The sequence below is a fragment of the Cynocephalus volans genome, chromosome 1 (genome assembly GCF_027409185.1).
Source record: "Cynocephalus volans isolate mCynVol1 chromosome 1, mCynVol1.pri, whole genome shotgun sequence".
In the NCBI taxonomy this organism is placed as follows: domain Eukaryota; kingdom Metazoa; phylum Chordata; class Mammalia; order Dermoptera; family Cynocephalidae; genus Cynocephalus; species Cynocephalus volans.
The window spans coordinates 94,777,213-94,921,391 of NC_084460.1; the positions used below are offsets into that span (position 1 = coordinate 94,777,213).

General features: G+C 39.7%; 5 protein-coding genes and 1 non-coding gene across 7 annotated transcripts; 3 read left to right on the forward strand and 3 right to left on the reverse strand.

Moving 5' to 3' along the window:
- Positions 1-16,766: 16,766 nt before the first annotated feature.
- ACTRT3 (actin related protein T3) lies at positions 16,767-18,584 on the reverse strand. The gene is made up of 2 exons (XM_063078072.1): positions 18,385-18,584; positions 16,767-17,806 (listed from the first exon to the last, which is right to left on the reverse strand). The coding sequence occupies exons 1-2, from the start codon at positions 18,582-18,584 to the stop codon at positions 16,888-16,890; spliced, it is 1,119 nt and encodes a 372-aa protein (XP_062934142.1). The 3' UTR covers positions 16,767-16,887.
- A 1,587-nt stretch (positions 18,585-20,171) lies between these two features.
- Positions 20,172-20,244, forward strand: TRNAV-AAC (transfer RNA valine (anticodon AAC)). Its single transcript has one exon. It is a non-coding gene; the product is annotated as a tRNA-Val (tRNA).
- A 1,260-nt stretch (positions 20,245-21,504) lies between these two features.
- MYNN (myoneurin) lies at positions 21,505-35,377 on the forward strand. 2 transcript variants are annotated; one of them, XM_063098654.1, is made up of 8 exons: positions 21,505-21,858; positions 22,811-23,107; positions 27,463-28,253; positions 29,047-29,206; positions 31,057-31,235; positions 32,112-32,195; positions 33,262-33,348; positions 35,017-35,377. In XM_063098654.1, the coding sequence occupies exons 2-8, from the start codon at positions 22,842-22,844 to the stop codon at positions 35,277-35,279; spliced, it is 1,830 nt and encodes a 609-aa protein (XP_062954724.1). In that variant the 5' UTR covers positions 21,505-21,858; positions 22,811-22,841; the 3' UTR covers positions 35,280-35,377. The 2 variants fall into 2 exon arrangements, with proteins under 2 accessions (XP_062954724.1, XP_062954734.1); XM_063098664.1 differs by lacking the exon at positions 32,112-32,195.
- Positions 35,378-43,484: 8,107 nt separating this feature from the next.
- On the reverse strand, positions 43,485-58,603 carry LRRC34 (leucine rich repeat containing 34). Its single transcript, XM_063076498.1, has 10 exons — positions 58,488-58,603; positions 57,813-57,934; positions 57,649-57,713; positions 57,067-57,150; positions 54,052-54,180; positions 51,708-51,803; positions 46,365-46,519; positions 45,798-45,953; positions 45,060-45,186; positions 43,485-43,688 (listed from the first exon to the last, which is right to left on the reverse strand). The coding sequence occupies exons 1-10, from the start codon at positions 58,559-58,561 to the stop codon at positions 43,485-43,487; spliced, it is 1,212 nt and encodes a 403-aa protein (XP_062932568.1). The 5' UTR covers positions 58,562-58,603.
- Positions 58,604-69,922: 11,319 nt separating this feature from the next.
- On the forward strand, positions 69,923-85,796 carry LRRIQ4 (leucine rich repeats and IQ motif containing 4). Its single transcript, XM_063087805.1, has 5 exons — positions 69,923-70,945; positions 76,828-77,001; positions 78,269-78,407; positions 80,605-80,801; positions 85,647-85,796. The coding sequence occupies exons 1-5, from the start codon at positions 69,923-69,925 to the stop codon at positions 85,794-85,796; spliced, it is 1,683 nt and encodes a 560-aa protein (XP_062943875.1).
- A 3,016-nt stretch (positions 85,797-88,812) lies between these two features.
- LRRC31 (leucine rich repeat containing 31) lies at positions 88,813-124,593 on the reverse strand. The gene is made up of 9 exons (XM_063103822.1): positions 124,404-124,593; positions 116,873-117,016; positions 114,381-114,548; positions 111,565-111,729; positions 111,185-111,352; positions 110,208-110,375; positions 100,491-100,658; positions 96,926-97,093; positions 88,813-89,192 (listed from the first exon to the last, which is right to left on the reverse strand). The coding sequence occupies exons 1-9, from the start codon at positions 124,591-124,593 to the stop codon at positions 88,813-88,815; spliced, it is 1,719 nt and encodes a 572-aa protein (XP_062959892.1).
- Between the last annotated feature and the right edge of the window lie 19,586 nt (positions 124,594-144,179).

Consider the following 144,179-nt stretch of genomic DNA (forward strand, 5'->3'; position numbering starts at 1 on the left):
GTTTGTCTGGAAAATACACTTCTTTTCCCTCACTTCTGAAGAATAGCCTCACTGGGTATAGTATTCTTGGCTGGAAGGTTTTTTGTTTTTTTTTTCTTTTATTATTTTGAATATATCATCTCATTTTCTTCTGGCCTGTAGAGTTTCCATTGAGAAGTCTCCTGTTACTCTAATAAGGGCTCCCTTACGGGAGACTTGACACTTTTCTCTTGCTTAAGATTCTCTCTTTGTCTTTGAGCTTTGCCACTTTGACTATAATGTGTCTTGGAAAAGATCTTTTTGGGTTAAATTTATTTGAGGATCTTTGAGCATCCTGGATCTGAAGGTCCATGTCTCTTTGTACCTGGAAAGTCTTTCGTTATTATTTAGTTGAATAGGTTTTCCATGTATTTTCTTTTCTCCTCGCATTCTGGAACACCCATGACTTCAATGTTTGTGTGCTTAAGGTTGTCTGTTAGCTCTCTTAGATTTTCTTCATTTTCTAAAATTCTTTTTTCCTTTTTTTGTCCATCAGGGTTATTTTGAAAAGACTATCTTTGAGATCAGAAATTCTTTTGTCTGCTTGTTGTAGCCTGCTGCTTATGCTGTCAGTTGTGCTTTTTACTTCATCAAGTGAATCTTTCAGTTCCATGAATTCTGCTATATTCTTTTTTAAGGTATTAACCTCTTTGTAAATTTCCTCCTTCATATCCTGGATTTTTTTTTTTTTTTCTCATTTCATTATGTTGTCTGAGTCTTCGTGTATCTCAGTGAGTTTCCTTAAGATTGTTGCTTGGAATTCCTTTTCAGTCATTTCAAGGGTTTCCTGCTCTAAAGGGCCTGGTATTACTGTCTTCTTTTGGTGGTGTCAGATTTTCTTGGGTTTTCATACTAGTATCTCTATATTGATGTCTGGTCATCTTGTAGAATACTTGATTCTTCTGTTACTCTGGAGTTGGCTTTGAGGAGTTCTTTTTCCAGTCTCTGCTGGTGACTCCCCTTGTGTCAATGCAGTCAAGTGTCCAGTGGGCTGCCTGCATGGTGGCTGTAGCTGCTGCTGTGGTGTTGAGCTGCTTAACTGGCAGCCATGGCTGTGGCAGTAGCTTGGTGGGCCACCCACATAGAAGTGTGTTCTCAGCGTGCTCTCTTGCCTTCTTCCAGACAAAGGGGGCTGCAGCCCTGGGCTCCTTGCCTAGGACCCCAGCATGTTCTCTTGCCTACTTCTGGGCAGAGGGGGGTGCAGTCCTCACTTCATATTATTAAATCCCATCTATATCTATCTCATTTGCTCAAGCCAGAAACCTGGATCATTCCCAATTCACCCCTTCCCTTTATTCTCTCATAGCCATTCCATAAAATCTCTATCATAGATCTATCAAATATATCCACTTTTCTCCCCCTCCATCTAACCTAGGTCTTCCTTCACCACCCAGTATATTGTGGTATAACACCCTGTTTATTTCATTAACATTCTATAATTATATATTTACTAGTTCACTTGTCACTGTCTGTCTTCTCTAGTTGACCACCAAATCTCAAGGACCCTGAAGTTTGATCACCCCAGTGCCTGACATTCCCAGCACTTAGCATAATGCTGACAATAGCCAGTGCCCAATAATATTTATTGGATGAATGAATACATGAATAAACAGATGAAAAAAATAAACCAACACCCTGCAATACAACTTTGGAAAACAGCTGTATAAACAATGTGTGAAATCAAGAATACTATAGGTAGGTCTTTGTGCTCTATTAAAAAATCAGCATATTGAAAGAAAGTGAGCCAAAACGCTGAGTACTGGTCAGGCTTTATTAAAGAAAGAAATCTGCTGGGCTGTACTCAAAATGGAGGCCAGCAGCAACAATAGGAGTGAGAGAGCTTATGTAAGCTGTCAGGTGCAAAACGTGCGGTGGGGGGGAGGAACCATTGGGTTGATGTAACTAGGTAGAGAACTGCACTGATGTGGAAGCCGGAAACTTTCTATTTCACAGAAATCATGTGGCTTCTTGTAAAGAGTAAGGGGTGGGGGTCAGAGACTGGCAGCCATTTTGTGCTTGGCTCAGTCTAAAATGGCGCTTGGTCATGTTCAAGTTCTATCACATATGAATCTCAGAGGCAAAGACCAAATAATGTCAGAGTTAGTACCAGAGAAGAGGTAAGAATGAGTACAGGAGTGGTGGAAAGAAAAGAGAACTTGTGAATTCAAACCATTCCCTTTATTCTTCTCCGTTGATACCTGCTCTCTATATAACCCTGTTTTAATTCCATATCTTGCACCAGCAGAGAAAATTACATTAATCAACAGGTAAACACAGTCTTTCTGGTTAAGAAACACCATTTTGTCTGATAGAAAGGAGGAAACTCATTAATATAGAAGTCAAACATTCAAAAGGATTATTGTCAGCAGTGCTATTTTTTGCTATAGTCAGGTTGTTGCAATAAATACAAAAGAAAGATTTATTCCTTAACAGAAATGACACATTGCACAGACATCAAATAACATTTATTTAATTAGCTTTTTGAGCAGTCATTTTTTAAAAATTAACTTTAAGACAAAAATTAGACTAGACAGATATCCTCACATCAGTTATAACATCGTTCACATGAATATCTCTTAGTAAACAACCGACCAAATAAGGTGGGAGCTAGTACCAGGAAAAGAAAAAAATGGGAGTGGAAGATGGAGAAGGGCAGGAGAAACTGAGTTTTTGTTATTATAGATCTCATTATTGAAAAGCTACACCTTGTACAAGAACACAAAAAAATAAATACTTTTTTCATCTCCAAGGAGAAACATTCCAAGCACACTCCAAGGTCCCAACTTCGTAGTTTTGGGGCTTACATACCTGATTAGTATATGGCTGTTATCAAGATTGGTTCATTGGTTCTGCCCCAGAATTACAGCCTTTGTGCCTTTGCTATTTAATATTATAACCACAAACCATGTCCATGGTATTTGGTAGATACAAATCATCTCAAATAGGAGGAAATTTACTTGTAAATAAAGCACCTGAAAGTTGCATGTCCTGTCTTTAGAAATGGCAATGCCACCTATCACTGTATCCAGGAAAGAGGAGTACAAGTGGGAGGAGAGCAGGTCCCAGAAGTCTCTGAGGCAGGCCTCCTGTGCTGTAGAGAACATTTCCTTCTAGGACAGCAGCCACCACCCTAACCCCTCTTCTAGGACAGTGCCACAATACAATTACTTGGTAAGATAGCAATCATACTGAAGGCATGCCAATCTTCCTGCATCAGTTAGGGTGCTTTTGAGTGGAAGCCACAAAACCCCGGTACCAACTGGCTTCAACAATCAAGGTGATTTATCAGCTCAAGTATTTGAAAAGTACAGAGATAGGGCAAGCTTTTAAGTACTGTCCATTCAGAGCTCCACCTCTCCTCTGTTTTCTCTGGGCTCTTTCTTTGATTGTGTGTTGACTATCCTCACACTGGCTTCCCTCTTCATTGCAAGGGGCTAATAACAGCAAATCTGGCTCCTTACTTCTTCGATCCCATTCAAGGGGAGAGACCCTTAATTTGCTCAACCATTACACTGAAGTTCAGCACTTTGTTCTGATTGGACCATTCCAGAATTACTATGGCAAGGGAGAAGGGATTAGAATCATTTCTGGATATTGGCAAGGGTCAATCCATACCAACTACAATGATGGCTGCAACTGAACGCAGGAGGAGGGTATAATATAGGAGTTAGAACCACAAACAAAACAGTCTCAGAAACAGACTATTTTCAGCCATTCTCTCTCTCTTTCTGCCTCTCTCTCCCCCCACCCCCCCCACCCCACTGCCATCTTTACCTCCTGCTTTGCCAAACTGTTGGCAGTGAAAGCAAGGCAGAAAGAGGATAAGACAGAGAAGATATAATGTGTCCTTTATTTTAGTAGCAGAAGGACTCTGGGAAAGATTGAATGATTCAATCTGCACAGCTACTCGAGGTCTGCAGCTGTAGCCAGATCTAGTGCTCTGGGCAAGCAGATGCATGCAATAATCAAGAAAAATTCTATTTTGGGAAATTCTAGAAGAGAAAGTAAAATATGTAGATTACCCAGAAGTACTACCATACAAGTCTGGACAATCCTCCTTCATACCATATACTACTTTGTGTTATTCATGCATTCTCAGTAATTAAGTAAAGGAGGAATCTGAAAACACAGAAAATTTTGTGCATAATAACTATTTACAATAGCAGGAAAAAAATTAAAAATGAGTTAAATATCCACCAGTAGATGAAGTGTTACATAGATTATGGTTACATCCATTCAATGGAACATGAGGCAACAATACTAAATAATAGTTCTGAAGGCTCTGCAATAACAGAATAATACTTCTGATTCACTAGCAAGTGAAAAAAGCAGAATTTGAAATGTAATTGTACAAAATGTACATGTTAAATATAAGTATACAAAATATAAATGTAAAAAGAAACTGGAACAAAATATACCAAATGATAACATAAGTTTTATTGAAAGGTGATTTTTTTCTACTTCTCATCCATTTTTTGTAATACTGTTACATTAATTTTATAACTGAAAAAAATTAGAAAGCCATGTTAAATGCAGATACCTACTTAGCAGTTTGCCTCTGTGCTGGTAAAATAGCACTTACAATTAGGTGGTCTTTTCTCTGCCCCAACAGCACTCATTCATTCATTCATTCAGCAAATAATTATTGAGCACCTGTTAGTACTAGGCACCAGGGATCTATTAATGAGCTAAATTACTTGGTCCCTACCCCTGTGTTTATAGCCCAATGAAGAACACAGATAATAAGCACATAATTTATTACAAAACAGAAAAATACATTATGAAGGTAACCAACATCATGTCATAAGAGGAGGGGGAACCTACTTAAAATAGGGTTCAGAGAAGCTTCTGAGGAGATGGTATATAAGTTGAGACAAGGATGACAAGGTGCCAGAAACTGCCAGTGCAATTTAAGCCAAGAACCTGAGGTGACAAAGTGCTTGATAAGTCCAGGGAACTAAAAGAAGGCTGGTGTGGGTGGAGCACAGTGTAAGAAGAGGGGTTAAAATGAGGCTAGAGAGGTAAGCAAGGACCAGATCATGCAAAACTTTGATAAGAATTTCGGATTTTATTCCAAATGCAACGTTGAAACCATTGAAGGGTTATGTAGAGAAGAAACACAGCCCAGTTTGGCTTTTAAAAAGATCACACTGGCTGCACTGTAAAGAATGAATTGGTGGTGGGTAAGAGGAAATATAAGAAGTATGGAGACTAGTCAGGTCTTTACAGGAGAAGATGGCAAACTGGATTAGGGTAGCGGCAGTGAGGATGAATTAGACCAGAAGGCTTCCAGGTATGATTTCAAGATAACCAAAGGATATGGTGGGGTGAGGGGAGAGTGAGACATCAGGGACGGCACCCAGATTGCTGGTTTGAGCAACTGGATGTATGGCAGTGGCATTTACAAAGATGAGGAAAGTGTGGGATAAAATGAAGAATTTAGTTAAGCTTAAATAACATGGAACTGCACGACATAATCCACTTATATAATCTATCTCTCCTGGAAGACCTTTATGGATGGGGAATATTTTTCACCTTTAAGTCTCAACACCCTGAACAATACAGCATGTTACGGAGTAGGCTTTTAGTGTTTGTTAAATGAGTATCACAGCTTTGCAAATATGTCATTCATTCCAGTGTAATAAGATTCTAGTTATTGTGAAAAGCCTTTTAGTTTTCCTTACCAAGGCAGACAAGGAAAAATTGATTTACCATTAATTTAACTTAAAAAGAGAATGAAAAAGTATGAGATTCTTATTTTATAATTATTTTTATTTGTTTATTTTTCTGTAATTAAACTAAAATGGGAGTCAAAAGCTTTAATATGTGTGTTTAAACACTTCATCCTGCTACTGATCTTCCTCAAGTGAGTTTACCTCCCAGTATTTCTCCATTTGCAAAAGGGAGATAATGGTTGTTGCCTTATCTCACAAGGGTGTCACAAAAATAAGTCAGATAAACTGCTTTGCCTTCCTTGGAGAGGGGCTCTAGAAAGTAAGCATTATTAGATATGATGATGAATACCCACAACTTCAAAGATATTTTTTAATTGCCCCCCAAGTCTTTGAACATGTTAAGCCTATGAATAGCACTGAGTTAGGTGTTTAGCATTTCTGGGAAGCTTTCACCTCTTGTTAATGCAGTAAATAGTCTTTGAACAAATGTATTTCTCATTCTTTGATAACTATGCTTCCTTGTTTGTACACTTGAAAGATGATTATCATTTGGCATATGAGGTCAAGTTGAACTCCTTGGTGCCATTACAGTTCAGCCATAGATTTAATTGAGTTTTTCTTCCCAGGTTGAAAGTAAGTCACTTGGTTCACTTTAACAAGCTACTTGCATTTTTAAAAAAGATTGTGAGGTGTATAGAACTATGAGTATTTTCTGAAAATGATATGCATAAATAATATTTTTCATTCTAGCTATAATATCCTCCTTTGAAAATTGATTATATGAAAAATTCACTGTGTCCTCATTGCTACATTTTTTTTCTGAAAGGTTTTCCTTAAATTGCTTTTAATAACTATAATTATGCCTTTAAACATTTCTAATATAAACAGCTGTGGTACACACATAAGTATCACCAAAGTAAAAACCTACAGCCCTCAAGACAAAATACAGGATAGTCAAACATCATCTAGAGCAACATTCTTATTACAAGTGTGCACTGAGTTCATAATTAGTCTTATATAAAAAATTCACAAACCATTAGCACTTCTGTCCTTCTCTACATATCCCTCACCTCTATACGCAACCAACACAGATCAAAACCACTTCCTGCTGGAGCAGCCACAACACAGCCATCAGAGTGCTATAAAATCATTACTTGCAATGTACAAGAATAACGCAGACCTCTCCTCTCTTTAATAATATCAGTTCTTATATACATTATTCATGCATTCCCTCCCAACCTTCCTTCGAGATAAGTCTTCGTACTGTATATCCATTTGACACATGTGGAATCTAAAGTTGAGTGACTTTTGCTAGATTCTCTTGGCTTGGTTAGAACAGAACAAGAGTGCTGGGCCAGTTTGATACCTTTATTCCCATGTCTTCCTGTTTCCTTTTATCTCAAGAAGAAAGGACAATTTGAGGCAACACAAATGAAAACACTATACATGTTGACACCTTCCTAGGAGGAGAGATAGAAATGAGGTTAAAGGATGGGAATGGGGAAAATGGCCCCATTTCCACCAAGTGATGGTGGAAGCCTCTTCACAGCCTACCAGGATCAGACAGAATGGACACTGAAGAACAGGCCCATCCCTCAGGCAGAACCACTGGAACAAATACATGCTCTAGGCCCTATATGTGGGGAAGGAGTAGCACTACCATTTTCCGAACATTATTAAATTTTGAAACTTCTGTCTTCAGCAATATCCCAGGGCCTATAAAGATACCAACAGTATAACCTCCTCTCAAATACATTTATCATGGATAGGCCGTAAATTGGTAGGATGGCCCAAACCCCACACTTCTAGAGAAGGCATTCCTGACTTCTGTTATCATTGAATTTGCCTAGACCAAAGGTCACAAATTAGTAGCCAGATTTTATCTCAAAAGGTTTTTCCAGTGACACATTGCAATGACTTCAGATACTAACAACCTGAGCTAGGCCAAACTTCACAGGTTAACGGCAAAGTCCTCCACAAGACTGGCCTTACTACAGACACCAGCCACAAGTAAGGGATCCCCATACCACCCTTACTTAGGACCAGCTGGCTACAAATTAAGGGTTTCCCCTTACCCCTTCTGGTTTGATAATTAACTAGAATGAATTACAGAACTCAAGAAAGTGCTATACTTATGATTACAGTTTTATTATACCAAAAGGATTCAAATTAGAATCAGCTAAAGGGAAAGACGCATAAGGTGAGATCTGGGAGGGTCCCAAAGATGAGACTTCCATTTTTCCTCTCACATCCTCAAGGACACTTTATCCTCCTAGCACATTGATATATGACAATCACAGAGTATTGCAACCAGAGAAGTTCATCCAAGCTCTGCTGTGTTTTACTGGGGCTACATTATGGGTATGATTGGTTGAATCACTGGTGATGTGGCTCAGTCTCTAGCTCCTCTCCTCTTCCAGGAGGCTGGGATGATATCATGGGACACAAAGCCCCAACCCTCTAATCACATGGTTGGTCTTTCTAGCATGACCAGCCCCCATCCTGAGTCATCCTATTAGCATAAACTGTTAGGTGTAGTCCAAGGGACCATGAATAAGAAAGACACTCCTACCACTCTGGAAATTCTAAGGGTTTAGAGGCTACTTCCCTGTATTCAGGAACAAAGACTAGCCAAATTATTTTGCACTCATAAAATACTTAAATTTTATTTCAGATTAGCTACCAACATTTAAAATCAGTGGTGTTCACATTAAAATCAAAATTTTTGTCTTCCCTTGCATACTGGCAATTTTAGGCCTCCATTCCCACAAGGCTGCTGCCCCATTTAAAAGGGACACTCATTCCCCCCACTATCTCCATAGTCTGTTTTCTTATTCCTGGTGTGACTCACTCCTTTGTTTCCTTCTGTCAAAATGGAGGCATTAAAATTTGCAACCTTGGCCTAAGCTTTGGGTACTTTTGCTGTTTTACTTCCGTCACACATTACCACCTTAAAGGGATGAACAGGGAAGGAATGACAATTACCTTTTGTCATTTCACTCTCATCTCAGTTTAAAACCACTCCTCCTCTACACTTTTCATGAGTGTGGGTGCATGCATGTGTACACACTTGTGCCTTTGCCATCTATTTGTCTCTTAAGTCTTGAGCTACAATAATACGGAATTTTTGACTGCAGAACCAGAACAAGCTGAATTGAAACTCAATGTCATCTTCAGTCAAAACCCATAGCAACTCAGGACCTTAGGAAAGAAGACTCTTTTTCTGAGGAAAGACAAAACACAATCCTCATTTCTCAATATTTTTAAAGCTATAGATAGCTTCCTTTATGAGCACAGAATTCGTTATTTGAAATGCAACCTAAGTATCTGAAAATAAAGGGGACAAATGTTGTTATTTGCAAATTTCATGTACCTTTTTTCCCACTATAACGTTGGACCGAATTAGGCTCTTGGGTCCCAAAGTCATAGAAATGAACAATGTACCCAGCAGTAAAGCAAACAACACTTTATGAAACGAGGATAGCTACAGTAAAGCTAGTGCCACCCCCTCTCCCCAGGGTAGCTGTACGGGGTCTTTCATAGGAAAAGGAGTTATGGGGTACAGGCTAGTGTCACTGAAGGTGATCCATTCTGTTCTTCCTGGTTGCATCATGGGCACAAGCTCAGTTAAGGGTTTAGACCTTCCACCTGCCCAGTAGGTCCAAGATGGTGGAAGGGTCATTGTAGCAGTCACCTTGAAGCTTTGTGTGTATGCGACAATTCTTAAAGAGGTTTTAAGGTTAATCTGTAACTTAATTTTTACAATTACAGTAAACAACCCTTGCGGAGGGTTTTTGCAACTCAGTGATTATTTGTTCCCCTCTTATCTCAGTCTATTTTGTCAGGGCTGGGGGGGGGGGGGCGGTGTTAATCACTTGCCCTGGGGGGTTTCATGGGTGAGAAGTGGAAAGTAACAAAGTATCCTCTGCAGGGAAAATGGAGTCAGTTTGGTTTACAGGACTAGCCTTACTCTGTTTCAATATCCCTTTGAGAATCACTGGCTTAAATAACATAAAAGGCAAGCCCCAAGTATTTCAGGGACCGTGCAGACACCTATAGTCTCTCTTAGGTATAGTTGTCACAAACCTTGAAGTGCAGTCAATCCTCAATATTTGTAGATTCCGTATTTGTGAATTCACCTACTAAAATTTTCTGTAACCCCCAAATCAATACCTGCAGCACTTTCATGGTCACTCATGAACACATGCAGAACAGTAAAAAATTTGATTCGCCCAACGGACACGTTCCCAGCTGAGGTCAAACAAGGTCTGCCTTTTTTTCCCAAAAAGAACACTGTAAACAAATGTCCTTTTTGTGGTCTATTTGGTGGCATGTTTTTCGCTTTTTTTCCTGCTTTTTGTTGGTGATTTTGCTATTTAAAATGACCTTCAGGGCCGGCCCGTGGCTCACTTGGGAGAGTGTGGTGCTGATAACACCAAAGCCTCAGGTTCAGATCCATATATAGGGATGGCCGGTTAGCTCACTTGGGAGAGCATGGTGCTGACAACATCAAGTCAAGGGTTAAGATCCCCTTACTGGTCATCTTTTAAGTAAATAAATAAATAAATAAATAAATAATAAAATGACCCTCAAGCAAGTGTTATAGCTCTTTTTTGGAAAATCCCCCTCAAAATAAAATAACCCCCAACCATAGTGCTATCTAGTGTTCCTAAGCACAAGGTGGCTGTGATGTGTCTTACAGAAAATACTTCTGTTAGTTAAGCTTCATTCAGACTATAGTGTTGTTGAACATGAGCTCAATACTAATGAATCAACAATATATATTAAATAATGTGTCTTTAAACAGAAACTCACATAAAACAAGATTATGTATTGATCCATTGACAAAAACACTGGGACCAGAGGCTCCCAGGAACCTAATCCTATATTTCCTCTAGGTGCAATGGTGCACTATTCACTAACTCAGTTCACAGAGACTGTAGAACATAACTTCTGTGAATAAATAAGAATTAACTGTACGTGTAAAATAATGAAACACAAATGGACTCTCCAGCACAAAATTACATCAAAGAATGTTGGGGAGGGAGGCAGATGTGGGGTGGATACCAAGGTCATAGGTAAGTAACCATTAAGGATGTTATTTTATTTTAAACCAGAAAATTATGGTGGAGTTAATTCTAGCCATCTTTCCTAGGCTAACCAACACAGCCTAAGGTGCAGCATAGTGAGTACAACACTGAACTGAAGTTGGGAGGCCTAGTTTCTGGACCCAACTCTGCCAAACATTAACTTAAGCAAGTCATTTAAACCCCCCTAAGCATCAGTTTCTTCATCTGTTAGAGCCATTTAAATCTTGGCAATAAGAAGTCACATTTGTCATAATTTATTACCTACAAAAGGTTTTCACATAAATTATCTTATTGGATGACCTCGACGGCCCCTTCACACTCCAAAATTATATAACTTAAAGAAGGGAATCATTTTGCCAAAAAGAAAAACTATATCAAATGTTTATAATACTAAGAAGAATTTCCTTTAGATTGTTTATATTAGACATTAGTGAGAGGCAGGACTTCAAGAGCTAAACAACTGTGGACTTATTTTTAATTTGACTTTATTAAATCACTATTTTCTTTTTAAAAAATGAGTGTCTAAGGCCATTTTAAGGCCCATCTAAAGCCAGTCTAAGGCCTTCCTTGCCTCAAGGCCCCATACCACGAAAAAAATTTTGTAAACGTGGGGAAGCAAAAGTGCCACTAGATGGAGTAGGAACGAAAGACATCTATTTATCTGTAGTGCAAATAATCCTGACAGTTCAAAACTGGTCGGGTAAGGGGCATAAAGAATAATTACAATTTGTGATAATGAATATGCTAATAAAACAAGGTGACATTAAAAAAATAAAGTGTATATATCCATACAATTAAACTTTTTAAATGGGGGGATGTTGAGAGAGCACCTTCTGAGTAAACAGAGACAGTGAAGCTGAATTAGTCCTCAAAAAACTAGAGAAGTCTGGCAAAATCACAACTAGAACTTCACTCCTTACTCACCTTGTGTTCTTTCCACAAAACATGCTGACTGCGGGAAAATCTTTTTCATTCTCACTTAGAGAATATTACCAGCAACCGTGGATTCCAGTTTTTTCACATTTCTTAACATTATTAATGCTAAAAAATGTACTTGTTAGACAACTCCGAGGGACCTACTTTAGGTAACAGGCTGAGATACTAGACATACATGTTCACAAATTTACTGACATGACCTACCTGTCTGACCCTTCCAATCAGCAGGATTACAGATCTCTGAGTATCACCCTGATACTCACCGGTTTTTTTTATGCAGGCCCCTGGGTGCTACCCTCCTGGAAACTGCATGCAGAATAGCAGTCCTAAGGAAGCAAAGGCGCCAACTTGGGATGAATTCACACATTAACGTATTGTTTCCGGGATGAGTGGGCAGAATGTGTCTTTTAACCTAGTGGGCCATCGGTTTATCTGTTTTTAAAGGAAACCATACCCAATTCTTTGGGGGGGGGCGGGGGGTGAGTGTTCTTTTCGCCTTTCACCACTTAACTTTCATCGAAAATCGGAGGCAAAGATGAAAAACAACCTAATTAAGGAACGCAATTTTCGTTTGGAAAACTACTAGATTTTCTGGTTAAATACGTAAGAAATGTTTAATGACCTCATACACACAAAAAAATCACTGCTCTTCCACATCCGACTGAGGTGCTGGTTGAAATCTTTTGAAAAGGCAAAACCCTGAACAAAATCTACACAGTATGTAATACGATGATAAAGGGGAACAAAAAACGGAGGGGTTGGGATGGGGAAAGAACAGAAAACCTACGCAGAAACGTCTAGCTGGCAACCCCGGCTCACTCACTGTCCATTCCTCTGGGCCAACTTTCGAGGTGCTCTCACGCCTTTTGCCAATTTTGCACGCTAGCGCAATCTTCAGGTTTTGGAGTGCACAAGTCCACCACTGGTGGCGAGGGGGCACGGACAGGCACAACTGGCGTCCCCCCTTCCCGTGAGAAAGCAGACTGCTGAACATGTACGAGCCGAGTCCCGGATGCACTTCCCACAGCTCAGGGAAGCGCAGCGCGCGCGGGACCCGCTCCGTTCCTCTCCCTGCGGCCAGATGGCCTGAGCCTCGCCCTTGGCCCCCGAGGGACCCGCGGCTGACAGAGCCCAACTCTTCACGGCGGCATTGGGTGCCTCCGGAGAAGCCCCGGGCCGACCGCGGCCACCAGGCGGGGTGCGGGGGCTGGGCGGGCGGGCCAACGCAGGTCCCCGAGAGGGGCGAACGGGCCAGCGGCTGACATTTTTTGTTTGCACCAGACTGGATGGTGGACGGCGGTAGGCCGAGGCTTTTCCGCCCGCTGAAAGTCAGCGAGAAAAACAGCGTGCGGGGAGCAAAAGCACGGCGCCTACGCCCTTCTCAGTTAGGGTTAGACAAAAAATGACCACCACCCCTCCCGGGCCCACCCTCCGCAACCCACCACGCGGTTTGCGGAGTCTCCTTATAAAGGGGCGGCCACCCCCACCCCCACCCCCCCGCGCGGATTGGCTGAGGCCCGCCCGCCACGGCTATCGCGAGAGTAGGTCTCGTAAATTTTTTTTTTTTTTTTTTTAAGTTCCATTTCCGGCCATGAGGCCAATGGCCGCCCCGCCCCCACACACTTTAGGTCTTTACTTCCGACGTACTTTGAGGGCGAAGCTGAGTTGAGGTGCTTCAGTCTGGGCCTTTTTCAATCTCCTACAGACTAGATGCGGTGCTCCTCGACCATCTTAAAAGATGGGGAGTTCACAGAAAAATGTTAGGCCCAAGGACACAGAACAGTGCTTCCCAATTCTGATCATCACATTTGTTGGAGAACTTTGCGAAAACAGATTACCAGGCGTCACTGACTAAACCAAAATCTTGTCTCGGCTCAGTACGCTGCGTCCGAGTTCCCGCCCTGCCCCTTGTCTTTAGAATGCCTTCTCTTCTTCAGCCTCTCCTTGAGTAGGAGATGGGTTTTATTAAGTATAATTATTCATTCTTAATCTTAACATTAAGGACTGAATCTCCGTGGATTTTCTCGATCTGAAAGAAGAAAAGTAAAATGTTAAAGGACTGGGAAAATAGAGCGGAATTTTCACATTTTTCTTTCTTAGGTTATCTGAAAGGATCATCTATAACCCGGTGGAAGAGGGTAGCATCTCTGCAGAATATTCTAAACTGGTTGCTAGGTTCTGCCTTAGAAACCACTGTTAAGGATTGCGTGCCTGACTAACCGAATAAGCTACTTCAGGATCACTTTAATCTCTTGACCTCTTTAAATCTCTATTTCTTAATTTGTAGATGGGAATAATACCTGTCTTGCCTACCTCTCTGGGATGTTGAAGTTTCAATTAGATAATGTATGGTTAGCCCTATTTTCTTTACTTAAAAAAAAGTGCTTTCTTTACTTTACTAAAGTGAGGGACTGGGATCATCCTCTCTATAATGGTTGTGAATATAGTGAATGCAAGCATCAACTGTCCAAGCTGCCCTCAGATAATCATTTTCTATACCTTACCCAACCTAGTCTTCTTTACAATCACTAAAATGGGAGAGAAGATTCCGGGAATGAAATGCATCTCTTCACAAATGCTTGACTAAAGCCACACGGAGTTACTTCCTGCTCCTTGTACATGCCCGTCATCTTTACCCCCTGGAGCCTTTGCCCTGTGGTTCCCTCTGCCAGGAATGTGCTTCTGGTCAGTTTTATATATCTATTTACCTACTAGGAGTGCATCATAGAAGGCTTCAGGGAAGCAGGCAGACAGGAAAAGTCCACCATCCCTGTCTTCTAAGAACATATCTAGCGAGGGAGAAAGACAAGCAAACCAAAAGATAAGGCTGCATAAATTAAGTGGTCAGTAGAAGTACAAGTACTAGAATGTGCTGGAGGACACAAAGGAATGATAGTTTTGCTGTCATGGAGGAATTCTATAAGCAAAAAATAACTTCTTTTTTATTGTATTTTGAAAGTGCCTTTAAGTAAATTATTTCATTGCACTTCACAATAACCCTATGAGACAAATAGGGATCAGCAACCTCATTTTCTAGATGAGAACACTTATCTTCAAAATGTTTAAACAACTTGCTTAAGTCATGCAGCTGTATGTGGCAGAATCTGGACCTAACCCCACATATGTTACTCTCAAATTTAGAGGGCAAGACACTCCATTAGGTTTAAATTCTAGCTGTCTTTCAAGCCCAGCTCCAAAGCCAAATAGACCAGAAATTCTTCCTTGAACCCTCAACTGGTGTGGTACCCTCTTTGGACTCCCAGAACATTTTATACTTCTCATAGGACACTAAATCACTTTCTACCTTGTATTATTGAAATTTAGGTATGAATTCCACCTATTCTACTGAACTGCCAGCTTCTTAAGGACAGGCTCTGACTCTTGATGTAGCACTCATTGCACTTAGCACAGTGTCTTCCATAAAAGCAGATACTAAATACTTTGAACTATATGTCAATACCACCACCATTTTCTCAGCTACCCAGATCATTTCAGACCCTACTTTACCCTTCATATCTATCTAAATAGGCACCAAGTCTTGTGAGCTTTTTGTAATTTCTTCTTTTTATTTTCTGTTGCTTATAATCTTGAGTACAAGACTTGGCTACTTTACATCTGGAGTAATAACATTTTAAATGATCACTGAATCTCCAGGGCCATCCCAGTCCAATTTATTCTCCAACCTACCACCATATTCATCTTAATATAATTTCCTTATGTCTCCTGATTTTAAATCTTTAATTTTCCCCCTTTGCCTATAGAACATTTAACACTTAAAGTCTTTCAGTCCCTCCTATGATCTAAATATTTGTTGCCTCCAAAGATCACGAGGAAGCTCGATCCTCAATGTGGCTGCATTGAGAGGTGGGGCCTTTGAGAGGTGATTGTATAATAAAGGCTATGCCCTCATGAATGGACTAATCCTTTCATGGATTCATGGATTAATGGGTTAATAGATGAGTGGGTTATAATGGAAGTGGCACTGGTGACTTTATAAGGAGAGCAAGTGAGCACTTTAACACATGGGATCTCCCCCATCACCGTATGATATGCTGCATCATCTCAGGACTCTTCCTCAAGTCCCCACCAAAAAGAAGGCCCTCACCACATGGACCTCCTGGACCTTAGATTCCCCAGCCTTTTGTTTCTTCATAAATTACCCAGTTTCAGGCAGGTATCTGTTATATGTAACAGCAAATGGACTAATACAGTCCCTGGTCTTAATTTACCTTCCTAGCCATAATTCTTCCTTTGCTCCATATAAAATCATTTTAACACGATCAGTCTATCAAACATGCCATGAATATGCTTTGTGCATTCTCATCTTTAGCCCCTTGCTCATCCTGTTATGCTTGCCTGGGTATTTGCCCTCTACTCCCCCCAATATGGATTGAATTGTGTCCCCCAAGGTTTATGTATTAGAAGCTTGATCCCCACTGTGACTGCTAAGAGGGTGGGAAATCCTATTATGGTAATTGAAAGGTGGGGCCTTGAAGAGGTGATTAGATTCTGAGGACCATGGCCTAATGAATGAACTAATAATGGTGGTCATAGGTCTGGTTCTGAGAGCTTTAAAAGGAGAGCACATGAGAGTCTCTCTCTCTCTCAGCTCTGCCATTTTCTACTATGCAAGACCCCTGGGTCGCTGTCACCACCACCAAGACCTTCACTGGATGTGTTCCCTGGACTTCGGACTTCCCAGCCTCTGAAACTATAAGCAATAAATTTTGTTTATAACTCACCCAGTTTCAGGTATTTATGTTATAGACAACAGAAGCAGCTAATCCACCCCCATCCTAATGCCACCCCATACCTCTGTTATGAAGTGTTTCCTCACCACAGAAACCCTCTTTCCCCAAACTTCAACAAGCTTAAATCTTATCATGCATTTGGCACATAACATATTGTACTACAAATTGTTCTCCCTCCAAGAGAAATGTAAGCTTTTCAAGGTCAAGAATAGTGTTTCCTGTAGCATTTAACTTGGTTCCACTCAATAAACATCTGTTGTTTGACTGATTCACTATTATTATTTTCCACCATTAGAAATACAACAGAGACATGGACATCCCAATAATTGGAATATGTTCTGTTCTCCCAAGAAATAATACCCAAAGTTTTCTGTCACATATACTCAAAACATTTTCTTCTAACCATTTGCTTCTGTTTCAGAAGCATCTTTGGTGTACTATGTTGGGTCCAACTTCTTTAAATTCTGCAGCAGTGATCCACATGTCCTGAAAGGCAGAGAGGGATGCAAGAATAGAACCTCCCATCCACGCAGACATTTTCCTTTCTGGGGGAGCTGTAACCTGCACAGGAGTGTTGGCAGGAGCCACCCTTGCCAAATCCTTAACTAGCCGTTTGTCTAAACCAGGGAAAGAGGTTGATCCCCCAGCAAGGGTAATATTGGAGAAGAAGGAATTCCTCAGATCTGTATCACATTTCATTATGCTGCTGAAGCACAGCTTGTCAATGCCAGGGTCTTCAAGGTTCAAGAGACATGGAGAGAAGAGGGCCTCTGGACAACGAAAGAGCTCCTCATGGAGCTTGATGATCTTCCCGTCAGGTAGTTTGTAAACTTTCTCTAGACACTCAGGGTTCTTGGCCATTTCCTCTTCATAGTTCATTGCCACATAACAAGAGGTCTCCTTAATATCTGCAACAGTCTTTCTGTCTGCAGCACTAAGCAGCACCACACCATGGTCCTTTAACAGCATCATGAGGTAGTTGGTGAGGTCAAGGCCTGCCAGATTCAGTTGCTGGACACCATGAGGCAGACAGTAACCTTCAAAGATGGGCACACACTGGGTGACCCCAGCACCTGAATTCAGTACAAGGCCAGTAGTGAAGCCAGCAGCAAAGAGAGCCAGCACAGCCTGAATGGACATATAGAAGGCAGGAACACCCAGATGCTCAAAAAACACTTCAGTGATCTGTTGCCTGTTGGCCAGTGGGCTCAGCGCTGGCTCAGTAATCAAGATTGGGCCATCACAGGGCTTTAGCTTCAGGTTGTATTCGTAGATATGCTTCCACATGATCTCCATGTCTCCCCAGGAAGTAATGAGACCACGCTCCACTGGGTAGCTGTAGGGAGAGCAATATGATAAATGGTAGCTTTTTATTTTCCAGGTTTCTACTCTCTTCAAGCCTCCGTTAATCCCTATATTTATTACCAATATCCTTTTAGGGGCAGTAACTGCCACAGCCTCTCAGAGAAGATAACTGTCAACAAAAATTAGCACAGCTACCTTCCTCTGCCATTTTTGCTATTTTTTATTTCTCTCCCCCTTGGAAGACTGACTTAAAAGAAAATTGGAAAATCCCCACATTGTAGTGTAGTTTTAATATCAATTAATTGAAGAGAATAACCCACATGACAAAAAGTACCATGAATTAAGTAGCATTCTTAAATGAACTTGTATATTATGAACAATAACTTTCTATGTTTGAATACATTTGTGTAGATCCAGAGAGCAAGTAATGTCCAGTCTTCGAGGACTCGGTACCCTCGGAGATTTGTGGCCTGCGCATTCGCCATAAGGCCTGCTGGCTGAACCTTTCCTGTACCTCGCTCCCTTAACCTTTCTGTCACCGTTGCACCCTACACCGAGGCTCTCCCTTCGTCCCCTCCCACGCCGGCCCTACCTGCGAGGAGGAGGTACCTGATGGACAGCGAGCTCCTCCTGTCCTGAGCTTGGTCGCCCACGCACACTTCCATCTCTCTCTCGGATGCCCAGCTACGGCCCTTGGCGCGGCCCATGATGTTCGGGTAGACAAACTGGGGCTCCCGGCTCCCAGCCAGGCCCGCCTTGATCACTCCCGAGCCGTTGTCGATCACCACCGGTAGCTGGTAGTAGTTCATGCCGCCGCCGCCGCCGCCGCCTCCGGTCGCCGCGCCCCTCCGGCTGCCGGCTCTACCCGGGCCGACCGCCTGGAACGCCGCGTCACAGAGGCCCGAGCACGGCCGGGGGAGCCTGAGCCCGGCTGGCGAGGGCCGGGGACCGGGAGAGCCCCGGGCCGATGGACTCCCTGGACACCCGGTGCTCCAAAGTACCGCCCGCGATTGCTTGTCGCAGGGGTGGGCCACCCCCTCGCCCCCGCTGGAACCCGGGAATTCCAATATCAGGAAAACCCGACTTCTCCCCCTAAGATACACATCTAACCCTTCACAAGTGCACTTCTCCGACACCCCGAAGAGCCATAAAAACAGTTTCACTTCCCAAAGCCATTGAATTCTGGCTCACAGTTGTCCATTCCGGGGAGCTCTGGAATGCGCCCTTGAGACTATGAAAGGATGAGATTTGACGGGACAGTTGTCGCCGGAGGGCAGTCACTGTCCTTGAAACGCTCGTCAACTTCTAAAAAGAAAGGAAAAGAATGCTAGGACTAAACAAGAGTTTTAAACACTTTTATTATTGTTTCTGTATACTGGGCAGTGGTGTGATGTGCTTCTTTCCGGCGGTTTCTACACATGTGCGCCATAAAAACAAAATGGTAGAACCTCACTTTTTTCATTCTCATTTTCTTTTCTAACAATCTCGTCGGATTATATCTATCTATCCCTCGGTGTAATCTGGAAGCTCATTCTCATTCTACGGTCTTGATTTTTAGGTATATGGACGTGTCTGCCTAAGTGAGGTTCCTTAGGTCATATTAAGATCAGGTTCAGAAAAATGTAACTAATTTGCGTGTCAAAAAACGCACTTTGGAGGGTCGGCCCGTGGCTCAGTCTGAAGAGTGCGGTGCTGATAACACCAACGCCACGGGTTCGGATCCTATATAGGGATAGCCGGTTGGCTCCCTGGCTGAGCGTGACAACACCAAGTCAAGGGTTAGGATCCCTTTACCGGTCATCTTTAAAACCAACAAACAAACAAAAAAGAAAAACGCACTTTGGTGTCTGATGTTTGCACACCCTGTAAAGGATTTTAAAACAAGTACGCAAATTAGAGCCTCCGTTTGGTAGTCAGAAGCACCGGGAGGAGATTCACAGGTAATTTACGTCTTTCTACCACAGGCTGAAAGGATTGCTTTTAGCCAGCACAGTAAGCGCGTAGGGGCTCGGTGCTGCGCGCCGCCGCCTTCCCGCCGACCGAAGCCCCACAGCTTGCCCCGGACTCTGAGCAGCGCGACGCGGGGAACGGGTGTGTGATAAAACTCTCTTTTCCCGGAGAAGAGAGTGTACCAAAGGAAGAGCAACTAGCGGGTGGCTGGTGTCTACAGCAGTGTCCAGGGGCTTTGAAAGTACGCACAATTCAAACTTTTGAAATCGTTTCAGTACTGGTCAATTGGGCATATGGTTATTTTTGCTTTCCTGTTTTATGGTTTTGTTTTGTTTTCCCTGTTAAAAGCTATATTAATTCTGTTTAACGTGATGTTAACTAAGGTTTGCAAATCGCATGGTATCAAATACATATCAAGGTCTTTCTGAAGTATAAACCCCAGCTGAGTTTCCGTAGTGTAGTGGTTATCACGTTCGCCTAACACGCGAAAGGTCCCCGGTTCGAAACCGGGCGGAAACAGCTTTTCCTACAATCGATCATAATCTCTACTCAGGTCTTGTCGGAAGACAGTCTTGGTAGTTAGTAACTTACAGCACTACGAGAATTTGAATTTTCAGTTTTAATGTTACTTTATGCGTTTACCAAATGTTTTACTTAAAAGGCGTGCCACGTGGAAGAATGCCCCAGATTAAAAACATTCGACTCACAACCTAATACTGAAAAAATAATGTACAGCCTAAAAGGGGAGAGGAAACAGTGTAAAAAGATTAGTCCCGTCGCTTCCAGAGCATTCTTCGTGTTGTCACTTGGTTTTCCGTCGTTTCTCTTCAAGATTGCATTTTTCCCTAAACTCCAGACCATGTTTTATTATTATTCTATATACTTAGTGCCATGCTTGATACCTAGGTTCAGAAATATTTCTGAACTAATTACGGAAAAGGGTTCCGAAAAAAACAAAAACTGGAATCAGAAAGAAAATTATACTCAGAAAGATGAAACCAAGAACCAGCTTCAAAATTTTACTTATAAACATAACGACTGTGGTTTTATTTACGCGTAAGGTTCTTACGGAGAAAGAGGAATTTATAAAAAGGGCAAGAAGACTCTGGTAGGGAAAAAAATTCTCAAAAGTGAAGAGACGAATAAATGCAAGCAGAGTCTGTTCTTTAAAGCCGCGGGTAGACTGCTTACGGTCCTCACACATAACTTTTAATAAGAAAAAAAGGTTGAAGTTTTGGTTTTTTGAGATTTATGATGTCTACAGATACTAGGGAAGAATCCACCCTATCAACAAGACCTATTCTTTCTGGTACTTTTGCATATTACAGCGATCTTTTTCTTTTACTGTACAAAACTGAATTCGATGTAAATAATTGTATTAGAATTTTTCTAATTCAGACGCAGGAAAACCTTTTCCGGTGCAAAACCCGCCTTCCTGTAATGTTGCGCATGCCCAGTGTACCCAACTGCTTTGCTTCGTGTTCGTGCGCCTCAGATTTCTATTATCTCCAGGTTAGGGTATCCTGGAAACTGAGCTACAGTCGGCTGGTGCAAACAGAACCCAGAGTGTCCCCAGAGCTTTCGGGTACGTAAACGGGAAAAGGGTAATCAGTCTCAACTCAAAAATCCCCCACGGCCGAGAGCCCGAGCCCACAAAGCAGCAGTTTCTACCGGAGGGACCCCAAGGAGAGGGTGATGGGAGAAGACGCGAACTACAAGCCCCAGCGTTCAGCGCGCAAGCCGGCTCCAGGAAGGAGGCCCGCCGCGCAGCGCCACCCGGCCTCGGCCCAGAACCCGGGCCTGGGGCCAATGCTGTCGGCCTTCCAGAACGCTCAGAATGAGGAGGACAGGCGTAGCGCTGTGAGTGAGCCCCAAGGTCTCGTATCCATGGCGCCCGCAATTGCGGGGACCCTGGCGTGCTGAGGAGTGGGCTCTCTGCGGGCCAGCCCCTCGGGCCCTGGCCGATGTCAGACCTCCAAGGTCCGGGAGTCTCCTGTGTTGCCAAGGCCGACAGAGCCGGACGTGACGCCGCTGTGGAGGGAGAAGGGAGAGGCGGGGCGGGGCGCGGTGACGTCCTTCCAAGATGGCGGAGAGAGAGTGAAGAATCTGTGTTTCCCCCTTGGGTTGCTATCGGTGAGTTCCGATTTCGCCCCCAGCCCGCCATCCCCGCTCTCTCCAGACCCACGGCCATCGGAAGGCAGGCTTCTTGGAGTTCGAGTGCGGGGCGAGCGAAGGCGGAAAGCTTGGACGAGGCAGCCCCGGTGGTGGCCTTGACCACAACCCCTGCCGTGGGAATTCGCGGGAGTGGGAACTAGGCGGAGGGCAGGGCGGCAGAAGCCGAGGAGGGACCGGCTCTGGTTGTCACCGTCCAGTGCCGTCTTGCGTGAAGAGAGGGAGGGAGGGAAGGGGGTGTGGCCTCGGGGCGAGTGACCGAACCCTTGACAACCCTTGGCCCGCCACATTCTCCGCCCCCTGAGAACCCGCCTCGAGTTTTTGGAGAAACTGCACAGCTGAAGCTAACAGGTGTCAGTGATTTGAGAGCAACTTTTAAAAACTCATACCCTGTTCTTCCCCCAAATGACCCAAAGGATCATTTCTTAGTAGTTTGTTAATTTTTTGCTTAACATACATATGCCTACTGAATTTGCACCTCTGAGGGTTCAACTGATGTAAAAGGGTGACATTTTGTGGCGCTTTTTTCAACTGATGGAAGTGTTTTTGTTCATCGTCATTTACTGATGTGTTTGTCTGCCGAGATGAAACAAAGATAGAAAGGCACTTTCTCTTCAACGTTATTTATTTATTTATTTACTTACTTATTTTTATTTTAGCTTCTCAATATATATTGTAGTCCATTTTCATGACCCTTTACCCGTTCCTTTTCCCCCCTCCCTCTCTCCCCTCCCCTCTTCAGGGTTTTTAACTATATATGTTTGATAAGGATTTTCAGGGGAGATGAAATGAAAGCTAACTTTATTCTTGTTCATGTTATGTCCTCTGTCCCTACTCCCCTCCACCAATTGCTTGGGTGAACATTTGAAGAAAGCTTATGGTCACTGATATACTATTTCTTTTTGTCTTTTAGATCAAGGGTAAAATTCCATTCTGAAATCAAAATGCAGTATTCGCACCACTGTGAGCACCTTTTAGAGAGACTGAACAAACAACGAGAAGCAGGTTTTCTTTGTGACTGCACCATAGTGATTGGGGAATTCCAGTTTAAAGCTCACAGGAACGTGCTCGCCTCCTTTAGTGAGTATTTTGGTGCGATCTACAGAAGCACATCTGAGAACAATGTCTTTCTTGATCAGAGTCAGGTGAAGGCTGATGGATTTCAGAAACTGTTGGAGTTTATATACACAGGAACTTTAAATCTCGACAGGTAAAGTACACATTTTCTTTTCAGTTATAAAAGCTAGTCAATAGTCTTTAGAGTTAAAGTAGATTTGTATTTTGTTCAGTATCTGAACTCAGAGTCTTCAAATACTTATGCATACAGTGTATTAATAAAGAAGTTGGTATTACCTATTTGGGATGAACAGATAACACTTCATAAGCACAAAAAGGATGGATGTTAAACAGTAAGATTTATAACGCATTTATCTACTGAAACCAAGCCTGTGATTCCAGTTATGTAAACTTGAAATTTATTCTATTTATTTCTGTTCTTTATATTCCTCTGATCTTCTCTCTTTTATTCTCTATAACCCTACTATTTAAGGTGTTTGGAGTGGAATGTAAATGGGGAAAGAAGGAAGGACGTCTGTATGTAATAGTGCTCCTATTGCCAACCATAAATAGCAGTGTGCAGCACCTCTTCCTGATCTTGATTCTGGGGGGAAAAACTTTGTTGCAGCATAAATGGCAATGACTCCTGTTCTCTCTCTTAACCTGCCATTACTAATGCTTAAGCAGGTCAGAGGTGCTAGAATACTTCTCTAAGATCCTTACTACTGTCACTGCATCAACAAGAAGTAGGTTCTGAGGAATCTGGTAATGCAGGTACTGTGTTTCTCCCCTACATAGTTAACTATATAATTAGATTAATAGCAATACATTTAGTAGTTGTGGGGGAGAAGGCAGAGGGGGTAAAAGCAAAGAGAAACCAATCAAATTACCCCCGTCTTTCCTCCATCTCTTATGAAAGTGTGAACATGAGTAGACCGTTCATAATCTTCTAATAAGGGCCAGCCCGTGGCTCACTCGGGAGAGTGCGGTGCTGATAACACCAAGGCCGTGGGTTCGGATCCCATATAGGGATGGCCGGTTAGCTCATTGGGTGAGCGTGGTGCTGACAACACCAAATCAAGGCTTAAGATCCCCTTACCGGTCATCTTTAAAAATAATAATAATAATAATAATCTTCTAATAAGAGATTATGGGCTTTTGAATTAGATCTTGTCTGTCAGTCACTATGTCTCCTTGAGCAAGATGCAACCTTTCTGGGCCACAGTTTCTTCATCTGTAAAAATGAGATGGTAATAACTACCTTGATCTTACCATGAAAATTAAATAAGGATTTATTTGAAGGCTCAATGAACATTAGTTTCATTTCTTTATTTTCTCTACCCTTTCTTCCCCCCTTTAATTCCTCATTTCTTGGAGAAAAACTAGAAAAAACAAAGAAAAGGAAACAACTGAAATTCTGCCACCTATTGATAACCCCTATGAACATCTTGATATATATTCATTCATTCTTTTCCAAGTGATCTCTATAGATAGATGCATGTACACATTAAGCAAAATCCTTCTTTCTCTTTTATATTGAAGCTTATCATGGAAATATACTTATTTAAAAGGCTAGAATCAGAATGCTCCTTAATTCTTTTGAAAAGGAAACATTCGTGCTGTTTGGGAATTATTTTTAAATATTGTTATGATGAAATCTTTAAATGAGTCAGTTCTGTGTACGTTGATTAATGGAACAGCAGTGTCAGATTAATCTCGTGATAAATTATTTAAATTTGCTAAATAGTTGATTATGCTGGTGCCTCTGATCTAAGAATTTAGAATACTTAATAGAAAATAACTACAAAAACCAGTGAATTTTAGTTGACATTCAATTTAATGATTTCCCTTTCTCAGTTTACTATGCCAGAAAAAAGTTGATTTGAACACATGACAGAACACCTTTTCTTGAGCCTTCATGCAAAGAAACAGTGTTAAGAAGAACCAGTTGTTTTGTTCAGTCTTTTTTGGTGCATATCTTTCCTGGGGAGCTAATTGTTTGAGCCCAGCCAGAAATGTAGGAGAAGACTTATACCAAAACAGAAAGTCTGTACAACGTAGTGATTAAGAAAACAGGCAGAATAATAGAGAATTAAGTGGACTCGGAGGCCAGATCACCTTGGTCAAATCTTGGTGCTAACACTCTGTGATTTTGGACAAGTTACTTAATTTTTTTGGATCTCTGATTTTTCATTTTATGTAAGATGAGGATTATAGTGAATTTCATAGGCATGTCATGAGGATTAAATGAACTAATCCTGTAAAGCATTTAGCCATGTACCTGGCATTATGTAATTAAATGACCTTCAATGACTGTTGAAAAGATGAAAGCAAGTTTGGAAGCAGTGTAACATACTACTTAAACAAAAGCAGAAAATTAATTATTGAGGTAAACAAATGCTGATTAGTTCTCTTAACTCTCTGTGAAATAGTTTGTATGAATTACTGGTTCAGTATTGAACAACTAGTGTGTGATTTAATGCTAGCTTGTGTTGGTCTTAAAGTCTACTTAACCTTGTTACCTGTTTTAGTGGTTCATTTTATGGAACACTGAGCACAATTATAATTTGAGACCAAAAGATCTGTTTTAGTTAAGTATAAAAAACAGTAGAGTACATTTGATTTTCTTTCTAGTAATGTCTCATTTATTGTATTTTTTAATAATAGATTATGTAACAAAATCAATAAAAATGCTTAAGAAGAAATGTAATGTCTTTGGAGAGTGATGATGCTGTATACACAGAAAAAACATTTTGTATAAAAGGTGAATAAGATTGTTTTTATGTTTGGGACATTTATGCTATTTCTTTGCAAATAGAGAAATAACTTGATTACAAAGGTCATTCATTATATATTTTAAAAATTATAGCCACAGGCCATAAGGAAATATCTTAACATTTTCTTCTCTAGGGGAAAGACTTAAGCGTACTATATACCAAAAGGTTAATTGTAATATGTTTAGGAACTTGGGATGGATTTTCCCAGAGATTAAAATATTCTGTAAGCTGGTGGTTAGGTTTCCGAATTAGCCTATAACTCTACTTAATCTATAATGAGCTGAAAAATTATTATAAGAAAAGTCAATTTTTAAAAAGCCATTATAATGCTAAATTAAATAAGAGGGAACATACAGGGGCACTTGAGGCAAAGTATGTTTAGATGATGAGAACATGGGTAGAGATTTGTAGATATTGTAGGATACTTTTAGGGATCTTAGAGATTCATGACAGTAGTTATTTTTAATTTCATTTCAAATTTTAGTCCTTTTTTAAAAAAATACTGGCACTATATTTACATTATCAGCTATGATTAAAACCCTTTTCTGGCTTATACTTATAATGAAGAAGGAAAAGGGAAAAGAGATCATCTCAGAACTAAACAATATTTGGGGAAAATGGCAAGTAGAAAGGTTACTTGAGGGTATAGTATGTATGTGTATATCCATTCTCAAATAATTAAAAGGATCATATTTTTAGTGTTAATACCAGCTCAACTCTTATTTTGCAGCTAAGAAAATTGAAGCCCCCCCCCCCAAAATAATCAGTCAAAGAAACTGAAGCCCCCAAGGATGCTGACTTACCCTAATTTATTCAGCTAGAAATCCTAGAGCCAGTGCTAGAGTAATCAAACAACCTTTCACTACACTGTAAACTTCTGAAAGGCAGGGAAGTTTTATTTCTTATTATCCCTTAGAACCACACTTTGTAGATGCTCTGTAAATATTGACTGGAATGTTGAACAAGGTGAGTTAAGTCTTTCTATATAACTCTGATATGACAAACTCCAGCTAACTCTCGGGTTGACTGTCACCAAAAAAAAAAAAAAAATCCAAGAAGGTTACTAGAGAGAGCTTAACACGTTCTAAAACCTTGTTCCTTCAAGTGTGATCCATGGACCAGCAGCATCGGCATCACCAGGAAGTATATTAGAAATAATCACCAGAAAGTATATTAGAAATACAGAATCTCAATGCCCCATTACAGACCTACTGAATATGAATCTATATTTAACAGGATCCCTGGGTCATTCACATGCACAGTAAAGTTTGAGAAGCACAGTTAAAGTCCCTCACAGGGGAGTGGGGGAAGGTAATAGGAAACAATTTTTATTAGACTTTTCCTATTGCTTATCCAGAAAAGATAGTTGCTATCTGAAGAGGCCTGAGGGTGAACAGAAGGAGGCAATGAGTTACCAACATCTATTTTTAGTTTTGTTTTTTTTTTTTAAACAGCCAGAAAATTTAACATTTCACTTTTCTGTGGTGGTTCGTCATCAGCTATGAATAGCCATTATTTTTCATCTTTTCAAATTCTGTAAAATTGGAGATTTTTGCCTAAACATTACTTTGAATGAAATAATTTTGTAAAGTTTGTTGTTCTCTTAGTTATACCTTTTTCAGCATTCTGCTTCATTAGGTCTTTAAAAGACATTGAAGAGTATGTGCAGCTCTGTTTCAAAAACAATTTTTCTTTGATCAGAATATTGTCATTTAGCCTTGTTTCCTTGCAGTTGGAATGTTAAAGAAATTCATCAGGCTGCTGACTATCTCAAAGTGGAAGAGGTGGTCACTAAATGTAAAATAAAGATGGAAGATTTTGCTTTTATTGCTAATCCCTCTTCTACAGAGATATCTAGTATTACTGGAAACATTGAATTGAATCAACAGACTTGTCTTCTTACTCTACGCGATTATAATAATCGGGAGAAATCAGAAATATCTACAGATTTAGCTCAGGCAAATCCTAAACAAGGGCCTTTAGCAAAGAAATCATCTCAAACTAAAAAGAAGAAGGCTTTCAACTCTCAGAAAACAGGACAGAATAAAACAGTGCAATATCCCAGTGACATTTTAGAGAATGCATCAGTTGAATTATTCCTAGATGCAAATAAGTTATCCACACCCGTAGTAGAACAAGTTCCACAAAGAAATGATAATTCAGAACTCGAGTTGACGTCAGTTGTGGAAAATACTTTTCCAACACAAGATATTGTGCAAACTGTTGCAGTGAAACGGAAACGTGGAAAATCACAGACAAATTGTGCTCTCAAAGAACACTCTATGTCTAATATAGCCAGTGTCAAGAATCCTTATGAGCTGGACACCTCTAGGGAAGAACTGGATCAGAGGTATTCCAAGGCCAAGCCAATGTGTAACACGTGTGGGAAAGTGTTTTCAGAAGCCAGCAGCTTGAGAAGGCACATGAGAATACATAAAGGAGTCAAACCTTATGTCTGCCACTTGTGTGGAAAGGCATTTACCCAGTGTAACCAGCTGAAAACGCATGTAAGAACTCACACAGGTAAGACTGGTTTGTGGAAAGATTATAATTACTTATATACTATGACTAAAATAATTATTTTTTATAGAGAGCATATTAACACATAGTGTTGACTACTTGTGGCCAAAATTTGGTATATTCTTCTATTTATAAAAGTATTTAGCAATGTTAGACTGTTGAAAATTTATTTGTAAATTGTAACCAAGTATTTAATGGCTATTTGTTTTATTGTAGCTGTTATCTTAAGTCCTAATGCATCAGCTCCATATGCCATTTTCCCTCAAAATAAACATAAACTTGGTTCTACCTTGCTAAATATTTAACAGAAGCAAAGTTATTAAAACTGATCAAGAGAAAAAGGTAATTACAACTTAGGCCAATTTTCAGAAATTGCCAGCACTTCTTATTACATGCTTCCTAGACTTTGTTGACTTCTGAACATGTGTGTTAAAATGACACATATATTCTTAACTCAATTTCTACATTTACCTTTATTTTACATGTCCTTTTTCTGATGGTAAAGTGAGAGCACTGATTCGTACACTTAGATTTGTACTTTTTAGGATATAATACGTATTTCTCTCATTGATCACCTTTCACTATTAAAAATTGAGAAACACTAATTTCTTTTAGTTCTACCAGTGTTTTCAATACTCTGGAAAGAGATCCTATTTGCTTTTACTTCTAGCAATTAACATTTTCTGAATACTAGAACTAGTACTGTTATTGAACTGTTTTGAGAGCTTATATTATGTATGCAGCTAAAACAGAATATTTCCTTCTAAATATAAATTTTATTTACTTGTTCCTTTAGGTGAGAAGCCATACAAATGTGAACTGTGTGATAAAGGATTTGCTCAAAAATGCCAGCTAGTCTTCCATAGTCGCATGCACCATGGTGAGGAAAAACCTTATAAATGTGATGTATGCAATTTACAATTTGCAACTTCTAGCAATCTCAAGATTCATGCAAGGTAAAAGCACAAGAAACAAAAAAATGAGTTGTTTGAGCTTTTAGTTTATCAATTACCATAGTCTTATGAATAGACTAATGTATTAGAGTTCAGAACAGTAGCATTCTAATTGTGTTTCCACCATACAGTATTCTTATCACATTCAAGGAACAACAGGAAGCCATGGTGTTTGGAAGGGAATAAACAAGGGGGAAAACAACTAGGAAATAAGATCAGAATGGTGATAGGGTGTTCTGATGGTATGAAGTTTTGTAGGCCACTGAAAGCTTTTTCTCTTGAAATTGGGAAGTAAGTGATGATGTGATCTTGCTTACATTTTAAGAGGATCACTGTGGCTGCTACCTTAGGAAAAGACTGTAGGATTACAAGAATGGAAACAGGGTGAACAGGTAGGAATCTATAGATAAAACCCAAGTGAGAGTGATGATGGTTCGGGCCAGGGTAGTAGCAGCAAAGGAGCTAAGTGGTAGTTGGATTCTGGATATATTTTAAAGGTAGAACTAACAGATTTTGCTGACAGATTGAATGTGGGATCTGAAAGAAAGATAGTTAAAGATGATTCCAAGGTTTTGGTCCTGAGCACCTGAAAAGATTAAGTTGCCATTAACTGAGATGGCCAAGGTTTGTGGGTAGAGCAGTTTAAGTGGGAATGCAGGAATTTAGGAATACATGTTAGATTTGAGATGACTATTATACATCTGAATAGAGATGTGCAGTAGAGTATTGGTTATCTAAGTCTGGAGTTCAGGGGACTGATTTGGGCTGAAGATATAAATTTGGCAGTCATCAATACATTTAAAGCTGTAAGACCAGATGAGGTCACCAAGAGAGTGAGTGTGAATGGAAAAGAGATCAAAAGACTGAGTCCTGAGGCATTCTAACTTTAAGAGTTCTGGAAGATGGGCAAGAACCAGAGAGGAGACTAGGAAGGAGCAGCCTGTAGAGGAGGAAAACTGGGAAAGAGGGCTGCCCTGGAATCCAAATGAAGGAAATTATTCCAGAAGGAAGTGATCAGCTGTGTAAAATTCTGTGAAAAGGAGACAAAGACTGAAAATTGATTTGGATTTAGCAGAGTGGGAGGTCAGCAACATTCTTGACAAAAGTATCATTAGCAGAAGCTAGCAGAGAAGAGGTTGGTAGAGAAGAAGTGGAAGTAGAACAATTCAAGACTCAAGATTTTGGTAAAGAGGAGCAGAGAAATGAAAGAGCAAGTGGAGTCAGTTTTTTTCAAGATGAGAGACATATATCATATTTGTATGCCGTGATCCAGTGTAGTACAAAAAATGGATGATGTAGAATGGAGGGAATTGCAGGAGTGATATCATTGAGTAGGATCGCAAGTATACAGATGTTGGATTCAGATGAACTGTCACCCTCATATTATAGTTAACCATAGGGAAAGCAAACTGCAGATGACTGTAGAGAGTTTTGGTGGTGGAAATTTTCTCTGATTACTTAAATTTTTCTCAGTATAATAGGAAAGTAAGGATCTCAGCTGGGAATGAGGATAGGTGAGGAGGTGCTGGTGGTTTGAGGAAAAAGTTTTGACGAGTGAGAGGGTGAATGGGCTAGTGAAAATAATTGCCTGCATTGTTAGGGGCCTGCTGACAACCATGGAAGGATGAGGGCAAAACTTTTTGAACTGATCTCAGAACTAATGTTTTGATAACTAAAATGTTTTTTGGCAGTGTTTATATTCCAGTAACTGTTGATTTTAAATATATAGTCTTGGCCTATCAAGATTAAGTAAAATGCTGCATGAAAAATTACATGAAAAATCCTGGCTGTATTGACTGACCTCCAAATTGTTTTACTTACCAGAATATAACTTCATATTTATTTACTAACAGGAAGCATAGTGGAGAGAAGCCATATGTCTGTGATAGGTGTGGACAGAGATTTGCCCAAGCCAGCACACTGACCTATCATGTCCGCAGGCATACTGGAGAAAAGCCTTATGTGTGTGACACCTGTGGGAAGGCATTTGCTGTCTCTAGTTCTCTTATCACTCATTCTCGAAAACATACAGGTGAGAGTTTGACATGGAGAGACTGCTTAAAATAAGGAAAGTTGTAAATGAAAGAAAAAGTGGGGATTGGGCCTTTACAGAAAGTAGATTATAGACTTTGCAGTTAGAGATCTGTGTGCGTACTTCTCGAAGCTATGTTTTTGATACATATTAGATATAAAGCTGACTTATTTTCTAGGATAATAGAAGGTGGGTGAAATTTTTTATTATGTAACTTACACACATTAAAATCAGTGAGATAATTTTGATAAAATGTAAACTTGAATTGAGACATGTGTTAAGACTTTAGAAAACCTTTTAAGGTTCATTTCCTTTGGGTCAAATTGTGAAGTGAAGTTAAGGGGTGGAGGGGTTGGTTTGGGTAGAACATTGACTTTATAACTTAGGCCCTTTCCTACACAGACATTCTGAGGTTTGCAAATTAAACAGATAATTCAAATGCAAAGTATCAGTTTTGAAGCAAACTGGATTGGTCAAAGATTGTCATTTTTTTGTAGGGTACATTTTTTAATAGACTCTTCCCTGTATGCTCTTATTCTTGTTAAATAATATAGTAGATAGCAAGAATTGAAATATGGATTGATGAAGTTACAGTTCTTAATCACATAAAAATCTAACTCCTTGCCCAACTCATCTCTACTAAAAGGGATATTTGCAGGAATAAAGTTTTAATATATGAAAAGTATTAGGTTACATGAACATTATAAAATAATTACTAATATTTATTTAAGTTGGATCACTGAAAATACCTCTAAAATATAATATAGAGAGATCTTAATTTAAATATTTTAGAATAGCTTACTTTAGATTATTTGTAATTGATAAATATTATATTGGTATAGTACACCACTTCGCTATCTTTTATTTTCCATCTAGGTGAAAAACCATACATATGTGGTATTTGTGGGAAAAGTTTTATTTCCTCAGGAGAGCTCAACAAACACTTTCGGTCCCATACAGGTCTGTGTTTAGGGAGAACGTATTATTTTTTGTTCTCTCTTAATTTCTTTTCATGTAAACCTTGACTTTTAAACCATTATGGACTATATGGTATCTAGTCATATTCTACCTATAGTAATACTTTAATGTATAAATATCAACTTTTTATTTGCTTATTTTATTTTTTGGTTTTTTTAAAATTTATTTGGAGTGTGAATTAAATTTTGTCAAGAATTGTGTATATTTTCCAAGAAATATGCCAGATAATCAATAGTTTTTAAGTGATTTGGATTAAATTGCTCAAGTACACCAAGAAATGAAAAGGAACAGATAATACCAAGATAACATCAAATTTTCTATTAAACAGTGTTTAGTTTGCAAGTTTTAGAAATAAATTTTAATATTGACATGTTTATTGTAAAAAGTAGTGTGTAAGTAGTAAGAAGAAAATGTTGAATGTAAAAAATTTTAAAAGGAAAATGCCTTTTTGAAAGAGTACTGTTCTTTTTCTTTTTAAAAGTTCATCCTCTTAATTCCTCCCTAGAATAGTGTGAGTACCTGGTAGAGATTTAATAAATTTATTGGCAATGTCTATAATTTTCATGCTTCTTAGTTTACAGTATAAAGCATTGAATAGTTCTTATTTCAAAAGGATTATAATATTGTAGCATATTGTCAGTATTTTTTAAGGATTTTCTAACTTGTAAGATACCCGAGAAAAGAAACCATAATTGCGTGTTTTTTCCCCCTAACTCTCTCTCTCAGCCAGGGTCTGGCATATAACTGACACTCACTAAATGTCTGATAGAGAGAAAAGAGAAAGTTACTTTTTTAGTTTGCAAACAAATTTCTGTTAATGAAAATGTTCAATTTTCCCAGAAATAGGGATACTTCATATAAAGTGAAGGAGTACCTATGTGTGTAGAGTTTATTTCACTGTGTTGTAACCAAGTGATTAATGATAATTTGAAAACAAGTATAAACAGTATAGTAATTTTTGCCTTGTGTTCATAAACATTGATAACTTTTGTCTTAGCTAAGAGCTTTTAAAATATTGAGTTTTTAAACTCTTTAACTTGTTTTTCAGGAGAAAGACCATTTATCTGTGAATTATGTGGAAATTCTTATACAGATATTAAAAATTTAAAGAAGCACAAAACGAAAGTTCATTCTGGTAAATCCTTGTGTGTTTTTTTAAATTTGGTGCTCTCATATTGACATTATTACTTAAATGTTGAGATTTTAACTGTTTAAATTAGATGTCTGTTTCAAAAAACTACATATATACATATGAGGAAAGTACCTTTACAATTTGCATAAAAGTTCACTCTGATTTCTTTTCATTTTGAGCTTCTAATAAAAAATACTTGAAATATTTCCTCCTTTAAAAACCTGGCTTAGGAACAATTTCAGTAATGAAGGAATATGTAAGCAAGCTATGTATTACTTTTGCCCATTCTACACTGTGGGTAACCCAGGTTTTACTATAGTTATTATGAAGAAAAGGGTTATCATGAACACTAGAGCCCAGAAATGTATAAGAGGAAAATGGGAAAAAAGTAGTCCCAAACTGTTACATATGAAAATGGAAAGCCAGACTACAAAATTCTGAGTCTGCTGCTTAAAATGAACCCGTGAAAAAGTTAAACTATTCTGTCATGATTAGAAACAACACTAGTCTTCTTCAGTGTGTAAAGATGATGGTAAGTCTCTTATAGGGTGATAGTAAGTCTCTTATAGTAAATACAAATATCATTAGGATTAAGTTAGAAATATCTGAAAACTGTAATGAGTCATTCATTCAACAACCATTTATTAAATACCTATAAAGTACATATAACTGTGGAGGGAATATGAAGTTGAACAAGGCATAGTCCTGGTCATCAAGGAGCTTAGAACCTGTTATAGGAGACCAGGAATCTAAATAAATATAATTACAAGAGAAAATGTAAGACATTATTGACACAGAAGTGTTAAAGAAGATGTTAAGTTTTTCTGAGGTATTAGAAAAGGCTTAATTTTAGGGAACTTGAGGGATAGAGAAGAGTTCAAAGGGTGGAAATGGGGAAGGGAAGGTTCATTCAAGGCAGAGAACATTGTGAAGAGTTACCAGGACAGGAAAGCACAGGCTGTGTTCTTGGCTGGTTGAACTGAAGAGTAGTCTGGGAAGAATAGAGAATGATAATTTTACAAAAGCAATATACAATTTTGTCTGTTTAGTGATGATAGTGAAACTGAAATCATGGCAACACTTTGGAGTCACAGGAGCTAGTGGAAAATTTGAAGGCAAAGTGCATCATTAGTCAGTGGGATAATTACTCTCTTGAGTAGAACAGAATTTCTCACCTCTGAAAATCTATGAAAGTGCCATACTTCTGAAATTGAACTGGCAGAGTACTATGAACTACTATCTCATATAACTACTAAGTACTTTGAAAGAGTTAGAGAAGTGTAACTTGACATTTACTCTCAAGGAATTTATAGACCAGTTGAGAATTCAGGGCATACCTGAGGAGACTATTAAATAGCAATAGAAGAGATATATGCCACAAGGCAGAATATGAAAATTGACAGGTGTATGATTAAGTAGATAAGAAATAGCTCACCTTGGTCTAGAAGGATTAAGTCCATTTTTATAATGGAGTTGAGACTTGAACGTAGCAGAGGCTCAGATTGAATTTGTGTAGATGATGCAGAGGGGCATATCAGCAAAAGACACAGCTTGAGTTAAAGGTGTGGAGGTTGGGATGCAAGTTCTTAGTACAGTAAGTAAATTAGTCTACCTCAGGGGTTTCATTTTTTTTTTTAAATCTGGTATAATTTTTTTTCTCTTCTCTTTCAGGTACAGATAAAACTTTAGATTCCAATGTAGAAGATCATACTTTGAGTGAGCAAGATTCCATACAAAAAAGTCCTTTATCAGAAACTATGGATGTGAAGCCTTCTGATATGACTTTACCACTAGCTCTTCCACTTGGGACTGAGGACCATCACATGCTTCTGCCTGTCACAGATAATCAGTCTCCCACGTCAGATACATTGTTGAGGTCAACTGTGAATGGGTATTCAGAACCACAGTTGATTTTTTTACAACAATTATACTGACTTTTTGAGGAAGACGGAATTGTTAAGACATCTCTGGTAGTAAACATAAACATCTCTGGTAAAGTGCATATATTCATATTAAATTCCCATTCATTTGAGTTGTGACCATTATTTTTCATTCATTGAAGTAAAAGCACCTAATGCTACATCATAACTACAATGCTTGTTTTGATTTTTGGCTTTTATGTCTGGACTATACACACAGCTTTTTAAGGAAAGAATTATACAGTAGCACTATTTTGGGTGGATAAGTTTTATATTTTTTTAAAGCTGCCTTAATTCCATTTTTTCTTTTCTTTTCTTTTTTTTTTTTTTGCATTTTAGAATTGCCCTTCATTTCCTGGAGTAAAATCTGTCAGTCTATGTGATTCAGTGGGATTTTTTAAATTTTCCTCCCTTCAAAATTTAAGCAAAATCCATGATAGTATCAGCCCTTAAGCATTCCTGTTGTAAGCCCCATAGACCAATACATGAACTACGGAGAAAAAATAAAATTTCATATTTCTGCCTATGAAAATTTAGGTACTGAATAAGAAATGTGCTATTTCTATTAATATACTCCATTAGAGGTAACTTTTCTAATGAAACAATACTGTTTCTCTTAAAAGCTAGTAAACTGTATATAAATTTTTGTTCATTTAGAACACAGTATTCTGGAGAAAACCAATGATCAGTACTTTTGGTTTGAGTTATTTGAGACTATTTTCAACATAAATTTTAAATAGATATTTGGTGTTCTTGTCAAAAAACAGTTTCAAAATTTGATTCAGTTTATGTTTTACTAGGTTTCTAGTTACTGGAGATGAGGAAAATATACAGAGTTTTGAAAAATTTTGATAAGCCTCTCTTATGCCTGTTATGCACTTTTTAAAATAAAGATTAAATTCTAAAAAGAATTTTCTTGATATAAACTTAATGCTTACTATAAATCACTTGGCTTCTAAATTTGATACATTACATTGCATAAAGAGTTAAGAAATCAACTTCAATTATAAATAAACATTTTGGGTTTATCAGAAAGCCAGTTTATTAAACATTTTATATTTGAGTTTTCTTTAGGCTTTGTGCTTGTAAATTTTATAAATTAAACCACAACTTTTCTCAGTGATTGTAGTTGCACAATAGTCCTTTTCCTTCCAAAAGAATGTAGCAAATTCAATATTATACTGATATTTGCTACAGCTTTTCCCCATCCCACTTTACCCACGTATTTATTTCACTGCCTGGACTTTGGACATTAAATTATCAGTTCCACAAAGTCAGTTCCTATAAGTGCTGATCAAACACCATTGTGATATTATTTCTTATTTCTGCCATGCATTAGTTTTGGCTTGTTTTCTGGTTTTAAACTACACCTGTAATAAAGTCAATATGTTTTTTATTGGTATTTCTTTAATTGTAGTTTTCTCTATTTGGGGTCCAAATCAGGAAACAATTAGAGGATATAATAAAACCACTTGATTCTAGTGGACTATAGAGATCTTCACCATTTCAAAGCATACACAGCATTTTCATAATAAATTGCCACCAGTGGGATTTATTTTTATTGAGTTTGAAATACCACCTTTGTGTAATACAAACTTAATATTTGATTATTAATTTAAGAAATCTATGTGTGTTAAGTTAATATACTGGGTTTAAATCTATAAAGTTATAAAATGTTCAGCTAATCTATTCTGGCTTAAATTTGATAGAAATTTATTAGAATGTGAAGAAATTAAAGAAAATTAAGAGATTTGGCCTGTAAGAAGTCTGCTGAAATGGAGAGGATATGTTTAATTTATATCTTTATCAATTCAGGTATCTAATGAACAAAATTTCTTTTTAAAAACTGCTACAGTGATATAATCATATGAGGGCAATAATTGTCAGATTTCCTCTGATATAATTGGCATTTTGCCTTTTGTATAGATTAGCCTTCAAATTTATTATTTTTAGTATTATTTGATAGGACTGGAGTGGCTAAGATTGATTGTGCTTTTCTTCATCACATTATCTACTTCTTAGCTAAAATAATTTTATTTTAAATTGACATGGCTTGAGTCATCATCATCTACTCTTCCAGAATGACATGTAAAGAAAGCTTGAAGACTATTTCTTGTCATTCTTCTCATAATGCTATGCTATTACCTATCATAATATGTATATATTTTAGTTGTATCTAGTATCATTCTAACACTTATAATTATCATTTTACTTAAGTCCTTTAAATATATTTATTACAATACAGTGTTTTGGGAAAGGTCTATTAAGTATTACAGGGTTTTTTGAAGTCTCTCTTTAGAATGCTAAAACTTACTGAGAAGTTATTTTCTAAATGAATTTAATTTGTATTTGTACTAGATTAATATTCTGACTGTATTTTTAGATTAATTAGACTTTTTGAAAGAAAGCCATAGCTCATATATAAATGATTTTTGGCTGTTTTTAAATGGTACTTGTTTTATGTTTAATTTCATGGATGATTTTGATAGAGATATTTTTGAAAACTTTTTTCAAAGTTAAAGGTTGTATCTGTACTGCTGCACAACAGTTTATAAGTTCTTTCCTGTTTTTCAGTGCTACAGAAATTGTGTAAATAAGAGTAGTTGAAATAGACAATAAATGTACATATGCTAGTTTTTAAAAATATCCTAGACTAATAGTTCTAACATTTGATGCATCAGAAACATGTTTAAGAAATAACAATATGCAGGCCTACCCCTCCTTAGACCTACTAAATCAGACAATTTCCAGGTGGAAAAGCCTCACAGGTGACTTTAATGTATACCAAACATTGAGAACTATTTTTTTAAAAAAATTTTATTGAATCATAATTGATCACACATATTTTGAGGGTTCATCATTGAGATATGTTGATCAAATCAATATTACTAGATATATAGTTACAAATCATACTTATTCTTTATGCCTCTTGTGCATTCTCTCCCCATCCCCCTCTACTTCCCCCCTCCCCCTCTACTTCCCCCTTCCCACCACTGATAACCCTAGATTTCTTCTTTCCTTCTGAAAGAGTAATGGTTACTCTGTTGATTTGTTGCCTAGATGATCTGTCCAGTGCTGAGAGGTGTGTTCAGGTCCCCCAATATTATCATAGAGTAGATGCTGCTTTCACTCTGGAATAGGCTTTGTGGAGAGAGACATCCTCCTCTTTGTCGTGGCTGATGACTCTCATGTCAAAACACTCCAGTGGCTGGCAGACCATGTGTGTGGTGGTTGTGGCGTCTAGCCACTTTCATGGCAGTGGTGTTTATTGTGGCGGCTGTGGTGGGCCACTCACATGGAGGTGATGTTTTTGGCATGCTCCTTGGTGCTAGTGGTGTGTCTGGTTGTGTGTGGCGGGGGAGTCCAGTCCCCGACTCCATGCCCGAGGTCCCTGGGCGGCCCTGAGGCACTGGTGGTATGCCTGGGCCGGAACTAATTTTTTGTCCTTTGCTTACTTCTAAAATGGGGGAACGTCCTGTGCAGACCAGTGCTTGAGCTGTGTGGTTGAGCTAAATTGCTGCTTTGCTGCTGCTTCCTTAGGGAAGGCTTTTTGTGCAGCTCAGGGTTTAATGGTTGACTTTATAGGTACTTCTGGCTCTCCAGAGACCCCATGCACCTGGGTTGTGTGGAAACTCTGAGCTGGGCCTGAGTCTTTTCATCAAACTGCACCCCATGCAATTTTATATTTCTTACCAATCTCCTCTGAGTGGTCCTACACTGATTGGGGGGAGGATTGGCTATCTTTGCTGTGCCCCAGTGTTCCCCCAGTGGGCCCGTCTCCCCCACCCCCACTGCTGCAAACACTTCCCGTGGTACAGGCCATGCATCAGTCCCTTGTGATGACTCACTGGCCTCTGAGTGGCTCCTTTTTTTCAGTTATGCCTCCTCGCTCCTATGTGGGTCCACGAGAACCCTACTAGTGGTCTTGCTGGCCTGGGGGCCACCAAGGCCCTCTTCTCCCCTGCTACCTCCAAGCAACTCCATCCTAAGGGCACAGCTGTGGCTTTTGCCGGCTCCTGCTCCATGCACTCAGCAGCTCCAGCCTTACAGTGGCCAAGGCACGAAATGGTCGGAACAGTTTTCTTTCTCTCATCGTGGCTTCTCCCACCTTCATGTACTGCCTAGGTCTCTCCTCCTCTTGCTCTGAGCTCTAGTGACCCCAGCTTGGCTGTTGTTGCTTTTTTATAGTTGTAAATAGTACATTTGTGGGAGAATGATGCCGGGGACTGTCTATTCTGCCATCTTGACCAGAAGCTCTAGAACTATCATTCTAAACATTTCTTGGTGTTCTCCCTTTTGGAAGCAGTTAAAAATGAAGCTCTTGAATCTAACTTTCCATCTTTTACCTACAGATTTTAAGTCTCTAGAACTTGGCTAGAAATACCATCAAGTAAAAAGAAATTGTATTTTAATGCAATTTCTTTAAATTCTATGTTCTCATTTATGAACAATATTGAGCTTTAGTTATTGGAACATTAGTTTCTTGACACAGTGATATAGTCTGCTCTTCTGTCCTCTGCCAGCCCTTCCCCCATTCATCCAAAAGAGGTTTGCTGTACTTGTTTAAGGAACTAGATAATTGTCATGTAAACATACTAACCTAGAAATAAGGTATTTAATTTCAAGAAGAATATACTAGAATAAACACCATGGATGTGGGCATCCACATATTTGGATAAAAATATCTGGCCAATATTGCAATTGCTGGAAAAATATTGAAATCAGAATATATAAAGCTACAAATATAAGATAAACTTTACCCTTAAATTTGTAGTCAAATGGGAAAGCCAAGTCTGACTAGCAGTAAGACAAGCCAGAATATTGAATGTTATACTGCAGGAAGGCAAGAAAGGAAATGCTGAGCAGTCAATAGGAGTTGAATGGACAGAGAAAGGGCTGTTGCTCACCCCAATAAGTAAACGAGGAGATGACTGATGGGAGAAATTTGCATATAGCTGATCCAGGAGTGAGCCAGGCAGAATGGAGAGAAAGTATTAAATGGGGAGGAGATAGGAGTCAGAGACTTGTCCAGCACTACACCTACATTGTCTGCCTTGAAACAGTCCTCTACTCATAATCTGTGCTGAAAGAGTTGAGATTAGATAGCCAGGTTTTTAACCCATGATCACACACAATTCAACCACAACTGACTGCTGAAAGGCAGGGATTAGATAGCTACATTTGTAACACGATTCCATACTTATGACCACAGCTGACTGGATACCTTACCAGGGAGAAACAGTTCTTAGGCCAACCTGAGCTGGTCAGATTCTCTCAAGAGTTTGAGCTATGAAATTTAGAAAATATCAAGTAATGATATACTTGTAAATGAAAAGATCATTTAGAACTGGACCTGAAATCAATGAAACAAGCTAAAGTCTAATGGGAATTACAAATAAACAGTGACAGCTGACCTGTAGAGCAGAGCCAAGAGACTGTCCTAGAGAGATGGGAGGAGTGGCCTTAGTTTCTGGCTTTGCAATCCCGCTCTTCAGGCAGCAAAGCTGTGCTTCATTTCCTGTCTCTGGATGCAAGCTGATTTTGGCTGTTGTATCCTTACATTAAATCACCTTTTTCTTAAATAGGCTTGAGTCAGTTTCTGTTCCTTGCAGTCAGCCTCTAGTTGGACACCTAGGTTTTGATCCTTGGTGATAGAGAAGGTGGTGATGTCATTTACTGTGAAAGGAAAGAAGTCAAGGAGCAGGTTTAGAGAAGGGAATACAATTTTGGGTGCACTGAATTTGATGGGTGGTGAAATATGCATGTGCAAATGTCTGGCAGTAGTTGGAAATGGGGCCTGAAACCCAGGAGATGTTAAAGCTAGAGATACAGATCTTGCAGCCATTTGCATAAGGCTAATAATAATTTATAGAAATGATTAAGGTGGCTCTAGAAGATAGTACAGGAGAATGAAAGAAGAGGACAGAATCTTGGGGGAAATGCATTTAAAGGATGAGTGAAGACAGAAAAGAAAATGGAAAGTAATAACAGAAAAATAAAAAAGGAGATGGAAAGTAATAACAATAATATTTTTAAAAAAAACAGGAAGAAAACCAGGGTGGCACAACTTTCTGAAAGACAAGTGGCTTTGTAGTGGTCACGTTATAGAGAAACTAAATAGGATGCAAAGACAACATTGGGCTGGGCAATTGGAGCATGATGATTCTTTTTTTTAAAGACGACCGGTAAGGGGATTCTAACCCCTGGCTTGGTGTTGTCAGCACCACGCTCAACCAGTGAGCTAACCAGCCATCCCTATATAGGATCCGAACCCGTGGCCTTGGTGTTATCAGCACCGCACTCTCCGGAGTGAGCCGTGGCCGGCCCAAGCATGATGATTCTTTGGGAAAGTTGCAGTATAATAGTGGGAGTAGAAGCCAGATGGATATGATTTGACTAGTAGATATTAATCCATAGCAAATGAATAATACTATAGAAAAGTTTGAAAAGGACAGTGTGTAGGGCAAACAAGATTTTTTTAAATCAAATATCTAAAAAGTATATACTATATTTCCTACTTTTTGCTTGCAAATTTGAAACATTGTAAAATGAGCATAATATGATCTGCAACAATGTAATAGGCTATATTTGAGCTGGGTCTTAAAGGACAATTTCTAAAGAGTAAAGTGGAAGGAAGCTTAGAACACATGATATGGTTGCAGATTTACTTATTTTAATTCAGATATGCAGAGAAAATGGAGTTTTCCTTCAGAACCTACAGGTCCTTCTTGAGTCCCCTACCCAGTGGTAAGTTTGGAAAAAAATAACTTATAGTCTTAGCCAGTTTAAAATCTAGTCTAATATAAAGGGGATATAATTTATATATCTTAAGGTAATGTTTAATCTTTTGGGAGAATGCTGTCTTATTTCTGTCCTTTGTCTTCTGTCTAAAATGGTGCCCAGATACATGGAGGAGGTGTTTTACATGATATAATGGCATCAGGGTAAACAGGGTCGTTAGGTCTTCCATTCTCTGGGCATCCTACCAGCCTCTGTTGCAGTAGGCAGTGGCTTGTAAGATATATGATCAGGTCTTCCTTGGACTGGTCAGAGCTCAGTAGTTCTTGACTGAACTGGCCTCACCTTAGTTCTCTTGGGTGTGGAAAACTCTGAGGCTCTATCACCTGCAGCTCTGTCTCAAACAGTCCAATGTAGGTCAGGTTGCAGGGTTTTGTGTTTTTTTGGCAGGGGGTGAGGAGAGCAGCTGGCCAGTATAGGGATTGAACCGTGGACCTTGCTGTTACCATCACCATGCTCTAGCCAACTGAGCTAACCAGCCAGAGCCTCCCGACGTCAGGCTTGAGGTAAGCCTCTATCTTCTGAATTTCCCCTTGGAAGAATATGGGATCTTGTGGGTCCCTTCCATGGCACACAGATACAGACAGTAGCCCGGGAAAGTAAACCACATCGCTCAGGTTTAATGTGGCTGGCTTAGCCTGAAAGGCGGTCTCTTCCAGAATCCTATAGACTCCTCTACTACTCAGCATACAGTGGAATACTTCAAAGCAATGAAAAATGAGCAGGCTACTGCTACATTAAACAAAATGAGTGAATCACACTAATATAATGTTAAAAGAACCCAAACACCCAAAGTACATTCCGTATGATTCCATTTATATAAAGTTCAAAAATAGACAAAACTACTTCTGTGATGTTAGAAGTCAGGATAGTATGAAAAGATGGAGGAGCTAGCATCACTGACTTGCTTAAAAAGGGGTATGTGTATGTTTCTATATGCCTGTATTTGTGAAATTGTTATTAACACCTATCTGTGATAAATGAGATATGTAGAAATACTTTTTCAGCTTCTAAAGTTTGAAACCCCTTGAAATTAATTCACTGGGAATTTGCCACCTAAAACCTTTTTACCACTTTACAACAACTTTCCATTAAGATAACTATACTAGCCATTACTTGTATGTTATTTCACTACTTGGTTATATTTCCATTATAAAAAGAAATTAGTCTACTTCCTTGGTTTCTTTCTCCAGGGTTAAAATTTTAGTCTCTATTTGTAAAATTTCTCTTAAAAAATTACACTAACTCAGTTTTTCACAATGGACAGTTATACAAAGTTTAATACAGTCATATCTTTTACACATTTGACAAAAGTAACATGTTCTAATTTATGAAAGAAAAATTTAATTAATAGACTATAAAATATTAATCTCTGTGAAAGTAATAAGACAAATATATGAAAATTATTTTACAGCTTGTTTTTCATAGATGTTGACCTACTGGAACAAGAGCAAAACCTGCATTAGATGAGTGGCTGTAAGCTTCTCCGTAAATTGGTGTCCAATAATAATGCCTTTTAAGGCCATTGGAGACTTCTGCAAGATACACATGTCCATCCACCACAAATGGCTCCACATCTGTATTGTCTGGTTTTAGATGACCCATTTGAATCAAGTCCAAATATGCCTAGGATTTTTAAGAAAAAAAAAACTATATCATTAAAATTATTCAATTTACACTGCTTAAATAAATATTCAGATTAACTATACTGATTTGTAGTTTAAATAAAATATCCTGAGTAACACTGCTGAATTTTAATATTTTCCAGGTAGTATAGATATTTATTCATATTTAATTATGCACAATGAAATTATAAAATTGCAGACTTATTTCTAAGTTTTAATGTATTAGGCATGTTTTGTCATTTTGTGACTCCTAGAGTTAATTCTCTGTACTACCAATTTTGTGGACCAAAGGTCCCATGGTCAAAATATTCAAGTACCACAGCTGTCTCTAAATTGGGGGAGAGGGGGAGAATCAGAGGGGGAGGCATTGTATATGCTCTCAAGAATCTGAAGATATCTAGCGACCCATTCCTCAGAAAAATTAACAGAAGCCCAGATGTGGACATATAATTGCATGGAGTTCATGATCCCCCTGACGCTAATCTACAGATTTAGGCTGAGAGACAATTCCACAGTATTGGATACTGGCCTATTAATTATTTCTTCATTGTAGAATTTTCTTTGTGTATCTCTTATGGATCCTTGGTATCTATGTAAGGATGTCATAAAAATATGATGAATTGGTTTGTCTGTAAGGTTGCCATTATAAACAGGCAGAAATTTAGACTTTAATTAAAAGATTTGAAAGTCTAGTTTGTTTTTTGCTTTAGCATGTCATTCATCATTAGTTCTAAACTCAACTTATTCAACTTCTAGTGTATAGAACTACTAAAAGGATATGGATGGTTTTTCTAAGATTAAAGGTGTTTTTTAGACAGTAGGTATATTTTATTACTCTTTTTAGTGGTAAAATTTCGGTCCTTTTGAGAATTTTAACATCTACTTTTTTCCCTCATTCTTTCCAAATGAAAACTATGCTTTCTGTTTGTTTTGAAAGTAGTCTCAAGGGCTCTCTGTATTTATATGAGCAATATCCCAAATATTTTCACAGCTTGTACTATATCTCTCTAATTCCATATGTTAGTATAATTATTAGGGAGCAGATTGGAAATTTTGCTTCATCAAATCAACATTGTGATTTTTTTTAACTTTTTTTTTTAACTTTGGAGGAACTAGAATTGTGTAATTCAGTGATCTGGACTAATATACAGTATTTGATATATTTTTAAGTTCAACCAGGAACTTTCTTGTAACTAATTTTTAAGACTTAACAGTAAAAATGATCAAAACTCCCTGTACTGGCCAGCCACTTAAAAAAAAAAATCAAAACTGGAGTCTCATGACACTTGTAAACATTTCTAAGGCACCTGTAAATAATGTCTAATGTTACAGACAGGATCCCAGAAAGTCTTCAGTGAAGAAAAAAACTTACCACACAAGTAGCCTCATCAAATTTGTTTCCCCAAATGTAGATATTAGAGAATGTGGGGTTTGTTTTCACTGACTGTGAAAGTGCAACAAGTCCTTCTCCCTTTATGTTGTTGCTGACTACTGACAACCTGTGGACACACAAAAGATTAATAAGCCTGAAAACCAACAGTCTCACAAAGAAAGAATGCATAAGTTACAAACATTTTCTTCTGTAAAGTCTTAGCATTATTCTTCAATATGTTTTAATGTAGTGGTCAAAATATTAACCATATAATTCATAAAATCCAGGAAACTTAGTTTTCTCATTGAATGCTTCATGGACCTAGTGGAGTTAACTACATTTTGAAAATAGTCTTGTTTTATATTATTTGGTAAATATTTGGGTGGAATACAGGTATGTTTTTCTGGATACAGTCATCCAAGTAGTATTTTCTTCTTTAATTCATTCTTATTTTCAAGTCTCGATTATGTTGAATGCTTATGATTTTTCTGTTAGAATTTAGGACAAATAATATATGCAATAAGAATTTTCTCATTAATTTTAAGAAGCAATCATAACTAGAATCAAATTTTTAAAAGACATTACTTCTGAAAAATGGAAATTGAAATATTTACTGTAACTTAATACTGTATCAGTTTAGAAGTGAGTTTTCATATTTCATAATAAGGATTCTGGAAGTTAATATTCTAAAAATTTAAGTTTTTCTGTTATTTTGATTAAATATGAAACCATACTAACGCTTTAAGACTCCTGTTGTGTGAAGTAAGAGTTTCACTGAGATAGTTTGCTCCTGCATTTTCTATTCTGTTAAAAGAAAGATCTAGTACTTCCAGTGTAGTGTTGCTTTTCAGTACATCAGCCAAGTACACCATTCCATCACGAGTTATTTTATTGCTGGGAAAGGAAAAATATTTAGTTATACTTGAAAATATGAAGTATTATTCTTTTATTCATAGTGATAAGATGCTTCAAAACTGTTACAACAGTACTTTCTATTTTAGTAAATGTTTATTTTAATCACTCAATTTCCAAGAAAGTTAATAAAAATTCACCACAAAACACTGCTTCCATTTTGTTTGATGTAACTAAGTTGCTCATTTGAGTTATTAATAGATATAATATCATTATAAACTAAATTAATAAATAGTAAGTCTTAAGAAAAAAGGTTGACAACAATGGTTGCATTTTCTAATAATTAAAAATAGTATCTAACAAAGAACCCCATATCCCATGTACTATGAATATTTATATAGATTATTCTGATGACCTAACTTTTGAATTATTAACGTCTAAATTATCACTTACCAGCTAACATCAAGGTAGCGCAGGCTACTGTTCAGATACAGAGCATCACATAATTTTTGCATGCCACAGTTTTTTATATCATGCTTACACATGTGTAGTTCAACAAGAGAGTGATTTTCCTTTAACATGTGGCCTAGATGGACTGTGGACTCTTCCTAAAAACAGATAAGATCTTGTTTCCAAAATATAATTTTGAAACAGTACATGTTTATTCCAAGCATATGCTATTATTTAAATTAGCTTTTTAAAAAGATTATATTGGTTAAGACTATTAGTCTGCAGTTTGCATTTGTTTGGCTTATTTTTTTAAAAAATCATCTTTGCCACAAATGATATCTTTTACCTTCTCAGAAATAGGTGGTAGGCACTTGGAAAATGCAGTGACTAAGTGATGTAAAAGAGGCCGGTTAATTTGGTTTAAAAACAGTAATCATCAGTCATTTCAGAAGGAAAATTATTAAAACAATTGGTTCCATCATTGAGCATATAAGTTCACCACGGCTGTCCTTTCAAGAGTCTTTAAACCTTTCTTCACCCTCCATATGTTCCTGATCTTTGCCCCAATCTCTATTCTTGATGGTTTTTAGACAAAATATAGACATTTCCCAATCTTGATTTTATTTTAAAAATACACTCATTAACCGTGTAATATATCTGATTCCTCCCTCTTATAATCATTCCAAATTCCTAAATATGTTCTACTCTTGTTCCCTGGTTACTGGAAGGCTTTTGTCCTGAAGTTCCACAATCTAGCTGCCTCTAGGCAAAAGGTATACAGCCTCAATGAGGATCTGAATCCTAAACATTTTATGTTTTTAACAAAATCAAAGCACATCTTAAAATGAATGGGCCAAATTATGTTGTGGTAAGGACAGTCCTCTTGCATGATTTCTATATAATGTGTAATAAGTTGTATAGTCACCGGATATGCTGATGAACATGGAAAATTATATATGCACTTGTTATATAAAAGTACTTTGAGAAAAACTTTAAAAGTTAAATGACACCACATACAACAGTAGAGAGTACATGAGCTTTATAATAATCAAAACTGTCCAGATGCTGGCTTTACCTTTACTAACTATATAACTTTGAGTAAATTATTTCATCTAGCAGAGTCTCAGTTTTCTGTTCTGTGCATAGGTGAAATTATGCTTCCCTCACAGAATTAAATAAGTTAAATAAAAACTATCTGGCACAAAATAATGTTCTATGGCAAACTGTAAAGCATTTATTATTGTTCAATATTCCAGAATTCTGTATCTGATTTGTTGAAATTACTGTTTTGACACTAAAAAGATATACCCAAAGGAATGCTGTATAGTCTGGGATCTTAAATGAAAACTGAACCCTTAGTGGGGTCCACTATTGTTCTGCCTAGTGCCTAGCACAGAAGACATAACTATACATTTTTGTGTTTGTTCCTTGAATGCATTTTTAGGCTACGAAGCTTGAAAGAACGACCATCCTTATTAAGGGAGGTAACTACTTTCAGAAATAGTTGAGGCTTTTAGCACCATTCACTGAATTTGTGATATAATTTGTCTAGAATGGCACTTGGAACCAGTATTTTTCCAAGCTCCCCAGATAATGCCAATGAGCAATCAAATGTGAAATCCAACATCTTACAGCTTTTTATTCTGTTATCCCCTGTTCCTCCATCCTAACGAAGAGTAAAACCGTTAAATGGAATAGGTTTGCAAGTTTATATTTGGAAACAGCAGATAGGGGGAAGCACAAGAGGATTCGATTCCACGACCATTTAAGAACAGAATAGTTTTAAATATAGGAGGGCGGTGGTTGCCTTGGAGAACAGGAAGCAAGCTACAGCCTAAGTGGCTGCCAGAACAGGCTGAAAGCAGGGGTCTGGACTAGAGAAAGGAGCCCTCCGCTTTTAATAACTATTTGCAGATGGTTTTGGAGATAGCGACATCACTCAGCATATTTAAGGGGGATTGTGCTTCTAATGTGACTTCATATATTTAAACATACTTACTTCCTCAGGATATAATCCAGAAATTTTAAATGTAGCCTTCAAATCTCCTGTCATGTACTCAATCTAAAAATTTCCCTGCCACCTCACCTCCCTCTGCTTTGATTTTGACATCCTTATTCTCCCATAGCACCTGAGCATGTCATTCTCCAAACTTGTCGAGCTCCCTCCACACAGACAAAGCTCCTTGAATATGAGGGCCATGTGCCTTACTTGACTTTATTATATCTCTAGCACCTAGCATTATGTTTGGTTTAGGGTTGCATTCAAATCTTTATTGAGTGAATGAATCATGAACGAAGCAATTCACTGAGTCAGTGCATACTTTGAGTTGGGTATTTTGCTGATCTTTTAAGCAATTTTTTTTTTAAAAGATGACCAGTAAGGGGATCTTAACCCTTGACTTGGTGTTGTCAGCACCACGCTCTCCGAACTGAGCTAACCAGCCATCCCTATAAAGGGATCCAAACCCACGGCCTTGGTGTTATCAGCACCACACTCTCCAAAGTGAGCCACCAGCCGGACCCTCTTATAAGTATTTTTTACATAGGTTTCTATTATTTGAGGATTCTGGGTGTCTCACTGAACAGATTAGATTTATGTACATAAAACAACATGATGTAAAACTCCAAAAATTTTGTACAGAAAAGTGTATGGATAATTCAAAGGGGGAGATCTATGTAGGCAAAGAATGCAAAATACAGTTCTGAATATGAAAAATACTACTTTAAAAATACGGTAGGAGGGTTCTGGTCAAGAAGGCAAAGTAGACAGTTCCCAGCATCAGTCTCTCCTACAAATAAACCAATTTACTACTATTGAAATGTAACATCAGCCAAGCTGGGGCTACTAGAGCTCAGGGTAAGAGGAGGAGAGACCTACGCAGTTCATGAAGGCAGGAGAAACCATGATGAGAAAGAAAAAACTGCTGAGTGTTTCAGGCCGCGGCCACTTTAATGCTGGAGCTGATGAGTGCATGGAGCAGGAGCCAGCAGAAGTCGCAGCTGTGCCCTTCAGATGAAGTTACTTGGAGGCAGCAAGAGAGAAGAGGGCCTTGGCGGCCCCCAAGACAGCAAAACCACTAATAGGGTTCACGTGAACCCATGCAGAAGCGAGGAGCCAAAACAACTGAAAAAAGGGAGCCATTCAGGGGCCGGTGAGTCATCATAAGGGACCGACGCAGGGCCCATCCCATGGGAAGTGTTTGGAGCATGGGCAGTGGGGGAGACGGGCCCACCTGGGGAACACTGGGACACAGCAAGGACAGCTGATCTGCCCCCCAATCAGCACAGGACCACTCAGAGGAGACTGGTTGGGAATGCAGAATTGCATGGGGTGAAATTTGATGAAAAATCTCAGGTCCAGCTCAGAGTTTCTACACAACTCAGGTGCACCAGGTCTCTGGAGAGCCGGAAGTACCTATAAGGTTAACCATTAAACCCTGAGCTGCACAGAAAGCCTTTCCTAGGGAAACAGCAGCAAAGCAGCAATTTAGCTCAACCACACAGCTCAAGTACTGTTCCCACAGGAAGTTCCCCCATTTTAGAAGTAAGCAACAGACAAAAAATTAGTTCTGGCCCAGGCACACCACCAGTGCCTTGGAGACAGGGACTGGACCCTCCTCCCACAACCAGGCACACCAGACCAGCACCTCAAGGCCCACATAGAGACCCAAGGCATTGAGAAAGTGACTGGACCCACTCCCACATCCAGGCACACCACACCAGTGCCACGGGGCCCTGCCTGGGGGCCTGGGACATGGAGCTGGATATCAGACCCCCCTCCTGCAACCAGGCAAACCACACCAGTGCCTCGGGGCCTGCCTGGTGACCTGAGGCATGGAGAAGGGGAGTGGACCCCCCTCCCACAGCCAAGCACACCACGCCAGTGCCTTGGGTTCCTCCCAGGGACCCAAGGCATGGAGCCAGGGACCAGACACACCCCACAACCAGGCACATTGCCAGCACCAAGGAACATGCCAAAAACATCACCTCCATATGGGTGGCCCACCACAGCCACCACAATAACCATGGCTGCCGCAAAAGCAGCTAGACACCTCAACCACCACACAGATGGTCCACCAACCACTGGAATGCACTGACACAAAGAGAGTCACCAGCAGAGATAAAGAAGAGGATGTCTCTGTCCACAAAGCCCATTTCAGAGTGACAGAAGAAGCATCTGCTCTATGATAATACTAAGGAACCTGATCACACCTCTCAGCATTGGACAGATCATCTAGGAAACAAGTCAACAGAGTAACCATTATTCTTTGAGAAGGAGAGAAGAAATCTAGGGTAACTAGAGGGGGGATGGGGAGGGAGAGGGCGATGGGGACAGATTGGACAAGGGGCATAAAGAATAATTATGATTTGTAACTATATGCTAGTAATATTGATTTGATCAACATATCTCAATGTTGAACCCCAAAAATATGTATAATCAATTTTGATTCAATAAAAAAACATATATATATATGGTTAATTCTCAATTACTCATACTAAGGGAGAACAATGAGGTAGATAATCTTAAATTATCTATTTAAAGTACTTTGAGCTTTAAATTTATTTTAACTTTTAAAAACATTCAAAGTTCATTTGAACACTGAACTTTAAACATTGAACTTTAAATGAATATTTGAACATTGAACCTTAAAGTTCATTTTTTGGACTATATAAAGTGCTTTGAACATTTACTTTTCCTTTTAGTAGATATATCTCTGTTTTTGTTTAGACCAATAATAAAATGAATTCTTACTTCCTAGCTTTTTACAACTGATAGGAGAAGAAAGCCACCCGAGAGGATGCTAAGGAACAGGGAGAAGCTCGGAAAATAGGCACTATGTTTTTACTCAACTTTCTGTCTCCATCAAGCAGCTTACCTACAAATAGGATCAAGTGCAGACTTGCCAGACTGCTATTCACAACCATTTTGCCAATATTACTCATGATATCAAAGATGTAATGTGAAGTCACATCAATAAAACAATACTGGACTCTGGACTCTTACAACTTGACCTTTAAAACTTTAATCATTTATGCTTTCATCTTAACTACCTTGACCCTCACACGTTTACTCACTCGAAACTGGAGTTTCAGGAGAAACAATGACATGTTTGCTGCCTAAATAAGCAACATCTAAACACATATTTAATAATAAAAGTCGTCTTAAGAATTGTTATGACAATTTTCCTTTAAGTTGAAGTTTTTATTTCTAAGTAGTAGTTTATGAAATATAGCAAGTATAATTTTAAAAATGCAATGTATTCATGTACCTTGACATAAACTGTAATAGTATCTTAGTTCTATTCACATGTCATTATATTAACTACCAGCCCTTTGAATACATACCTGCTCACCATACAGCATAGGTCGGTTTAGGTTTATTCCCTTAATTGCTCTGTTTTGAGTTAGTACTGTAGCAAATGCTATCACACTTTGCATCCCCTAAAAACAGGTAAATTCATTAAGGAAACTGACAAAGTATATAAATTAATCTCCCTATATAAATATTTCAAGACCAATTATCTGAAATCTGATCAATCAAAATTATGTTTTTAAAAAGTTTAAGCACTTCCTACTCATTGAATTGTAGGTTGATCAAATTCAGAAATGAATTATTTCTGTGTTCTTTTCTCCCTAAAATCTACCTACAATGTGCATGAGAAGTTTCTTAACATTTCAGTATCCATTTTCTGGGTTTTTGCCTCTAGCTTTTCTCCTATGCCCTCAAGGTTCTGTATGACGCCCAATTATGCAGACTTCAGATATACAGACACATGTGGATCCTGGCTAGGGCTCATACTATTTATGTAACACATATCCTTGTGCAAGCATTCTTCTATATTCGTGCTAGTACTTTAAGTGTGTGTGGTGGGGAAGGATTATTAATCACATCTTCACAGCTCCAACTGGCCTTCAATTCTCCCCCACCTCTGTAATGGACACTACCACACACACCCAGCTGTTATGCCAGAAAACATGGGCTTCCTCTCCCTCTGCCACTCCTCTTACCCTCCCATCCAGTTGATCAGTAAGTCGTAACAGATTCTGCCTCCAAAAGAGGTCCTTCTCCATGGCCACCACCTCAGCCCAAGTTCTCATTATCTCTCACCTGTACTACTGCAGTAACTAAGTGGTCAGTCAGCTTCCCCTTGCCACCTTCTAATTCCCCACAGAGAAAGCAGAGTGATCTTTAGAAAGTATCAATCAGATCATCTCACCCCTCAAAGCCTTTCCATGATTTTCATGATTTGCTTTTTCCATGATTTGCATTTATAACACAATCCCCTCTTCCCCTGACCTATGACCCACACCCTACAGAAAGTTGCCTGATCTGCCCTCTGTGAACCTCTCCACCTGTACTTTGAGTCACCCTTTTTAACCACCTCTGCTCAGCCACTCTGACTTTTCAATTCTTAAAACCTGTCAGACTTGATATTTCATTATTCATGTACCTTCCTCATGATTTTTGCCATATCTGAACGTGCAAAACATTTACTTAATACTATTTTACTATTTACTTAATACTTTTCCATTAAATCAACTCACTTTTCCACTTCTACTTATTTTAAAATAAAACTTTGTGTCACTGACATAAATGGAAAACCATAATTCCTTAAAATAAATAGTATGCATTTGTAAAAATAAATACATGAGTATTAAAATTACCTCATTCTGCACCAGTAATGCTACCCATACCACACTTAGGGAAGCACTACCTTAGTATCTATGCATGCTGGATCCTCTGCCTGGAATGTTCTGCAACAGACCCTCTCCGTGATGGTTTTTTCTCATCCTTCATGACTACTATATATTAGCTCCTCAGGTTGAGGCTATCGTCTTATCAAGAAGAATTACTTCCTCCCCATTATCAAAATTCTCAGTCACCTTTGGTAGCACTTTTCTCTATTTCTTTATTGATATTTTCCCAACTAAAATACAAGCTTCTTTAAGGGCAGAGGCCAAATCTGATTAACTGTTGTAACCTGAATATCTAACACAGTGACTGGTATGTGTAGGCAACAAATACTGAATTAATGCTTTCCCAGAACCATACTAGCTGCATCTAACCACCTTAAAAAGATAGTCCTTCTGAACCTACTACTCCAAAGAGCCTCCTGGCCCACCAGGAGTGATTTTGCATTAATCTCAGGCTATACAACAGGTTCCCAAAAGCAGGTAAGCTTCATGACTTGCAAGCATGTTTTAGAAAGTGAGGCCTGGAATTTGAAGATAACGCAAAAAACACATTTCTCATTATCAGGCCAGATGAAAGCTCAGAACAGCTTTTAGCATCATCATTTCATATTTTTATGCTACAATATAAATAACTCACTGCAAAATATTTTCAAAAGCAAAAAAATGAAGTAGTATTTGTTTAATTAAAATGAACATAATATCTTTCTTTCAAAATCTCATAGAGGTTAAGATGAGCTATGGATAGAAGTCTAGAAATATTTTTATTATACTGGGTATTTTTCTATGGTATTATTTACTACAATCTGATTTTATTAATAGTCTGTACTATTATGTCTAGGGGAAAAAACACATTTTCTCTGATATTAGACAGGGGCAAGGTTAATCATTCTAAGACTGTCATTTAGCTGGTATCTTGAACAATTCTCTATGCTGGTTTCCTCAGAGAATGATCAACTCACTATCTGGATGATTTTCTCATAACCAATTTACTCACCAGATCACAGTCACCCAGATCTAATTTCTCTAATGATGAATTAATTTGCAGCATGGCAGCAAAAAACATTCCACCTTTATTTTCAATCTTGTTTCCAGTCATTCTTAGGTATTTCAGAGTTGTATTCTTCTGAAAAGGAAAAGAATCATAACTATTTAAGTTTGTAATCCACAAAATTCTGTAAATTATGTGAGTTAGAAGGCTATATTACTATTTGTAAACTCATCAATTTTTCATGGAGATAGAATAGGATATGTTCTTTAAAAGTAACATTCAATTTCCCATAATAAATAAAAATCTAGTTTAATACTTTAGTAGAAAGAATGCCCAAGAAACAGATGCCCAAGCAATAAGCAGTATATAAAGCAGACTTTAATAAACTTTCTTTTCATTGGAAATCTGTAAATTTATCTTCTAAGAAAACTATACCACTTCACTTCTTTTTGTTGAGGTGAAATTCACATAACATAAAATTAACAATTTTACAGTGCACAATTCAGTGGCATTTAGTACATTCACAAGGTGGGCAGCCACCATCACCTGCAGCAAGTGCTAAAACCTTCTCATCACCCACAGAGTAGCCCCTCCCACCTACTAAGCAGTCACTCCCCATTTCTCCTATATCACTTTTAAAGTAATATAATTTCTCAGACATTTTCAAGGTTTCATTCTATCTCCTGTTCTACTCTTTTGATAAATCTTTCACAAATAAAATTATAGATGTTTCATTGTTCTAATGAATATTAGGACATGTAATTGAACAAGTAATTATCTTTAAAATGAATTCAAATCCCCCTAAGATCAGGAAGAAGTCAAGGTGTCTTTGCTCACCACTTCTGTCTAACACTGTATTAGAGGTTCCAGCCACAGCAATTGAGCAAGAAAAATAAAAACAAAAAAATCCAAAGTGGAAAAGAAATAAAACTCTGTTTACATATGACATGATCTTATATATGGAAAATGATAGGACATCCACCAAAAAAAGCTGTTAGAACTAATAGAATGAGTTCAGCAAGACAGCAAGATACAAAATCAATATACAAAAATCAATTGTACTTCTACAAACTAGCAATGAATAACCCAAAAATGAAATTAAAAAAAGAATTCCATTTATAATAGTATAAGAAAGAACAAAATACCAGGGATAAATTTAACAAAAGAAGGGCAAGATTTGCACATTGAAAACTACAAAGCATTATCAAAAGAAATTAAACGAGATATAAATAAATGAAACATATCTCACTTTCATGGTTTGGAAGATTTAATATTGTTAAGATAGCAATATTCCCCAAATTGATCTACAGCTTTAACATAACTCCTATCAAACTCCCATCTGCTTTTCTTGTGGAAATTAATAAACTGATCGTAAAATTCATATGGAAAAGCAGTGGAACCAGAAGAGCCAACACAATCTTGAAAAAAGTATAAAGTTAGAGGATTCATATGTCTCGATTTCCAAACTTACCACAAAGCTACAGTAATCAAGACAGTGTGGTACTGGCATAAGGATAGACATACAGATTAACAGAACTGACAGTAGAGAAATAAACCCTCACGCATGGTCAACTGATTTTTTTGACAAAGGTGTCAAGACAATTCAATGGAGGAAAGAATAGTTTTTTAACAAATGGTGTTGGGACAACTGGATATCCACATGCAAAAGAATGAAGTTAGACTTCTACCTCACGCCATATAAAAAAACTAATTCAAAATTAATCAAAGAACTAAATGAAAGACCTAAAACTATAAAACCCTTAAGAGAAAAGGTAAATGTAAAACCTTTTTAGATATAACACCAAAAACATAAACAATAAAAGAAGAAATAAATTGGACTTTACCAAAATTTAAAAGGTTTTATGCTTGAAAGAACACCATCAAGGAAGTGAAAAGGCCACCTACAGAATGGGAGTAACTAACTATCTGCAAATCATATATCTGATAAGGGACTTATACCTACAATATATAAAGAACTCTTACAACTCAAAAAGACAGCCCAATTTAAAAATAAGAAAAGGATTTCAGACATTTCCCCCCAAAAAGATATACAAATGGACAGTAAGTACATGAAAAGATGCTCAACATCATTACTCAGTAGGAAAAGGCAAATCAAAAACCACAAAACTTCTTCATACCCACTTAGTATGGCTAAAATCAAAAAGGTAATAACAAGTGCTAGTGAGGATGTGGAGAAACTGGAACACTCATACATTGTTGGCAGAACTGTAAAAAGGTGTAGCCACTTTGGAAAACAACTTGGCCATTCCTCAAAATGTTAAACAGAATTACCACAGATCCAGCATTTCCACTCCTAGGTATATATCCCTCACAACTAAAAACATATGTCCACACAAAAACATGTGTGAATTTCTACAGTAGCATTATTCAGAATAGCCAAAGCGGAAACTCAAATGTCCACCAACCATGGGTGAACAAAATGTGATATATCCATACAACAGAATATTATTCAGCAATAAAAAGAAATGAAATATGTTACAATATGAATGAACCCTGAAAACATTAAGCCAGTCACAAAAGGCCACAAATTGTATGATTCCATTTATATTAAATGTCCAGAATAGGCAAATCTATATAGAGAAAGTAGGTTAGTGACTGCCAGCACCTAAGGAGTAGGAAGAGGGAAAAATGGAGAGGGATCGCTAATGGGTAAGTATGGGGCTTCTTTTTGGGGTGATGTAAATGTTCTTAAAAGGTGATAGTGGTGATGGTTGAAGCTCTGTGACTATACTGAAAAAAGAAACCACTGAATGGAAGACTTTGGGGGTAAGTTTTATGTTTGTGAATTATATCTCAATAAAACTCTTTACTTTCTTAAAAAGGAGTTCAAAAGTGCTCATGTAATGTCCACATTTTAATAAATTGAAATGCAATAAAAGTACACATTCCTACAATATTAAAATAATATAAGTCAACATTAACATTTGATTCTATTGGTTCCAAGCTATCTGAAGTTAAATTCCCAAATAAAATGTTAGTTTGAGGTATATGAATGCTTACATGTAGTGCTTTAGCAATCAATTCTCCACCTTCAGGCCCAATATCATTAAACATAAGATTTAAGTAAATGAGATTACGTTGTTTCTATAATAAGGAGAAAAAAGAAGCTATTACACATGTATTATTGGAAATCGATCAACTGCATATATAGATACACTTGAAGTAATGTGTACACCTCCAAAGAAAGGCTTTATAACCCAGAAAAACTGAATTCTAGTAAAAGCAGCTGCCATTAAAAAAAAACAAAAACAAAAAACAAACCACCATTCTCACTTAAAATATAACTGAAAATAAATGAAAGAAAAATACTATATCTAGTTTTGACCAATGACTGAAAGTATGGATGTGCGTTATGTATTTAACCACAGTGCACAAGTTTCCAAAAGATGACTCAGGAGCTCCAGGTACCAGCTCTACTGAGGCAAATACACAATGGGTTTTCAGTGTATTTCAAGTGGTATAAGTTTACCATAGAGTCAGGACCCCTTGGTATTTTGCAAAACTAGTGTTCTGTGTACGTGCCATTAGACTAAGTGATTTTACTGTAAACAGAACTAAGACCGTTTTGTAGTAAAATAATACCTGGAGCAGTCTTGCAGCACAGTATGCACCAATATCACTTAAGAGGTTATATCTAACATCCAAACCTGAAGAACAGAGATGAATAGAAGCTGATGTTCCTTATAAACAATATTTAAAATCAAGAAAATGAAAAGCAGGAAGAATTGATTCTTAAGGAGACATACCATTAATATATGGGTGATTCCTTAAAATTCTAAAAAGAATCCGAAAATCTTCACCTGTTATTCTTTCTGCTAGTATTAGGCGATTGTTACCAGCCATGGTTAATGTGATTCCTTTCTCCAATCTATTAAGATACAAAGAAAAAAAAAAAAAAAGATTTTGAAAAACAACGAAAAAAAACCCAATAAAGAAATAAAAGTATTTTTTCTTCATGTGTAAATAGTAGCATCACATATAACATTTACTGGAACCAAGTATGTAGGAGACTTTCAAGTATACACAGTCACACCAGGTAACTTAAAACTACTGAACATTCTCCAGACTTTGCAAAACACTTTAATATATACTGTATAATTTCTCACACAAAGTATCCCCACTTTATAGATAATGACATTGAAAAATTCAAATATTTGCCTAAATTCACCCAACTCACAGGAGATAAAGACAAATCTGGAGCCCAGGGTTGGGAACTCGGTCCAGTGCTCTTCCCAGTGTACCACACCACCACTGAGAACGACTAACAGTGTGGCTCATCCACTTGAATATCTGAATCAAAATGTATGTCCATTTTACCAAGCACTTTCAAAAAGCTATAAAATAGCTCAGTGTCCCAGGATTTTCACACAGATGAGTATCAGTGCATACTGCCAATGAAACCAAGTACTTGTCTTCCTTACCCCTTTTTCATTTCTTCATCTACTTCTTGGAGTATATGCAATATAAAAGGATTAATTCTCTGGGATTTTTCCATACACAGATGATTATAATGTTCCTGAAGACCAGCAACGGATTCTGGAGCTTCTGAAAAATAAATACGTCCTTCACCACATATAAATTATTCCAGCTTATTTTCCTTAAAAAAAAAAAAAAAAAAAAAAAAAAAACTTCTTTCAAAGATAAGATTGTATGTGTATAGTGGGGGTGGGGAAGAAAAGGAGACAGAATGAAGGATGGAAGAAAAGGAGAGAAATAAAATGAAAAGGAGAGAAAATGAAAATGTTGTTTGGACAATTAGGGCCATAGAAGCACCCACTGAGGGTGGGCAGACACCGGCTGGAGTCAGCACCCTAGCTTGGAAGTGACATAAAGGGAGAACTCACCTCTATTATGCGCCAGCTCTAGTAGCTGAGGAAAATGATGTCCAGAGAAATTAAATATTTTTACCAAAATCACACGGCTCATAAAGGAGAGTGCAGAATCAAACTGACTCAAAGATTTTCCATTGTGCCACAGAGGGTTATGGTGACCCAAGGTTTCTTAAAATAGGTTCAAATAAAGACAATTTTATCCAAGAATCTAACTCAAAAGGGATCTGGAAAATCACCAAGGTTCATAGGTTTCTTGTACATCCTCTACACCATCCCAAGTCTATATAACTTTGAATATAACTCTGTCAGTTTTTCTTCATACCAAAATTGAGGCCAGCTCATAGAAGCTCTTCACTTTCCCCAGCCTTCCATTTTCTATTTCTAAAGGTGGTTTTTCCCCATTCAGTTCTTAACGAAGAAAATAAAAACACAGCAGGAATTGAGATCTCCTTTCTCTGTTATATGAGCGGCTTTCCTTATTGGTCTCACTGCTTTCAATATTATTTAAAAAGTAACTCTTGCAAGACCCAGGTCTTCTAGGGCACAAGTTATTCTGTTGCTTTTCACAGAAGCACAGACCACTGTCTGTCTCTGTTTTCTGTCCTGTCCTATCTTTTGTGTAAATCTCTTTAAAAATCTGTGCTCAGACATGTCACTGCTCAAAAAGCCTGGTTTTTTTCTTTTCTTTTCTTTTTTTTTAGGAGCTGGCTTCTCCTTTAAGTCTCCTCATCTCAAAAATGTTGAGTGGATTTCTGCACTATATGAATTAAAGAGCTTGCCAAACAGATCTGCAGACAAGATTTAAGATAAGGAACATTATATTTATTTATTTATTTATTTATTTTTAGCTTGTTGATTTTTTTAGACAGAGAGAGAAAGCAAAGGATAATAAAGTAATAAAAAGCTGCCATTACAAAACACCAAGCAAGCTGATTACTTTCTCTTCAGGAATTACATTCTCTCTCACACAGAGTGATGCTGACTTTTTTACAAAGTATTTCTGCTTTAACCTACCAACCCCCCCCCTTTTTTTTAATTGAATCATAATTGATTATACATATTTTTGGGATTCAATGTTGACATACGTTCATCAAATCAATATTACTAGTATACATATAGTTACAAATTGTACTTATTCTTTATGCCCCTTGTCCAATCTCTCCCTATCCCCCTCTCCCACCCACCTCCAACCACTGATAACCCTAGTTTTCTTCTCTCCCTCTGAAAGAGTAATGGTTACTCTGTTGATTTGTTTTCTAGATGATCTGTTCAATGCTGAGAGGTGTGTTCAGGTCCCCCAATATTATCATAGACCAGACGCCTCTTCTGTCACCCTGGAATGGGTTTTGTGGTGAGAGACATCCTCCTCTTTTCTTTGGTCTCTGCTGGTGACTCTCCTTATGTCAATGCACTCCAGCGGCTGGCAGACCATCCGCACCGTGGTTGTGGTGTCTAGCTGCTTTCACGGCAGCCATGGTTATTGTGGTGGCTGTGGTGGGTCACCCGCATGGAGGAGATGTTTTTGGCATGTTCCATGGTGCTGGCGGTGTGCCTGGTTGTTGGGGGGTCCCTGGCTCCAAGCCTTCGGTTCCCAGACAGGCTCTAAGGCACTGGTGGTATGCCTGAGCCAGAACTAATTTTTTGTCCTTTGTTTACTTCTCAAATGGGGGAACTTACTTTGAGAACCAGTACTTGAGCTGTGTGGTGGAGCTAAATTGCTGATTTGCTGCTGTTTCCCTGGGGAAGGCTTTTTGTGCAGCTCAGGGTTTAATGGTTGACCTTATAGGCACTTCCGGCTTTCCAGAGACCTGGTGGATCTGGGTTGTGTAGAAATTCTGATCTGGGCCTGAGTCTTTTCATCAAACTGCACCCCATGCAATTCTGTGTTCCTGATCAGTCTCCTCTGAGTGGGCCTGTGCTGATAGGGGGGCGAATTGGCTAACCTTGCTGTGTCCCAGTGTTCCCCCCCCCGCCCCCCCCCCGTGGGCCCATCTCCACCACCGACCATGCTCCAAACACTTCCCATGGGACAGGCCCTGTGCAGGTCCCTTGCGATGACTCACCGGCCTCTGAATGGCTCCTTTTTTCAGTTGTTCTGGCTCCTCGCTCCTGTGTGGGTCTTTGGGAACCCTATTAGTGGTTTTGCTGTCCCAGGGGCCACCAACACCCTCTTCTTCCCTGCTGTCTCTAAGCAACTTCATCTGATGGCCACCGCTGCGGCTTCTGTCAGCTCCTGCTCCATGTGCTCAGCAGCTCGAGCCTTAAAGTGGCCGTAGCCTGAAACACTCTGAGCAGTTTTTTCTTCCTCTCATCGTGGTTTCTCCTGCCTTCATGAACTCTGTAGGTCTCTCCTCCTCTTCCCCTGAGCTCTAATGGCCCCAGCTTGGCTGTTGTTACATTTTTATAGTTGTAAATTGATTGATTTGTGTAAGAAAGTGACGCTGGGGACCATCTAGTCCACCATCTTGACTGGAACTCGGGAACATTATATTTAAAATGAAAGCAAATAAACTTTTCTTATAGTTTTTTTAAATAACCATTTAAAAATGTATTTAACACAATTATTCCAATTTGGAAATTTCAGTATCCAAAAAGAAAACAGATACTCATCAGCAATCCCATTGCCAAAGAACAACCACAATTGAGGTCTGGAGGTACTTCCTTCCTACTTTCTTTTACATGTATATATAAGTATTTTTTAAACAAAATTGGAATATTTGAGTATAGTTTTATATCTTTTTTCCAGTTTTATATCTTTTTTTATTGTAAGCAGTTTTCTCATGTCATACTCTCTGAAAATTTTTAATGTTAGCATAATTTGTCATGCGGATGTATGTATATAATGAAACCCTTCACCTATTGTAGTAAATTTTCATGTACCTAAATAATATTGTAGTGCAATTATTTCCCAAACTGTGTTTTGTGGAATACTAATACTCTACAAGACAATCAAAGATGTGCCAAACAGAATGGCTTTTATTGTCAAATAAGTTTGAGAAGTGCTCAATTAAACAAAGCTAAACAAAACCTAACCTACAAAAAACATTTAAAACAATCAGGTGTACACAGATTCTTCAAATTGTTGAGCTTGAAAGGAAAGGATAAGAATGCTGCATTTCCCAGATTTATGTGACCATGGCTCACTTGGAATGCAATCTAGAAAATGGTGCTTTAATGTCCTCACCAGGAAACAAAGCAAGTAGATTCCAAACAGAGGTTGGAATTGGGCTCATACTGGGCTTTTCTCCCTTCTGTCTACTACCTTCCTTGGTATTAAAAAGAGGAAAAGGATTACTCTGAGAATCAGTGCTGGCCACACCATACCCAGAACACAGAAATGTGTCAGACTTAAACTCGTTTTTGTGAAGACATAAAGGAATCTTAGGTCACAAGCTAAATATAACTAGAGAAAGCTACAAGAATATTCTTAATTAGCTAGACATAAATTTAAAGTATTTAAAAGTTTCTGCCATATTTTTCTACTACCCTATGATTTAAAATTTACCTTTGTATTGTACATCAGGATTTATGGCACCGGTAAGTTATTTCCTATACTGTAATCATATTAAGAAAAAATAATAAATCAGTCTTCATATTGTAAAGCAAAAACTAGGGCATTAACCAGCTACCCAGGAAAATGCCAACAATCTAACCCAAATTTCGTTTTTATCCACGCCTCTGGCAGCACGTTTTAAAATTCTAGAGAAAGGGCCTATTTCGGAGGCGGTTCCCTCCAAAATATGCTCTTCTATACTGTAACAGCCACATACAGGGAAATCCAAGGGTTGAGAGTGAGTCAGACTCGGGTGCTTACCCAGAATCTGCAGGTACGTGTAACTTTGAGCAAGTTACTTAAATTCTCTGAGCTTAAATTTCCTTATGCTAAAGGCACAGACAGCATAACAATGCCCACCTCCCGGGAGGAGTGAGCATTAAGTGAGAATCCTAGCACGGTTCCATATTCACACACACACTTTAAAACAAGCATCCAAAAGTGAAACGGGGTGAGGGTGTGATGCTGTTCAGACTATGCTTAATTTGCAAGAGATACTTCATGGGCGCAGAAATACATAAAACGAAGGGGCCACAGGTGCAAAGTCAGAACGGTCTCATGACCTTCTTGCCCACCTGAGGGCTGCTCCCTGGGACTTCCACAAAAAGGGATCGAGCAGAAGAGCCCCCAGACATACCGTCCCCGGGACCGTAAGAGCGAAGCCACAGACACACCTCCACCCGGCAACCTGTCACACGAAGGGGGACCTGCGCGGCGGCCTAGGGCTCACTGCCCGCCCGCGTTTGGGGGCGCCTCAACGCTGTGGCCACAGCTGGGGTTCCCAGGGGCACCTCCCGCCGCGCCGCCTCGGCCGGCAGCCTGCTCGGAGGACGCGCCCCTCGACTGTTTCGTCCGGGACAGGCCGGCGCCGAAGGGCACCCTACTTCTTACCGCCCTTGCCCTCCCAGGACGAGGCCGGAGTAGTGGCCGGCATGGGGGCGTGAGGCGGCGGCCAGGCCGGGGTGGTGGCCGTCTCCTCCGAGCTCCTCCACATGCTCCTCTCGCCCCGCGGGCCGCAGCGGCGGCGCTGCCATGGCGACCGCGCGCACACCCGGAACCTGGGCGGGGGCGTGCGGGGGCGAGGAGAGGGCGGAGCCACGGCGCAGACTCCGAGCGCCGGTCCTGCCCGCAGCGCGATCCCCCGCCAGCTCGATCCCGGGGGCCCGAGGCCGGACTGCGCAGGCGGTGGCCGCGCGTTTCTGAGGAGGCTTCTCGGTCAGTCCGCCCTGGATTAAAGGCGCACTGAAGGAGGACACCCCGGCTCCTCTGCAGGGAGGAGTCCCGAGGTTTGGGGGCTCGGCAGCTGGGCTAGCTGTTTGTCTCCACAGAGAGGATTATGACACAGTTCTCTCCCCGAGAGTGTGCACAGGCTTTCGGAAGCTAAGCGCAGAAGCAGATGGGAGCACCAGCACGTGTTAAGGGCGTGGGGCTATGGCAGCATAAAGGGTTTGTGGAGGGGCGGGGCCATCACGGAGGGCTTCTTGGAGGAGGTGACATCAGGACTGCTCCGGAGTGAGCCTGCCAGAGGGCAGAACCGCTCGCCGTGTGCTGGAGACGCGCGGGTACTTTGGTGTACCTAGATCACTACAGAGAGTGAGAAGGCAGGCAGGGCCAGATCCACATGGAGCCCTGTGCGCCTCCTGAGGAGCACAGCTGCTATGGGGCAGGGCGCTGGGAGCCCTCAACCGGGTCTGAAGCAGCTGCAGCCCGGGAGACACAGTAAGACGTCGCCTAAAGCTGGAGTCGGGGGAATGGAAAGGAGGGGACAGAACCGAGCGATATTACAGGGTAAGTAATATGGTCAGGATTTGGTACGTGGAAGTGGAAGGTTTGGAGGTTGCCATAGACCAAAGAGAAAGCGATGGAGGACTCTGGAGCCAGCCAGAGATTCCTTGCAGGTGAGAAGGTAGTGCAAGACCCTCAAGTTGAAACCAGGCCGCTTATGAACAATGTTAAAAGGTGAAAAACAAAAAACGACGTTGTCGTCGTCGTCGTCGTCCTCCTCCTCCTCCTCCTCTCCCCCCGCCCCATACTACTCAATTACTCCCTCGTACTAGGCAATTCTAGACCAGCGCTCCACTGCCATGAAATTGTGAACATGGGCCGGCCCATGGCTCACTCGGGAGAGTGCGGCGCTGGTAGCACCGAGGCCGCGGGTTCGGATCCTATATAGGGATGGCCTGTGCGCTCACTGGCTGAGCGTGGTGCGGACGACACCGTGCGGAGGGTTGCGATCCCCTTACCGCTCAGAAAAAAAAAAAAAATTGTGAACATGTCATTTCTCCAGGCTAAACTTGATGATAAAAAGAAAACAATGTCTTCATTTATCCTGTGTGCTCCCAACAAAGTTGAGAGGCGACTTGGAATACTAAAGCAAGCATGAGTCCAGGTTCTATTCCACATCTGCCCTTCCCTATCCCTTCCTGAAAGTATTTTGAATGAGGAGATAGATTAAAGTAAAGAGGCTGAGGATTCTCCTCCATGGGAAGGGAGGGATACTCTTCTAAGAGAACTGCAGAATCAGACTTAGTTCTGAAGAGTGCCTAATAAACAGGGTCAGAATAGAATAAACAGAAAGAGCTGCTTTAACCAGACAAAGAGCACCTACAGCACTGCTCTCCCTGTCTGACTTAGCAAAACAAAAAGTATTTACACAGACCTACAGCTTGCAATACCAAAATGCATATCAAACTGGATGATCAAAAAGACACTGACCACATGTACAACTAATTTCCACCAGGATATTTCTCATTCACTCCCACCCCCACCGCACCACACCTGGTCCCCAGATTGTGGGGAGGGAGATGTTGCTTAGCTGGCTTCTAGGAAACTTGGGTAGGTTCACTGAATGCTTATATGCTGCGATCCCAGAGTGGAGGTCTAACTTGAATCTGAGCTTTCTAGAAGTCAGAGCAAAAGAGAATAAATGAGGGTATGTAGTCCCTATGCTCCAAAAGAAGGCAGCATTTGCATTTCTCTGGTATCTTATGCTAGGAGGGTTTAGTACGTCTTTCTTTATGTAAGTAACTCAATAGACAATGTCTTTGACTGTAGTATTGTAGAAGTATTGGATCAATCAAAAGATTGCTTCATTTGTTTTAACTCTGTTTAATAAGCCAAAAGCATTGTGTTTATAATTTAAGGAAGTCATTTCTCCAGGAAACACAGGTAATATGGTCTAGGTATGTTTTCTGATCATTTGGAGATAGAACTAAGAGTATCTGGGGGAATTGATATCTAATATATCTACTCACTATTTTTCCCAACTATCAGATGGCTCAACGTAGTTGTTAGAAGGTCCTGGAACAGGGTAAATTCTTGGTTGAATTTTCTGACAAGTATCTGAAGTGCTGGCTTCTGTTATTCAGGCATGCATGTTGCTTAGGTGTTGAATATGCAGGTGACAAAATTGGTGTTTGGTAATTTTAAAATGTTTTGGCCCACGGGTAAAAGAAGAGTGAGTAGTATGAAAAGTTTACATTCTTATTTTCTGATGAGATCAGAAGGTATGGTAGTGGAATAGTGCCTAAAACCTTCTTGCTCATTATGCAAGATAACAGTTTGAAAGAACAAATTCTTTAAAAATAAATAAGGTATTGCCTATAATTCATTCAAACTACAATTCTGTAGTTTGGTGGTGTGGGTGGGGGAAAGAAGATTGGAAAGATTTTTGGAAATGGATACAATGCCACTTTTGAGTGTATTTAAAGAAAACAAGTCCTGAGAAGCTATTTCGGATCAATAATTTAGAGACAGTGGTGATGGCGAGACACTGCTCAGCACAGGGCTAACAATTATGGCAAAGGGTGTTCTGCTAAGGCCTTTTTCACCTTAAGGTGGTTGATCAGAGGTTTTCAAAAGAACAGGGTTACTGGATCCCAACTTAGTAGAACTCTAGGAACCTTTCAGAGCTCATTATAAGATTATAGATTTATTTTTTCTCCTATCATTTCTCTTAAGGAAAAAACAGATCAGGGATATCAGTATCCCAGGATCTGCCTTTATTATTGGCTGAGCCTTTGAGAGTCCCTCCATCCCCTGCTGAAGATCTAAGTTGCTTGCTTATAAAAACATTTCCACTCAAGTTTGAAGTTCATATGGAACTTCATCTCAGTATTACTTGAGAGGAGACAAATTTTTCAAGGGATGTTATAGTTTCCCAGAAGTTTTTTTCAAAGCAAAGTGTATCTGTTACTGTAGGGAGGCAAAACTTTACCTCTCCCCTCTTAGGGTCCTTGGCTGGGCCTGAGAATTAAATTAACATAAAATAGATTAGCAGGAGAAAAGCATAAAATTTAATGTTTTACATGACATGTTTGCCCTCATAGAGAAATGAAGACCCAAAGAAGTGGCAAAACCTAAATAAACGCTGTTATATTAGGTTGAACAAAGAGAAGCAATTGTGGATAAGTAAATTATGCAGGGGGGCTAAAGGAAGATAGGAATTATTTTTAACAAGATCTGTTTGTACAGAATTTTCTCAGCTATGACTCCCTGTTGGAGAATGTTTCCTTTCTCCTGGTACAAGGAGGGCATTTCACACGGGAGTTTTTATCTCCTATTTTCAGGGGAAAAGGGAAGATTAGAGTGCCCTTCTTGCATCTGCTGCTTTTCAAGTGCCTTTAGCTCAAAGTAATCTGACACCAAAGTGGCATATTTTGGAGTGCCATATCTGGCCACTCTTCATTACCATTACATGATTCTCTATTCCTAGGTCAATTAAGGCTACTTTTAGCTTGTCTGTGTGACCTATTGGTGGTTAGAGGGAAAAGATCACCTGAATGAAGTTTTAAGCAAAATCTTGAAATTATTTTAACTAGCAATGATTATTTATGCTATCAGAGAAAATCAGACACCATATTAACCTCAGGACCCTAGACTTACCCATCCAATTTGTGCATAATCAGACTTAGGAACAAAAGTCTCAATACTCACTGTAAATTTGAGAGAGTCGATAACTTCCTAAATGGTTTCCTCAGGCATTAGATTTATACAAAGAAGGGCTAATTATTAAACTATCCAAATAATGGCTCCTCGAAACAAAGATGCAACAGTCAATCCATTTAGAAACCACCCCACAGTAATATTGGACTGTAATAAGTTAATTTGACAAGCAGGTCTTATTATGGAGCAAGATGAAGGTTAGGAAAAATAAGTTATTTCATGTGTCTAGATGACCAGACTCATTCATGTTAACTCTAATCAGAGTAGCTAGCTGGTCCACACAAATTTCCCCCAGGTGACTCTTGGAAGGCTGCAATAGAAAATCAAGCCTGAAATCTCACACCCAAAGAGAATAATTCTAATAAAAGCCTTCTTGTGAACAAACGATGTTAAAAATCTAAGTGAAGTTAGGTCAAATTCTCAGCTCTACTCCCACTTCCTACAGTATTCTGAGAAAAGCCCTTTTAGTTATTTAGTTTCTTTATCTGTAAAACAGGGATAATAGTGGTGCCTCCTTCATAGAGTTGTTGTGAGAATTAAAGAGGTTAATTTAAGTAAAGCCAAGAGCACATGAAAAGTGTTCTCTATTTTTATTTATATCATCTCCTCAGTCAAGATGCTTTGGATAGTGTAGGAGCCTTCAGCATTTCCAGACCTTTGTATTTAGGAAACTGAAGATTTTATCCTATAGAACTGAACAATATTAGATTAGTTTAATCTTCCCAATGACTAAATTACAAAAATGTTGGAGAAAGCTAGCTGTAGACATAATTTAAACAATGCTAAATATTTTCCTTTCTTTAAATAATGGAAGGCAATACTGTCCTAGAGCTCTTTTTGAGGCTAGTTTTATATTAACGAGGATCTGAACCACATCCTGTTGTGCTGAAAGAAGCAGTAAGAGTAAATGGGGCTGGAAATGTACCCCTTTCATCTCGAGAATGGGTCTCTGTGATGGATGAGAGATCCAAGAACTCCATCAGGCAAGCCTCCATCCTAGAAAGGAGGTCAGAGACGCTACAATCAACCTAGCCACCATCGTGGTCTTCTCTGCCTCCCCCCTTAGACTTTGTGTGTGTGTGTGTGTGTGTGTGTATTAAAGACTTAGTCTTCAGTAAACCATATCAACGTCTTGGATTTATAAGATAAATCTACTAGTATAAGAGCTGATTTTGTTCTTATTATTCAAGATTATCTTTAGGTCCTTTGCATAGTCATATAAATTTTAGGATCAGTTTGTCAAATTCTACCAAAAAAAGAAAAAAAAAAGTTTGCTGAGATTTTCACTACTGATATCTTAACATCACTGAGTATTTTAATCCATGGGCATAACTTATCTCCCCACTTATTTAGGACTTTAATTTGTTTCTGGGTTGCAGCTTTAGTTCATTTCAATTTACTGTAATTTCAAATGTCTTGCTTAAGGATTTAAGCCCCTTTCCCCAGCCAGATTTAGGTATCTAAGACCATGAGAGTACAGGTTACCTCTCTGCTTTTTGGTCCAGCCTGAAACTTCTCTAAGGCCACATAGCCAAAGTCAAATAGGGATAATTGGCCAGAGGGGATAACTGACTCTGCACTTGAGGCTACTCCAAATTCTAATCCACCATGCCTACGTACATACGGTTGTTAAAAGATTTGGCTGGGCTGGCCAGTTAGCTCACTTGGTTAGAACACAGTATTATAACACCAAGGTCAAGGGTTCAGATCCTTACACCAGCCAGCTGCCAATCAATCAATAAAAGTTTGGCTGGTTTCTCCTTGTCCCAGAAGTTCTTTTGGCTATGCCTATGGAAGACTTGCTTCTCTGCCTGCCAGTCCCCAAACTTGAAAATGCCATCAGGCATGAAAGGGCCCTCTCACCGGTCTCAACTTATCTAGGAAAGCCTGGTCCATCTCTAGAATTTAGGTTTTTTAGCCTTCTTTGCATCTGCAACTCTGGTAGCTTTTAGGAAAAATATCATATTTTAAAATATGATATTTTCCCCTACTGTTTTCTCCATGTTGTGGTAAAAGCAATGATTTCTTTTTCTTTCTTTCTTTTTTTGACTGGTAAGGGGATCACAACCCTCGGCACAGTGTGGTCTGCACCACGCTCAGCCAGTGAGTGCACCCAGCCATCCCTATACAGGATCTGAACCTGCAGCCTCGGCGCTACCAGCACCGCACTCTCCTGAGTGAGTCACGGGGCCGGCCCAAAAGCAATGATCTTTTGCCACCTCCTATGTCCAACCTGGAAACAAAATCAAAATAGGCATTTTTAAAAACTGAAATTAGACAATCTTTTTTTCATGTGAATCAATCTGTTAGGAGAAAGAGGAGCCTACACTTTAATTTCTTTCCTAACATGAAACACAAAAACCTAAATTTTGTGTTGCATCATAATTTCAAATACTAAATTTAATCAAGTAGATTTTAATTTTATCATTCTTAAGGATAGCAAGTTTGGTGGCAGGTAAATTCTGGTTTTTTTCCTTTCTTTTCACAATATTTCAGATTTTGAATATTTGAACTTTCCTTCATAATAATGTCAAAGGACATAATAAAAGCAGAAGAACATTCACCTAAAATTCATCAGAGGAATGCTCCACAACAGATCACTGATAGAATATTTTTCATTGATGCTTCTAATCAGAGCTTGACTGCCATTCCATTGGAGATCTTAGCATTAAAAGAGTTAGAAGAAGTGCATTTAGAAAATAACCAAATTGAAGAAATTCCCCCAGGTATTCAGCATTTAAAGAACATCAGGATCCTCTATCTGAACAAAAACCACCTGAATAGCCTGTGCCCAGAGCTGGGAACGCTGAGCAGCCTGGAGGGTCTGGACCTGAGCTACAACCCCATCGTCTCCTCCTCGCTGTCTGTCGTCAGCTGCCTCCGCACCCTGCGCCAGCTGCGGCTCTACCACCTTGACCTGAACGAGATTCCCATCGTGATCTGTAAAAGCCTTCACCATCTCGAGCTGCTCGGACTGGCTGAAAACCACCTGAAATTTCTGCCCAAGGAAATAGTGAACCAGACCAAACTGAGGGAGATCTACCTGAAGCAAAACCAATTTGAAGTTTTCCCTCAGGAGCTCTGTGTTCTCTACAACCTGGAAATAATTGACCTGGATGAGAACAAACTCAATGCCATTCCAGAAGAGATCGGGAATCTGACGATGCTGCAGAAGTTCTATGTGGCTTCTAACAATCTGCCCTTTCTGCCGGAGTCGCTGTGCCAGTGTAGCAAAATGTCTGTGATGGATTTATCCCACAACCTCCTCCGCTCCATCCCGAAGAGGCTGGCCGAGCTCACAGAGATGACGGAAATCGGGCTGAGCGGAAACCGCCTGGAGAAGGTGCCGCGCTTCATCTGCAGGTGGCCCTCGCTGCACCTGCTCTACCTGGGCAACACCGGCCTGCGGGGGCTGCGGCGCTCCTTCCGGCGGCTGGGCAACTTGCGCTTCCTGGACCTCAGCCAGAACCACCTGGACCGCTTTCCGTCGCAGCTCTGTGCGCTGAGGAACCTGGAAGTCCTGGCGCTGGATGACAATAAGATAAGGCAGGTACTGATTCCCTTCCTGGCTGTCACTATGCTCTTATCAAGGGCCCTTTCTGCCCTAAATTGGTGTGGTTCTGTGTCTAAACAGAAAACCTGAACCGACTTCGTGGGAGAAAATCTAGGGTTACCAAAAATATCCAACAAGGTGGTACTTTATGTTACTTTATTTCCCCCTAAGTAGCAATAGTAGTCATAAATCGTAGCTAATGTTTATTTAGAACATGTATGTGCCAGTCATTGCGCTAAGTGTTTTACCTGGATTATCTCACTTAATCCTCACAATGACTTTTTGTCCTCTACGACATATGAGAAAAATGAGAGACAGGGAGCTTAATCAACTTGTCCAAGGCTATGCAGCCTGTAAGTGATAGAGCCAGGATTCCAGCCCAGAACTGCTGGGCTCCAGGGTCTGTATTCTTAACAAACACCACCTCTTGTCAGGGTTTCCTTAATTTAAATAGCAGATTTTTCTGACACATGCATCCTTAGTGTTCCAGTCATATGAAACTGCAAGAACAGATTTGTCCCTAGAGAAACTGTTTCACGTGTGTGCAGGGTGGCATGTTCAAAAATGGTCATTTTAGCATTGTTGATAACCATGAAGTATGGGAGACAATCTAAATGTCAGTCAGTAGGAAGTGGGCAATAAACTGTGGTATATTCATAAAAAGGAATACCGTACAATAATTTAAGTGAACGGGAACTATATGTACCGATGTGGGTAGATTTCAAAGTTGTGATGTTCATTAAAAAGACAGATAACAAGTTGCAGAAATTTATATCATTTATAAATTTTTAAATCACACAAAACTATATATATATTACATATATACACACACACATGAAACACATACTTCATGGATATTTATATATGTAATAAAAGTATAAAAATATGGATTGGAAGAAAACTCACTAAATTCCTGATGGTGGCTGCCTCTGGGAAGAGGGAAGAAGGAGGTCAATGAAATGGGGCAAGGGCCATAGGAGAACTCAACTTTAATTATAGTATTTCATCTTGTTTATTAACAGATTTGGGCAGTGGGCATGGATGTGTTTATGTTTCTTTATTATTTTTTAATATTTGAAAATTTAAAAAAAAATAGAGTTGCTGTTAAAAACAAAGAACCAGCTGTAGAGGGAGAAAAAAGGGACATTTGGAAATCAACAACTGTAAGCAAATAATAGGTCTGCTTTTTCTGGCCACAGACACCAATCATGTGTTCACCATACATTATGAAAGTTTGGGGCCTTAAAGGTTTTTTTAATCTTTAATTTGATTTTCAATTTCTAGAACTTTCTTTTTTTTCTCTCATGTTGCTATGGGGTTTTAAAACTGCCTTTTGGGAAGTAAACTTTTGATGGTAATTTGAAGATTTAGGAAGAGAACCTAGGACTTAATCTACTGAGGTAGCAACCCACCTTAAAGGATTTTCAGGGTCCCATGAGAGCCCATCCCCTCAACTATTCCAGCGCTGATGTAAGAAATTCCTTTTAGTAGAAAAACTGTTTTCATTCCACAGTTGGAGTGAAAGACTCAAAATATAGAGTACACTTGGGAAGGATAACACACTGACTAATTCCTGAATCCTGAATGATACCTAATCCTTTCCTGAGAGCAATTCTAAGAGATGAGAGGAGCAGTACACACAGATTGCTTGTTAACAAAGATAAACCTCATCTACTATCAAGTTTTACCACAAGTCAACCTGCACTGAAATGTAGACATGTTAAATATTATATTGATCGTGAAAATCTCTATTTACCATTGCTATTCTTCAGTTATTCTGATAGTATTTTTGTGTGCTTTTGCCCTCCCTTCTCAATTTTCTCTGAAACTTCCCAATGTATCTTTCTCCTTAATGACACATGGAATTTAATGTGTTTCTTACCTTTTCCATTCCAAAACCTCAAGTGATAGGTTTCTGGCTCTTGAAGCCTAGACAGTAGCTGCTTCTTGCCTAGGTGGATGCAAAAATGGCTTACTTTCAATGTGTACCTAGATGGATTTTACATTTCTTTTAAAAAAATTTTTATTGTTATTTTCTGGTTTTAATTTTTTTTCACTGTACATGTTTATGGAGTACAGTTTATTCTTCCACTGCATATCATATAATGATCTAATCAGAATAATTAGCATATCTATCACCTAAACATTTATAATTTCTTTGTGGGTATAACATTCAAGATCCTCTTTTCTGGCTATCTTGAAATACACAATATAATATTATTAGCTATTGTCATCCTTGAACACCAGAACTTATTCTTCCTATTTAACTGTAATTTTGTAACTTCATACCAGTCTACCAACCTTTCCCTGGGCACCCCTGCCCCCCAACATACTTCCCTTCCTCTGGTAACCACTATTCTATTCTCTATTTCTCTTTTTCCCTCTTTTAAGTTGACCCATGGTAATTATATATATTTATGGAGTATAATATGATATTTAGGTACATTCATATTATGTGCAATGATCATATCAGGGTGCTTAGCATATCCATCACCTCAAACATTTGTCACTTCTCTGTGTTAGGAACGTTCAACATCATCCTGACTAGCTATGCAAAGATACACGGCACTTTGTTGTTAACTGTAGTCTCCCTATATTACTGTAGAACTCTAGATCCCATTCTTCCTATCTCTCGAATATTTTGTATCCACTGACCACCCTCTCCCCATCCTCCCGTTCCCCTTCCCCGTCTAGTCTCTAGTAACCACTCTTCTCCTCTCTACTTCTATAAGATCAACTTTTTTAGCTCCCACATATGAGTGAGAACATGTGGTATTTCTCTCTCTGTGCCTGGCTTATTTTACTTAACATAATTTTCTCCAAGCTCATCTATGGTGCAGCAAATGGCAGAATTTCATTCTTTTTTATGGCTGAGTAGTATTCCACTGTGTATGTATACCACATTTTCCTTATCCAATCATCTGTGGAAGTACATTTAGGTTGGTTCCAACTCATGGCGATTGTGACTAGAGCTGTGTAAACATGGAGTGCAGGTGTCCCTTCAACTTGTTGATTTCCATTCCTTTGGATATATACCCAGTAGTGGGATTGCTGGATCATATGGTAGTTCTACCTGTAGTTGTTTCAGGAATGTCCATACTGTTTTAATTTACATTCCCACCAACAATGTATAAGAGTTCCCCTTTCTCCACATCCTCACCAGCGTTTGTTATTTTCTGTCTCTTTGGGAATAGCCATTCTTAATGGTGTGGGATGATACCTCATTGTGGTTTTGATTTGCATTTCTCTGATGATTAGCAACATTGAGCATTTTTTCATGTGCCTGTTGGCCACTTGTATGTCATCTTTTGAAAAATATCTATTCAGTTCCTTGGTCCATTTTTAATTGGATTATTCACTTTTTTTACTATTCAGTTGTTTGAGTTCTTTGTATATTCTGGATATTAATCCCTTGTTGGATGCATAGTTTGCAAATATTTTCTCCCACTCTGCAGGTTGTCTTTTCATTCTGTTGATTGTTTCCTTTGCTGTGCAGAAGCTTTTTAATTTGATACAATCCCATTTGTTAATTTTTGCCTTTGTTTCCTGTGCTTCGGAAGCATTATTCATAAAGTCTTTGTCTAGACTTACGTCCTGAAGTGTTTCCCCTATGTTTTCTTCTAGAAGTTTCATAGTTTTGGGTCTTATATTTAAGTCTTTAATCCCTTTTGAGTTGATTTTGGTATTTGGTGGGTGATAGGGGTCTAGTTTCATTCTTCTGCATGTGGATCTTCAATTTTCCCAGCACCATTTACTGAAGAGACTGTCCTTTCCCCAATGTATGTTTTTGGCTCCTTTGTCAAAAAATCTGTTGACTGTCCTGTGAAAGGATCTGTGGGCCTCTGTGGTGAGGATAGGGATTGGTGTGGGTCCTCGGCCTTCTTTTCTGTTGCAAGGGAAAATTCTTCCTGAGCTGATGCCAGTGTTAAAGACATGGCAGCTGAGGCTGCGTGCCTCTGTCTCCTCTCTATGCATCCATCCAGGGCTTTTGTGCTCCACAGGGACCACAACAGTCTCTTGTTGTACTCCTACGGTCTCCCACAGATGCTCCTGTCAATGTTTAGCTGTCTGTTCATTGTTCTGGTCCTTTTCTGTGGGAGGAATGCACCCTGGGTATCTCTAGTCCACCATCTTGCCCCACCTCTGCATAGTACATTTTTATTAAAGGAAAAAACCAAGACAATATACCTAACCTCAAAATGACTGTAGCAAAACTATAGTGTCAGCAATAATTGTCCTCATTTGATGCTCTGCATATTTTCTATACTTTCAGATTTATTCCCATTATGCTTTAATATGACTATGATAAAACTAACTATTGGATCCTGAATATACCGAGAAAAATCTCTGAACATGCAATGCACTTTGAAAATGAAAAGCTAAACCTATGACTTAAGTAAACAGCAATAAGAGTTAAATTACTGGGTTTTAATGAAATGACTAGATTGAAAAACCTTTTCCCGTTGTGTTGGATAGAACTGAGTGCAGGTGCGTTGTATTGAAGGGATCTATGTATCTTATGAGGAATTTTGAAATAGCCAAGAAGGAAAGCATCAGTTTCTCTGGAAATTGACTTGATCTGATTAAAAATATATAAGTAAATAAATAAATAAAACTGGAAGTATTTTGTAGCATTTTTAGGAAAATGAGGTCTCATCCTACACACAAGAAAACAAAAATGTCTTATTTTAGGAGTGTAAAACTTTTATTACAGATAGGTTATCCTATAGAGGGCTTTGTTTTTTTCTCAAACTGTGAGCCACCTATTTACTGATTATCTGTTTATTCCACCCATCTATATAGAGATGGGGGGGGCAGTGAGCTGAGGTCTATCCAGAATGGAAAGCAGGGTGTTAGATTAAGGAATGGGTAGGAGGGCTAAAGCAGGGAACTGGTGGAAGTATTTCCTGGTGAGCAATAAAGCCAGATAAAGGGACACATGAGTTAAGAAGCTGTTGAGATACACAAGTAGCTGGGCTTTTTCTTTCTACAAGAAAATATAGCATCTCTGGAACACAATCAATAGGGTGATTGTGTCACATATTTAAAGAATGAGATTTTTTCCATGTGGTTCCAGAAGCCCAGAAAGAGATCAATAGGTGGACATAATAGTGATGTAGGTTTTAGCTTGACAAGAAGGAAATCTGATTATTAGAGGTATCCATTGAAGGTAATGAACTTTTCAGGAGATGGTGTTTAAATAAAAGCTGGATGGCTAGCCATGAAACATGTTCAACCACTGTATTAGAGAGTTGTAATAGAGACCCTTTTAAGGCCTTCCAACCCTGAAAGTCTGGCAGTCTGTGAAATGCCTATCCAGTATCCGCATAGGGCATTAGCTTGTATTCACTGGAAGGCAGAACATGACAAGATAGGAATATAATAGTCTTCACTGAACACTCTGATTAGAAACGGTATGAACGTATATTTTTTTCCAACTGAGATTTAAGCTGAAGTTTCGAAATTGCTGAGTTAAAGCCTCTTAGAAAGAAGTATCTTGTCACTAAATTTATCAGTTTCAATAACTGAATTTATTATAAATATCATCTTGCAATATTACGCATAACTTTAATACTTTTTCCTTCAATAGTGTCAAGCATTTGCCATACTACAGTTTGTAAATTTGCAATAAAGTAAGTTAAAAATTGCTCCCATTTAAAGCAGTGCATATAAGTACAGAGCAGAAAGGTGGTGAGTAGACTCTAGATCTACAAATATAAATACTATATATGCAAACATACATGCAAACTTTTCATCAGTAGATGCTAAGTTGCTCTACTTTTTCTTTAGTAATCTGCCTCAAAACCAAAAGCCCAATTTCTTTTAGGACTGTTAAAAATAATCTTGACCTGAAATTTGTCCTTTTGGAATATTTCTAGTTACCTTCAAAGTTGGGCTCACTTTCAAAACTGAAGACACTTGGGCTAACAGGAAATGAGTTCCTTTGCTTTCCAGAAGAAGTCTTTTCCTTAGAGTCTTTAGAGAAATTGTACCTTGGGCAAGACCAAGGATCCAAGCTTACCTACGTGCCAGAACACATTGGGAAACTGCAGGTAAGCCTCCCCAAATGAGCAGACAAAGAAGCACATGCCACTGACCCCTTAAGTTGACTGATTCTGAGAAAACATGAGGTGTCCCCACAGGCTTGATGTGGAATCATTCATACTAGATTTCCAGCTCCAAACAAGCAGTGATTTTTACATTGTGGGGCTTCCACTGTCACTGAACAACCTCCACAACATTTTATTGTGATTGCTGATGGATATGTCATGCCATACTTCTTTCCACTGCCTGGTTTGGCATGTTTCATTTGCAGAAATTGAGTTATACCTCTTTCCATTTAATTTCTACTTTTTATAAGTAGCCCCCTGGAAACGGAACTGTTTCGAAGTTAAAGTATCATTCAAGTGACATGGCCAGGAGCCTGCATTCTTGCACCTAGGACTCACTGTAAGGGGCAGTGTGACCTCCCTCCCTGCATGGAAGCAGGCAGATCATATTGCACCACGTCATGCTGAGGATGGGTCTCTGCAGTACTGTGCTGAATCCTAGCAAAGCAACAGGACAACTTCATTCAAAGTAGCCATACTAGTATGTCTTTATATATGCATCCTTTAAAGAACTGTTATTTTTTCTATGTTCCTGTTTCTGTACTCTGAATAATGACAAAGTAGGTGTGGGCCTCTGCATAACGCCCAGTCATGGAACTGAGCAATGGCAGCGTGCAACACAGGTAATTCTCGCTATGACACAAGGGTCCTATTCCTAATCCCCCATTCCTTTGCCCAGTGTTCACACAACACCTTTCATCATCTTGCTCCTTGTACATGTCATGCCACAACCTTAGGGAGAAATGCAAACATTAAATTTTTGCCCAGTGACATTGAAAATGGCTAAATTGAAAACACTCAAACCCTTTATCAGTGCATTTTGTTTACTTCCACTTATGCGATGCTGGTTTGATACTTGAGGCAATTGTAATTCTCTAGCAACTGCCACAGATAATTAGCTATTGAAAGGAAGCACATGATAAAGGTAGTTGAATGATCCAAATATAATTTTCCATGAAGTTCTAGTGAAACAAATAAGTACTATATTCCCATGTTCTCTTTTGCCTGCAGAAATGGAAACCAAGTCCAATGGCTCTACTCAAAAAATAATTTTATTTCCTGGTTTTATTTCCCTTTAAATATGTCTTCCCCTTTATCCCAATGTATGGGTTTCTTATCGAAAGTGCATGGGCACTCACAGCTGATTCGGGTTATTATATTTTATTTATTAAGGTAAGGAACTTTATGGTATACTCTCCTGTTGTTTCAGAGTCTTAAAGAGCTGTATATAGAGAACAATCATCTGGAGTACCTGCCCTTATCATTGGGGTCAATGCCTAACCTGGAAGTTCTTGATTGCCGGCACAATTTGCTTAAGCAACTTCCAGATGCCATTTGCCAAGCACGAGGTGAGGAAACTTAGTAGATCCCCAGCCTGGTAGAGTTTGAGGCCAGCGTTTCCTATGATGAATGGCTTCCTTGCTTCATTAAAGACCCTATCCCATCACCTCCTTGCAGGTCTTACTGGTGACATGGGGAGGGCATGCGCCCTGGTTAGCACAGCTATGGGTCTTGCAAAGGCAGTTGGATTGTTTATTGGGGATTGAAAAGAGAAGTAAATAGCAACCACTAAAAAAGTTAGCATTCATTCATATGTTCATTCCACCACCAGCAATCATTTACTGAATATGTACTATATGCCAAAATTTGGAGTTAGGGTCCTGAAGTAAATTTGCATCTAGGTCATTAAGTCACTTAAATAAAAGGTAAAGTATTGACCCAGAGTGGTAGAATTAACAAGGGGGACTTTTGGAGCTACATGATTGACATGAAAAATCGTATATGATTCCTATTTAAACACCCAAACATTTCCCATCAGGCTAAACCATTGTTTATCTGTACATCTGTCTATCCATCCATCCACTTAACAAGCTTTTGCTGAGCACCTACTGAGGTCAGATTAAAAAAATGTTTTTTACCATAGTGTGCTAAATCCCCAGGTTTTACAGACATGTTTTAAAACTATGGCTATCCTTTAATGAAAGGAGGATGAAGGAATAGCTGTCACCTGCCCACAAGGCATTCAAAAATTGGGGCCGGGGTGAGGCTCAGTACTCTTTAATAATGCTCCTGATGATAAATTCTTATCTTGTCCTTGGTACCTGCAGAAGTGAAACATCCTCAAAATTTTTCAGTGTTTACTATTTCCTGTCTCTAATATTTATTTACTCTGGCTCTGACATCTTTGAGTTGTTTAAAGAAATTATAAAGAAGAGAACTTGGTTTACCTCATTAAATGGAATGCTTTTTGTTACATGGCACAGCAAAAACAGACATTTAAAGTAACTGGACTAAAGAATGCACATTTTAATTTTGTTTGTTCTTTTTCTTAACACATATAATTTGTTTATGTTCCCCAAACATTCAGTCTCATAACAAAATTTTCTACACTTATCTTCTCTTTTGGTGAGAGAAAAGCAACTAAGTTTCTAAGCCATTTATCACTGAGTATAAAAATGTAATTTCTCTCTCCTTCCTTCTTATACTGGGTATTACCAAACCTTTCATCTCTGCCTATTTTATTGATGAAACATTGTGTTTCAGTGTTTAATTTACATTTCTTCTGTTGAGTGATGTTGAGTATCTTTTTCATACTTACCAGCCATTTTTATTTCTTTCAATGAACTATCTAAGATAGTTCCTTATGCCAAAAAAACCCTACAGATTCAGACCATTCTCTAGAATATGAAACCATTTTGATTTATAAAGTTTTATATACATGTACCTACAGACTTGCATGTGCCTGGATATTTTCTGCAAGGACTCACAGGAATCTAATAATAGTGGTTCATTGTGACAATTAAGATATAGAGGGCTGGCTGGTGGTTCACTTGGGAGAGCGTGGTGCTGATAACACCAAGGTCAAGGGTTTGGATCCCCATACCAGCCATCCACCAAAAACAAAAGAAAAGATGTGAGTGGACTGGTGGGAAAGGAAAGAAGAGGGAGAATTATTTTTATTCTTTCTTTGCTGTTTTTGTATTATACATTTCTATTTACACTGTTGTATATATTACTTTCATACCAGAGAGTAATTTTTCAAAAAATCAATTTGTTTCTTAACTTGAGAGTAGTAGGTCAATGACCATGAGTCAGATGCCACATATTCCATTGTCTTTAGGGATCAGGCAGGTAACCAAAGCCTGATGTAACAACAGGGAGTAGCGAGGCCTGTGGGAAACTTTAGTGTCCCATCCAAAGGCGTGCAGAGTCATGCCTAAAAAAAAAGTATGAGGGTGGTTTTTGCCAGTGGGCTGTCATTTGGCAACTGCTACTCTAAACAAACAAAAAAAGACATCTACTCTTAGAAGGGTAAGTATATCTGAAGACTGAATTCCTGTTCTCTTTGTTATAAGAAGGAACAAACATAGATACAGACCTTCTATTAGATGGTATAAAAAGCTTTGTCAGTTCTTGTACCTCCTTTCTCTCATTCCTCTTACAAATGCAGGGTTGGATCCCTCACATACCTGGGCAGGTTGAGATGCCAAGTTAATGGTCTTTGTTCTTAAAATAAATCCACCATTAAAAAAAAAATCTTTTCAGCTTTGAAAGAATTACTGCTGGAGGATAACTTGCTCACCCATCTTTCGGAGAATTTGGATTCTCTAGTGAATCTTAAAGTTCTGACTCTGATGGACAATCCCATGGAAGAACCCCCAACAGGAGTGTGTGCGAAAGGCATTGAGGCCATATGGAACCACCTTAAGGAAAACAGAATAAAGAAAAGAATGGCAATAAAGGTAAAACCAGCACAGGTTCTTGATAGCACATTCCCAGTTGCTTTGGAGGGGGGCTAGTGTCAAACACATTACAGATTACCTTAGGGAGCGGCTCCTTACACATCCACACCTTGTCTTTCTTGGGAGATGAGACTCTAACTTTTATGTCCCCAGTGCTTAGTGAGAGAATTTTTTTTTTTTTTTTTTTTTTTTTGTCTTTTTGTGACCGGCCGCACCGCGCTCAGCCAGTGAGCGCACCGGCCATCCTTATATAGGATCCAAACCCGCGGCGGGAGCACTACCGCGCTCCCAGTGCCGCACTCTCCTGAGTGCGCCACAGGGTCGGCCCAGTGAGAGAAATTTTTAATGTCGGCCCTAGCATTTTTTGTCTTTTCTGTCCCTTATCTCATTGTCAGATAAGAAGTCAACAAATAGGCAAAAGAAACCAAACCTTCAAATCTCAGAATAACCTAAGATTATTGGACTATTTCACTGGAGTGGAAAAATCTTGTATTAAGAAAATCAATAGGATAAGATTGAAAAATTAGAAATGAAGAATTTATGGATCAGAGGCCTGGGGACCAGAGCTCTGCTCTGCTACTTTCAGCATGAAAGGGCTGAGAGCCATGTAATTCTGCTCTTGCCATCAAGCCCATAGAAACACGGTGCCCTAGGCAGGCCAGGAATGTGTCTGCTTCAGTCAGTATTGTTTATTCTTCACTTGGCCCAAGTCCCCATCACCTCACACCTGGATGACTGCATTAGTTCCCTAACTAGTTTCCCTGCACCCCCACGTGGCTCCCCGTACAACATATCTTCCACTCAGTAGTTTCACCAATGCTGAACACATAGGTTGGATCTGGCCACTCTCTGCTGAAATCGACAATTCCCTATTTCACCTGGAGTAAGAGTCAAAGTCTTTGGTCTGCAAGACCCTCTATCAATGGCCCTCAACCCTATCAGACCCTCGTTTTCATAATCAATATTTTGTGATACCTCTTTTATGCTTCCAAAATTAAATTTGGACATCATAAAACCTACCAAAACACATAATTTTAATAAGTCAAAAGAGTGCCTGAGCTGCAACATAAAAGAGAAAGAAAAGGAAAGGAATTAATATTAAAATATTTATTTCAGGCCAGCCCCGTGGCTCACTCGGGAGAGTGTGGCGCTGGTAGGACCGAGGCCATGGGTTCGGATCCTATATAGGGATGGCCGGTGCACTCACCGGCTGAGCATGGTGCAGACCACACCGTGCCGAGGGTTGCGATCCTCTTACCGGTCAGAAAAAAAAAAAATTATTTCAGTGTGTATATTCTCAGGAGTGAATACACTGAAAGAAAGTCGTATTTTTTGAAAAACCATGCACCTCCTGCACATTTTTAAATTGGTATTTAAATTTTTTTGCCACAAAGTTTAAATCATTGCAAAGAATGTACTTTCCAGTGAATTTTAAATGTTGATATTTTAAAGTAGAGCTGATAGGTCAATATTTTAAATGTTTCCAGTGGAATCTAAATACATTATGACTTGTCAACCTCAATTTACAAAATACTTGAACAAGCTCTTATTTTATAGGCAGAAATTTTATATAATATCCTTTTTCTTCTTCAACATGTATTTCAATTCCACTTTCCCCTCAGCATGGATCCTTAGGTATTATGTATACGTATATATTTTATTTTAAGTATTTTATAGATTGCCCTTTCATACTTCTAGGCAACAAAAATATTTACATAAATTAAATTTTAAAATTGAAAACAATTTTTTCTGTGACCATAAGTCTTTTCAGTATTCTATATTGTGTTATATTACAGTTATTAGTAGTATAAGATCATCCAAAATGACAAAATGTATTACAAATTTTGATAATTATTAGACACATAGGATTTTTTAGAAAGACATATCTAAATGAGAGAGATTTTTTTCACTTAGTTTATATATCCAAGCATAAATATTATTTGATTACTAGAATGAGACAGGGTTTATCAGAGAGTCTACTCCTATTTTTCATTTTACAGGTGAAAGCCCTGAGAAACCTGTTCACACAGATGAGTTAATGAGAATGGAAGCTTTATTTTGCCTGTATTATTTTATCTTTAATAAGACAAAATTATGTGTGCTTCACACATCTCCAAACTTCTTCCAGATTCATATCCCCGGAAATCAGATAGCAGGTCTTAGCTAACATATCAACTAGTATTCCTTCAATTTTCTTGAAGGTAGATTTGGAAATCACCTGTCTTGCAAAAGGGTTAGTTACCGTACAGTCTTTAAATTCACTTTCTCAACATCAATGTTAGTATTTTGAATTGTCCCCTTTTTTGGTGTCCCAGAGAATTTTAGTCCAGGGCCATGCACCGTAGTAAGATTTGGGTGGGTGCAAGGTATGTGTTTCCTCTGCAAAGTGCCAGAGGGGCAACCAGGAAAGCGGTAGGTGGGATGGAAAACCAGCAGTTGTGCTCTCGGGCTGATTTCAGGAAGGGCTGCTTGTAGAAGCTGAAGCTCGGGAAATGGATTGCCTTCAACCTGCCCATGCCTGCACACCCTTGGAAAGGCTTTGTGGACCAGGCGACATGTCACACAATTAAAGACTGCTTAAACTTAAGACAGCAAAAAGCCCCATAAATTTCCAAAATGCCTCTAGAAGGCAATACTGTTCCCTGGAGAATCACCGCCCTAACTGATCTGCTGTTTTCACTCCCCGTCTCATCTCTCCTATTCTCACTTGGCTTCAGGCACAAATGGGATCCTTGGTGTTCTTCCAAGGACCAAGCACGCTCTTGCCTCAGGGACTTAACAATGGCTCTTCTGCCCACAAATGCTTCCCCTACACATGGGCAGGATTCTGGCCCTCACTTCATTCAGTCTCTGCTCAAATGTCCTCTTATCAGAAAGCGCTTCCTTGATCCACCTTATATAATATAGCATACATACCCCCCACCCATCTCATTTATTTATTTCATTCAAAAAATATTTATTGAGCTTCTGCTATGTGCCAGACACTGTTCTAGGCAATGGAGATATACATCAATGAACAACAAAAAATATTTCTGTCCTCATATTACTTCAAGTCTAGTGGGAGGGTAATAAAAATAAATTTGAAACATAAAACAATTATATACTATGTTAGGAAGTGATAAGTGCTACTGGGAAAAAAAGTTCAAGCTAAGGGGAGCTGAAATTGCCAGAAGTAGTGTGTGTGTGGAAAGGGTTAATTTAAATAAGATTGTCAGGGTAGGCCTCATTGAAAAGATGACTGTCTTCTTCAGCTTCAACTGCCGTAACAAAACATCACTGAATGGATGGCTTAAACAACAGAAATTTATTATCTCCCAGTTCCAGAGGCAGAAGTCTGAGATCAAGGTGCCAGCACAGTCAGGTTCTGCTGAGGGCCCTTTTCTGGGCTGCAGACTGCTGACTCCTTGCTGTGACCTCATATGGCAGAGAGAGACAGAGCAGCGAGCTCTCTGGTGTCTCTCCTCATAAGGACATTAATCCCATCATGAGGACTACAGCGTCATGACATTGTCTAAATCTAATTATCTCCTCAAAGCCCCATCTCCAAATACCATCACATTGGAGATTGGGGCTTCAACATAGGAATTTGGGGGACCACAGTTCAGTCCATAGCAATCCAATTGAGCAAACACTTGAAGAAATGAGAAGCAAGCCCTCTGAATATTGGGAAGAGTGTTCCAAGCAAAGGAAGCCACAGATGCAAAGGCCCTGCATTGGGATTGTGCCTGGTGGGTCTGAGCAGGGATGAGGCCCACATGGCTGGAGCAGGGTGAGCCAGGGGGAGAGTAATTACAAGGTCAGAGAGGTCAGCAGGGAGCAGACAGATCAGACAGGGCCTTTTTATTCTGAAAGAAATGGGGAGTCACTGGAAGGTTCTGAGAAGAGTCTGGTAGTAGGGGAGGGGTGTTCCTTAGTAGGTGACATTAACAAATTCACTGAAAAAAGAAACTTGGTGACAGAGGAGACTTTATTTGACAAACAGTTTCCAAATCAGGGAGACATGACCTTCAGTACAAAACAAAAGTGAATTCCCCTAGAACAATGAGGAGTGCACTAGATAGCAAAAGTTCCCATCCAGGTTCCCATTCTGGTCCTCTTATGCAACTGAGAGATTCAAGCTTGCCCGGCTGATTGGTTTGGCCCATTAGACAAAAGAAGGATTCTGGCTCACCAAGTTCTGGCCAGTTAACACTTGATGGGTTGCAGTGCATTGATTAAGTTCAGGTGGTGAAGTAAGGCCTTATCACAGCAGTTACTAGTGACACAGGTGGGACAGGAAGCCCGTGAAAGCCTCAGACAGGGTGACCTCTAGTCAGTAAATGGCTACTCATCTCCATCCAGAATTTAGAAAAAGCCACTCACCATCCGTCTCGAGGAACTGGCTTTCTCAGGGCTCACAGAGGAGGGGAATAGGATCCAGGGAACAAGTGAAGGCTGGGTCTGAGTAGGAGCCCACACAGGCTAGTAGCAGGAGGAAGGCAGGGTGTCATTCTCCAGAGCACTGATCACCATCTGTCAAAGTGTAGATTCCTGTGTTTATTGTCTATTGTCTCTTCCACCACTGGAATGTGAGCTCCATTAAGTCAGTGACATCAGTATTTAACTGCTGTTTCCCAAATGTCTTGAACAGTGCCTGGCACATAAAGACACTAAATGCATTTTTAAAAAATTTGCCTGAGTGACTAGCCTATTGAGAAAGACAGAAAATAGAAAATAAGGTTTGGAGTTATAATCACATCCCATTTTCCCCATCCTCAAGACCATATACCAGAAAAAAGGGACTGGACTGTTTTCAGTTCATCATGATACCAGCAGATGCTGAATTTGGGTTTATCTTGTTTTCAGATTCAGGCATGGTGGCGTGGAACAATGGTACGGAAAGGATTTGGGACATTTGAAGAACTAAAAATGAGAAAGAAAGGAAAGATCTCTCCAAAAGATAAGAAAGGAAAGAAGCCTGAGAAAGGAAAACCTGGAAAGGGAAATAAGAAATAATTCTGTAAATTAACGAATTGAAGTAACGAACCCTAATTGATTAAGAAGGCAAAATATTAGGAATTAAATCCCTACCACACTAAATTATTCATATTATTATGGTTATGTGTAAAAAAAAAAAAAAAAGATTCTTACTTTTACTGAAGTATTTATGAATAAAATGATATGACACCTGGAAATTGCTCCAAAATCATATGGGGAAGGAGATAAGTGGGTAGGGATAAAAACAAGACAAGATTGGCAATAAATTGATAACTTTATGATAACTGATCATTGATAAGAAGGTGATGAATACATGGGCGTTCATTTTACTATTCTGTCTTCTTTAAAAACTTTTATTTTGAAATAATTATAGATTCCCAGGAAGTTCCAAAGAAACATATAGGTAGGTTCCTGCAGGCTTCACCCTCCCTCAGCGTAGACCTCTTGCATTACTGTAGTAGAATAACAAAACCAGAAAACTGACCCTGGTACAATCAGAGCTTATTCAGATTTCATCCATTATTCATGCAGTCGTGTGTGTCTGTGTGTTTGTGTGTGTGTAATTCAATGCAATTTTGTCACATGTAGCTTTGTGTAACCACTGTAGCAATCAAGATACAGAATTGCTCCATCAGCACAAGTCTCCCTTGGGCTATTCCTTTGTAGTTATACCTACCACCTACTCCTCCCCCAATCCCTAACCTGCTCTCCCTGTCCATAATTTTGTTATTTCAAGAAAGTTATATAAATAGAATCACACAATATGTAACTGGGATTGGCTTTTTTACTCAGCGTAATTCACCTAAGTCCTTCCAAATTGTTGCATGTATCAATAGTTTGTTTCTGGAAAATGGTATGGCGGTTCCTCAAACAATTGCAGATAGATCTACCATACGACCCAGCTATCCCACTGTTGGGAATATACCCAGAGGAATGGAAATCATCAAGTCGAAGGTATACCTGTTTCCCAATGTTCATCGCAGCACTCTTTACAATAGCCAAGAGTTGGAACCAGCCCAAATGCCCATCATCGGATGAGTGGATACGGAAAATGTGGTACATCTACACAATGGAATACTACTCAGCTATAAAAACGAATGAAATACTGCCATTTGCAACAACATGGATGGACCTTGAGAGAATTATATTAAGTGAAACAAGTCAGGCACAGAAAGAGAAATACCACATGTTCTCACTTATTGGTGGGAGCTAAAAATTAATATATAAATTCACACACACACATACACACACACACACACACAAACCGGGGGGGGGGGAAGAAGATATAACAACCACAATTATTTGAAGTTGATACAACAAACAAACAGAAAGGACATTGTTGGGGGGGAGGGGGGGAGGGAGAAGGGAGGGAGGTTTTGGTGATGGGGAGCAATAATCAGCCACAATGTATATCGACAAAATAAAATTTTTTAAAAAATAAATAAATAAATAAAAGATGTCTAATAAAAAAAAAAAAATAGTTTGTTTCTCTTTGTAGCTGAATAGTACTGCATAGTCACACGGCTTGTTTAACCATTCATCCATTTAAGGATATAGTATTGTTTCCAGTTTTGACTATTAGAATAAACCTGCTATGAACATTCATATGTAGGTTTTTGCATAAGCATAGGTGTTCATGGAATTCATGGGAAAGCCCAGAGGAAAGAATACCATGATATCCAAAACATCCTCTTTTACTAGGAGTAGTATTAATTTTAAATTTACATGTTTTTCAAGCAATGATTGTAATACTAATTACTAGTGTAGCAAGAGGAAAGCAAAACCTAGTTTGATTAGAGCATATCAGAATAGAAACATGTAGGCAAACATCTTTGCCATGCAATGACTTTCATGCTCTAGTAAAATAAGACCGAAAATTCCAAAAATTACCTAGTGCAACACAAAAAACTTATTAATGAGCTAAATAGGTATTATGTAGCAAATTCCATGTCAAAGAAATGCCCAGAGGTACTATGTTAAAAATTTGTTTTAACAATAAAAGGTTTTAATTTACTCTAACAAGATGTGTTTTTGATAATGGATTTTAAATTTTTGACCATTTTTTACTAAAATTTATATGTCAATGACCATTATTAGTGTTCATGGTTGATATCTGGGATAAAAAGTCACCAGGACATAAAATAATAAACCATAGAAGGATAAACTTTCTGATAAAAATTTAAGTGGACCACATTATGATACACATAATAATAGTAAAGATAACATGAAATGGTTAAACAGCTTGTGCTTTACATTAGAATTACACACATAGACACACATCCTTATATTTAGGACATTTAACATGTGGGAAAAGAAGCAGAAAATTTCAGGGCCAGAAAAAAGCAGATGCATTGTGTGGCTGATTGAATTATGTCCCCCCCAAACTCATTGAAGCTTGAATTGTGTCCCCCAAATTCTATGTATTAGAAACTTAGCCTCCACTGTGACTTTTAAGAGAGCGGGAAATCCTATTATGGTAATTGAAAGGTGGAGCCTCGTAGAGGTGATTGGATTGTAGGATCATGCAGTAGTGAATGGATTAAAAATGGTGGTCAGGTACTTGGTTCTGAGGGCTTTAAAAGAAGAGGAAAGTCTGTCTTTCTCTCTCTGTGCTCTTTCTGCTTCCACCATCTTGCAATGTGAGACCTCTGGGCCACTGTAGCCACCACCAAGACCTTCATCGGTTGTGTTCCCTGGGCTTTGGACTTCCTAGGCTCTGAAACTGTAAGCAAATAAATTTTGTTTTCTTATAAATCACCCAATTCCAAGTATTTTTTAATAAGCAACAGAAACAATTTTTAGACTCTAAACATTTTGGCAGGTCTTCTAAATAGTAAGTACACCAATTATATATCCAAAACAAATGAAATCTATTGAAAAATGCCATCCTTGTTTCATAACATAGAGAATAAAGACATGCTCATATTAGATTATCATATACATGTATTTGTGAAGCTCTTGTAACATAAGTCGCATTAAATGGCCAAGAAGTTAATGCTCAGTTGGTGACGCTGAAACTCGTTCATGTTCTTTTTTAACTTTGGAGAATGGTTTTTGGCTTAGTAAGACCTGAGAAATCAGCTTGCTGAAACCCACCATGGTCAAAATGAATGCTTCTTTTATGATCTTGGTTAAAGCATTCTAGTTCTTCCTCCTGTAAAGCTGGGAGGATCCATCTTTTCATTCCTATTTCAGTGATCTCAGGGAGTTTGTTCACAGCACATAACAAGTGTCTAAACCACTGTCCACAATCCCGAAAATTAGATGGTCGAAGGCTAATATCTAGCTCAGTTAACTCTTTGAGGAACCATATGTTTTGGCAGAAGATAGTCCATCCTGCATCACAGATGCCATCATTATAGCTCAGGTCAAGCTTCTGCAATCTGGCCAGATGACCCATCTGTATGACTGATGCTGGAAAACAAAATCACTCTAAATGCCAAAATAAACGCATACTTTTTGCCATAGCTATTTCCCATTTCCAACAACAGTATCGCTAGGATTAGTAATAACAAGATTAGTAATTAGTAATGATTTGTTATTTGCTAGCAGCTTTATTCAGAGCATCTGGAATTACTTTAGTCACAAATTTCCTCTCTGTGCATTCCATGTACAGCTTAAAAATTGATTTTTTTTTTTCTCTTTCCAAATCCCAACTCAAAGAATTTCTTTTTTGTCAAGCTCCTGCTCTCTGCTCCACTGGAGTCCCAGCTCTTCCTGCAGACTTTCTCTAATTAAATCTAAGGAATGATGGTTCATTGGCTTTAACTAAGGACTATTTGTAAGTAGTCTTCTTGCTGTTTAATACTCTTTAATTGTTCTTGCTCATTCATTCATTCTTCATTCAATAATTATTTAATTGACCACTTTCTGTAGGCAAAACATACTTGGATAATTTCTAAATCACCATAGAGACCCCTAATACACAGGACAATTTTCCCTTTGAATAGCACATTATCACAGTACTACCTACAATAGCAGTTCGTAAGTAATAGATAATGATAAAGCTAAGAGAAGATAATGACTTCTGTAAGGGGAGTCAGGAAAGATACCCATGCCAAATGGCACATCCTTCCCATTTCAGCCAAACCCGGGAATGGATCTCAGAGATCAGATGAGTGGTATAGAATCTCAGAGTTGCAAGAGATCTTGGTCTCCTCATCCAAACTCTATATCAATGATCAAAGAGGAATCCCTTTCACAGACACTCTACTGATGACCACCATGATTCTGTCTGAACCATCCTTTCAAGGTTGCCCTCAACATTGTGAAGCATCTCTTAGCAGGAAGAAGCTCTTCCTTTGGGCCTCAATCTATCTTCCAGTGACTTTCACCCACTGCTCCCCTTAGGCAGCTGGAAAACTCGGCTCCTTCTTCCTCATGCCAACCCTGCAGTGTTGGACTACAATCAGATCTCCCTCAAATTGTCCCCCTCTAGAACTATACCTGCCCTGTCTTTCAATCATTCCTCACATGGCATGGCTTCCAGGCCAAGGAAGATGCTCTGACCCCTTTGCTTTCACTGGCACATTTGAGAGCTTAGCCATCCATACACATAACAGCTGGACTCTGTAGGTGTGCATCAATGTGTTTCTCTTCCTTTCTGTCTCACAACATTACTCACAATATCTCAAGAACTAAGTGTTAAAGACAATGTACTCTTCAAAAAATGTTGTATTACAGAAATTTTCAAACATACAAAAAGTAGAGAGAATAGGAGAGAGTGAACCCGCATGTACCCATCATTCAGCTTCAATAGACATCTTCATTACAGTAACCTTGCTTCATCTAGTCCCCTTTCCTCTCCTTTTTTTTTTTTTGTTGTTTTTTTTTAGTATTTTAAAGCAAATCCCAGATATCCTTTTTAGACAAGTACCCTATTTATTATATTTTACTACTTTAGATTCACTATAATTTTTTAAAATCTGGGTAGTGGACTTGTGGGCCATGGAAATACTTAACAAATTCTTAAAGAATGTTTCTGTTAGAAATAAAGCAATGTAAAAGTGGCAATGGTTAAAACCTCTCATAGTAATAGCTGATGTTCATCAAAAATTGAAAGAAGGAATAAATGCGCCTGACAAAATGTAAAAGTATAAATTTGACCTGAGGAAAAAACTGACAGTAAAAATTAAGAAAAAACATACAATGGCTGAAGCTATGATCAATAAAATTTGATGCAGACCAAAAAATAAAAAACTAATTGAAGAAGCAAATTTTAATTATAAACTTTAAATAAAATACATGAAATAAATTTAGTGCTATCCAAGTCAGAAAAACACATAAATGAAACCAAAGTTGTTTTTTTGAGAAGGTTAATAATATTGATAAATCTCTTGTGGTAGTCAGAACTCTAAGATGGACACCCCGAGATTTCCACCCTGTTCTCCAGGACTGTGAATATGATGGATTTTACTCCCATGTTTAGCTTATGTTCTATGGTACAGTTGACTTTAGGAAAAGGAGATTATCCAAGTGGGGTTAACCTAATCACATGAGCCCTTTGAAAGCAGTGTTCTGCTGGTGGCAGAAGAGGAAGGAGTTTACAGAAGAAGTGAGAGAACTGAAGTGTGAGAAGCACTGACACTCCATTGCTGGCTTTGACATAAGGGGGCCACATTTCAAGGAATGTGGGTGGCCTCTCGCAACTGAGAGCAGCTCCTAGCTGAGAACTAGCAAGAAAACAAGAATCTCAGTCCTACAGCTGCAAGGTACTGTATTCTTCCAACAAGAATGAGCTTGAAAGTGGATTCATCCCCAGAGCCTCCAAATGAGAACTCAGCCTTGTGGTACCCTGAGCAAAAAGCCCAGACAAGCCGTGCCAGACTTCTGACCTACAGAACTGTGAGCAAATGCATAAGCCCTGTATTAAGACACAAATTAATTAGTTACACAGCAACAGGAAACTAATCCCTTTAGTCAGATTAGCCAAGGGAAAAAAAAAGTAAGAAACAAATTATCAGGACTGAGAGAGAGGATATCACTACAGACATTAAAAGGATAATAAGGTAACAACTTTATTTCCATAAATTCAACAACCTAATTGAAATGGGCTGACACCTTCAAGGACATGAACTATCAAAACTCACTCAAGAGAGGTTCCAGTCAAGATGGCAGCATAGATGGTCCCCAGTGTCACTCTCCCACAAATCAACCAATTTACAGCTATAAAAATGTAGCAACAACCAAACTGGGGCCGCTGGAGCTCAGGAAGAGGAGGAGAGACCTACAGAGTTCACGAAGGCAGGAGAAACCATGATGGGAGAAAGAAAAAACTGCTCAGAGCATTTTGGGCCATGGCTGCTTTGAGGCTGGAACTGCTGAGCACATGGAGTAGGAACTAGCAAAGGCCACAGCTGTGCCCTTCAGATGGAGTTGCTTGGAGGCAGAGGAGAGAAGAGGGCCTTGGTGGCCCCCAGGACAGCAAGACCACTGATAGGGTTCCCGTGGACCCATGCAGGAGCGAGAAGCCAGAGCAACTGAAAAAAGGAGCCACTCAGAGACTGGTGAGTCATCACAAGGGACAGGGCCCATCCCAAAGGAATTGTTTGGAGCATGGGCAGTGGAGGAGATGGGCCCATTGGGAGAACACTGGGACACAGCAGGGATGGCTGATCCACCCCCCAGTCAGCGCAGGACCTCTTAGAGGAGACTGGTTGGGAATGCAGAATTGCATGGGGTGCAGTTTGATGAAAGAACTCAGGCCCAGATCAGAGTTTCTACACAACCCAGGTGCACCGGGTCTCTGGAGAACTGGAAATACCTATAAGGTCAACCATTAAACCCTGAGCTGCACAAAAAGCCTTGCCTAGGGAAAGAGCAGCAAAGCAGCAATTTAGGTCAACCACACAGCTCAAGTACTGGTTCCCACAGGAAGTTCCCCCATTTTAGAAGTAAGCAAAGGACAAAAAATTAGTTCTGGCGCAGGCACACCACCAGTGCCTCAGGGCCTGCCAGGGACCTGAGGCTTGAAGCTGGGGACCGGACCCCCCCACACACAACCAGGCACACTGCCAGCACCAAGGAGCATGCCAAAAACATCACCTCCATGTGGGTGGCCCACCACAGCCACCACAATAACCATGGCTGCCACGAAAGTGGCTAGATGCCACAACCACCACGCAGATGGTCCACCAGCCACTGGAGTGAGTTGACACAAGGAGAGTCACCAGCAGAGATAAAGAAAAGAATAAGACGTCTTTCTCCACAAAGCCCATTTCAGAGGGACAGAAGAAGCATCTGCTCTGTGATAATACTGGGGGAACTGAACATACTTCTCAGCATTGGACAGATCATCTAGGCAACAAATCAACAGAGTAACCATTATTCTTTCAGAAGGAGAGAAGAAATCTAGGGCAATTAGAGCGGGGAGAGGAGAGGGAGAGGGTGATGAGGTGAGATTGGACAAGGGGCATAAAGAGTAAGTCTGATTTGTAACAATATATATGCTAGTAATATTGATTTGATCAACGTATCTCAACGTTGAATCCCAAAAATATATATAATCAATTTCAATTCAATAAAAACTTTTTTAAAATAAGAAAGAAAAAAAACTCACTCAAGAAGAAACAGATAACCTGAATAGTTCTATATCTATTTTTTAAATTTAATTTGTAATTGGAAATATCCCACAAAGAAAACTCCAAGCTCAGATGGCTTCGATGGTGAATTCTGTGAAACAGTTCAAGAAGAAATAATATCAATTCTATGCGATCTTTCCAGGAAACAAAAGAGGAAGGAACTCTTTCTAACACGTTGTATGAAGCCATGATTACCCTGAAACTAAAGCCAAAGACATTACAAGGAAAAAAAAAAACTATTAGAATATTATCCCTCATGAACATAGGCACAAATACCCTCAACAAAATATTGGCAAATAAACCTGACAATATATTTAAAAAGATAATACATCATGACCAAGAGGGATTTATCCTGGGAATGTAAAGCTGACTTAATATTTGAAAATCGGTTAATATTATTCACTATATTAACAAAGGTTTAAAAATATGCTCATCTCAATAGAAACAGAAAACACATTTGATGAAATTCATCTTTAATTCATTGTAAGGACTCTTAGCAAATTAGGATTTCTTAATCTGATAAAGGGCAGCTACAAAAAAACCTACAGCTAATATCATACTTAGTGGTGAACAACTGAATGTTTTCCCTCTAAGACTGGGAGCAAGGTAATAATGTCTGCTCATAACCTTCAACATCTACAGGAAATCCTAGCCAGTTAAGTAGCCAAGAAAAAATAAATAAAAGATATACAATGTGAAAAGGAAGAAATAAAACTGTCTCTAATCATAGATGACATGATTGTCTATGTTGAAAATTCTACAGAATCTACCAAAAATCTCCTAGAACTAATAGATGAGATTAGCAAGGTTTCGGTATAAAATGTTAACACACAAAAATCAATTGTATTTCTGCATACTACCAATGACCAACTGGCAATCAAAAATTCAACAGTACCTTTTACTTTATTTTTTATTTTATTTATTTATTTGACTGGTAAGGGGATCGCAACCCTTGGCACAGTGTCGTCTGCACCACGCTCAGCCAGTGAGCGCACTGGCCATCCCTATATAGGATCTGAACCCGCAGCCTCAGTGCTACCAGCACCACACTCTCCCGAGTGAGCCACAGGGCTGGCCCAAACAGTACCTTTTATAATAGCACCCCAAAATTAAAATACTCAGATATAAATTTAACAAAATATATGCAGGATCTGTATGGTAAAAACTACAAACCACCAATGAAAGAACTCAAAGAGAACCTAAATAGAGAGATATACTGTGTTCATGGATGGGAATATTCAATATGGTTAAGATGTCGTTTCTCCCTGAGGTGATCTATAGTTTCCATGCAATCTCAATCAAATTGCCAGAAGAGATTTTTTTATAGATATTGAAAATTTGATGCTAAATTTATATGGAAATGCCAAGGAACCAGAATAACAAAAGCAATTTTGAAAAAGAACAAGGAATACTCATACTACCTAACTTCAAGATTTATATAATGCATCAGTAATCTAGACAGTGTGATATTGGTAAAAAAAAAAAAACAGACACAAAGATCAATGGAACAGAATAGAGAGACCAGAAATAGACCCTCACACATATGGCCAAGTCATTTTTGACAAAAGTACAAGGAAAAATCAATGGATAAAGGATAATCTTTTCAACTAACAGTGCTTGTGTAATTGAATAGTCATATGCGATTACATTAACATCTATGCCTACCTCATGCTGCATACAAAAATGAACTCAAAATGGATAACATGTAAAATTAACTCAAAATGTAAAATGTAAATACAAAACTTTTAGAAGAAAATATAGAAAAAAAAATCCTTGAGATCTTGGGTTTTGCAAAAATTTCTAAGATGCAACCAAAAAGAGCTCTGTCCATCAAATTAACAAATTTATAAATAGATCTTCATCAAAACCAAAAGTTTTGCTCTACGAAGAAACTCTTTTAGAATGAAAAGGCAACTAGAGAGACTCAGAAAATATTTACAAATTACATACCTGATAATGTACTTGGATCTAGAAAATCTGAAGAATGCTCATCAATAAGAGAACAATCAATGCTCATCAATAAGAAAACAAACAATCCAATTTTTTAAATTAGGCACTTCATCAAAAATGATATACAGTTGACCAAAAATAGCTCATAAAAATATGTTCAACACCGTTAGTCATCAGGGAAATGCAAATTAAAATAACAATGTTTTGTCCCCATCTTCTAATTACAATAATTTTTGCTATAACACTTATTTTGAAAATGCAAGTTTGTTCCAATGAGATTAAAATATCAGGGAACAATTTGAGCATGACACAAATTTCCTGTTTGCTTACACACAATGCATGCACAGGAACACTGGGTGAACACATAAAACCCCCCAGGTGAGCTGAGCTGTGATAGTAATAAACAAAATGCACATATGCATACACCTCACGAGGACAACTTCCCTTGCCCATCCACATCAGGTGCTAGAACTTTCTATTTGAGTTCAAATAATCCTCCTTCCACCAGTGGGAGTGTGGACAGTCCACTTCCACAGATCTTTCTCGAGGTGAAGTGCCATATTTACTGTAGTATTTATGTATTTCTTAACCATTTAACATGGATAAAATTGTACTACCATTTTTCTTAGTGTCTATGAAGTTTTTGAGTTCTGTGCTTCTAACCATAAGCCCTGTGGTTATTTATTGCATGATTTTTGCATAGCATGTGATTTTTAGGCACATGTGTCATGTCATGGTAAAACTGACTGTATACACACTGAGAACACAGATACAACTACCTGGAGTCATTGTTCAGGACCCTTCATTTGGAGGGGTGCTAATTGCTTCAGAGATTTAACAGCTGGTGGGTGAATAGCATTGGGGGTGTGGGGACAAGCCTTGATGGGAGACAGAGATAGCACTCTCCAATTCATTGTTTCCCAATGGGAAGTGGACACATAGAGTGACTTTAGGTGATGTTTGGGTAAGGTATTATACAGCCTGGAATTCCACAGTGCAAAAGTTATTCAATTCTCTGTCCATCTTTCCAGATAGACATGAAGAAAGTGTCAGATTGGTGCTACAATATGCCTTTAACCTTCTAATTTTGTTCTAACAAAGAGACAATGAACCTCTACTCAAATCCTTCAGCAGACAACAGTCTAATATCTATAAGAAGAGATGCCTAAATTTCAGTTATGATGACAATCAGTTTCCTGTTCAAATAAAAGCATTTGAGTTAAAGAATCAACTTAAAGGAAAACTTAAGTAATAGTACGAGTACCAGGTGGCTAGGTTAAAATTTGTGAAGTTAAAATGTAGATGACTGAAGTTTGAACACTCTCGTGTATGGAGGAGGTGTGGAGCAGAAACTGTTTGCCTGGCAGGAACCTTCCCAGCTATCTTTGCTATCCATCCATCTCCTTTTATGAACACCCTCCAGTGTGGTTTGGTTTTAGACTTGCCCTTATCTGTTTAACCAGATCTCTTCTAAGCACACGCTGGGGAGAAGGGAAGCCACACAAAGGGCTTAGCCCCAGGTCTTGCTGCCTTTCTCGCCTCCCACCCGTGTGCTTTGCAGGGCAGGCACACTGGGCTCTGCATGCCAAGACAGCTTTGGAACTGGTAGATACAAACCCAGGTGAGCCACGTCCTCTGCCATCAGGGAACAGCTGCTCAGCCTCAGCACTTGAAGAGATGTTGAGTGCTTTAGTGTCTCCAAAAGCAGCTGAAGGTTGCCACCAACACACTTATTCCAGGAAAGGTTGAATATTTCCAGAGCAGGAAGGTGAATGGAGGCTTCAGCTAAAAGTGGTAACAATAAAACAGCAGTGATTTAGGCTTCCTTGGAGATCATGAGCCTTGAATTTGAGGACACTAGGCTAGGACAACATATTGATACAACTGGGGCTGAGAAAGTTGTAGAGACTATTTTCTCCTGCCTAACTTCATGGCCTCAATTTATGCTGTCTATTTTTATTTGGGGAAATATTGGAAACTTCAGAAAAGTACAACTTGATTAAATGGAATTCACCATCACTGGGGTTTCTTTTCTTCACATTTAGGAAGGAGAAAGAGGCAAAGTGCTTGGATAGATTGTCAAGATTTCCAGAAATTTCTCATTTCTTTACAAATTAATCAGAAAAGCATATTCCCTAGTATAGTATATAGTATAGTTAGTTACACTTTAAACTATTCTGCCATCTTTCTAAAGTATGTGTTCAAGGGGAAAATACATTGATTTTTTATAATATATAGAAAGAAAATCCTTCCCACTCATAATACAGAGACCTAGAATAAGGAGAAATAAAACCTTTTCTTTTTCTTCTAGAAGTGATGTGGAGAAATAGATACTTACTCGATGCAGACCAAATTCAAATTGAATGGTAGATTTATGTCAGATGACGTAATTTAGTGTAATATCTACTTGATCATTCATTGATTGTACAGCTAGAATTAGAAAGAGTTGTGTCTTCTGACAGCTGCAATTCCTTAAAAGAAATTTTTTTTTCTAAAAAAAATTCAACTTAGGAAGTATATTTATAAAATGTCATGTTGTCCCCAAATTTATTTTTTGTGCGACTTTCCTAAGTGAATGTTAGTCTGAGCAGTGGCACATGTAATTTGTTTGTGTGTGTTTACCTAATCATTTCAAGGATTACAAACTCCTTTGAGAATTTTATGTGTGTACTTACCTACTTACTTAACTAATATAAAAATAATACAAAAGACATGGTTTGGGTATGCAATAAAGAATAAACACAATCCCCGCCCTCAAGGAGGTCGGGGGAAAATATTATCTGGGGAAAATATGAATATTAAACAACCACTCCCCATACCGGCCAGCCAAAAATAAAAATAAATAAATAGGAAAATAAATAAACAACCACACAAATAAATACATAATTATAAATTCTGATAAAGGCTATAAAGAAAAAGCACAGAGGCTTCTAATTTACATAGGGAGGGGCAGTCTTAAAAAGGGACATTTACACTGAGACTTAAAGGATTAGTCAGAACTCCCCAGGAAAGAAGAGAGGGTAGGGTGTTCCAAAGAACAGGAGAGCCTCAAGACAAGAGAGAGCTTAGTGACACGAAGGAACAGAAAGAAGGCAACAGAGGCTGGGTTCAGGGAGCAAAGGGCAGAGTGGCCGAGAGGAACTGGGGCCAGATCATCTGGGCCTCTAAGACAACATGAAGGAATCTGGATTTCACCTGACATGCTACAGGAAAACCATTGACTATTTTTAAAACTGGGCAGTGATAAAATCCAATATTACTTTTTAAATGAAATTTATAGACTCTCCCCCCATAATAATATTAACAGCTAACAAATTGAGCATTTGCTATGTACCAGGCACCTTTCCAAGCACTTAATATGCATTAACCCATTTAACTCTTACAGCCTATGAGGTATGTGCTGTTATTCCATTTTATATTTTACAGATGAGGAAATGGAAACACAGAGATGTCAAGTACTTGGGGTCACTCAAGGTCACAAAAACCAGAGCCAGGATTTGATTTCAGGCAGTCTGATTCCAGGTGCTTTGGAAACAGAAAATACACCAAACCCTCCCTCCAACAGAATAATTATAATCAATTTTAGTGAATTCACAGGGCCCCCCTCAAGCATACCTCTAGACTCTCTGGGGCCTATGAACGCCAGATTAAGAACTGCATGTCTGAAAGGTACATATCCTAGGACTTTCCCCATCCAGACACGTGGACAATGAGATGAACGATGCTGGAGAGGGCTGGGGGCCATACCTGGCGAGGACCAAGTCTATGTGGCTAGAACAAAATGCTCGGGCTGAGAAGGAGGGCAAGAGTACCCTAAATATAGAGTTCTAAGGATGTGGGGTAAATGACATGCATCTGTTTTTATTTATAGATATTAATAAATAGCTACTTATTTTTATTAATAGAACACATTTATTTCATTAATAATAGCCTCTGTCTTGTCCATAGTACAGTTCATTTTCAAGAAAGCATCAAGTGACATAACACTCGGGAGAGGGTCAGAGAGAAAGACTCTGTTTCCATCATTATCCAGGAAGCACCAAATCCAACAACTCTAGTCATGTGCACGTGTGCAAAAAAGAGTTAACACAGCAGGCATGAGACCGCTATGCCTGGACAGACCTGCTATCAACCAGAAAGGCTGGCCCTGGGCTGGCTTCTGGGAAGTTGGCATTTGGGAATATTCCCACCATTCCCTAACTGATAAGGGGAGTTTACTTTACCTAACCTGTTTGCACAAACAATATGATGTATGATGAATGCCAGCTTTCCTTCTGTGAGTCTGAAATTTTGGTACGTGCTAGGAAGAGGGTACCCACATGACTGATCCCCAATAAAAACCCCAGACTTGAAGTCCCAGGCAAGCGCTGGTAGACAACATTTCACAAGTGTCATCACAACTCATTGTTAGAGGAATTGAATCCTGGGATTCCACCGGGAGAGGACTCTGGACTTTGCCAGGCACATTTCCCTTTACTGATTTTTCTTTGTGTTCCTTCACTGTAGTAAATCTCAGCCATGACTACCAGTGTATGCAGAGTGCAATGAGTCCTCCTAGTGAATCAGTGAACCTGGAGTCATATTGGGGACCCTGGCACCATACGCACAAAGTGCCAGTTGCCTGGGTGGTACACTTGGGGAAATGCTGCAAAGTCTCTTTGCTTCAAAATATCTCCCTCTACTTGCTGACCATCCTCTTGCTCCCAAATGGGCAGAAATTTCAGATTAAGTAAACTCTTGATCTAGGCTGGGGTGTATCCAAGACCTTCAGGAATACCCAGATTCCTGAGAACACAACAAATCCTGCGGGGAAGTGAATGCCAGGTAGTCAGCTAGGCTCACACACTAGTAAATGCCTCACTTTCCTATCAGACCCACAGCAATCTCAGTACATAATGGCAGCTAAGTGAAATTACAAGGTACGGTCGATGAGGACCTCCCGAGTTGGTTATACACAACTTAAACTTTAAATATTTGATCTGCAAATGCCAGAATCATGTATATGGACTTCAAAAGGCAACTTTTAAGAGGGCATAGTTTCTGAAAAGAAGAAAAATTAGTGTTTTTTGTCTTTGCCTATGGCAGAGACTTGGGATTAAATTCATATGTAGAGAAAGAAAGAGAGACCTCCCTCTCTCGTATGATTGTATTGCGCCTGCAGAGATCGGGGTAATTCTCTTACCGAGAGCTGTAAAAGTCTCACTTTCCAAAGCACAGTTGTTGATTAATAACGACTTCAATGCTGGTAAAAATCGGAGCCTACTGAGTAGATTTTCAGAAGAGCTGCCCATCTTTTTATTGGCTGATAAATCCAATTCCTGAAGACTTGAGAGTAAAGGGATTATCTGGGCTGTTAAAATATCAACAATAGGAGAGGCTGCCTCATTTACAGGCAACAGCTTTGAAGTGTGGAGCAGGAAAAGAACTGATTCTTAGCTGCAAAAGTGAGTCTTGAAACAGGGAACACGGCGCCAGGGCTGCTGTGGATGCAGCCAGGATCCCGGAGGCTGGGGCCGCACTGAAGGCGGCCAGCTGCCCTATTCAGGATTCGAGGTTTCAGGCCGGCATTAAAGAAGATTCCTGGGAGCGCCCGAGCGGCGCCGCGACTGAACAGCCCGAGGCGGCAGCGCCGAGAACACGGAAGGCAACAAACCAGAGACAGAGCGAGCGCCCGACCTGGCACAGCACTGTGAGTGATCCCTGGCACAGCTCTGTTCGGGGGGTGAATGCCCACGCGGCTTCCGCCTGCACCACCAGGCCACTCACTGCCCCGGTGCTGCCTCCATTTTCCCAGGTGCGGGCAGCTCCGCCCTGCTCGGCCATCACTGAGCCCATTTGCTTGGCCTGGCGCGGGGCTTTCCGGACCCTGCGGGCCGACCTCCTCTCCCACTCCCTCCGCGGTTCTCTGGCAGGACTGGGGGTGTGGGGCGTCCCGACCAGTTTTGGGAGGGCTAGGAAGTACGGGCGGGCCGACTGTCACTCCACCACACCCTGGACTCCGGCCCCGGTAAACTTCCTGTTACTGGGAGGCAGATACCATCTCTGCGACCACCAGTTTGGAAAAAAGCCTAACGAATTTCTGGTTGGGAATAGTGCGGTAGGAGAGTTCCCAGGTCCGCTTGAACCTGCCGGAGAGCAGGCTGCAGGCGGGCACTAGACTCGGTTTATACCGGGGGGATACAAAGGTGAACAAGACCCGAGAAAGATCTACACAGTGCTACAAAGGCACCCAGAGAGACCGGTCGTCTGTGCCTAGCAGAAACCTGGTAGACTTCCTGGGTGAGGCGGTGCTGAGCAGGGTCTTGAAGGCCCAGCTGATAGACGAGGGGTGCAGAAGACACGCCCCAGCCCAGCACAGTGTGCACAGAGGGGGGAGACGTGCGGCCAGGGAGGCGGAGTCTCGACAGAAACCACACACCCGGTGGGGTCGCCACTGCACGATCTAACAGCCTGGGCCAGAGCACACGGAACGGGGAGAAGTCCTGTACAGTAAGTGAAAGCTCAACAGAGATCACACACCCTGTGGTACGTGATCCACCAGCCCAGCAGAGTACAAGCTGACCAGAAAGGTGGATCCCCGGAGAAGCCCAAGACCCGAGGCAACCACACGCACAAGACACTAGAGGCCAACTGAGCAGTCACGGCGGGAGCCATACCAAATTGGCAACCACAGCAACATCCTAGTTAGTCATTAGTCTTAAACCGGTGGACTGTGAAACCCCCTGCAACAATGAATAAACACCAAAAAAAAGACACCAGAAATACAAAAAATCAAGAAAGTACACCACATAAAGTTAATAAATCTCATACTCTAGATCCTATAGAACAAGAAGCCCTTGAAATAACTGACAAGGAATTTCGAGTGATAATTCTAAGGAAACTGAATGAGATACAAGAAAACTCAGCTAGACATCATGATGAAATGAGGAAAAGTATACAGGATCTGAAAGAGGAAATATACAAGGAAATCAATGTCCTGAAAAAAAATGTAGCAGAACTTGCTGAACTGAAGAAGTTATTCAGCGAAATAAAAAACACAACGGAGAGTTTAACCAGCAGGCTTGTCGAAGTTGAAGAGAGAACCTCTGAACTTGAAGATGGGCTGTTTGAAATAACACAAGCAGACAAAAAGAAAGAAAAAAGAATCAAGGACATGGAAGAAAATCTGAGAGAGATATCAGACAACCTCAAGCGCTCAAATATCCGAGTCATGGGTATTCCAGAAGGGGAGGAAAATGGAGATTCCATTGAAAACATATTCAACAAAATAGTGGCAGAAAACTTCCCAGGTATAGGAAAAATCACAAATCTTCAGATCCAGGAAGCTCAACGATCTCCAAACGTATTCAACCCAAAAAGGCCTTCTCCAAGACATGTCATAGTCAAATTGGCAAAACTCAGAGACAAAGAGAGAATCTTAAAAGCTGCAAGAGAGAAGCGTCAAATCACCTATAAGGGAGCCCCAATCAGGTTAACATCAGACTTCTCATCACAAACCCTAAAAGCTAGAAAGGAATGGGATGATATTTTCAAAATACTAAAAGACAAAGATTGCCAGCCAAGAATACTCTACCCTGCAAGGCTATCCTTCCGAAATGAGGGGCAAATAGTATATTTCTCAGACAAACAAAAACTGCGGGAGTTCACTACCACAAGACCACCCTTACAAGAAATCCTCAAGGGAGTACTGGGTTTGGTTCCTGAAAAATAACTACCACTGCCATAAAAACCTAAGAAAAATCTAAACCCGCTAGTACAATAAAAATGGCATTCATGAAGAGAAAACAAGCTAACAAAAACACTATCTACAACCTAAGGAACCAACAAACAAAGAAACCAAACAGTAAATCAGAAAGCAAGGAACAAAAGACACCTAAGACAACCAAACAACCAATAAAATGCTAGGAATAAATCAACACCTTTCAATAACAACTCTTAATGTTAAAGGCTTAAATTCCCCAATTAAAAGACACAGACTGGCTGACTGGATCAAAAAGCAGGACCCAACTATATGCTGCCTACAAGAGACCCACCTCACCCATAAAGATTCACACAGACTAAGAGTGAAAGGATGGAAAAAGATTTACCATGCAAACAGAAAAGAAAAACGAGCTGGAGTGGCTATTCTTATATCTGACAAAATAGACTTTAAACTAAAAACCATAAAAAGAGACAATGAGGGACACTACTTAATGATAAAAGGACTGATCCATCAAGAAGACATAACAATCATAAATATGTACGCACCCAATGTTGGAGCAGCCAGATTTATAAAACAAACTCTATTAGACCTAAAGAAGGAAATAGACACTAATACCATAATAGCAGGGGACCTGAACACTCCACTGTCAATATTAGACAGATCATCTAGGCAAAGAATCAGTAGAGAAACACAAGATCTAAACAAGACTCTAGACCAATTGGAATTGGCAGATATCTACAGAACATTCCACCCAACAACCTCAGAATATTCATTCTTCTCATCAGCACATGGATCATTCTCCAGGATAGATCACATATTAGGTCACAAATCAAGTCTCAGTAAATTCAAAAAAATTGGAATTATCCCATGTATCTTCTCAGACCACAATGGATTAAAACTAGAAATTAATAACAAACGAAACTCTGGAAACTATACAAACACATGGAAATTAAACAGCATTCTACTTAATGACATATGGGTCCAAGAAGAAATCAAGCAGGAAATCAAAAAGTTTATTGAAACTAATGAAAACAATGATACATCATACCAAAACCTGTGGGATACTGCAAAAGCAGTATTGAGGGGAAAATTTATTGCATTAAATGCTCACTTCAGAAGAATGGAAAGATGGCAAGTGAACAACCTAACACTTCACCTTAAAGAACTAGAAAAACAAGAACAATCCAATCCTAAAGTTAGCAGACGGAAAGAAATCATTAAGATCAGAGCAGAACTGAATGAAATTGAAAACCAAAAAACAATTCAAAAAATCAACGAATCAAAAAGTTGGTTTTTTGAAAAGATAAATAAAATTGACAAACCATTAGCATGGCTAACAAAAAAAAGAAGAGAGAAGACTCAAATAACAAAAATTAGAAATGAAAAAGGCGATATTACAACTGATTCATCTGAAATACAAGGAATCATTCGAGACTACTATAAACAACTGTACGCCAACAAATTTGAAAATCTGGAGGAAATGGATAAATTTCTGGACACACACAAGCTCCCAAAACTGAACCGTGAAGACGTAGAAAATCTGAACAGACCAATAACAATAAAGGAGATTGAAGCTGTTATCAGAAGGCTCCCAACAAAGAAAAGCCCAGGACCAGATGGATTCACAGCAGAATTTTACCAAACATTCAAAGAGGAATTGACACCGATTCTTTACAAACTATTCCAAAAGATTGAAACGGACGCAAATCTCCCAAACTCATTCTATGAAGCAAACATCATCCTGATACCAAAACCAGGTAAAGATATAACCAAAAAAGAAAACTACAGGCCGATATCCTTGATGAATATAGATGCAAAAATCCTCACTAAAATACTAGCAAACAGAATACAGCAACACATACGAAAAATTATTCATCACGATCAAGTGGGATTCATCCCAGGGATGCAAGGTTGGTTCAACATACGCAAATCAATAAATGTGATACACCATATTAATAAACTCAAACACAAGGACCATATGATCATCTCTATAGATGCTGAAAAAGCATTTGATAAAGTTCAGCCCTCATTCATGACAAAGACCCTCTATAAGTTAGGTATAGAGGGAAAGTATCTCAACATAATTAAAGCCATATATGACAAACCCACTGCCAATATCATCCTGAATGGGGAAAAGCTGAAAGCTTTTCCTTTAAGAACAGGCACTAGACAAGGATGCCCACTCTCACCACTCCTATTCAACATAGTGTTGGAAGTACTAGCCAGAGCAATCAGAGAAGAGAAGGAAATAAAGGGCATCCAGATTGGAAAAGATGAAGTCAAACTGTCCCTGTTTGCAGATGACATGATCCTATATATCGAACAGCCTAAAACCTCTACAAAAAAACTGTTGGAATTGATAAATGATTTCAGCACAGTAGCAGGATACAAAATCAACACACAAAAATCAGTAGCATTTCTTTTCTCCAATAGTGAACATGCAGAAGGAGAAATCAAGAAAGCCTGCCCATTTACAATAGCCACCAAAAAAATAAAATACTTAGGAATTGAGTTAACCAAGGAGGTGAAAAATCTCTATAATGAGAACTACAAACCACTGCTGAGAGAAATTAGAGAGGATACAAGAAGATGGAAAGATATTCCATGCTCTTGGATTGGAAGAATCAACATAGTGAAAATGTCCATACTACCCAAAGTGATATACAAATTCAATGCAATCCCCATCAAAATTCCAAAGACATTTTTCTCAGAAATGGAAAAAACTATTCAGACATTTATATGGAACAATAAAAGACCACGAATAGCCAAAGCAATGCTGAGCAAAAAAAATAAAGCTGGAGGCATAACACTACCTGACTTTAAGCTATACTACAAAGCTATAATAACCAAAACAGTATGGTACTGGCATAAAAACAGACACACTGACCAATGGAATAGAATAGAGAATCCAGAAATCAACCCACACACTTACTGCCATCTGATCTTTGACAAAGGCACCAAACCTATTCACTGGGGAAGGGACTGCCTCTTCAGCAAGTGGTGCTGGGATAACTGGATATCGATATGCAGGAGAATGAAACTAGATCCATACCTCTCACCGTATACTAAAATCAACTCAAAATGGATTAAGGATTTAAATATACACCCTGAGACAATAAAACTTCTTAAAGAAAACATAGGGGAAACACTTCAGGAAATAGGACTGGGCACAGACTTCATGAATACGACCCCAAAAGCACGGGCAACCAAAGGAAAAATAAACAAATGGGATTATATCAAACTAAAAAGCTTCTGCACAGCAAAAGAAACAATTAAAAGAGTTAAAAGACAACCAACAGAGTGGGAGAAAATATTTGCAAAATATACATCTGACAAAGGATTAATATCCAGAATATATAAGGAACTCAAACAACTTTACAAGAAGAAAACAAGCCACCTAATTAAAAAATGGGCAAAAGAGCTAAGTAGGCATTTCTCTAAGGAAGATATACAAATGGCCAACAGACATATGAAAAAATGCTCAACATCACTCAGCATCCGGGAAATGCAAATCAAAACCACATTGAGATACCATCTAACCCCAGTTAGGATGGCTAAAATCCAAAAGACTAGGAACGATAAATGCTGGCGAGGCTGCGGAGAAAAAGGAACTCTCATACATTGTTGGTGGGACTGCAAAATGGTGCAGCCTCTATGGAAAATGGTATGGAGGTTCCTTAAACAATTGCAAATAGATCTACCATACGACCCAGCCATCCCACTGTTGGGAATATACCCAGAGGAATGGAAATCATCAAGTCGAAGGTATACCTGTTCCCCAATGTTCATCGCAGCACTCTTTACAATAGCCAAGAGTTGGAACCAGCCCAAATGCCCATCATCAGATGAGTGGATACGGAAAATGTGGTACATCTACACAATGGAATACTACTCAGCTATAAAAACGAATGAAATACTGCCATTTGCAACAACATGGATGGACCTTGAGAGAATTATATTAAGTGAAACAAGTCAGGCACAGAAAGAGAAATACCACATGTTCTCACTTATTGGAGGGAGCTAAAAATTAATATATAAATTCACACACACACATACACACATACACACACAAACCGGGGGGCGGGGAGGAAGAAGATATAACAACCACAATTATTTGAAGTTGATACAACAAACAAACAGAAAGGACATTGTTGGGGGGGAGGGAGGGGAGGGAGAAGGGAGGGAGGTTTTGGTGATGGGGAGCATTAATCAGCTACAATGTATATCGACAAAATAAAATTAAAAAAAATAAAAATAAAAATAAAATAAAATAAAATAAAATAAAATATCAACAATGACATGTTTTAGGCACCGTCTCACAGAGAGTCTTTGGGTGTTGGTTCCCACAATCTTCTTAATGAGGCAATTACAGCTCTTCCCAGTCTGACCCTCCCCTCCCTCACACACCCTTACATACCACCCAATCCTGCCATCTTTTCATTGTGCTGCCTGGGCTCTTCTACGTCCAAGCCTCTCTCCAGGCTAGAATTTAAGAGCAAAGACTTTGGAGACAGAACTAGGTTCTAATCCTAGATCTACTACTAAAGAACTGGGTGATTTGGACAAGTTACTTAACCATTCTGAACCTTAGTTTTCTCAAATGTAAAATACCAACCTCACGGGGTCATTGGGAAGGTAAAATGACTTGTCTTGTATAGTACAAAGCCAGGCACATAGGTATTAACTGCTCAGTTAATTTTCCATATTATTTTTTTCTCAGAATGTAAGTAGCAGTAAGGCAATGAAAACAAGCAATCAGAACCGGTACCTGTTGGTGACAGCACCCGAGCGGGGTCCTGACGGGCTCGGCCAGGCCGGGAGATATTTTCAGTTCACTATCTTTCTGCTGCTTTTTCTGCCTTTTCCCCAGCTCTTACCGAGGTGGGAAATGTAGTGTCCTGGGAACTCCTTGGGGCTGGCTCACCTCCCCAGAGCCTGCCAGGGCCCCCCAAGCCAAATCAAACCTTGGTCACTATCACAGCACCCTGTTTTATTTCCAGCACCCACCATTACCTGATATTTTCTTATTTTTGTATTTGTTTCTGTCTTCCCTCATTAAGGCAAGCTCTGTGTGTAGGGACTACCTCATCCCCAGAGTAGGGATCAATCCCTGGAACATCAAAGGTACAAAGGTTCGTGGAAGGAGGGAAGGAGGTCTGAGGAAAGAAAGGTGGAGGGGAGGGAAGGCAGGCGGGCCCTTGTGATCCCAGCAGTTGTAACTTTTTCCTCCTCTTTTATCCCCCAATAGCATTTTGTATTTCACCACATAATTTGGATATGTATTGATTAATTCCTGTCTCTACCAAACTGAAGCTCCTTGAATGCATGAATTTTCGGTAGCCCGTGGCACAGTGGCTCGCGCAGCTAGAGGATTAATCAATGGTTGTTGGCTAAATTATATATAATTCTATTTCTTGGGAGCTGTCTAGAATGATCGGATAAAAGAATGTTCAATTATTTTACATCATAAGGTATAAAGCAGGATGTATTTTAATTTCCATCTTTTCAAAGTTAAGCAGAAGGAGAACAATCCGTTTGCTACCATTATTAAATAATCTGCTTTCCAAGGCCGTTCACCAATGTCGGTGTCTACAAACCCAGATGAAGAAGGCTTCTCCCTCTGTTATACTAGTGGTAACAACTGAGGTCCTCTAGCACTTTAATCTTCTTCGGAGTAACAAGATGAGATGTGGCATTCATGTTATAAGGGAATCTGGTGGACTAACTCATGAGTGTCTCCCTAGGTAAGACACTCGGGCTGTGATAAGTGAAGGGGGTGATGATATCCCATAATGCTCCACGCAGAGCTCAGAAAGGGATTGTTTTGTTACTTTTTAATCTTCATGATTGATACATTAACCACCCAAACCCGATTGCTGCACAACATATACGTATCTAAACATCAGATTGTACCCCATAAGTATGTATAATTACAATGTGTCAATTAAAATTTAAATAAATAAATAAATAATCTTCATGAACACCTTGGACTCTTCTCATTTCCCCAAATTGACAGATGAGTCTGAGAAATTTTGCAGGTCTGAAAGATGGATGTTTGATAAGAATAAGAGAAAAGAAAAAGAAAAAGAAAAGACAGATGTTTGACCTAAAAACCTTTTCACTCTTTTCCTCCCTAAATCGTACTAAAACAATCAAAAATTGTTTTTATTCCTATTCTTCATTAATTCATTTATTCATTCAATCACATACTCAACATGCATTAACAGGGTGCCAACTCTGCAGGTGCCTGTGCCTGAGCAATGAGGAGAGGAGACACTGAACAAGACACCTCTCTACCCTGGAGTTGCCCATGATCTGGAGAGAGAGCAAGAGCAAAGGCCCCAAGCCAGAGCAAGCCTGGTGTGTCTGAGGAGCAGCAAGGAGAGTCTGGCCAGAGCGGAGTCAATGAGGGGAGGGGTGGAAAACGAAGTCGAGTGAAAGAGGAACAGAGAGACCATTTATTTGGGCTGATGCAATAACCCAGGCATAAGATGATGGCAGCCTGGGTCTGGGTAGTAGCGGTCTCGATGGTGAGCCGTGGTCAGATTCTGGATGTATACTGAAGGTTCACTGTGGCCACGGATGGAATAAAACCCTTAACGTCAAGGCTGTGCTTGTTCTGTTTGTTATGGGAAATTGCACTTATTTATTACATGTTGTAATTATAGAACTATGTTTGCAGGTACCTAAAGTTGTAACGTGCACCCACTATGTACCATCCCACTGGCTCTTTTCCTGTAACTTCACTTCTAAGTGGCTCGACTTTACTTGGTAGTCAGGAAGCCTCAAAATCCCCAAAGGTCACAGGTTCAGACCCCCCTACTGGCCAGCCACAAAAAAAGGAAAGAAAGCTCAAAACTGTTCCTTTTGGTGTTCTCCCTACGTATCCGCTTGTAATCAACTTTGTGACACGAAGACATTCATTTCTAAACAGCAACAGAAATTTAAAATTTTCTCCCTCAAGTGCCAAATCTATCACTTACAGACAGGTACAGGGGGAATTTAGATTCATTAACATTTCCTGGGCATTTAACACATATCAAATGGTATGTTGGGGCATTCACAGAACTTTTATGACTTGATCCTCCCAATAACTTCATAAAAAGTAAATTGAAGTGTATGCCTCAAATTTTCCAAATTTTCAAACATATGCCAAGATTCCAAAAGTCTTTCCGTTGTTCAGCAATATATACTTACTGAGCGACACTACGTCGTCTGCTGTTAATGAGCACTGGTGAAGATCTAGGACTTCTAGATGCTTTAGCATGACCAACTGTGCTGATGAGTCCTCAAAACCTCCACCCAGCTCCTTGTTGCAGGAAAAATCTAATTTCCTCAGCTCACCCAAGTCTCTAAAAACAGCATCTACAAAGAAAGTCAAAATTCCAGTCTGACATGTTGCAAGGTGTGTAGCAGGCAGGGAGCAGTAGTGCAGGCAGGAAGGCTGAATGAGTACGCTGTGCTGACAAAAGCCAAAAGGAGCAATAACTGTAGACTTCCCACCATCTGGCCCTCTGTGGATCAGACAATGATCTTACGCACACTTTTTCAAGGTCTGCACTGATTGCCAATCGTTTTGACATGAATCCTGCAGCTACACTTGAGCACTGGAGTTTTCATAGAGTTTTACACTTACACAAGCTACCAGTGGGAAGGGTATTACAGACTCTGTAAGTCGAAGGGAAAAACACAATGTCATGTTCTATTTTCCATATTCTAATATGGATACTCTCTATACAGAAGAATAAGTTTTAACTACCGAGGCCATCGAAGCCATTCTTTTTATCAGTACCAAATCCTTCCTACCTCCGAGCACAAAACAGTGCTGAAGTTTCCAAAAATAAGAGTAAACCTGGTAGCTTAAGGAGCACAGAAATTTTTATTTTGCCCAGTGTCTATCTCAAACCTACAATAGGACTTTTCAGAGTACATTTTAAAAGCTTATTTTTATAATCATGAAAGTATATGTCCACTGTAAAAAATTTAGAAAATAAATAAAGCATATCAAAGACTTCAATTATCCATAATCTTATTCCCAAACATAACTGCTGTTTATATTTTGCTGTATTTCCTAATAGCTTTTAAATATATATAGATGTGTGTGTATTATCATATATATTTTTATATATCATATATACTTAGATATAGAATCTTAAGTCCAGCCATTAACTCACCCAATATTTTGACACTTTTTTGTGATAATCCACATGAATGTAACTTCAATACTTTGAGCTTTGAGGTACTTTTTAATCCCTGAGCAATACTACTTAGACTGTCACCGATGTTTCTGTTAACAGAAAGATCAAGTACTTCAAGACTTCGCAGCATGGGTAGCAACTGACCTGAAGGAAGGGAATCCAAACAAGAAGAGAAACACCATAAAGATGCAGGCTGTGAAAGTCGGAGCAGGCAGGAGGGGGAGTGCAGCTTCATGTGACCTGGGGATATAGTGAGCCGCCCTTGAAATTCACAGCAAACCTAGATTCCAAAGCTATCCACTCATGGGCACGTTTATATTTTTTTTCTGGGAAGGACTCTTTCAAATTCCACTTACCCACAAATGCCCCATCTTCTGATGTGAGGGCACAATCCACAAGCTCAAGCATTTGTATCTTGCTCCCTTTTTGGAACCTGAGGATCCGAGGCAAGTTGCCCCCCACTTTACTGTTCCAGGACAAATTTAGCTCTTTGAGTTCAGGTATCATTTCAAGTGCTTCTCCTGTTAGAAAATGGCCCCCAAATTCTGTTGATCACTAGTCAGGAAAGCAAGGAATTTATTTCAAAATCAGTACAATCATTATTTGTGGCATATGGAAGCCTGGCCAGGTGCTGTGTTAGGTGCCGAGGAGCAGAGAGAAGAAAAGGACCCAGTTCCTGTCCATTCACAGCAGGCTGAGCTTCCATATTTGCAGGCGCGCAGTTCTAGTTGCTCCAGAATTCTGAAGCCATGCTTATGAGCAAAATATTGTTGTTGTAAAAAAATCCACCTATTAGTAGGGTTTTACTGAGTTGCTTTTGTGGTAGTAAATATTTGTACCATCCATCTACTTTCTCTCATCCACCCTCTCTGAGATCAGCATTTCCGAGAAGCTTAAACAGGAGAAGAAGTGAGACAAAGCAGGAAACTGACCACCACAGGAGTAAAGCTCACTTTGACATCACAACAGATTATCACGTGCAACTGAACCAACTACTACAGAGAGGAACTGCAAGTACAGCATCAGGCACTTGCAGCACATAACAGCCACACAGCCTTTGGGGGTAGAGGAGGGTGCAGTGAAAGAGGGGTGGAACTGGCATTTTGGAAACCGTTTCATACAAGGAAGCATTGAGAGCTTCAGAGCGGAGACCAGGAGAGAGTAGGGGAAGTGACCAGAGAGATTCAGCCTTAGGAATGATTTTCACTGTCTTAGAGTAAAATGGACAGAAAGAAAATGTGCTTTCTCGGTGTGCAGCATCCATCTTAACACCAAACAGTGAAGGGCCCTGGAAAATCCCCTGTATCTGCTGCTGGGCCTGAACTTCTACCACTGTTTATTCATTCCATGGGTTAAGGTTCTGGGAGTTCAGAAGCCCCATGTTATCATGTCATTTTGTGTGCCATTGCCAGTGAATTGGGAGTGACTTTTTATAGCCCTGAGGTGTCTCCCAGGATCAGAGAGAAAGAGTGTATGGTTGATTAGCTATGTGTGCATTGGACATGGCACTGGAGTGCCATGCGTGTGCTGTCCTGCACTAAGCCACTGTAACGGGTGTAATCATTTTGAAATGCCTGCTGGTTTATGTTCCTTTTTCAGTCAACCATTTACTCTCCCTATACTCCATCTGCCATTAAGGCTAAGCTAGGAGGACAGAGAATGAATGATAAGTAAGCGCCTCCTGGTGGGAGAGGATGCAGAAGTCTAAGAGGAGATCAACTCTGGCAGAGGGAAGAGAGCACGAAACATCAGAGCGACAAGGGCACAGACCCTCTTCTGGACCAGAAGAGTTTGGAATGGGCCCCAGGACAGAAATTCCATTTCCTGGCTTCCCAAGGATGGAGGATTATGAAACAGATCATGTTAATCATAGAAAATAGAAACAAAATTGTCTTTTCACACCTGAATAATGGTATGTTAAATTTGTGAGTTTGCTACACAATAACCAGCTGCTAATCAGTGGGGCTACATTGATTATGCAAACCCACAGAAAAGTAATTCTGAATGAGAGAATAGGAAGGAAGGAACTATCAGTTACCTAACATCTACTACGTGCCAGGCATGTAGCCGGTACTTTACAGAAATTTTTAATCCTCAGAACAATGTTTTGAGGGGGACATTAACCCCATTTCAGAGATAAGAAAACTGAGGCTCTGAAAGGTTAAATTATTTGTCCATCTTCATGAAGATAGTTAAAAGTGGCACTAGGATTTGAGGCTAGGATCTGGCCAACTGCGAGATGTATGTTTCTCTTCAGCTGTAAGAAGAGTGGACCAGAGGCCTGGCCCCCACTTTCCAGGGAGGGATTAGCAAGAGGAGACATTTGGCTTATATTGTATTGTTTTTACAGAAATCTCTAAAGAAATGTAAATAATCGAAATAAGTCACCAAAAAAAGAAACGTCAGACCAAAAGAGGAATAAAAAAGTATTAATGATGTCTAATAAACCAGCAAGCAGTTGGGTAAATAGTATGACTTTGTACAATGTCTATTCCATGTTCAGTATGTAGAATAACTTCACTGAGATTCTAGTTATAGTTAAACCGTTGCTTTTAATTGAAAAATCTTGTTTTGATCAATTGTTTTTAAACGAGGGTGGGAAAATAGGAGACAGAAGTATTAATTTGGAATTGGGAAAAGAACTTAGTTATTATCTACTACAACTTCTCTATTGTGGAGATAAAGTAACTGAGACCCAGAGTTAGCAAGTTTCAAAATAACGGCCATTTAAATTCCACAAAAGCAGGCACCTGGTCTCTATCCACAGAGCTTCTTTTGGTCTGAAGTTTCCTATTTTGATGACTTATTTTGATTATTTACATCTCTTTAAAGATTTCTGTAAAAACAACACAATTCATGCCAAATGTTTCCTCTTGCTAATCCCTCCCTGGAAAGTGGGGACCAGACTATGCCCTCTGGTCCACTCTTCCTATTGCTGAGGAGAAACATGCATCTTGCAGCTGGCCAGATCTTTGTTCAAATCCTAGTGCCACTTTTAACTAGCACGATACTGGATATAGGGATACATAGCTCTCTGGCAGTTATACACATGCTCAACACAGCATTGCATCGTATAATGCCCTGGACCATGATCACCTGCGGGGGCAGCGACATAGTCTGCCTTTGAGGATTTGGTTGTGAAGCAAAAAGTTAAGGGAAGCATTCGTCATACCCAGTGTTTGCACATCGTCAGTGGTAAGTCTGCAACTACTCAGCCTCAGGATTTTTAACTTGCGGACAAGATGCATCTGCTGAGTGACTGAACGGAGGCTTCCCCCTACAAAATCATTCCAGGAAATAGCCAGTTCTTCTAAGTCCGGGAAAAAAGGCAGCAAAGCAACTAGAAGTGAACAGGAGAAAATACAGATTTGTACATGTAAGTTGTTATTCCTAGTAAATAGAATTTGATGCCTATGTGCACAGGATATAGTTTTGCACTGAAAGAAAATTGAGAGGGGAAGGGCATGTTGACTTATCAGCGAAGCAAGGATCTCTCAGCTGTGCGATTGGTGAAATTGTGATATTTATATTTCCGGTTTCTTGGGGGTGTTTTCTATTTCTGCCAAATAACTGCACTCTACAAATGCAGTGGTGTCTCCATAAGACCTCCTTTATTGTAGTTGACCCCATAGTGGTAATGGTAATTCTACTACTACTGATGCTACTACCCCTGCTACTATAATGTGTAGACTAGTCCTTTTATTTTGCAAAATCCTCTGACATCTATCATCCATCACCCTATTGGATCCTCAGGCTGAACGGCCTGGGAGATGATCTGTTGTCCAGGACTGCTGACATGGAGACTGTCTGTTTCCTTTGTTATCCTGATTACCTGGCTATCACCACCTTAAAATAGCTTCCATTATACTTAAACGGACTGAGATATGGAGGTTTTGACAGACACAAAGCTTGTTGGAGCTTTGAGTCTCTGCTTATTAAAAGTGAATTTACTCTCTGTGAAAAATATCCTCAAAGGACGTCTTTACCCCCTGGAGCAACAAGACTTGCGAGCGGAAATGCCAGAGTAGAGAGGATAAAGCATCTTTGCTTGCTTGCTCTTAAATATCTCTCCTGAATGTTAAGTGGTGTCAGCAGTCAGAAGCAGCACTTGGGCTTCTATGGTTACAGGCTCAGCACTTCCAGACATTACAAAATTGTGAAGCCATGCTTACAAGTGAAAAATTATTTTCTTTTTACTAGCATTTAAAGCACTTTAGCAATTTCATCTTGTTCACCGTGATCCTAATTTTATAAAGAAGTATCAAAGTCTATTGATTAATTAATTATTTAATTAAATAATTAAAGACCCCTCACTCTTACATTAAGACAAAACAAAAAAAAATCCCCAAACTTGCTTTTCAAACATCAAACATTGAGTTGGTAGCTCAACTCTGTCCCATAATCTTTCACTCCCCAAATTTTTTAATTCATAAAGGAAGTCTTCTTCCTCTTAGTAATTCCACTAAGAAAATACAACAGCCATACACAAAATCCAAGTCAAACTTCAGTTTGCGTGAGAATACCCTAGGGGCAGGGAGAGGGGAGCTTGTTAAAATACAGGATTCCTGGGGCCCACTGTGAGAAATTCAGATTCAGTAAGTCAGGGTTGGACTCAGGTGACTGAATTTCCACAAGCTCTGCAAGTGATTCTGACACAGGCATTTTAGAACCATGGCCGTAGAGTTCTCTCTTAAGAGTCCTTTCCCAAACACAGTGGCATGGATTTTAATTAAAATAGTGTTATGGTCTGAATGTTTGTATTCCCCTCAAAATGCATATGTTGAAACCTAATCCCCAGTGCAATAGTATTAAGATGTAGGGCTTTTAGGAGGTGATTAGGTCATAAGGGCAGAGACCTCATGGATGAGATTAGTGCCCTTATAAAAGAGACCCCAGAGAGCTAGCTAGCCCCTTATACCATGTGAGGGCACAGTGAGAAGGCACCATCTATGAACCAGGAAATAGGCCTTCACCAGACACCAAATCTGCCAAGTGCTTTGATCTTGGACTTCCCAGCCTCCAGAACTACGAGAACTAAATTTCTATTGTTTATAAATTACCCAGTCTAAGGTATATTGTTATATAGCAACCCAAACTGAGATAAATAATTAAAGACCCCTCACTCAAAATGCAGTTTGTTTGATAGCTCTCTGTTAGCAGACACATCTAATTGGATTGAAGGCTTGATTTAAGGTATTTGGGAAAAAAGAGTGTTGATTGTGGTATGGAGAGGGCTCTTCCTAACCAAACTCCTGCTGAGGTGTAACAAATGGTAGGTATATTTTTGTGTACAAAAGGTATAAGCAGTAATTACTGGTAGTTATACTCTTCATTCCACAGATAATAAACAACGCAATAGTCCTTTAAATTCCCAGCAGGGCCTGGTTTTTTGGATGAGTTTCGTGCATAAACAGGTGTTTTCCAAGGAGCAAGAGGCAATCAGTAGGTAGGTAAATCACTCAGGAGAAAACCAAATGAACCTTTCTCCTAAACTCAGCTCAAATTTTCGAAACTTAAGAAAGTGCCAATTATCCTGTTTCCTGCAATTGTCTGGGACCACTCAGCATACTCTGAGTTACCAGATGGGTAACTGGGTATGTTTTGCCTGCTCATCTCAAGGTAAAGGCCCTGCATTCCCCTGTGCAAGGCCAACTGCATACAAACCCATTTCCCTCATATCCGTTGTTGTTAATCCACAGTTACTCAAATCTAGACACTTGTTGACAGCCTTTTTGCCCAGCTTCTGCAGGAGCTGCTCATTTTTCTCCATCTGGGATCCCAATTCCATTTCTGAACTGAGAGCCTTAGCTGTATGATAAGAATAAAAAATTTGCTGTTAATGACAGATAGTATTAAAGATGACCACAATAAGACAAGTGAAATGACTGACAACAACCCTGAACTGATCCCTCGTAAAACTTCAACTCAGAAGGGGAGGCATTTACCAGGGACAAAACTTAACCACTGTTCCCACCACCAGCTGCTCAGACCTAAGAAACTCAGTGGCTTTTCTTTCATCGACTAACCTAGGTTTCTCAGCGTGATGACTGACTTGTGCTTCTGGGTGAGAAATAAACCTGTTCACCCAGTGTTTGAGACACTTGCAGCTTGAAGAACACATGAAAGTATGAGAGTACTTCAAAAAGTTTATGGAAAAATGGAATTATAGAGAAATTATATAGAAAATTATATTAAGTGAAATAAATGAAATAAGTCAGGCACAGAAAGAGAAATACCACATTTTCTCATTTATTTGTGGGACCTAAAAATAAATAAATAAATAAATATACAAACAAATACATGTGGAGGGGTGAGAAGACAACAATCACCACACTTCCTCGAACTTGTTAAGACAAGTGAACAGATCTGATGTTGAGTGGGGGAGAGGGAGGGGAGAAAGAGGAATTGGTAAAGGGACACAAAAATCAACTACATTGTACATTGATAAGCTAAAATAAAAATGTTTTTTAAAAAAGATAGTACAAAGTTTTCCATGGACTTTTTGAAGACTCTTTGTATCTTTGGTGAATGCAACTGCCAGGAAGGAAGCATGAGTATTTGCCTCCTGAAACAAACAGGTGAAGGAGAGGAAGTGTTGAAATCCCCATCAGTAAGCTTCACATAGCTACAGGGAGTGAGTGAATACTTGCTGGTCATTTCTTATAACATTTAATTGATAAACACAAATCCAGAGAAAGAGGTCCCTGGGAGAGCTTTTGCATTTTCTCAACTTCTTTCAGAGAATGCATTCACGAAAGCCTCATTTGCCCTTCTTGTTATTAGGGACTATTTATGTGGCACCAAGTTCCTCTGCAATAACACTATACTAACATGCTATAGCTGTAATAACAAAGGCTGTCATTTTATTGAGCACCTATTATGTTCCAGTACTTCACCTACTTGCATGTACCAGCATTTAAGATACACATAAAACACATCATACTTGTGTAAGAAAAAATGAATTATGCATGTACTCAGTGACTTTAAGATGGTTTTGTAAATGAAAATGTACAATTTTAAACATAATGAAAGAATATATTGGAATCCAGAAAGAAACCATAAATTCTTAATCTGCAGTAACGTGTTAACCTTGGCAAAAAGGTATAAAGCCACACAGCTAAGAAGAAATACATTGATACCAGTGAAAATTTAAAGATAGTAGGATCCCAGTAGTAATAAATTTATACTAAAAGAGTAGCAGGATAATAAAAACTCCATCTCTCATTTACAATGTGTCTTGTGGCTTGCTGTTTTTGTTCCGAAAACCACCCACCCATCCAACACACACCTTGGTTGGGATGGTTGGTGTTGCCACATTCTACCAGTAGGAGGCAGCATCCTCCACATTTTATCTCTGATCTGGCGTTCAATGATCAGGGCACATCGGATACAAGGTATTTTATTGTGGTAAGGGTAGCCAGATTTAGGAGAAACAAAAACAGGACACTCAGTTAAATTTAAATTTCAGATAAACAAGGAATTGCTTTTTAATAAAAGTATGTCCCAACTATTGCATGTATTTTATCTGGCAACCCTAATTTTTGGTAGGCCAGAGCAGAATTATGGATGGGGGACAGGGAGGCACTGCCTCTTACCAGCCAGCAAGTACAGGATGTTTTGCCTAAATTTTCATAGACTTGGAAACTTAGATTCAGAGAGACTATTAATTAGTAAGAAGCAGGGCCAGAATTTGAATCCAGGATAGTTTGCTCCAAAGCCCATTGTGTGTGTGTTTTATTTTTGTATTTAAAAAATTTTCACTGCATTGCATCTTATTGCTTTCTCTCCTTTGTTTTTAAGCTTTTTATCTCCAACCTACCACCAAGCTCACGTTCCAGCTTCACAAAACCTTCTCTTTTGTTTTCTCTTCAAGCCACTGTTCTGTCGACCATTTTCTTTACTGTCAAATGTTTGGAAAGAGTGGTTTATACTTGCTGGCCCAACTTCTTCACCACACTTACCAGTTAACCCTCCACCTTCTGGTTGCCACACTCAACTATCCAAATAGATTGTTTCTCAAAGGTCACCAACAACGACCTACCAACTGACAGATTCAGAAATCTCTTCTGAGTCCACATACTCCTTGGGTGCTCTGTGATGTTTAATAAGATTGACAAATCCAAGGCAGCACAGTTGCAAGACCTGGTTCAAATCATGGGTCTGTCAGATGAACAAGTCACTTAACTTCTCAGAGCCCTGGTTTACTCATCGATAGAGTGGAGGCTGCATTTCCTGTCTTGTTCACGTCTCAGGGGCATGGTGACTTAAATTTGCTGAAGCCTCCCAGGGACATGGGAATCTGCAGTGCCTTTGACCTGAGAGGTATTTGGTAAATATTTGTTGAATGAACAAATAATTGAATGAATATTGGTTTTACAGTTCCTCAATTATGAAAATAAATCAACATGATAAATCTTTATCAAAACACCTAAATATAAATGAGTACAGATACTAACTTACGAGATCCCTGGACATGGTCTCATAGACTATGTATTTCTTTTTTTTTTTTTTTTTTTAATCTATAAAACTCTTTCTTCAAAGGATATCCATGTCATGGCTCACTATGCACAACAGATGAGTCAGTGCAGATAGTTTGGCTGGGGGTCGGAGGGCTGGTGTTCCGTGGAGGACATAATCCTGATCACACGGGAACAGTTCTGTGGCCTGATTTGGGGCCTTTTCCTGGCTGCTGTAGCTCTGAACAAAGCTCGTCATTCTCCAGGTGATTCTGTGAGCTAGTCGCTATCTTCTCAATAAGTGACTTTCCAGCTTAAATGTGTCAAGACTGGTTTCTTTGGTTTATAATGGAGAATCCCAACACTTTCATAAAAGATTATTACATGTTGGTAACATTGGTGGTAGAGTACAGGGAACCAAGATAAGTTCCTGTTTTCAAAGAGCTACATGTCTAATGAAGAGACAGACAAGAAAACCATGGTTTCAAGGCAGATGAGAAGTGTGATCGTGGAGGTGGGCAGAGAGCACATCACAGTGCCAATGAGTACCTCTGGTATTGTACCAGGTATGGCAGGTGGGTCTTGGGAAGCTCGCAGGAGAAACTGGTGCTTGAGTTGCACCTTAAAGATGAGTAGGAGTCATCCAGGTGAGTGGATATGAGGGAGGGATAAATCGGGGAGGCTTGCAGGGAGGATGGTAACAAAAGGGGAGGCCTTTCTGGGAACCACTTGGGGTGAACACACCCAGTTCAGGAAATTAAAAGTAAATAAGAGCGTCAGAAGCAGAGGATGGAGGTGGAGCTGAGGTGGAAGGTCAGGGGAGGCAGAGGTCATGAAGAGATATCCAACGATCACGAGCACCTTGAAGGCCATGCTGGGGAGTGTAGACTTCCTCTTCAAGGTGAGAGGAACTCAGTGAAGGAGTTTAAGCAGGTGAGAGACGCCATCGTATTTGTGGTTTAGAAAGAGCACTCAGGGGCCGTGTGGAGGCCAGGCTGGCGAGACAGCAAGACCAGAAGCGGAGAAACTAGTCAGGAAGCTAGTGCAGAGGTCCAGACGAGAGACAATGAGAGCCAGACAACAGCAGAGAGGAGGAACCAGGCATGAGGGCCATCTGGGGGGCAGAATTAACATGACCCCAGGAGCCACTGAATTTGGGGAGAAATGGAAATGCAGAAGCCAAACACGACTTGGGTGGCCAGTGCTACCTAGCAGGGAGGACCAGTGGCTTGGTTTTGCATTGTTCATTTAATCATGGTTCTGGGTATTCATTAACCACTTTCCTGAAGCTCCAAATCAAATTTAAGAACGAAATGAACGATTTTATGATAGAGGCGGTTTTTTTTTAAAGGTAGACTTTTACTTCCTATTTACAAAAACATACTTAAAATACATTTAATCTACTTACTAATAAAACAATATTATTTTTGGTATTTGATGCCAAACATTTTGATGGAAATGACAGTAAGTGTAAATGAAGAAACAAGTTTGGCCAGCGGTTGATAGTTACTAAAGGTAGGTGACCTGGGCGCTCCTTGTACTATTCTCTCTACTTTTGCACGTTTCCATAAAAAGTTTTAAATGTTTTAAAAACACATTAGTACATTAACTAATCTAATAGGTAATATATTGGTGGCATTGCATGTGATATAACTTCACAGACATGATGATATTTATTTTCACGACCCTTGAATTTGTAATCCCTGTTCTGGCAATTTTTATTTTTTAAAAAGCTAAAATACAGTGATGCAGGGAATAAATGGTAGAGAGGAAAGCCAAAGATATTCGCTGAAGGGTGAAAGAAGGTGCTGTGGATTGATTAAATTGAAGAGTTCGTATGGTAGAAGCTTAATCCTGTCGAGTTACGGTCAAGATGGCGGAATAGACGTTCCCCAGCATCACTCTCTCCCAGAAATCAACCAATTTACAACTATGAAAATGTAACATCAGCCAAGCTGGGGTCACTGGAGCTCTGGGGAAGAGGAGGAGAGACCTACAGTGTTTATGAAGGCAGGAGAAACCACAATGAGAGAAAGAAAAAACTGCTCTGTTTCGGGCCGCAGACGCTTTAAGGCTGGAAGTGATGAGCCCATGGAGCAGGAGCTGCCAGAAGCTGCAGCTGTGCCCTTCAGATGGAGTTACTTGGAGGCAGCAGGGGAGAAGAGGACCTTGGTGGCCCCCAGGACAGAAAGACCTCTAATAGAGTTCCTGTGGACCCACACAGAAGTAAGGAGCTAGAACAGCTGAAAAAAGGGAGCCATTCAGAGGCTGGTGAGTCATTGCAAGAGACCAGCACAGGGCCCATCCCATGGGAAGTGTTTGGAGCACAGGCGGTGGGGGAGACGGGCCCACCAGGAGAACACTGGGACACAGCAAGGACAGCTGATCTGCCCCCCAGTCAGCAAAGGACCACTCAGAGGAGACTGGTCAAGAATGCAGAATTGCATGGGGTGCAGTTTGATGAAAAAATTCAGGCCTGGATCAGAGTTTCTGTACAACCCAGGTGTACCTGGTCTCTGGAGAGCCAGAAGTACCTATAAGGTCAACCATTAAACCTTGAGCTGCACAAAAAGCCTTCCCTAGGGAAACAGCAGCAAAGCAGCAATTTAGCTCAACAACACAGCTCAAGTACTGGTTCCAACAGGACGTTCCCCCATATTAGAAGTAAGCAAAGGACAAAAAATTAGTTTTGGCTCAGGCACACCACCAGCACCTTGGGGCATGCAAGGGGACATGAGGCATGGAGCTGAGGACAGAACCTCCACCCACAACCACTCACACTGCCAGCGCCTTGGGGCCCTCTCAGAAACCCAAGGCTTGGAGCTGGGGACCAGACCCCACTCCCACATCAAGGCACACTGCCAGTGATGTGGGGCCCACCTGGGGACCTAAGGCATGGAGAAGGGAACCAGACCCCCCCTCCCACAACCAGGCACACTGCCAGCATTAAGGAGTATGCCAAAAACATCACCTCCGTGTGGGTGGCCCACCACAGCCACCACAATAACCATGGCTGCCGTGAAAGTGGCTAGACACCACAACCACCATGCAGATGGTCTGCCAGCCACTGGAGTGCACTGACACAAGGAGAATCACCAGCAGAGATAAAGAAAAGAAGAGGACATCTCTCTATTGCAAAGTGACAGAAAAAGCATCTATCTGCTCTATGATTATACCGGGGGACCTGATCACACCTCTCAGCAACAAATCAACAGAGTAACCATTATTCTTTCAGAAGGAGAGAAGAAATCTAGGGTAATTAGGGAGTGGGGGGAGGGAGAGGGAGGATAGGGAGAGATTAGACAAGGGGAATAAAGAATAAGTATGATTTCTAACAATATATATACTAGTAATATTGATTTGATCAACATATCTCAATGTTGAACCCCAAAAATATGTATAATCAATTTTGATTCAATAAAAATTAAAAAAAAAAAAAACTTAATCCCCACTGTAACCATTGAGGGTGGGAAATCCTATTATGGCAATTGAAAGGTGGGGCCTTGAAGACGTGATTGGGTTGTAGGACCATGCCATAGTGAATGGATTAATCATGGTGGCCAGGGGCGTGGTTCTGAGGGCTTTAAAGGAGAGAGAGTCTGTCTCTCTCTCTCTGCTCTGCCATTTTTGGAATGTGATACCCTGCTGTCACTGAAGTCACCACCAAAGAAAGCCTTCACCAGATGTGTTCCCTGGACTTTGGACTTCCCAGCCTCAGAAACTGTAAGCAATAAATTTCATTTTCTTTATAAATCACCCAGTTCTTTGTTTTTTGTTATAAGCAACAGAAGCTGACTAATACAGAACGGAACTCACTAAGTAATTATGGCATATGCATGTAGTGGAATATTATGCAACTGTGAAAATTATGTATATGAGCATCATGTAACTATGTGGAAACTGAGCAATGTAATAATATGTTCCAGAAGTAGGGTCACAGCTCCATGCAAGTTCAGGAGGGACGTGTAAGCTATTACTACTGGGCAGAAGATGCTGATCTGGCCCCAGCTAACTCTCTGACTTGTCCCCTACTGCTCTCTTCCTCTCCATATCTCTCATTCTGCTCAGCATCCCTGACCTCCTGGCTCTCTCTCAAAAACTCCAGGCTCAGTCCTACCTGGGCCTTTGCATTTACAGTTCCCTTTGCCTGGAAAGCCATTCCTACAAATATCTAAGTGGCTATTCATTCATTCATTCATTCATTCTACATGGCTGATTTTATTCAGATCTCTGCTCAAATGCCACCAAATCAGAGACACCTTCTCGCTGTCTAAAATAACACCCCATCCTATCGTTCGTTTCCTTAGCCTGCTTTGTTTCTCCTCATATCACTTATCACCACCTGAAGTTATATCTGCATTTGGTTCTTTGTTTACGTAAGTCCTGTTTTTCATGGCTGTATTTCTGACACTTAGAACAGTGGCTGGCACATAGTAGGCACTCAATAAATGTTTGTTGACTGGCTGACTGGCTGAACATAAATGCATGCATTACCAAAAAAAGGCTGAAAATAATCTTGAAGAAATGGTCATTTGTGTTATAATGAAAGGAAATTAGGTATTTTCCCTAAACCTTTCTGCAGTGTTATATTGCTTTTTGTAATTAAATTAGAATTATAAGCCATTTAAAGCATTTAAATAGCATAATAAATGTTTAGCACAGAGACTCAGATTAATTTTAATTTAACCTATAAGATCTCTTTAGGGGAAAACAGTATTCTATAAAATAAAGAATTATACCATTGTCTAAGGTGGCCATCTTCTGCATCCCTTCGCTGGGTTGGGATTCAGTTGTTTTAAGGTCATTGTTCTCTTTTCTGCTTTTAGCATTGGAGGACCTGAGTTTTGAGCCCCTGAGGAATTTGTTGACAAATGAAGTCTGGGGCTTGGTTTCTCCCTCTGAGGAATTTTTCTTCCATGTTTGACTCATGATCAAGTTGAAGGGGGTCTTTCTCAATGAGACATCTTGCTGTTGTTTTCTATTTTCTAGGATATCTGAGAAGAAAATAAGACTGTCAAGCCTGTGTGAAATCAAAACGTCCTACATGAGTCATTCCCCTCCCTCTGGCCCTACCCTTTCTTTCTTTCTGTTTTTATTGCTGGTAATGTTTAACATGAAAATAAGAATTATGTAACTCAGGATCCGGGAACCAGCAGATGGTAACAGATACAAACCCAAGCAAATTTGAGTTTTTAACCGTTGCCTCCTGCTGTATGAGATACAGGTCATTAAACACCACTTTAGCAAGTTCATCAAGTGTGTCACTACATTTTAAACTACAGCAATCAATTAGAGTTACCTTGTAAAAGCCCTTAGTAAAGGAGGATTTAGCATGCCTCTAAGTGGCTGGCCATTTGCAAAGCTATCCCTGAGGAGTTGCCTCCAGGGACCTGCCTCCTCTGTCTGCACACCGCCTCTTTTTCTCTTTGGCATTTTCACACTTTCTATAGTCTAGCCCTGCACTGCCACCCCCCACTAAAAACATATTGGCAGTAAAGAATTCATTCATTCCACAAACAGTTTAAAGAACCTACTGTGGGCCGGTTACATATTGTTCTAGATGCAAGAGATTCGATGACAAACAAGATACAGCTCTTGTCTTTGATGGAGTCTTAACCTGATGGGAAGATGGGCTTGAGAGCCAATGATTACATGGGACAAGGGCCATCAGGGAGGAGAGACAAAAGTAGTCAGGGAGCCCCCAGGTGAACTAAACTTGCCTTGGAGAACAGACTTTGATCAGTGAGTGACATTGCCTGGGTTTTGAAGAACTGGGAGTTAGCTAAAAAGTGAACAGAAGGAAAGGAATCCCAGGCAGAAGAAACAGCAGGCTCAAAGCTCCTGGGCGTGAAAGTCTAGCATTGGTTCCAGGCCTGAATTCCGGTTGGCCTGGTGTAAAGGAATATGGGGGATGGAGTTTAGAGGTAGGGTCTGGTGAGATTTGAGGCCAAAAAGGATTCATAATCTCTCCTGGAATTCTCTTACATTTTACATGAGGGTTAAAGACTTAAACTAAAGAAATAAAACTGTAAATGAAATGTAGGTATTCTTGAAATTACAATGTTCATAGTTTTCTCCATATAACATAGCTCTTTCCATAATATTATGATCCACAGTGGCTCAGGAAACATTTTGCATAGGGAATCCTAAAACTTGACCTTGCAGAGCCCCCATCTCCACACCTGGAGGATGGAGTGTTCCATATGTTGGAGGACTGCTTTGAGAATCACAACTGGACATCCCATTTTCTTTTTTTATTTTCTCTTCATATTTGAGCAGGGTCCAGCCCTGGTTTACCCAGGAACAGACAGCAATGGAACCAGACAATTGCCCCAGACCGCAGCCCCACAGCTGACCAGAGCATCAGGGGGCTAGGTGGGAAAGAAGAAGGAAGGGTCACTACTGGGATTAACTCATAAATCCAGCCACAACCTGCATCCCTGGCTGCCCCACCCTGATTCCACCCATCACCACACGGGCCCTTTTCCTGGTACCGGTCTTCTGCCCCCACCCAAGACTTATCTTCGTGGTCATTTTCACCCAATTCCACCTTTTAGAGATTTATGCAGGGCCAATCTCTGGGAAGCTAGCTCAGCAAATGGTTTCACTTTTTCCCCCCTAAATACACAGACTCCAGCTCCCCAAGTCTTAAGAAAATACTGCTCCAGGATGTGGTAATTTACCCAAGTGAAACCCCACCCAGCTTCTGAGGCCTGGCTGTTTTCCCTGTGCAGATTAATAATACACAAAGGAGCAGGGAGCTGGGGTAGGCAAGAAGCAATGCAGGGGCCAAGAGAACGGAAGAGGAAACAACAGAAAGGACAGAAGTGCCAGAGCAGGAAAATCCGGAGGTTAACAAGGAAGTCAAAAAGAAACTCACCTGAGGAAAGAAGTTTTGGAGTTAAAAAGGGGAAAGCATGAAGTTTAAGTAGTAGGTTACTATGCTCACACTTAGAAAAAATAACTTCTCTTCAAGAAATGTTAGAAAATTTCTCTTCATATAAATACTTTAATAAGCCCTCAGGCTGTCCATACCAATTCAAACTTTAAAAACTGGCTTAAACCTCTGTTTCTATCATTGTGCCTGCACTGGACTTTACTTTAGGAAGGGTTTGTTTACCCTGGAAATGGAATTTGGGGAAATCTGCAGATCACAGCATAACAACTACAGCAGCTAAAAACTGGGGTCTTGTCTCTTCTCACAGAACCAAAGGCACTCACTTAAGAGCCCTTTGAGAAAACTAGTGGCTGGCATTTCAATTCAGTGTAACAGCATTAACTGAGCAGTCACTTTCAATATTTACCATATTCTCAGTAGGTGTTGTTATTTGCCATGAAATCCCAAGAACAATACATATATTTGATATGTTATTTCTCATGTATGTAAGCTGTTTTTATTTATTTACTTTTGCAAAAGTGAGAAATACTTTACCTTTCTTTCCCATCCTTAGATTTGGGCTTAACATATTTTTAAAATTTTGAGGAATGATTTCAAAGGCCTTAGATTTTTTGATCCAGTGTTTCAGAATGAATCATATTTTCAATGTTGCTTGTTAAAGGGAGAAGGATTTTTCTTTCTTCCCAAGACTTACTTCAGTAACAAGGAAGGGAAATCCTGTCGCATGTTACCACGTGGATGACCCTTGAGGACATTATGCCAATTGAAATAAGCCAGTTGCAATATGACAAATACTGTATGACACCACTTATATGAAGAATCTAAAGTAGCCAAATTCATGGAACTGCAAGTAGAATGGTGGTGGCCAGGGATGAAGGGAGGGAGGATTGGGGGACAATAGGCAATTGTTTAATAGGTATAGAGTTTCAGTTCTGCAAGATGAGAAAGTTCTGCAGATCTGTTGCATGACAATGGGAAAATATTTAACATTATTGAACTGTACACTTAAAATGGTTAGGATAGTAAATTTTATATTATATGTTTTCTACCACAATTAAAAATTTAAAAAGTATGTTTCTAAAAAGTGATTCAGAGGACTAGGCCTTTAAATATAAAGAAGCTTTAGAAATAACTTCTGCTTTTATTTTCCATCTTATGTATCCACAAGTGTAATATGATTTTTAAAAATTTATACCTAAGTATGTCTAAATAGATTTGAATAAGTATAAAATAAAAATTCTAGGTAATTAAAAAAAACCTTTCAGGCACTCAGGTCTAAAGCATTCTGGTGGCATGCAGCATCTTGAGTTGTATGTCTAATGGGCTTAGTTCAGCCCTGTCCAGGACTCTTGTCTAGAAGAGGCGTTATTGTAGGCATATTCCCGGCACTTCGGTTGATACTACTATTCTCAGTTAACTTAAGCAGAAAAGGAGTTTATTAAAAGGACAGTGGAACTTCCACTAAATGAATGGCCGAGGTGGACATGTGTTTCTCTCCCCTCCTTTTGAAACGAAAGTCAATGGATTTTTTTTTTTAAATCATAAATCTGTAAGGAGAAAGGAAACTGGACAGGTTTCAACATACTTTTGGAATATAGAGAACATGAGGATGAGTTTAACTGACTTTAAAGTTAAGTGCCTGCAAGGGTTAGAGGAACAAAATTTTCAAACTTCAGAATCCCAAAAGGCTCAGTAATTGAAACTACTGGATAACTCTGAAGGAAGAAGCGGGGTGTGGGTGGGGCTGCACACAGGATGATTAGTTAAAACTTAGTAAGAAGCTAAACTGTCAAATACCATCTCTCATCCCAGGGCAGCCAGGAAACTACCCTTTCCTGGCTACAACTTTCTTCCTGTCAAAAGAAAGCTTACTTTCAGTACAGATTAAAACATATAAGGATCTAGACTCAGCCATGGTCATGTTTTGAGTACCTTATTATAAGTGCCTCACTAGACTCAGACACTGGTCATGCTTTGAGTACCTTACTTAATATAAGGATCTAGGGCCGAGCCCGTGGCGCACTCGGTAGAGTGCTGCGCTGGGAGCGCGGCGACGCTCCCACCGCGGGTTCGGATCCTATATAGGAATGACCGGTGCACTCACTGGCTGAGTGCCGGTCACGAAAAAACGACCCAAAAAAAAAAAAAAAAAAAAAGGATCTAGACTCAGTCACTGGCATGTTTTGAGTACCTTATCTGAAAGGAGGTTAAGTAAAGTCTATATACTGAACCATGAAACCCCTCCCACATGCCCCTTCTTTTCCTCTAAAAACACACTGGCAACCAAGTTTAACCACCTCTTTCCCCACCCAGCAGAGGTAATAGTGGGAGATACCTATCTGGGGAAACTGGCCAGTCCAAGAGAAAAGACTTAGTTATTGACTATTGAGAGTCCCTTAGCCAAATGAATCTGTCCCTATCCAAGCACATTACGAAGAAGCCCACTGGTTGACAGACCCTACTTATGTACACAGAGCTCCCAAGATAATGCCTAATTCTATACATGCATGGAGGACCAAAGACCTCAAGATACTTGAGGAAAGGCTGACATTCAAAAGAAATTGAAGTTCTGACAGAGCTCACCTGCAATGAAGAATGTGCCTTCTTACCGCTTCTAATGTTCCTAAAGCAAGGAACATAAAGGCGCATGCCTTCACCCAGTGCAAGAGAGGTGAAGTGCATATTTCTACATGGTTTTATTCTTGATAGGGGAGAAGACAAGGGGGAAGTCACCAGATAAGTTTAGGGTTTTAAAGACCTAAATCGAGTTGGAAGACTTTCAAAAGTGAGATCTCACTTGTCACTTTGATTCCTCTGATACATGGAGTGACAAAAAGTGAATTGTATGCTCAATTGCAAACCTCTTCTAGCAGGTTTTTGCTACTGCAGAGACGATGAAGTGACTTTTCCTGGTCTCCTCTGAAGCTAGGATCTGGGCGTGATTTAGGTTCTACTGATCCTTTGCGCTTGTGCAAGCCTTGAATCTGCAACTGAGATATATGGGGAAAGAGGCAGGTCACGTGATGTCCAATTTCCTGATGTGGGTGGTTTCCAGCCAGCAGCTGTAGCAGCCACTTCTGGTTCCAACAGACAGTGTCTTCATTGTGATGGGGCAACAGCTTTCTGGGTGGCTCAGTAATGCAGGGTGGCTTTGAGAGTTCTTCCTGGAAACACAACTTAGAATCCATTTCTCCATGATTCTGTAAGCTCTTTAATACCTGTAAGAAATCCCTTTCTGCTTAATCTAGCCAGAGCGAATCCTGGGCTTTGCCAAAGAAGCCTGCCTAATACCCTGGGCTCACAGGAGGTAGTGGTAGCTACTGGAGGTGTTGGAGGCCACTGGAGGTTCTTGTCTCATGAGTCCCCACTTCATCTTGGCCAGACACACTGGCTTTTTCTTCCTCAGATTCACTATCCCTTCCCTGTCTCAGAACATCAGCCTAGAACTTTCTTTAACAGGTAACTCCAACTCGTTTTTAAATCAACCCTCCCATCAAATCTCAGACCTTGGGCTGCCCATGTTGTATGTTCTCTTGACATGTTCTATTCCCTTCATATATTGTTACCGAACCCCAGTCCGACTGTCAGCCGCCACACAGAAACAAACGACACGAAAGTCAAATGGTGGTCAACAGGGAAGGTGGCTTTATTCAGGATAACTGGCAACCTGAGGAGATGGCAGTCTAAACCAGCTCATATTCTCAAGCTAACTTAGGGTTTTTATGGGATAAGTAACGGGAAGCGAAAAGCAGCAGGGAGGGGGACATTAGCTGAGGGGCTCCATGTAAGGAAACAGGTGAAAATCTCACCAAGGCTCCATCTGGTTTCTGTTTTTGTCCTTGATGTTATCTTAGGGTCCTGCAGGATTTTAATTTGCTTCGGGGTAGAGTCAGCAGAACTTTATTGATGTCTTCCTTGGTCTCTCAGTGTCTGAAGAACAGCTCTACACTTATGTAAATAATGTCATCCTGCCCCTTAACCAAGGTTCAAAACATCAAATAACCATGGGAAAAGAGTGCACTCAGAGAAATGCATGCTGAGCTAGGCTTTATGCTTATCTTATATTCTGCCAGACAAGCATACTCCTATTTCTGGGGATTCAGCCAGCAAATTTGCCTTGCAAACTTTCTCCAAGGCTAAGGACTGCTCCAGCCCTAGGAGAAAAGGATCAATCAGAATCACAGATGGAATTAAATAATTGGTGGAGTGAGCAGGACTGAAGCCATGTTGGGACCTAAAGCTGCCTGGGCTGCAGAAGCGGGGAGGATTTCAAAAAGGACAGTTTTTTCTCTCCATTTTTGCTTCCCATCCCCTGACTTATCTTGCTCGCTAAGTAGGAAAACAAGGATGAGAAGCTAATTAGTACTTTGCAAAGCTAACAGTTCTTTCTTTGAGACTTGTAGAGTTTTGAGAAATGATCAAGGCCAAATGACTGGAAGCTGACCTTGGGCACTTAGTCAAGTACACTGGCACAAATCAAAATCTTGCAGCGCCCTGAGATAACAGCAAAGATGAGAACAGAAACCAGATGAGGCCTTGTCAAGACCATGTACCTGACCCATAGAAACAGACCCCTCGTAACTCACATCTCCTGCTCTCCTGCTTTTCACCTCCCACATTCCATTCCCTCAACCCTTCCTTTAAAAACCCCTCAGTAAACGTAAGTCTTTGAGATGGGGTAGCCTACCATCTCCTTCAGCTGAATACATCTGCTTTTCTAATACAAACCATTTGACTTCTGAGGTTTTTTTCTTTCCTTTTCAAAGGGGCAGGCAGCTGGACCTGAGTCTGGTAACATAATGATTTATATAAGTTGAAAGTATATGTCTGCCCTGGCAGACAGGAAAGTCCATGAGAGCAGAGATGTTGCCTTGTGCACTAGTACTTTGCACATGGTCAGTGCTCAATAAGTATAGATAGAGTGAATGCACTCAATCTCCCTGCTCCAATCTTGTTGCATCTCTAACCGAAGACCTGCTCCCATGACTGTTGCAGCAAGGGAAGATAGCTTGAAGACCTGGGTACTGGCTCTTAGGTGCTTCTGCCTGGGAGTGACGCGCACCACTTCTGTGAATATTTCTTTGGCCAAAGCAAGTCACAATTCAATTTAGACCACCTAAATTCAAAAGGGTGATCCAGGAAGGGAAGAAGAACTGCAAATATTGGTGAGCAACAGTAACGTCTGTTGCGGCTTCCTACCCCAGAAGCTGACATGAACACTAAGGTTGTGATGGGGGAAGTATTGATTATTCTATAACTGATGACTTGAGTTTTACCTCCTATAGCAAGCACATTGTATTCTTTGCTCTGAGGCATATTTCTGTCATTTCACTTTTATCGTCATGTTCTCTACTGGCTAATGTGCATTCTCATCTTGGCAGTCCTAAGCTCAGGGCTTTACCAGAAATGTCCCTGTGAAAATGAGCTTTAGTTCAATAGCAGAATCTGCTTACCCAAGCAGGCTGATCATCTATTCATTGCCTTCACAAGGGCAAGCAGATTTAAGTCCCTTTGTTACACAACCATGGATGTGCTGTTGCTCTCATTCACTTGCCTTGAAATAGAGTTGCTGGTGGAGCTTTGTAGAACGGGGCCTGCATCCACAATTCCTCACACATTTATTGAACATCTGTTACCTGTAACACCTTTACCAGGTACTCATAGGTGCCAAGAACTACAATTCATGGCTTTTATCCTCAAGGAACTAACTCCTCCAGCTGAGGAAACATGTAAATCCCTCAAATATCACCTAGATTCATAGCCGTGTATTTTTAAATACGGTATAGGTGACCAGGTTATAAAAGAATCTCAGAGGCGGGAAAGCTCCACACAACCAGTTATACAGTCAGGGTCTGTGGGGGATGTGGAAGGTCAGCTGGGCTTGAGGAGTGGTTGAGGGGTGGCCTCAGGTAGCAGAGGTTGGATCAACCTCCTAAGCCTGGGCTTCTCCAAGGAGAGCCTGAGAGAAGATAAGGGAGGGACAAGGTCAGCAACGGGAGTAGAGGAGAGAGGGTACCCGCCGTCAGCAACTGCAGAGAGGATGTTGCTGCAGCGGGGGAGAAATGCTGAAGCAGGGCACTTTTCAGGCCACAGTGGTGGCTCCCCTTTGTCAGGACACCTCAGTTCTGACTACGAATCTTCCCTGGGCCATAATCCTTCCTGGGATCCCAGAAATTCTATCTTTTCCAGGAAGTCCAGCTTTTGGATTAATAGCAGACTCCCACTTCATGTCCTATATGTTTTGTGTCCCATCTCACAGCCTCTCAGCCCCATTTAACTCTGGCCACTACAGTGACAGCCAGCTATGTGCAAGCAAAACCCGACACCACCCTTGGCTGACCCCGGGAGCACTTCATCTCTGCCCTCAGCTTCTCTGCTGCCATATTGAAAGAAGCCTGCAAGTGCCAGGGAGTTAGCACCTTCTGGGGCAAACCTTGGCCAATGGGACATGTGGGGGGCGTACAGCACACCTGCTCCCCTCTTCTGTACCTTGGGCTGACAATTGTGAGGCCAGTTTATACATTTCCAAAGGGCGTCCCCAGAGGGAGTGAACCACCATTGCTGATAGGAGTAATTCCCCCCACAACGCACCCTGGACTGGGGAGTCTTCTAATTATTAAAGTCCAATTTCTTTCCTGAGAAAGTTATTTAACCAAATGAAGTGATTTGCTGAATAGTGTCCTTGACAACAATCAGCTCAACATGCAGCAAAGAGAAGACCACACCAGCAGCCGCCCTCCTTCCCCCAGCCCCACGCCAGTCACATGGTCTCCCCACCTCCTTCCCTGCCCAAACACGCCTCCTGTGGCAAACGCTAGCTGCACCAGGACACACATGTTCCCCTTGGCCTGAAATCTCTGTTGAAGGGAAACCAAATCCTTACTTTTTGGAGTTATTATACTTACTTAACTCATTAAAAAATTTCACAGTGGAAACTCTTTGGTTCTCTCCTTTAAATCTCAGCAGGAGTCAGGGGGAGGAGTAAAGTTTATACAGCAGGTATTTCAAACATTTAACGCAACCACAAAACTTGTTTCAGGCCAAGAAATCATGAATAATAATGTCGGTGTTAATACTACCATATGTGCCATGTTCTTCCAGACCTGGCATGCTCAGATCACACAATATCCATAAAATTTTCTGGGACAATCCCAGACAGAAGGGCTCTCTCAGCCTTCTGAATGCTCAGACCACTCATTGTATCTGTCGTGCCTCTGTTGTGATCGAATATTACCTTGCCTGCCTGTTTCTACGACTAGAGTGTAGCCCCAGAGGAGGAGGGGGCTTCTTACCTGTGTGTATATATACACATTGTCCAGCTCAGCACACTTTGATGACTGCTGGTTCAGCACACTAGTAGGGGTTCAACAAACATGAGGTGATGATGAAACAATTTATATTTTTGTAGGTTTCTTTTGTGTATATTTATTTACTGATCCCATTATGCATATTAATTTATTTTGTTTTAAATTTGGAAAACATGCTACACCACATATTTTAGTTCCAAAGTCCCATATCATTATCTCTCGTAAAGACCTCAGGAATAGTGTTCTATACCTAATAATCACATTTCTTCTACACTACACTGATGGAATGAAATCAAACGTGATAGAATGGAAACAGAAAAATTTCTGAAAGAACTCCTGGGGTATGGGAAAGAAGGGATTTTGTTCTGGTTTTTAATATAAAGTATTTTATTTTTTCCCCTACTGGGAAAGTATGCAGTTAACCTCAAGAACCAGTGTACGATCAAAACCTACTGACTTTTTTGTTTCTTAAATAGGCTTTATGTAAATTGTACGTTAAACGTAGTTAGACCTTTTCTGGAGGCACAATCGCCACCAATTTCCAAATTCTGTGGCTAGGAGCAGTATCACTTACACGCAGTACTGGGTCTCTGCTGCATAATTACATTAAGTTAATCCACTGGTTTGGCATGATGGGAAGACCAGGTTCTGCACTGAAAGGGCCCTTAATGACTAACTGTTGTTTTCTGTGTCCAGAAAAACAGTGGAAACTCTGTTGTCATTCATGAAAAATGTGGTCAGGGCACTGTTTCCTTTATTGCTAAAGCAACTGCAAGTGTTTTGTTTAGTGGTTCACTTTTCGGAGTAGTCTGGTCATAATAAAGATTTTTAAAACCAAGTATTGATTCATTCTTTAAAGTTTTGGAGACAAATATTAATTAGATATATAAGCTACATACCATTTTTTCTAGCCTAACATTTCTGAGGCTCCAGCTACTTTATCTGGTAAGTATTTTGTAAAATATCTAGGAAAGTTCTTAACTGTCTTTCAATGGTACTCTTTTAAAACGGGATAGATTTTCATTTGTGTGCTATAACTGAAGTGTGGTCCTACAAGACACGGGCTCAGGGTCTCCTACTGGGAGAGGTCGGGCAGACAAATACCTTTCACTGATGTCTCTGAAGTGAAAACAGTGTTCATAACAATACTAAGGTATTATTGCCTTGTTCACTCTCATTGTCTCATGACTACACGGTAGAGTTTTCCAGAGGCTACGTGACATTTGATATCACCATAGATTGAATGAGGAAGCAGATACAAGAATCTACCTGTCTTCCTATATGCCAGACATTAAAGAGATTAGCAAAAAAGGAAACAATGCCACCTTTCTCACTAAATTCTTTTTCAAAATATAGTTATTTTTCATAAAAATGTTACTAATGTTAACATGTAATGGGTTTTTTTGGTGGTTTTTTTTTTTTTTTTTTTTTTTGGTGGCTGGCCAAAAAAAAAAGTATGGGGATCTGAACCCACGACCTTGGTGTTATAAAGCAGTGCTCTAACCAGCTAAGCTAACCCACCAATCCTATTATTGTTATTTTTAAATGAATTGATAAATATTTTTAAAATTCTGCTTTAATTTCTAATGCAGTCGATATTAATGTGCATACCCATTTAAACAAAAGTTTTTTGAGGCATTCAATACATTTCAAGAGCAAAAATGGACCCTAAGACCAAAAAAGTACTGGTGTAAGGGGAACAGCAATGGCTTTGAATTGAGACAGCCCTGCTAATTACTAGCCACCTCTCAACATGTCCCACCCGAAAGTGCACACAACACACATACACATACCAGATTCTTTCTCATGGCCTACTTAAGAAAAAGCACAGTTTAATTCAACAAATAAATATTAATTAACTCAACAAAGGGATTAAAAGAAAAAATTCCCCAACTGAGTAATTGTATTGGACTAGATGTTTATGTCCCCTGCAAATTTGTGTGTTGAAATTGTAACCCCAAAGGTGATATATTAGGAGATGGGGCCTTCAGGAGGTGATCAGGTCACAAAGGTGGTGCCTCATGAATGGTATTAGTGCCTGTCTTGGTCCATTTTGTGTTGCTATAACAGAATACCTGAGACTGGGTAATTTATAAAGAACAGAAACTTATTCTCTCACATTTCTGGAGGCTGGGAAGTCCAAGATCAAGGTGCCAGCGTCTGATGTGGGACTTCTAACCACATCCTCATATGGCAGAAGACAGAGAGCAAGAGACGGACAAACTCTGTGTCCTCATGTGGCAGAGGAGAGGAAAACCACTCCTGCAAGCCATTTTTATAGAGGCATTAATCCATTCATGATGGCAGAGCCCTCATGACCTAGACACCTCCCCAAAAGCCCCCCCTCCCAATACGTGTTACACCAGGGATTCAATTTTCAACATATAAATTTGGGAGGACACGTCAGATCATAGCAGTGCCCTTACAAAAGAGGCCCCAGAGAGGTCATTTGCCCCTTCCACACTACCTGTCTGTTTCAAGACACAGAGTAGCTACTATTTGTAACTCAGGGTGGGAGGAGAGATACATATTTGCATTTATTTATATATGTGCAAAATATTTCTGAAAAATATACAAAAAGGCAGTGATTGCCTTTCAGGAGGGAAGTGGAATTGAAGGATGGGGAGATAGGAAGATGTTTTGAATTTTGAAACTCAGAATATAAAATAAAATTTAAATTAAAAAAAAAACACATAAGTCCAACTTCTTTCCAAGGTACCTGTCAGATGTTCAGTTCTAGATCCACATAGCCCAACAACTGATATTTTATTATTGACTCATTTTTCATGTAACTGATTTTTCTTTAACAGATTATAAGCTCTTTGAATGAAATAACCTTCTGCATATTTGTAAGTCTTGGAGTTCCCTACTGTACTTAGCACAGCACTGGTTGTAAGCAAATGCTCAATAAAAACTTGTTTATTAACTGGTAAGCCTGTTCCCGAGGGACTGAAATTCTGGCACTGAGACAAATTTATATAACAAATTGTTTTTTGTCATGAAAACATGTGGAACTAGATTAGTGAAGGGGAAGATATGGCACATACTGATTAGCAGAAATGCTTTTTTAAAAACATTTGATATTTTGGGCCCAGCCTGTGGCGCACTCAGGAGAGTGCGGCGCTGGGAGCGCAGTGACGCTCCCGCCGCGGGTTCGGATCCTATATAGGAATGGCCGGTGCACTCACTGGCTGAGTGCCAGTCACGAAAAAGACAAAAAAAAAAAAAAAAAAAAAAAAAAAAACATTTGATATTTTATATTTGAAAAAAAGCTAATGAGTGGTTATCATGGGAAATATAAATGCTTTGCTGGATTCCCTAGCAGTATTTTATAATTTGGAATTGTTTTTACCTGCTTACATAACGGAACGAGCACTGTCATCATTTCAACACCTGGGCCCTCCAGTTGGGAAATCAAATAAAATGGGAGATTTTCTGTAATTATGTAATCCATTTGTCTCCTGTATTGAATAAGTTGGTGATGCTGCTGACTGTAGAAAACTCATTCAAAATTCCAACGCATTTTATCAATGAAGAAGTAAAGGTAGTGGGTCAATGTCACATAATTGAAGATCTCCCACCCCTCCTTTCAGGTGAAGGTGACTGTGATAAAAGGCTCTTTGGGTTTTATCTTGGGACTTTTGTTTCCAATTTTGAAAACTGAACTTGGAATAAACTCTAGTATAGACTCTAAAATTAGTCCAATTTTATTTTTAGTAAAATGCGGTTGGCATTACAAAAAAATCAAGGCTTAAATGCCACTATAGAAAAAAATCAATAGATAAAATGATTTCCCATCGTTTTAGCTGTCACCCAAAAGTTGCAAAGTGTCCCCTCCTGGGTCCCTCCAAGCAGTAAGGAAACATTACTGATTCACACCATGCTGGCAACATGATATTCTGCTTCCCAGACATATTTGCATTCTTCCGGGGACAACAATCGTTAACTCAAAGGAATGACTACCCCAGGGTAAAATGTCAAATGATGAACGTTTAGAATTTTCTACCTCCTTTTAAAGATTATCTTCCTCTCCAAGGGTCTTTCGGTTCTAAACTTACTACAATTGCAAATTAAAATGAGCAAAGTTTGCATCTTTAAATTTAGAAATGGTCAGAAGAGAAATTTTTATTTCATTCAGATTTGCCTTTTAAACTTTTACAAAGGAGAGGCAAGGAATCATGACCATCATTTCCAAAGCCAAATGCTGTTCTGGCTTTTTATTGTTTTGAAGAACAAAAGGCTGTTCTGTTGTTGAAAACTTCAGAGTTGATTTTATGTTCAGATACACTGAAGAGATTAACGACAGGTTCTTTGCATGAACTACCATTACTTCCCACACCAGCCTTACTTTCTGATGTCTCATAATTTTCTAAACATGTTTCAGAGTAGTTGACAAGCACAAAGGTTTGCAATTTAGATTAATATCAGAACAACTTGACAATTTTTCTCATGTTTTAAACTGAACATCATAAAAACATAACAGAAGAAACCTGCTACTTATGATGGAGCAAAATCTTTACTTGAGTTTTTGAGAGTTTGTCTCAAACAGATTTGTTTAGCCTCCTGAGTCATTAACATTTGTTTTTTCTTTAGCTTTGTTTATCAGCATAGAATGGCAATGAAAAAATATTTTCAGTAATTTGCTTTATCAATTATTTAAAATTAAGATGGAACCCTTCTTAAAGGAAGTCACACTTTTCTAACTTCAAATGGTTCCTTCTCAGAGAGGACATGATTCTGTTTCCACATCTATGAAGCCAGCCTTGTGTGTCTTCTCTCCTGAGCAGTTACCTGACTTGGGCCTGTTCACCAGATTGCTGGATGTTGAAAGGACCTGGTCAGGGGCCAGGACACTTTAGGAATCTCGGCTGTGCTCATGCCAAACCCTTGGCAGGAAACCGGGCTGAGCGCTCCAGACCCCAGTGCTGGAGGCAGCAGCCAGGTCCGTTATGATGCCTGACCCTCTGCCATTGCCTGGATTTTTCCCCCTGCTCTGTTGTGTTGGCTAAGGGGGCTGTATCCAGTGACCTCCCAAGTGGCTACCATTTATAAAACATTGTTTATTTCATCTTTATGTCATCATTTAAAATTTCTACTTGGGGGTATTTTATTATGTACATGACATATTAATTCATAGGGCATGTGTATAATTTATCAATATATAAACAAGAAGAGGAGATCTATGCTTGAAAATGTTTTCTCATAGGAGTTCGCAATCAAAAAAGTTTGAACACCGTAACTCTACAAGCAAAAGTGCTAGAAAGGGTCTCTATGCCCTTTTCCCAAAAAGGGCACTTAAAAAGCTTACATCCAATCATCAAGAACCAACTCAAAACAGCTCCAAATGGACAAAGATGGGACAATTTGAGCATTAATACAAACAGTGGATTAAAACATATTAAATAAATTTAAAATCCATGAATTCATAATGATATTTTTAAAATAAACATATTGGTCATCTTTGAAGGACATTAGTGAATCAACTAATTATTCTGCAAAGACTCAAGCACTGAACTGGACTTTCCTGTGTGAGCTGTGCACTAGGGTACCACATATTTGATGAGGGAAAATTTTTCTCTTTCTCTCTCTCTTCACACACATACTATCTCTCTCCTTCTCTCTCTCTCTCAAGAAATAATAGAATTAGAACGTCATCATTTGGCAAAGCTCAGATTCAAGAAGATGTAGGCTATGGCTATCAATAGCCACTAACATCATAAGAGAAATAACTGAAGATGATGTACCTCCTGAGGGAAGATTCAGTGCCACCTATGAGGTAGTCCTGCCCAAAACTCAAACCTGAATCAGATCTAGCACCTAAATGTTTTTTTTGCCCTGAAGAATTTATTTATTTATATTTGAATATACGTATTCACAGGGTACAGAGTTGACTATCAGTATTTGTGTATAGTATGTGACAATCAAATCAATATTATTAACATGGGCATCATTATAAATTGTAATTATTCTCTGTGTCCCTTACCCAGTTACTCCCTAACCCCCTAGCATCTAAATCGAAAAACCAGGTTTTAGGAAATATGGACACCTGTGGAACATGTCAATAGCACCATGGGAATACAATAAGCATGGGAAAGAAAACCTGTTTTCTTAAACAAACATATTTCAAGGAAAAAGAAGAGAGAGGGGAACCTGTAGCTTAAAAGAAACCAAGACACATACCATTAATGCAACTTGTGGACTGTTTTTGGATTCTCATTCAAATAAGCCAACTTTTAAAAAAATTATGAGACAATCAGGGAAGTTTGAACACTGACTGGATAATGGGTGATATTTAAACATTGTTAAGCTTTTAGGTGTGATCATGGTTTCATGGTAATTTTTTAAATGTCTTTCTTTTTAGAGATACATACTGAAATATTTGTGGATGACGTAACATGATAGCTGACACTTGCTTCAATATAGTCCAATGTGGGGAAAGAGAAGTAGGAGGTATAAATGAAACAAAAGTGGGCATGAGTTTGTGATCGTTATAGATACATAATTTGTACATTAAAGTTTATTGTTCTAGTCTGTCTCCTTTGGTATGTGTTTTAAATTATTCATAAATAAAAAGGTTTTTTAAAAAAGGCTTATGTTCAACCACCATCTTCCTTTCTATTCCTAAATCACACACCAGAGGAAATGTTCTCCACAAACAAGAATTTCAAAAAGCTCTAGTGGAATCCAGCAACAAAACTAGATTAAGTGGACCCATGAATCTCTGCTGCAATCTCACCTCTGAGCAAATGCCAAGAAAAAAGGAGAAGAGGCCACGATAGTCTTGATCACTGCCTCATACAGGATTTCCACTCTAAGAAGGGAAATCCTGTAGCAGGTAGTGCTCTCAATTAAATGTTCCATACAGGAACCATAAAGTATTGTTGAAAGAAATGAAACCTCATTGTGTGCCCAGTTTCAGCATCTGCTGTGGCACCTTCTACATCTGGAGGACTGGCCAGGGCAGCAAGGCTGGAGATGGGGTCCAACGGGTCCTATCATTAAATTGGGTTTAAGAGGAGATGGCTGAGTTCTTAACCCAATTTTATTGATCACATTTTTTAAGTCTTAAAGGTAGCTGGGCACATAGTAGTTAGCTGTAAGTGTTCATTGAATGAATATTTGTGCATATAGTGTTTTATAGGATTCAGTAGGAAGGACATCCCAGCTACTCAACACAACACAGCCTGGACAGTGGACATAATTTAAGGGGCATGACCTCATTGTGATCATGGGAGCAGCCATCCCTTTGGTTCCCTGATATTATAGCTAAAACATTCCAATAGCTTGTGCTCTGAGGGCTTTACTGGGTGTATTAGTTTGCTAGAGGTGCCATAACAAAGTGCCACAAACTTGGTGGTTTAAACAGCAATTTATTATCTCATAGTTCTGGAGGCTGAAAGGTCTAGATCAAGATGGTAGCAGGGTTGGTTCATTCTGAGGTCTGTGGGGGGCAATCTAGTGGTTTGCTGGCAATCTCCAGTGTTCCTGAGCTTGTAGACATACCATCCCAATCTCTGCTCTCCCTGTGTGCATGTCCATCTCCAAATTTTCCCTTTTCATAAGGACACCAGTCATTTTAGATTAGAGCCCACTCTGATGAACTCATCTTGGTTACTTCTATAAACACTCTGTCTCCAAATAAGGTCACATTCTGAGGTGCTGGGTGTTAGGACTTCAACATGTGCATGAAAGGGTAGCACAGATCAACTCATAACACTGGGTGACCCTTATTTCCCCAGGCCTCCTGTCCTCGAACTCCCAGTTTTCTAAGGAAGTCACTGGGCTACAGTCTACAAGCTCTCCTCTTTGCCTCTAATAGGCTGAAGAACTGTTTTTCCCCTGCCAGCAAACACAGCTTTTCTGCCCAACTTTCCAGTGGCCTAGCCTTGTATGGCTATTATATTCCTTGGATCCCCTTCAAAAGGTAGCCAACTTCTCTGAGGAACTTGGGATATGTTTCCCAGATCTAGAGAAATGGGCAGGTAATAGAATATTTCTCCCCTATTGCCCCAGAACTCTTCTCCCAGGATGGGATCGATTCTCCTTCTCTCTTTCAAGACATGTTACATCTCTGTTTTTCAAGGCACCCCATTCTCCCTAAATTAGGGGTAGCCTACACCACATTTTTTGTCTGAGGTTCTTCATCTTGATGCTGTAGGAGTTTGTAATTTCCCAAAACTTACTACCCTGCTTTTCTAAGAACCTAAGGGGCTGTTGTGGAAATAGGAATCCTAGTAACCTGCCATGATACTCAAAATTTCTCCGGGCTGATGTACAAACCAGGTGTCCACTAGCCCTCACTATACGAGAAACATCTTCACGTAACCATCATCCCTGCTGTTTGGAATCTGTCCAGAGCAAGCAAATAAAGAAAAAGCCTTACCCTTTCAGATATGTCAAGTAGACTTCCTGCTAGATCCACTGCATTCTTAATCACAGTGCCTCCAAAATTAGAGCTGGAAAGGTGACAGCTAAGGACTTGGTAAAGAATACATGCCAAGCATTGTTAGTATATAACTTTAAGAAACTTACGTTCATCTTGTGTTTTCTAAGAGTGGATAGTTACACTCCGGGTCACCAGACAATCATAATAATTGCATGTTGAAACCTCAATTACAAGAAAAAGTGAGTAATGTGGGGAGACAGGACGAGAGGCAAGAGAACCAAGAAAAGGCCCAAAATTCCAATGGCACAGACCTGGGGGGATGGGAGGGGTGGGTGCGGATAAGATGGAATTCTGCTCCAATCCACTCAGCACCAACCTAAGGCAGTGTTTGAGTGGGGGGAAGCTTGTGAAGACAGGCAGATGTGGGTTCAAATCCTGTTTCTGTCTCTTACTAGCTCTGTAAGCCTAACAGTATCTTTGCCTCTGCATCCTCATCTGCTAAATGAAAGTAATACGAGGACGTGCCTCACAGGTCTGTTGTGATGAGTACATGAGGTAAGTACAAGAAGTACATGGCATAATACAGAGTAAGGGCTTAATATGGAGCAAGCACTCAATAAATGTTAGCTATCATTATTATCATCGTCAGTACTAAGTCCAAGGTGCCCTCACTGTCCTATGGCTCTGTTCTGTTGCAGGAACAAAGATAATTCTTTTGGTCTTAGCCATCAGCACTTATGGACAAAGAAATGTCTCTCTCTAAACTCAAACTAGCCCCATAGGTCAGTGTTATCCTACGAAAAGCTGACACGTTTCTCCCAACAGCTGCAGCACAACTGCTGAATTTCTTTAGCATTTTGTAAGACGGAGGTGCATTTTTCAATGGCTACATTCATAATCGCCCCTGCTTCACACCTCGAACAGTTCGGTATAATATGGCTAGTTCGTCAATTTCATCAAATAAAACAAAACATCCACAAAATTAGAATTGTGTCTCAGGAAGCATGGCTGGAAGGACTTGAATCAGAAGCCACTGTCTCTGATTGAGCGCCTTGACACGGCAGCCTTTTCCGCAGTGAATAACCAGGGTGAAACTCTAGCTGCAGCCGCCAGGTGGAAAGGCTGTTGCTATGGTTTCTGAAGCAGGAGCAGAGGCAGAAATACCATTTTTGTGCTAATAGATGGAAAAGATAAGACCTTGTCTTTGTTTCTCTTAGTGTGTCTTTAGGATGACAACAGCAGGTGAATAGAAAGTAGAAAAAACTAGTGATAAGAAAAATTGATGCATTAACCTTGGAGACAAAAGAGAAAAATTACTTATTTTTCTGTTATACCTAAAGAATTCATAATTCATCCCAGAAAACCAATGCACATGTTGGTAGTTGCTCATATTTTGGATTGACTTATCTTGACAGACTGGTTTTGTCTCACGTGGCAGGTGCCTAGTTGCCCCAGGGACTTCTCTGGGCTCTCCCTACGTGGGTGAAGTGAAGGAAACCACGCTCCCCAGCTAATCCTCATGGTGATCAGCTGCAGCTTGCTTTTCCCTGCGAAGCATGTTTCTTTTTCCAGTTGAGAGAGACCAGGTTTATGGCCACAGGATGTGGCGTGAAGCACATAATTCTGATCAGGGTTTGTTCCTGTTACACCAAGGGAGATTTCATTTAATTAGAGGTAGGGGACACTTCATTATTAATTTTTTGTGAATCTCTGCTGCATTTTTGACCAGAGACCTAAGAGGGTGATACTCTCTTTATTCTACAAAGAAATAAAAACAAAACAGTGATTGTGCAAAATGGTGACTAATGCGTTTAAGTGTTTGTGTGTGTTGGGGGCGGGACATGGGAAGACTGTGGTGGTGTGTTTGCTGAATAATATGTGCCAGGCTGTTTTTCCTTCAACACTTCCCAGATACATTTCCAAG

Bases quoted from the DNA above. Each gene is read 5' to 3' on its own strand.
- LRRC34 (XM_063076498.1), bottom strand. From the start codon at position 58,561: ATGGAAAAATCCCAGAGAATTAATCCTTTTATATTGCATATACTCCAA. The intron at 51,804-54,051 runs GTGAGTAAATTG...ACCTGTTTTTAG, and splicing joins ATCTGGGTGACTGTGATCTG to GGGATGCAAAGTGTGATAGC. The intron at 45,954-46,364 runs GTAAGTGATAAT...TTCCTTTCCCAG, and splicing joins CGCTACCTTGATGTTAGCTG to CAATAAAATAACTCGTGATG.
- LRRIQ4 (XM_063087805.1), top strand. From the start codon at position 69,923: ATGTCAAAGGACATAATAAAAGCAGAAGAACATTCACCTAAAATTCAT. The intron at 70,946-76,827 runs GTACTGATTCCC...GAATATTTCTAG, and splicing joins ATGACAATAAGATAAGGCAG to TTACCTTCAAAGTTGGGCTC. The intron at 77,002-78,268 runs GTAAGCCTCCCC...CTGTTGTTTCAG, and splicing joins AACACATTGGGAAACTGCAG to AGTCTTAAAGAGCTGTATAT.
- LRRC31 (XM_063103822.1), bottom strand. From the start codon at position 124,593: ATGAGTCAAACATGGAAGAAAAATTCCTCAGAGGGAGAAACCAAGCCC. The intron at 117,017-124,403 runs GTATAATTCTTT...CTTATCATACAG, and splicing joins GATGGCCACCTTAGACAATG to CTAAGGCTCTCAGTTCAGAA. The intron at 111,730-114,380 runs GTATGACGAATG...ATTTTCTAACAG, and splicing joins TGACGATGTGCAAACACTGG to GAGAAGCACTTGAAATGATA.
- MYNN (XM_063098654.1), top strand. From the start codon at position 22,842: ATGCAGTATTCGCACCACTGTGAGCACCTTTTAGAGAGACTGAACAAA. The intron at 28,254-29,046 runs GTAAGACTGGTT...TTGTTCCTTTAG, and splicing joins GCATGTAAGAACTCACACAG to GTGAGAAGCCATACAAATGT. The intron at 31,236-32,111 runs GTGAGAGTTTGA...TTTTCCATCTAG, and splicing joins TCATTCTCGAAAACATACAG to GTGAAAAACCATACATATGT.
- ACTRT3 (XM_063078072.1), bottom strand. From the start codon at position 18,584: ATGAACTACTACCAGCTACCGGTGGTGATCGACAACGGCTCGGGAGTG. The intron at 17,807-18,384 runs GTACCTCCTCCT...CTCTCCCTACAG, and splicing joins AGGAGCTCGCTGTCCATCAG to CTACCCAGTGGAGCGTGGTC.